The sequence below is a fragment of the Magnolia sinica genome, chromosome 9 (genome assembly GCF_029962835.1).
Source record: "Magnolia sinica isolate HGM2019 chromosome 9, MsV1, whole genome shotgun sequence".
Classification (NCBI taxonomy): Eukaryota; Viridiplantae; Streptophyta; class Magnoliopsida; order Magnoliales; family Magnoliaceae; genus Magnolia; species Magnolia sinica.
The window spans coordinates 2,565,069-2,709,247 of record NC_080581.1 but is presented as its reverse complement, the minus strand read 5'-3'; the positions used below and the strand labels follow the sequence as shown (position 1 = coordinate 2,709,247).

Sequence of the window (144,179 nt, the reverse complement as noted above, 5' to 3'; positions counted from 1 at the left end):
AATTCCCAATTAGTAAAATTCCCAATTACACTAAGCAAGAAGTAGTAAAATGCAGTTTATTACTGTGGGGCCCACCTTAACGGGACAGATACAGATACATACATCAGGGTGGGCCCCACAGTAAGTGTCATACTATCTTGGCTGAGTCCCGAGGACTCACCCAATCCGCTCCCTACTGTTCAAAAATTCATGGGAAAAGTTTTGAATTAGGTGGACGGTAGATCTGCGATCTACTTTATTTTTGGACTCGCATCCTAATACGAGCTGATAAAATAAGTGGACATAGTTGTTTTCTCAAAAGCATCACATTGGCCATAGGTAGGTTTCAATGGTGAGAGTCATTGTCTCATTGTTTCCGCTGGTGTGGTTCACTTGAGCTTTGGATCAATAGCATGTTGGGCTCATAGACTAAAATCACCTGAAAAAGTAGATGGATTGCAGGAATAAACATGTACATTAAGTGGGCCTCATAGAGTTGTGGCACAAGTGCTACGTATCAATCCTTTAACAATCATGCATGCATATATACATGAAGAGTGGTGATTGGACGGCCAACCTTGAAAATTTTGGGCCCAGTATGATGTTTCTGACAATTTCACCCAATCTACTAATTCAGCCGTGTCATTTCAGAGGATGGGCCTAAAAACGAGGCCGATCTTAAACTCAAGTTTGCAAACCATAGGAAACAGTAAGTATTGAATTCCAACCGTTTAATCATTCTTGGGTCCACAGTGATGTATTTGAGAAATCCACCCGGTCCATCAGATTGGCCAATTCATGTTAGGGGGTGGTCCCAAAACCTAGGATAGCACACCTTGTCTCACCGGGCGTGTCAAAAAATATGTTCGCTATTCAATCAAACATGTTACAGGATTAGTTTCGTTGCACTCAATTCCTCGTGGCATCTTTCAATTTCCTTCTGTTTTAAGAATAATCAACTTCTCAAAACTTCGCAATCGCTGTGAAAGCGTCCATCATCTATGGGGAGATCTCTCATTTTGGTAGAATTGTGTGAGACAGCCTTGCGGAGTATCTTTGGATTGCAATAAAATCCTTTTCTTGAGAGGTCTTTATAAACTTGTTGAACACACTACTTTAACCACATGTGTCGTTCCTGTTAGGGCTATATGTTGCTTGTCGCGACGTCTTATCTAAAGACGTGTACATGGCCCTATACTATTTTGCTTTTGGCAGGTGACATGCCACAAAAGAACATAGGGGCAAAAGGTATCCTTGAAGCGCGAGTAATATTTCGTCCGTGGTTAGTGCATGGTGCCAACATGTAATGGCATCTCATGGGCTCATATGAATGTGCCTGGATGGGTGTAAACAGGGAGTATGGAGCAGAACCCCTGCCTTCGAAGGGCAGGGTATTTTTGTACATTACGATTATGTTCAACACCCATGTCACACATGCGTGATGATCCCCAACCATGTTGATCCTCCCCGAGCTAAATTTCATTATGATTGGATTATCTTAAACATCTTGAAAATGGGCCTTTCATACCTAATAGAGTCATTGCTTAGTTCTTTTCTTTTCTTTTAGTGTTTATTTGTATGCCACCTATTCAAGGGGTAGTCTCAAATCATTAAATAAGGAAGAGAAGATGAATATTAGCATTGAATCCATGAGTGGTGTATTTATGATGGTTGGCTCATCATCAAGACTACTTTACCAAAATAATTGATGTAAGTAAAGCAAAAATATAAAAGAAAATGACCAAACAATAATCTAAAAGCGAGAACAAAAACAAGGGATGAGGCGCATAGATTTATATGATTTGGTAATATATATTTCTTTATGGGGCACGAGCATATAATTTTCTTCTTTATTAAATCAAGAAAAATCTGAAATGCAAGGCATACCTTTTTCATGCTCTTCTTTTACACAAAACCTTTCTCACAAAAAAAACAACTTGAGAAAAATGCTCTTCCAACATATGTGTCCCTTATATAAACAATAGAACAAGTGTAACACTTTAATAGAATTATGATTCATACACATTGTTATGGGAAACTGGGCCGATCCATGAGAGAAGGTTGGACCAGCAACCAGCATAAACCAATGGGTCAAATTACCCAAAGTATAATTAGGGTCAGAGTCGGGATAACCATAGGTTAGCGTGACCATAGGTCGGCACAACCATAGGTCTGCATGACCTTCAACGGACTTTCCATAAGAACGACTTAATAGAGTTGTCAAACCTACGAAGTAAGATAAAGGCTATTGAAGTTATTGATCACAAGGACATCACAAGCATATTTTGTCGGTATTATCATTGAAACGACACCAACCTTTTGGTAGCTCAACATCGTTCATTTTTGAGGTGCCGCTACCTCTATCGTCTGAGCTTTTATGGGTCAGACAGGTTTAGCGGCTTCTAACTAACGTCCGTTCTCTCCTAAAATCTCGGGGGATAAGATTAGAATCTCGGAAGTCAAAGATCTCGGGAAGATCTCCAAAACATAAGGAGTTCTAATTCAACTTCAACAAGTACCTGCCAAACAGAAAAGATCACTCGACGGTGTGCTCTTCCCTTTAGTATAAATAGGGAGTCCTTCAATGGTGAAAGGGATGTACTAATAACATTTTCTACAAAGACCCAGATTCCTGAATTTGGCATCAAAGGGTCCCCTGCATTAGCCAGGGTCTTCCTTGTTTGTTTTATGTGTAGGCATACAGGGGTCTAAAAGGGGTCCACCGGAAACTGCATCATCACACATAAATAAGCAAGGAGAGAGAGAGAGAGAGAGAGAGAGAGAGAGAGCTTCACACGTAAACAATAAGCTAGTTAGGAGAGAGGATGTGGAGAAGTCATCTAATTCATGTTAAACTAAAAGATTAGAGATTAAAATAAGAAAATAATGGTAGTCTAACTTTTACCAAACATGATAAAGCTATTCATTCTAACATCGCCCCTCGCCCCGCCGCCGGAGAAAGAGACAGGTGGGAGACGTCACCCACTGCCTCAGCGCATCCATGTCCTTAAAAAGTCCAATGCCACTGGATAATGCTGAGAGAGAGAGAGAGAGAGAGAGAGAGAGAGAGAGAGAGAGAGAGAGATGGAAAATCACAGCGAGCAGCAATTCGATGTTATTGTCGTCGGCGCCGGTATCATGGGCAGCTGCGCGGCCTACCAGCTCGCCAAACGTGGCCAGAAGACCCTCCTTATCGAGCAATTCGACTTCTTGCACCACCGCGGCTCCTCCCACGGGGAATCCCGCACCTTGCGAGCCGCCTACTCAAAAGACTACTATCCAAGCATGGTTCTTGAATCCATCCGTCTATGGGAAGAAGCTGAATCAGAGATCAGATACAAGGTCTACACCAAGACCCCACATTTAAACATGGCCTCCTCGGACAATCCTTCCCTCCAGTCAGTCATCGCGAGCTGCCGATCGAATTCGATACCCCACCAAATCCTCAATCGCCAACAAGTCGCTGATCAGTTCAAAGGTATGTTCAACCTGCCTGATGATTGGATTGGATTAGTGACTGAGATTGGAGGCGTGATCAGACCCACCAAGGCCATGTCCATGTTCCAGACACTAGCCATTAGATGTGGGGCTGTCCTGAGGGATAACATGGAGGTGAAAGAGATTAAGAGAGATGAGGAAAAGGGTGGAATATGGGTATCTGCAGGTGGGACCCACCGGTTCTGGGCTAGGAAGTGTGTGGTGACCGTTGGTGCTTGGATGGGGAAGTTAGTTAAAATGGTTACTGGGATGGAACTGCCCATCCAACCGTTGCATATAACAATATGTTACTGGAGAATCAAGGAGGAGTCCACCGAGCCTGACTTCTCGCCGGAAAGTAATTTTCCGACGTTCTCAAGCTACGGAGAGCCGCACATATATGGGACGCCGTCGGTGGAGTTCCCGGGATTGATCAAGATCACCGTTGATGGTGGTTATCCGTGTGATCCAGACCGTAGGACGTGGGCCGCAGCGACTGGATCAGATGGGAATGCGGTGGCAGCGTGGATTGATCAGGTGTTCGGTGGCCGTGTGGAATCGGCTGGTGGGCCTGTGGTGACTCAGCCGTGCATGTACTCGATGACTCCAGACCATGATTACATTATCGACTTCTTGGGGGGTGAGTTTGGGAAGGATGTGGTGGTGGCTGGAGGATTTTCAGGCCATGGGTTTAAGATGGGCCCAGTGGTGGGGAGGATCTTGGCTGATCTTGTGATCAACGGTGAGGCAGACGGTGTGGATTTGAGTCACTTCATGTTGGGAAGGTTTGAGGCCCACCTTAAGGGGGATGTGAAAGAGAACTGAGGACCAATGTCTCATGAACATCCATAGGGTCTGATTTTGTCTTTTCTTCTTTTTTTCTTTTTTCTTTTTTTTTAAATATGGCACGTGTGGGAAGCCTGCATGGCTCAGTACCTGTGGAGGAACTGATCATGGTTTGCACGTGTGAGGATACGATCTTTGTCATGTTAGGATATCAAATAAAGGTCAGTTAGATGTAGGGTTTTGTTTTGATTTTTCAGAAATGGATTGTTTTGGCCTCTCTCACTTACAGCACTCACCATCCAGCATGACAGCATATGCATGTGATCATCCAAGGCACTTATCAGGTGGGCCACCTGAGTAGATGATGATTGGATGTGAAATCAGGTCCGTATACTCAAGTGAGCTCATGAGTCCAAAATAACTGAACAGGTGAAGAAACAGACCGACGGTCCACATTCAATACAAATTTGTGGCGCACTAGATGAACGGACAGTCCTAGTTTTCATTCAAATGCAAGCGGCTTGACTGATGAACGGCTTGGATCTCGCACCTGTGTCATATTGGCACTTCCTATGTTTGAGTGCTAGAAAGTGCAATCTGGTAAGAGGGCATGCAGTGGGTTTTTCCTGTCCGGTTTTGGATTCTCTCCATCCAAACAGGGTTAGTATTATCCATTGATCTAGAGGACCATGCCTAATATTTACCATTTGGAGATCCTAGTCATCCAACCTTTGGCCTTTTGTGATGTATCTTAACCATCAATTTGCAGGCCACCAATCGATGGATTGGCCCTGTCCCATCAGGAAAATCTTCATGGCTTATGTACAGAGCTTGGGCCCATCATACCAAAGCCTTTTAAGAACAACAAGCATGGTGATTGGATAATCCTAGACATCTGATTCATGTAATTTTTTGTCCAGCCAATGCATATCACCGTCCATTTTCTTGCTCTATTGTTTCCAATCAGACGGTGTACTAATCCTCTTGCCCTCGTCCATTAGATCTCCACCAATGAACTAGTTAGGATCACAGTTTCAGTGTAAATTTTGGAATAATACTCCCATCTACTGTGGGTCCCACCATTTACACGGTTCAGATTTAAGGTTCTTGCCACATGCACGGTTGGGTGTCCCACTGTACCGTATCAAAAACCCCACCACCTCAATCATCAAACAAAAAATGCATGATTGATATTGATAAAAGAAAGAGATCTGCTCCAATCCTCTCAAAGCACTATTAAATTATAGCGCTCCCCTATCTGCATCGGGTAACTTGGACAGTCCAACAGCTCTGATCTAAACATATCATTAAGTCTATAACACATTTTAATGGCTACCATGCAAAAAATGAAGCTGATTGGATGATCAGATGGTTAAGATCATTGGATTGGTGTGATATGTGCATGGTATCCTGTGAAATGTGCATCAGAAGGTAATGGGCAGTCCAGATCAGTTTATAATGCTCTGGGAGCACTGTAGCATCTCTGCAAAAGAAGAAAAAACCCAAAATAAGTTCTTTGCCAACCAATTTACTCAAATACTTCCCAAAACATTTCTCAATCCTCTTCAAACACATCAACATTCCCCCCACTATAGTATTCAATCCATCCTCATTACAAAAGCCTCCCAAGCCTTAAAAATGAAGAAAAAAAAGAAAAAAGGAAAAAAAAAAAGAAAAAAGAAAAGAAAAAAGAAAAGAAAAGCACAAAGCTATACAACGAAGTTGAAAGCAAACCAGCTTCGAACTGGACCCACGACCCACCATGATCGTCATCATCGACCCAAGAAACAAATCTGCAAATCGCGTACCTAAACAAAACCAGCCCTGCCTACACCGGTATGACATCAATCTTTGAAGTGTCCTCACATCTCAGAACAATTCCCTCGAGGCTCGCCGGGAGAATGCAGTTTGCCCATTGGCACCCTGTAGAAAGAGGCTCGGGAGGCGGGACGATCATGAGCACATTATCATTCCTTTGGACCACTCCCATGACGCTGACAGTGCTCCCTTCTTTGATGTACCTACAGCAACAGAAAGGCTGTTTAGAAGAAATTTTACTAATCGAATTTCAAGGAAATGTCAGATGGTCATCTCATTTTAAATAAACATGGGGCTCAACAGAACCGGATAAATTGGCAGAAAAACAATCTGTTTCATGAATCCCCCATATATATATATATATATATATATATATATATATATATATATATATATATATATAAGCTGATGCACAGAAATGCAAAACAAGACTGAAATGACCATGAGAGTTGCACATGGACGACTACATCTCGTAAAATGATATTGGCATCTTAAAAGTTGTAGTGTGTTGAAAGCAACACTCAATGGAATTGAATTGCAATTCAACTGATTCATTGCAGTGGAAATGATTGAAATAGAAATATTAGAAATTATCAAAGTGGGTGTTGTGCCATTTATTCATAATGATAAACAAAACCCCCTAATTGCAATTTTGCTCGCTTCAAGTACTGACTTGTAACAGCAGAGGTTGCAATTTTGAGCCATTCAAAAAAAGAGTTGCAATTTGGGGAGTAACCCCCCACATGATGAATGGAGTGTGCCTTGCTCCCATTTACTCTTCATTGAATTTGATTGCAACAATTCAATCCTATTAAACATCCAAGGAGAAAAGCTAAAGCGAGGGGAGTGCTGAAGGAGATGCCAAAGTATCAGGCGTGTGAGATCTGGGCCATGTCCCTTGTGGGGCTCAACATGAACATGCTCTGTCCCAAAATCCGGGGCGGTCCACTCAACAGGCGAACCACACATGTACATAAAGATAGATTATTTGCTGACCATTTGTTATTTTTTTTAAGATGTCCATTTTCCTCGTAATGTGTGGCTCATCTGATGAAGTGGATTGGACCCGATTTATGAATAATGCAATGCTCATGGCCACCCCAACTAATTATCTGTCCTGATCCCGTGCATGTTTGCCATGTCTCTTCGATCTCTCCCCACACAAATCACAACTAGCATTTCCCACATCCAAACACAGCCTTAGCATTCGAATGAGTCAGGGAGATTTTCCCCATTCCGCTCAATGCTAATAACCAATTAGATGATGCTTGATGATCTCATATAGATAATGAAAGAGAAACGCTCTTTAAGGAGTTTCAGTTACCCTTCTTTCAAGCGCATCACACGATCATCACTTGAAAGGTTCCTCTCTCCCAACCACCTGACGAATTCCGGAGACAATTCTCTGTTCTTCTGATTGATGTCGACAACAATAGACTCGTCGACGTACGGAGTCACCCTTGCACCATAGCCAGTTTTAACTAATGCTCTCAAACCGGACTGAAAATCAGAGATGTAAAAGTCGACAACATGCCTCTGCCACCACACAAATTCAGTAGTAGATGTTAGTGTAAGCCATATGGAATGCACGCCTATTCAACAACTAACACAAGAAGCTTCCTGCGAAGAAAGCACAAGAGATCATGACTTCACCATTTAGCGGAAAAAAGAAAGAAAGAAAGAAAACAGCACAGGTGAGTATAGTACTCATCACCATTCACTGACTTCCCGAAATTTGTTGAGTTCCAACTGGGCAAAAATAACTTTAATGAAAATTAATTTCATCTACCTCTAGAGATCTGAGACCCCAGGTAAAACGGCGGTGTGTAGCATTAGCAGCCTTTGAATCCCATCCCCTATACTCATATAAACCTGTAGATGTATACACACATCTAGAGACCTTTTGAAAGGATGACTCAAGGGGCACATTTCCACATGTAACTACCTGCAAAGAACCAAATGCCATCACAATTTGAAGGGAAAAAAAAAACAATAATAGTCTTAAGAATAACAATGAGAAGTGTTAAACACTTAGTGAAGTGCATATAAGCTGGTATTTAAAAGATCTGATAAAAATAGGCACATTTGAACTGGGAAATAAACAGCATAATCATTGTGCAGACAACCAAAAGAAAAATCATATAGTAACAGCAATTTAGGGCATGTTTGGATTGGCAGAATCCAAGAAATATATTTGGAAGGGAAAACATTATATTTGAGGGAAAAAAGGGATAAGGAAATTCGTGGAAATGAATCTTAAAAAGATTGTTTGTTTAGTTTCCATCATATTCGAGGGAGTCCGGATCCTCTGTTTGCCAAAAGCATGACTTTTCTGCTTTCCTGTATCGTCATTGGTCCATGCCAGTCAGCAATGACGGTGTGTAATGATACCGTCCAATTAGATTGCAACAACCACGATTTTCCTGCTTGACATAAACAGAGGATCCGCATTCTATTCAAGGAAATGTGGGATGGTCAATGGTCAAAAAGGCAAATTTTGCTTCTCAAAAAGTGTGGAAATGAGGATAATCAAGCTTTTTGGGAGGAAAAGAGGACTTTTTATTTTTTACTTTCCTTTTTTTTGGAGGAAAACCATTTTCTACAAGTTACTCATCACAGAGCCCTGTCCAGCTATTTGGGTTCGCCCTGTAAATCATGTTTGGCCAATTATACCCATCTAAGTCCCTATCCTCATAAATGAACAAGCCTTCATATCCCTTCTCACCACCTCGATCCCAAGTCCTCTTGGTTTTTCCCCTCATCTTATTTCAAGCAGCTCTTTGGGTTCGCCTTATAAATCATTTTTGGCCAATTACACCCATCCAAGTCCCTATCCTCATAAATGAACAAGCCTTCATATCCCTTCTCATCACCTCGATCCCAAGTCCTTTTGGTTTTTCCTCTCATCTTCTAAGTTTTTTAACGATAAACAAATATCCCTCCTTACCTGAGCCATCTCTGGTCTTTGTTGCTCATGACCAACCAGCTCGATGCATTAGTCATTTTATCTCTTATTTAGGCTGCTACTCTCAGGCTGCTTGAAATAACCTCATTCTTAAATTTACCCTTCCCAGTCTTCTCACACATCCTCTCCATGCTTTGAATAACAGAGTGAAGATAACGGGATAAATCCTTTAAGGAATCTCTTGGCCATCAATTTTAAGTAAATCCTTGCCTCTATAACCTTTCCTACTAATGTTGCATTTGAAATATTGTGTCTTGGTTCTGCTAATTTTTAAGCCCTAGACTTAACTTAACCTTCCACTGACCATTTTAGCAGTTGCACCCCCACTAGTCCCATCATTGTATCGATTCTTATTATATATAAATTATTATTATTGTTATTATAAGAAATATTAAAATTTTATATTCCTTTTCAAATTCTTTTCTTTTTTAATTAAAAATGCACAATATTAAATTTGAAATAATTATAATTAACTTCAACCAAGATCACGTCTTGTGCGAACAACATACACCAGGGGACCTCATCCAATTTAGAAGTGACAGCCCCTACTAAACCAACATAGCCACATCCAGCAAGAACCAATACTTGGGGAATGGGCTTCCACAATCAGCATAGCTACATCTATTTTACATAATAAAACATTGATGTGATTACCATCACTTCCCAATATATATATATATATATATATATATATATATTCATTACCATCCGTATATGTAATAGCTATGATCTTTTTTAACCTAATCCTAATCCCATGTATCCCTACCACTTACTAATATAGCATATCATTATCACCAGTTTGGTTAATAGTGTCTATAGTACTCATAATTGACAAATACTTCTTAGGTTCCCTTGAAGACATGTCAGCAGGTAACCTCCATTTATTTATTTATTTTGAGAATTTTCTGAGTCAATTTAATGAATCTGTGACTGAGTATACCAAATATATTACATCAACCATATTTTGTTCTCCTAGTTTTCCAACTAAGGTTTGTAATTCTGTATTGGCAGCGATCATTTAATGAGACAAAAAAGAAGAAGAAGAAGAAGAAGAAGAAGTTGTTTTAAGTGTAATTGTCATGAAAAGAAAGGATCATTTACTTGCAGTCTAACAGTGATTGCAATAGCATGCAATGGAAGCATCATGCATCTCCGCAATCGAAGTATAGTTGGATGCTTATGCAAGCACATTACCAAAATAACACTGAGAGTTAATTTATTTTTTATTTTTTAAGATCTATGATGCACAAACGAGGATGGACAAATAGATACCTTTTTTTTCTTCTTTTTTTTTTTCTTTTTTTTTGTTTGCAATTTCAGTTGAAAAGCAACCTAAGACCAGATGCACTGACAGATCTGGTTCCAGACAGAAATATGAATTGTGGTATAATAATTTAGCACACAAAACATGAGCTATTTGAACAATCAGAGCTATCAAGAAAGAGCTTTGTGCAGTACATTCTAGACGAAATGATCTCCCAGTATTTTGCAAAAAGCTACATACCCCGGAGACTTTGACATACTGCCCATCTTTAGCAGTCCTAAGCTCGGCATCCGGATAACGGCCAATAAAACCTGTGACAGCTCTCCGTCCCCAGCAAGTATTCCAAGTGAAAACTGCAGCCACAATCCCAAATAGAACCACAACAACAACAAGAAGAATGGCATTGTGGACAGCTCCGAGTATGAAACCACCTGCAATGAATCCCATTACAAAAAGCAGAATAGCCGACCACAATATTGGCTTCGGAAAGCTCCTCTTGAAGGAATAGTCATCCTCCTTGCTCAGATTAGTGACTGCTTGGTTGTGAACGATAGAAATGCTATGTAGCTTGGCAGACCCCATGGAGTCCAGTGGACCAGATACTTTCCGAGGGGCACCGGAAGAATTAAGTGGCCCAGAAGAAATAGGTCCAGATGTAATGAGACCCGTGGCAGGGAGCACTGGGGCGAGAGGGCCAGAATTTTGGCGAACAACTGGGGTGACCCCTCCAGATTGCGGACCAGATGACTTCTTAACAGAATCCCCATGTCTAAGGGGACCAGAATTGGACTTTTGTCTATTTGATCCTCCTGTCACCATTGAAGCAGATCCCGGCATCCCTGCAGATGAAAAAGAAGCAGAGGTGGAATAGCTAACCCGGGCTGCAGCATTAGGCATGATCGGTCCTGAATGCGAAGCAGCACCTCCAAATGATCCAGTCCTTGAGGGAGCATTACCTATAGGACCAGACTTCCTCGACTTTGAGCCATCTACAGGAATATCAAACATTTTTCCAAGTTCCCCAGATTTCTTGATATCTCCACCCGTATAGGGCATGGCAGTAGAGCTCATTGTAGGAAGCCTCTCCTTTTGCTGCTCAGGCCTCCCTGAAACATAGAGGCCATTGCTGAGCTGATGGGATGGGAATCTGGAACCCATGGATCCTTTGTTAACGGTCAGATGGAAAACTATGCACCCAACGCCACCAGTCCCTTCAGTGTTTCAAAACCAATACTCTAACTATGTCCAAAGAGCGCACCAGATTCAACTTAAGGATCCAAATCTACTGGCATCAACATGAAAGTGTAGACATCGCGAACAAACTGCAGCACCTTAAAGCAAAGCACATGAATCTGATTAGAAAACAGTTACCAAAAAGAAAACAACTGTCCACAAATGGCCACCCAACTTAACATACTAACCACATGGTACTCAAAATAGGGAAAGTGATAAGTAAATTCAAACAGGATTCAACCATTGGGTGGGCCTGACCATGTAAATGCTCTTATTTGACTCGAAACTTAGATCCAAAGACCCAATGGGTACCTGAACCCGATTGGATCAGGATCTAGATCTCATTCTGAAAGGACCAGGACCCAGCAAGACCCAAACTCAGGTAGCGCAGGTACAGGTACTGTAGCAACTGACCTGAACCTGACCCATTGACAACCGTGCTTGTCAGGCTGCAATGATCCACATTACAAACATATTGCATTCATGGACAGATGATTCAATCTTTTCCATGTCAAATCAGCTTACTATCTTCAGGCAACAGTTAACAAAAACATCCAAAATCTTTCTCAACCCGTACAGTAAGAAAGATTTATTCCCCAAAGCAAGAAAAACCTAACAAATTGCACAACTTCATGAACCCACAAGATACAAGAGACTAAAAAAGGAGCAAATACAGACTGGCTCAAACCACAATAAGAAAAAGGAAAACCGCCGCCATATAAAAAAGAAATAAGAAAAATCAGGGCAGACAAATTAAATCACAAAAACACAAACTCAGTTACAAAATGAATCTGCAAATTTAAAAAGAAAGACATCACCAACTTATTCTTCAACTTCCAGCATAACACATAAAATTTTTTTAAAAAAAATAATCAGAAAGATCATAGATCCTAAACGTGTGAATTTGCACAACCCAACCATCTCTGGCATCAGGTCCCAAATTATGAGGCAAAACAAAAAACCTTATCCAATTCTTCATTGCAAAAAGATGCAGAAACACAAAGTCCAACGTCTTATTAGAAATTACTAGAAACCCTGCCATTTCTGCCATTTGGAATCCAAAACTAAAACACAAATCACACATCATAAGAAAATATAAGTTGGGCAAAAAATCCCATATCACAAACCACATGATGAAACAACCCCGGTTCACATATAGTTGAAAAGCAACAAAAATAATATAGAAGAACCAAGTATTTTAGTGGAAATTTTCAGAAACCCTGGCTTCTCGCCATCAGGAATCTGGAAAGTAGAACCGAAATCCAAATTAAAAGATAAAAATACACATCCAAGTTCACATGCCAAACGAAAAAAGCAAAAAGATAAGCATACAAACCCCCACAAAAAAATACTAATAATAAACAAATAAAACATTCTATAGCTTATCCAAAGAAAGACCACCATTTCCAATGCCAAAGAGTCTGTAAACCAGAATAAATATCCCAACCACAAGATAAAGAAACCCAAAATCCCATTCCCATTGAAACAAAAGGAAGGGCAGAAATACAAAACCCTGCATTGCAGTGAGAGCAATAACCATACCAGAACCAATATCTGTAATCTGTATTTAAAAATAAAAAAAATCCAAAAACCACCAGATAAAACAAATTCCACTTTCTCAATTCCCTCAAAAGCAAACATCTGTAATCTGAAGATGAAAACTCAGATCCAAAATCACAAAACAAAATATATCAACATTCTCAAAACCCTACGAAATATCAGAATTCAAAACCCTATATTTTGAGTAAGAATCACAGAGACCAAACTGATTCCATCATCTAGATGATAGTAAACCAAAACAGACCCTAATCTTCAAAAAAAAATAAAAAATCCACATTCTCATTTCCTTGAAATCACGCAAAACCACAAATTTAAAACCCGGCATTTTAGTAAGACTTTGCAGACACCCAACCAATTTCAACATCTGAAACCGCAAACCAGAAACCAGATCCAAAAGCACATGTAAAACAAAACAGCATTCCTGTCTCCGTCTCAAACAAACAAAACTGAACAAAATCAACACCCTACATTTTAGTAAGAATTGGCAGAAACCCTACCATTTCCAATTCCAACATCATTAATCCACAAACCTGAACCAAGATCCAAAACAGCGACACAAAATAAACCCACATTCCCGTTTCTGTCTCAAACAAACAAAACTGATGAAAACCAACACCCTACATTTGACTACGATTGGCAGAAACCCTACCATTTCCGACATCTTAAAGCCATACACCGGAACCAAAATCCAAAATCACGACACAAAACAAACCCAGATTCCCGATTCCATCTCACCAAACAGAACTTAAGAAACTCAGAACCCCGCATTTTAGTAAGAATTGGCAAAAGCCTCACCATTTCCAACACCAGATCCGAAATCAAGAGGCAAAGCAAAACCAAATTCTCATTTCCATTTCAAACAAACAAAACCGCAGAATTTCAAAGGCATACATATTAATAAGAATTCACATAAACCCTACCATTTCTAACATCTGGAATCCAAAAACCACAATCCGGGATCCAAAAAATAATAATAATAACAGAACAAGAGACAGAGAAAACCCTGCATTGCAGTTAGAATTCACAAAAACCTCACCAAATCTACCATTCGGAATCCAAATATAAAAACAGAACCCAGATCCAGATCACGAGAAACAAACGAACCCAGATTCTTGTCTCCATAAAAAACAAGCAGAATTGGCGAGATACAAGACCCTGCATTCTAGCTAGAAACCACATAAACCCTACCTTTACTATCATCCGGCGTCCGGAAACCGGAACCCAGATCCAAAATCACGAGATAAAGCAAACCCAGATTCCCGTTTCCACTAAAAACGACGAAAATGGGAGACATCTAAAACCCTAAAAATCGAGATTCCTTGTCCAAAGGTGCAAAATTGGAAGAAAAAACAAAAAACACGGAAAGGAAAAGAGAAAATCAGAGAGATTTTCTATACCCTTCGAAGACAGGAGTGGTTGAATCGGGAGGTTTGGGTGGAGAGCAGATCAGACAGGTGTCCGTACGATTCTGCAATCGATCGCCGTCGCCATTTGCAGAGAGAGAGAGAGAGAGAGGGAGGAAGCTGCTGCTGCTGCTGCTGAGATTGCAAAAACCTGAGAGAGAGACAGAGAGTGAAAAACACCTTCCACCTGCCTCTCTTCATTTTTCTACTCCACCTCACTCCAAATGACCGAATTGCCCCTGGATCCAGTATTCCTCGGAACTATAGTACTTCGTGGTCCGCCAACTAGTGCTGCCCAATTTCCTGCCAGCCCATGTAGCCAAAAAAAAGATCTGTGGGGCCCACAGTAATTTCAATGTGACATCCACTCCGTCCATCAGCTTCCCACAATAATTTTTGCGCAGAATCCTTATAACAAGTTGAATCTAAAACTCAAATAGGACACACTAAAGGAAATAGTGGAAATGGAAATCAGAACAATTGAAACTTTCAAGGTGGAAGTATGTTTATATGCCATCAGAACCGTCCATTAGGTCGCCTCCATCGTAATTAAGTAAAATAAATAAATATCAGCCTGATTCAAAACTTTCATGGGCCACAAGAAGGTTTTGATAGCCAGCACTCAATCCCCTGGTTTCTTGTGGTGTGGCCCACTTGATTAAAACTGCCCGGTTTTTATAGCTCACGTCCCAACATTAGCTGGCACAAAGGTTAGGAGTGTATAAAACACATACGTCAGTGGGCTAGTAAAGCTTTTGGTGCATGGGCTCCAGCTGATCTACTTCACGAGCTTGGTTCCACCACGGATAGACCATGGTGGACCATTTCCTCTATGATAATGGTCGTGAGCATTCCAAAAATGGACTTGAATGCAAACCGTGGACATTATATAATTATCTAAAGATCAGATGGCTAGGATTATTTTAGATAAGTCATGCTTTCATGGCAGTAATAGTCGGATCTACATTTTTAACTGTTGAGATCATATATACTGAACGGTTTGGATCGTACTTGCTCACTGCCTGGCTAGGGGACTATGAAAACTTTTAGTGGTCCGCGGACTATAATATAGTTCCACGAATTTTGCTTCGCTGGGCATTGAGTAATTTGGTGGCGGTTACGGAAAGCACTATATATGAGGGGAAAAATTTTTATACTCTGACAGAGCGTGATTGATGATACATAGGCACTAAGAAATTACTCAAAATTCCATATGCAGTAGAATAATAATTCAAATTAAGCTTCATGGGTCCATTTTAGATGTATCAAGATCAAAAAATTGCGCTTATTTGATTTTTTAACAATCAGATGGGTGGATATTTATTGGACGGTTAAAAATGAAAAATATCCGATGGTCCTATTTTAATAAAGAAGTGTCCACTAATCAGAAGGTGGGACCTCTTCAGACAAACCGTTGGATTTATCCGTTCAATTTGATTAATGGATGCCGAGTGTGAGGTGCCTGCGTATGAGGCGTCATACTCTACCAGAGTATCAAATACCCCCCGAGAGATGAAAGGATTAGGATCGTTCCTAATTTCTTCTTGGACAGAAATACCCTCGTGAAGAAAGAGCTATTTGATAGTCTGGCCGTGTGACGCTTCATACACTGGCACACAGGAAATTGTAGACAAGGCATTCTTTAACTCAAATTAAGCCGACTAAATTGTAGAAATCACCATCACGAACTCACATTCTCAGAATTTGGAGAAGCAGACACCGTTCATTTGGTGATCCAGACCGTTGATCTTGTAATTTCTCAGCCATGATTTTTCAAAATGCAAAAGAGTGAATTGATTTTAGAATATTTTGATAATCCGGCGGGTTGTAAGGGCTGATGCACAGGAAATGGGAAATTGCACACGTGGCATACGACTTAGCTTTAACTTTAAATTAAACGGTCCAAATCATGGTTCGGGAAAGATTTCTAGTGTCAGAGAATTTTTCGAGAAATCTCTATCCACGGAGGAACGCAGTGACCAATGGTCCGGATTACCAAACCATGGGTCCCACTTGTGGATAATTCATATCTTATTCGGCGAGGAGAATGATCTTATACGTAGATGTACGGTCATTATTTTATGTTTGATCCGTTTGGGGCCCACCACGTTGAATCCGAATCGTGCATCTGATGTGCCTACTCATGTGCACCGCAAATCCCATTAATTTTCATGACCCAGAACTCAGGGAGTACACACCACAAGGAACTATATGGACATGGATTAAGTAGATCTGTACTGTGGGGCCCACAATGATGTATGTGTTTTATATCCAGGCCGTCCATCTGTTTTTCCAGCTGATTTTAGTGCATGAACCCAAAAATGAAGCAGATTCAACTCTCAGGTGGACCATGACACAGTAAAAAATGGTGATTGGACGCCCACCGTTAAAGACCTCTTGAAGCCACGAACGTATAAGATCAAGCTGATATTTGTGTTTTCCCTTCATCGAAGTCCGTGCCACCTTATCAACGGGTTGGATGGCATATAAACATCACGATGCCGCCTTAGAAAGTTTTTAACCGCGAGCGATCAACCACCAAGTTTTCTGTGGTGTGATCCACATGAGATTTGGATCTGCCTCATTTCAGGGCTTGTGATGAACGGCGTGGATATAAAACAAAATATGATGGTGGGGTCCACAGTCATGGATCCTGATCCACTGAATCGAACAATAGCCACACATCTAAAACCTATGTATTAGGTGGTGTGGCCCACATCAACTTTTTAATGGTCTGATTTTTAGTGTGTCTCTCTATCCTCGTGGGACTCACCAGATTAATGGATTGGATGGAGTATGCGTACGAAGGCGAAGGCGAAGGCGAACCTGACATTAGATGTAGAAATTTCTACGGTGGGCCTCACTCTATCCAATGTCCCGTTGTTCCCTTTTGTTTACGAATCATGCTGGACCTAACAAAGGGGTTGGGAGGGTACCCAACACCAGCCAGCTAGCTGGTGTCAAAGTTCCAGGGGCCCCACCCTGATATATGTGTTGTATCCATGCCGTCCATCCATTTCATCAGGTAATTTTAGGGTAAGATCCCAAAAATGAGGCTGTTCAAAGGCTCAAGTAGATTACACTAAGAAACTGTGGTGATCGATCGCTTACCAATGAAAACTTTTTGGGGGCCACAGCAGTTTTGGATCAAGTTGATATTTATGTTTTCCCTTCATCCAGGTCTGTGTGGCCCACTAAACAGGTTTAATGACAAATAAACATTACTGAGGGCCTTAAGAGAATTTCAACGGTGGACGTCATTCAACTACCTTGGGTTTCTTGTGTCATCCATTATTTGTTTTGGATTGGCTCATTTTTAGGATCATGGCTTAAAATGGGCTGGAAAATGAATGGTCAGCATGGATAAGACACATACATCATGATGGGGCCCACAGAGCTTTGTGCTGGTGCTGGGTCACCAGCCAAACCGCGTCGGACTACGATGGGTCCCCACAGCTCTACCGTAAGGTCCGTAACGTGCTAAAAGGTGAGGAGTTTTTGGTAATTTCAGTCTTTAAATATCCGCCGACATCGAAAAACGCTGTCCCTACTTGACCGGAACGTTAGTAATTTGTTAGTTTCAAAGGGGTAATTTTGCCAGTCCAAAATTTGGGTTAGTTTTGGAAATATTCTAAATAAGCCGGGGTATAATGGACATTTCAACTTCCGCTCCCCTTTTCACTCCACCACGCCGCTACCTTGTCCCTACACTGGATAACGATGTTGTAACCAAGCGTGTCGGAAATCCGTTACGGAACCGATATATCGCTATTCATCGTATGTTGATATTTTACACCCACCCTGATTAATTAATACCCCATTTTTCTACTTTTTGTTAATAGGTTAGTACAAACGGTGGAAATATGAGAACAGTTATATACATTCAACGGTACGATTACTTGTGGTGCCATCCCACCTTTCCACCAACATGACTCATATGTAGAAAATCAGTACCGTTAAAACGGTAGGTCCCATCATGTAGGTAACCTTTCTTGAAAATAGGAATGATAGTACTAATAGGTGGACCACACTTTACATTGAGTCATACGGTCGTTGTATATTTATTTGAATTTTGTGGCTTAATTAATTATCAGAACGGCCTGATATTTTCCCAGTCAGTCTTCATTGTGGGGCCCTTCTGTTTAGACGGTACTGATTTTTGTTTTAAAGTGAAACGTTGGAGGGAAAGGTGGTAGATGGCACGGCAAGTTGTGCTGCCTTTCCTGTACGTGATCAGTTCAGTTGTGTCCCACGTTCAAAAAAGCTTGGTACCATTGATGAGATTTGGACTATCCGTTAGGTGGGCCTTACATTGGTTGTACATAGTTCAGGAATCTCACCGACCGGATAATCCAAAGCATACGATCAGCAACCCAAGTTTGGGCGCAATTAACGGTGTACAATCAGTGGCAAAAATTCTATGTTCAATGGTTAGGATCATCCGACAAGTGCGTCAAACCACCCGCTACAAATAACTTGATAAACGGTTCAGATTTCACACAGGTCATAGTGCACATTGGATAAGAGGATTTAAGATGGTTTTTTAGAGCATGATATGATCTTCATCAGGTGATCTCAACCATTCAAATAAGAGCATGTTGATTTTACTTCCAGTTTTTTAAATCTTTTACCGTAGATTTTTCTTGCCTAATTTTGTAGGGCTGTGGTTGGCCCATACATGAGCCAATCCAACGGCGGGGATTATTCCAATGCAACTTAAAAAAGACAATGCTGTGGAGAGTACGGTAGATCATACTCCTGCAAGCATCTAGGACACTTGGCGATATATACACCAAATCAAGACCGTCCAAAGTTATGAGCCCCACCAGAAGTATAATCCAAAATGACCAAAAAATTGGACGATCCTAACCATTCAATCAACTAATGACAAATGGATGGTCAGAAAGAAAGAAACATATTCACAGTCCAAATTCAATCGGAAATGGCAATCGATTGGATGGTTAGGATCATCCGATCAACACGATTTCCTGGCCATGCATCCGCAGTTGGGCGTAAAATTAACTAATTGCATGCATGTCACGTGTACATTGGATCGATAAAAATATTATTTTGGGAATCTGGTATAGCCGTATGTGCATTGATATGTGGGGAATGATCACGTGTTACCATACGCTCGATTTCTCTGGGGCCCACCAGTGATGTTCATGTGAAATCCAAAACCATGCATCTGGTTAGCATCGTTAAGGGCACTATCAATGCGAAGAATCATCAGCATCAAAAGCTCATGTGGGACATACCATAAGGAGAAATGAACAGTCACAACTAAATCCTATATTTTCACTTGTTGTGGCCCACCTAAATTTTAGAATGGATTTATATTTGTTATTCCCCTTAATAACGGTGGGGATCAACTGATGAATGGATTGGATTACCAATATACAGCATGGTGGACTTCACATTCCATCTGGAAGTTTCTACGGTGGAATCCACCACCACATCGTTCCCCAATTTTCCCTTTGATGTGGCTCCTCTGAATTATATATAGAGGTAGGTTTTGGTAACTAGATCTAACATTGTGGGGCTCATCTAATGACTGGTTGGATCTTAATCACACATCACTGTCGGCCCCACACAGCTCGAACGTGCGATAATTACCATGAGATGGAGAGTGTATGATTAATCTCATAAAGTATTTAGGGAGTGATCTACCATACGTTCGAGCTGTGTGGGACCCACCAAGTGTTTTAGTGCCATCAAAACCGTCCACTAGATGAACCCAACGATGTTATGCCTCTATAACAAAATTCAGTCTGATCCATAACTTATGTGGGCCACGCCAAAGAAAAATAAAATGGACATTGAGGAAAGCATGCACACCATGGAAACTTCCAGCTGGAACATCGGGTCCACGGTATTCTGTGTATTTCATCCACTCGTTCATCAAACTCACTCCACCAGCATCAATTGACATACCGAAACTCGAAATATTTCAAAATTTAGATGGGCCACAACAAGTGAATGTAGCTCAACTAAGTGGGCCCCACCCACTCGAACATGACAATTCATCGTGGGCTCAAGCGCATGTGATCATTCACCAACATAATCGATAGGAAGGAATATCTGGCATTTAATGTCCAACCATAGAAAGTATCCCAACCACACATGAAAGTGGGTCATTTTAGATTAAGGGCTACTTAGATCCTTCCTATAATTAAAACCCTAATGGATATTTTTTTTTTGGGTGACATGAATAGGACACAAGTTGTTAGAGGATGTGACTGAATTCCTGAAAATGGCAATACAGCTTTCAAAGTCATTTCCTAAAAGAAGAGACTGTTCTCCACATATGCTAGATGCTTGCTAAGCCCACACGTGCGGTAATGTGTTGCCGCACGTGCTAATATGAAAGGCAAGTGAAAGATCTGAGCTTTCCATCAGTTGAATCACACCGCTTAGATCGACTCGATTAAATGTCGGACGATTTTGCTAGTCTGGTGGGCCACAATGTACCAAACAAATGGATAGCTCGTCTGTATTGTTGTTCATAAGGCGAACCCACTTGAGGAATGAAACCGCATAGTTTTTTGAGCTGGATGGTTGGATCGGTGTATCCCAGCTGATGGACGGATCAGATCTTACATGTACTTGCCGGGTTGGCATGTGGATGGACAGGGATCTACACACGTGGGGGCTGAGCAAACATCCTCAAATGTAAAAGCGTGGCTGTCAAGAATCAGTCATGGCATGTTTGAAATTCAGTGATGTGATTCCGTCTTTTCATGAGATTGCTTAGAAAGAGGGTCATGGAATTTAAGACTGTGGGTGGGATGGTTTTAAGATCAGGTGACTCAGATTAACTCGTTGAGACCTGAGTCGAGTCAATGAGTTGACTCATGCGAGTCAGGTCAAGCTCCATCAGGGTTAACTGAGTCTGAGTTGACTCGGACGAGTCACATCTTAATCACTCAGACAAGTTATCAACCTTAAACCTGCTTTGCTAAGCCCAGCTAAGGTTGTAGGGTCCTGGCCTGGGTGCATAAACTTGGCTCCTTTGGGGTCCTTACTCTTGCTCAAGTGGTAGACTCTCAGGAGTTTCAACCCTCGGCCTAAGGTTCGAGTATCCACAGCTGGTGAAATTCCAGCAGCGTAAGTGTGTGGGGTGTGTGTTAAAAAAAAAAAAACTTAGCTACTTTGCCAAACTCGAGCTTGAATAAAAGGTTTTCTGTCTAGGTTGGGTTGGGCCTAGGCTATTCAAGAATGGCCTGGCCCAATCCAATTACTAAGTGGACCACTATTATAAAAAAGAATGAACAGTTTGTTTTTTTTTTTTTTTTTAAAAAAGAGAGATAAGAATGAACAGTTTAAAAATAATCATAACTAATGTTCTTTATAAGCCATGCCATGGCCTTAGCTCTAGCTCGGATTTGCCACAAAGGATTACAGTCAAGGCTAATGGAACTTGAGTGAGTGAATCATGACTTAGCCCTAGCTTGGCCCATGGCTACCCTTAAGGGTTTTCAATGGCTGGCGGATGGGCTTGGCTTAATGCAAGACGTGTCATGGATGCATTCTAGTATGACTAAATCAAAAAAAGTTAAATCATAAATTAACCATAACTTTTGGTTTAGATATTGTTATGGGGCACACAACCTATTAATCTTTATAGAAACAGGCCATCCAAAGCGAATAAACCCATAGAGTGAGTCGTGCCTGTCCATTTCAACAGAGAACGCACTTTTTCAGCTCAAAAATGACATTTTAAAAAAAATTACTATTTTTAGTAATTCTGATTTTTTATAATATTTTCTTATTTTTAGATTTTTATTTATTTTTTAATAACTTATAATCATATTAAGACTCTTTTAGTAAAAGTTTATTTGTAATTTTTATTTTTAAAATTTAAGCTTGGAAATAGTTTAACTAGAATTAAAAAATTTATTAGAGCTAGAATTTTGTTATTTTTTTTGTAATTATATCCGGATGAGGAGTATATGTGGATTCAAAGTAGTTATCCCTCGATCTTGCCATGTACGTACCTGTGCCAGTGTTACCCTTAGTCATCCATTTGATAGGATTTAAATGGACGGCTAAGATTACTTGATTAGCATGATTTATTTATTTTTATATAGATATGTTCTATCCCGGGCGGAAGCCCGCGAATTTGGATTAAATGATAGCTGTACATCAGTGCCAAAGATGAAAAGGATGAGCCACCGCCATTTTTTATTAATTGGGCAAAACTAGCATGCGAGTTTAGGGCGTGTTTGGGCGGTGGGATTAGAAGGGATTAGGTGGGATGAGATTGATGCCATTTTCACTCTATATTTGGGAAGAACGGTAAAGCTTGGATTTAGAATTTATTGGAATTGCATTGGGTCCTGTGCCAATTTCAGTCAATGTTAGCAAGTTGTGCAGGTCTCACCAAAGCTCAAGTGGACCCCACCATAGAAAGCAACAGGGATTGAATACTTATCGTTGAAAACTTCTTTGGGGCCATATAAGTTTTGGAGCTACCACATTTTTAGGCCCATCACATAAAATGAGGTTACAAAACAAATGAACGTTTAGATATAACACATGTGTCTTAGTCTCTGTAATTTTAAATGATGGTGGGTTTATCCATTCAATGTACCAGCATATAACTAGCATGGCATTAATCTTATCCCATGGCAATAGGGGACATGGGAAATAATTATATTTTTTTGAATCCCATCTCACCTAATCCCTTCGAATCCCACCGCCCAAACAAGCCCTTATCGAAGCCAACAAATCAGACGTGCCAAACTGGCATGCTCGTGTGAGTACGCCGCACGAAACTTGCCGGCGGCCACACGTGTATGTCGAGTGTGGACTACTGGTCAGTCCTAACCCTTCATTTTATTTTATTTTTTCTGATTGCAAAGCGCGGCCCACCTGATGATCGTTCCTGCTCACTCTTCGCTTCAGATCATGTACAAGGCAGGGCCCACCTTGCAAACGGTCTAGATCTTAGAAACTTTAAACTTCTCTTCAATGGTTGACCTCCAAGATGCCGTGCTAGAACCACGGCACCAGACATGTGCCCAAGTAAGCCATGGCATCACTCGTCAACAATCCTTGTTTCATTACAGCTGTGTAAAACACCCAAGCATGGTGGGTCCCATCATATTTTTATATATAAATCCACTCCGTCCATCAGGCGAGAATACTTATTTTAACTGTACATACAAAATATCAACATGATAAAAAATCTAAATGCGCCACACTAATGAGAACATTGAACTTTTGCTTTTAAAATCTCTATGTTATTGCATTGTGGCCCATTTAAGTTTTTAATCGGAATTATATTATGCTTTTCATCTCATCCTGGTGATTTTGACCTGAATAACGGGTTTGATGAAAGAAGAAAAAACCATGGTGGCTTCAGATGCAAACCTATGGTTGGCATTCTATCCCCACTGTTCCACGTGGTGTTTCCAACCTGAGATGTGGGTCCAGCTGATTTTTATCCCCCCAGCTCAGAATTGAGGATAACACCCGATGAAAGGACTGGATTTCCCAAAAAAAATATATGATGGCCCCACATATCCTGGGTGTGTTGGGCGCTGCGTAAAGCATGTGTTGCAGAGAATACCGGTCCATTTTTAAGAAAGCGACGGCCAGCTACGGCTTAAATGTACTGAAGCCTTAATATATGCCGTTTGTCGGGTGACCAGATATCATGTACAGTGTTCCATTCATCGGCAAGCTTTAAACAAATGACAGAGATACGAAACATCTCATCTGCTCATCAGGTGGGCCCCACCTTCTAGATGCCCTGTCCCAAAAGTCCAGCTTGATGCCTTGTAGGGGCAGAAAACGGATGGTTGTAAGAAGGGTCATCTGGAGGTCTGGAATTTTAGTCTGTCATGGAGATCCTCCAAATCAAGGGTCAGGATTGTCCGGTTGGTTTGGATTATAGAAATTGGCCCATCCAAGGGCCCTCCTGACGGTCAGTTCAGATATCGTACATGTTTGAAGTGGAGTAAAGTGAAAACATTCCTGTATTGGGTAATAAGTACAACCCAAAGAGTCTCCTGTAAGCTTATTTATAACTAGTAGGAGTGTGGCCCACCTGAGTTTTTGATCAGGATGATTTTTTATTTTTTATTTTTATTTTTGCCTTTTTTTAGCAAGGATCATTGGATGAACGCACTAGGTGGAGCATAAATATTACGGTGGGCCACACAAGAACCTAGCGTCAGCATCCTCTCCCAATTGGAACCCCTGCCACCAGCCATTGGCTGATGGTCGGTGCTCTGTGGGCCCCACCATGATGTATGTGTTTCATCCATGCCGTCCATCTATTTTTATAGATCATTTTATGGTATGAAAAAAAAATGAGATATATCTCAATCTCAAGTGGACCACACTAAGGAAATAGTGTTGAATGAACGTTGACCATTAAAAACGTTTTGGGGGCTATAAAAGTTTTGGATCAAGCTGATATTTGTTTTTTTTTCCCTTCATCTCGGACTTTATGACCTAATCAACAGATTGGATGTCAAATAAACAGTACAGTGGGCCTTAGGAGGATTTTAATGGTGGATATCCAATCATTATTGTTTTCCTGTGGTGTGATCCACCTAAGATTTATATACTTATAATTTTTTGTATCAATCCCTAAAATGATCTATAAAAATGGATGAACGAAATGGATGAAACACATACATCATAGTGGAGCCCACAGCCACGGGGCTGGTGTCAGGGGGAGTAGCCAATCCGTCTCCCTCCCTATTGTTCCAGTGCCATGGCCCACCTGAGTTGTTGATCAGTCGGAATCCTGGGCTCACTGGCTAATGGCAAATGGCCCACTTATGGATTGAGTGGATGTCACACACACAACATGGTGGGTCCCACAATCCTCAAGTGTTATTTTCGGGCTATGTGTAAAAAGGTGACCGGCGCGAATTAAATGCAGCCCTGGTGGGACCCACCTTGATACATGTGTAGTATATTTACGCCCGTCCATCCATTTTTTCAAATCATTTTAAGATGACCCGAAAGATAGGTAGATCTAAATCTTAGGTACAGTACAAGAAACAGTGAAGATTGACCAATATTAAAAACTTCTTTTGGTCCATGAAAGCTTTTAAGTTTTGGATCAAGCTGATATTTACTTTTCACATTCATGTAGGTCTGCCTGACCTTATCAATAGGTTGCGTGGGACACGGCCTCAGTGAATCCCTGACTGTGGGACCACTTTGATGTATGCACCTTACATCCATGCCGTCCTTATGTTTTTACAGGTCTTTTCAAAGCTTAATACAGGCAAAAAAAAAAAAAAGCTGATCCAAATCTCAAGTGAACAACACCATGGTAAACATAGGTGATTGAATACCTACCGTTAAAAACTTCTTGGGGGTCACCGGAATACCATCTTGATCCAAATAATTTTATGACCCATGGTAAGTTTTTAATGGTCAGTCACCTGTTTCCTATGGTATGGCTGACTTTAGATTTGGATCCACTTCATTTATCAGCTCATGCTCTAAAATCAGGTATCAAAAAAGATGAACAACATGGACATAAGACACATACATAACAGTGGGTCTCACAGTTAAGGTGGAAGCCACCAAAGCCACGTTCAATTGGATAGGAAATAAACATTACAATAGGCCTGTGGAAGTTTTGAATGGTAGGCCAGAAGGGAATTTATATGATTGAAGCTGTGATATTATGTTTTTTGGTTGAAAAATGACCATGTGCTAGCGCGCGTTGTACCTTAGTAATAAGCTTGAAAGCCACGTTGAAAAAAGTAAGCTAATGCGCAACGGCGGCACAATAGTTTTGAAGATGGTTGAAAAGCCTATTAGTAAAATTCACGTTAGTGCCCAATAGTTCTAAAGCTTGCTTACTAGTTCTAAGCAAGGTAGGAGTGACATCCAAAAAGAAAATACTATCTTGTAGTGTGATTCACTGCTATTTGTATTTGCTTCATTTTTTTTTGGCTCATGTCTTGGAATGGGCTATCAAAACAAATGGACAATATAAATATGCTACACATACATCAAGGTGGGTCCTATAGTTAGGGTCGCACCTAATCAGCTCCGGTGCTAGCACATCTTCTTGTCAAATATATATATATATATATATATATATATTTAAATGACAAATATCAATAGGACTATTCTAGTGAATTGAAAAGATAGCTTGCCCTAGTTATTTAGGATAAGGCTTAGATGACTTATGATGATCGTGGCAGTTAACATGAAGCATCTATTCACTTGGATAGTTCAATCAAATGATTTGAACTGTCAATTCACTCCATAATACATTTTATGACCAAAATAAAAATTGCAATAACAAGATGATCCAATCCAATCTTACTAACCATGGATGGGACGGTTACAATTGCATTAAAAAAGTGATTCTCTAAACTAACAAACAATTCATGATGAGTTCTAACAAACTAATGGAGCAAATCATGGATGAAACTTATTTTTGTATAAACAATCTTGTCCATCCATATTAAATTCCTTTGATCTAGTAATTAATATGTGTTGTATTGTTGTGATGTTTGCATGGTAGCCTATGAGTTGCATAGGATACAATGAACGGTTTAGATTTAACGTACTAGGCTGTCTTAGTGTCCCATGGCAACCAAGAGCACTGGAACATTTCTCAAATCATTTTTAGGTATTTACAAAATAAATCATAAATACATGGTGAGTATATGCAATGATTATTAGTGTACCTTTGAATACGTGGCATTCAAGGCAAATAATAATAATAATAATAATCATCCAATGATGAATATCAATTGGTTAGTTTTGTGGATACCCATTTCCTGCAAAAGCCTTTGGCAAGGATGGTTTAGGGGATGGGAATTTCTTGTGAAAGGCTTTCGCAAGAAGTTCCTGTTGGAAAGCCAATGGCGCCCAGTGTAATGTTTGTTAGAAATTCACTAAGTTCATCTGTTTTGTGAAGTCATTTTAAGATAGGTGACCGAAGATGATGTGGATATAAAACTCAAGTGGGCCACGTGAGAGGAAAAATTGGGAAAAGAGTTTCCTACATTTGAAACCTTTTTGGGCTCCACCTTGATGCTCGTATGACATCCAAACCGTTTATGAGGTCATTACCACAGGGGTGAAGTGAAAACACGAAAAAGTTCTCCTGATACGTAACTCTGTGAGTATAAAAATGTTTTAATAGTGGTCATTGAATCCTCACTGTTTCCTCTCATGCAGTTCACTTGAGTTTTCTATCCACCTCATTTTCAGTCGTAGGTCCTAAAATGATCTTACAAAACAGATAGAACGGGTGGATTTCTCACAAAAATCATAGTAAGCCCACCTAGCATACCAACGCAGCTTTCAAATGAAATTTGCATCCTAGGACCGGGCCAAGCTCTGTTTATACCTGACCTGGGCTTGCAATGAGCCAATATAGTTTGCCCGAGTCCGGTCCAAAATGTTTATGCTAACGCAGACTTGAGACTGAGGGTTGGTCCGATTGAGGGGGAGGGGTTGCAGAAGTAAATGAGGATTAGTATATATTATATATATGCCATGGCTAACCTTAATGGGCTGGGCTGAGCTTGACTTGAGTTGGGTTGCTAGGCCGTCGCACACAATCCAAACCTAGCTCATTGAAAAACGGGCCTGAATTTTAAGCTCGAACTTAGCCCACCAGTCGAGAGTCCGAGGCCACCAGAACGGTTCGGGGCTTGCTCACCTCACGTCTACTACAAACAATAACCAGCTTAGCTTATACATCAGGCAGGCTAAAAATTCATTATTTCGCTCTTTCCTTGTGTTCTTGTGAACTTGAATGTTCTTAGCAGGACCTTTGTTGGAGAGCTAGCCACAAGAATTTCACCTTTGATGCTGTGGAATTTTGTGCCACAGATTCCACATGTTCGAGCCAATCCCACAATGGGTGGGTGGTACTGGCACCACCATAAGTTTTTTAATGGTGATATAGGGCCCACCCATTCATAATATGGGTCACATTAGAACAAGCCATCTAAGGGCCAACCAACCTACACAGCTCATGCCTCATTTTCTAGCTCATGCCTTAAAATGATTCGTCAAAATAGATCAACAGCATGGATAAAGCATATATATCAGTGTCCCCATGGAGCTCCCGACACGACAGTTTATCTCCTAGTAGGTAGGTCATAGCGGGAAGCGGATCGGGTGGTCTACCTCACACCAGCTATGTAGCTTCTGTACTGTAGAAGTTTTGTGGGTCTGACCATGAGGTATGTGTCAAAATAAGACATAGCTATCAAGTGGACTACATTGAAAAAATCAATGGGAGATTGAATGTACACCGTTGAATTCCTTTTTGGGGTCACAGAAGTTTTGGAAAAATATTATGGTGGGCCCTATGAATTGTTTAACGGCGAAAATCATTATCTCCACTGCTATTTGTGGTGTGGTTCAGATGATGTTTAGATATGATTTATTTTTTTTGCATGATGCTCTAAAATGATTTCTAAAAATAGACGAATGGTATAAATATAATAAATACGGCCCATGTAACTTTGATCTCCTTTGAACCGTCCCTGCAACTCGGAGCTCGAGGAGCATCAGTGCTCCTCTCGGCACAACACGTACCTACATCAGCGATATAGCTGGTGTGTGGTACATCAGCCAATCCGCTTCCGTCATACCACGGGTAGGGAAACGGATTGGCTACTCCCCGGCCAATGGCTGGTGGTCGGTGCTCTGTGGGTCTCACCATGATGTATGTTTTTCATCCATGCCATTCATCTATTTTTACAGATCATTTTACAATATGAGACCAAAAATTAGATATATCCCAATCTCATGTGGACCACATTATAGGAAACAGTGTTGAATGAGTGCCGACCATTAAAAACATTTTGGGGGCCATAAAAGTTTTGGATCAAGTTCATTTTTGTTTTTTCCCTTCATCTGGTTCTGTATGACCTAATCAACATATTGGGTGTCAAATAAACAGCACGGTGGGGCCTTAGGAGGATTTTAATGGTGGATATCCAATCACTATTTTTTTCATATGATGTGATCCACCTGAGATTTATATCCCTCTCATTTTTGCTATCAAACCATAAAATGATCTGTGAAAATGGATGAACAGAATGAAACACATACATCATTGTGGGGCCCAAAGAGCACCGACCACCAGCCACGGGGCTGGTGGCGGGGGTAGCCAATCCGTTTCCCATGGGCAGTAACCAACCTTCTGATTTGACCCTTCTGATTGATAGGTTGGATGGTACCAAGATTTGATTGGACCACTTAACCGCTGTTAGAGTTAGGCCATATAATGCATGGTTAAAAGGAACGTGTGGCAGGATTTATTGGGAGCATGTGTCGCTGTTAGCTATCATGTCAGCAAAGTATGAATGACGGATATTTGTGGCTGCTCATCTATAACAACAGCACACGATCCAATCAAATCTCATCACATCCTAGTGCTCTGTGAATCCATGTCTATTTGAAAGTGGTTCCCTTGAGTTCAGCCGGGCTCGTTTTTATCCCGCATTGCTAGTTCAAGTGTGAATACATCACATGGACCATGTATCTGCTAGGTGGGACTCACCATGTTGTTCGTGAGAAAACCATACATCCATTCGTTATGCACTTGGTTTTAGGACATGCAATTCAAAATGAGGTAGATTGGAAACTTAAGTAGGCCACATGATAGGAAAAAATTAGGAGGGAAATGCACACCTTGAAACCTTTTTGGGTCTACTGTGATGTTTATATGCCATCCAAACCATTTATATGGTTGTTCTCACTTTTTTAGTCTACTGTGATGTTTATATGCCGTCCAAACCGTTTATATGGTCATTCTCACTTTTTTGGTCTACTGTGGTGTTTATATGCCACCTAAACTGTCACGTCCCAAACTCAAAAACCAGACTCACAAAATTTTGGATTGCCGAATCCAACGCCGACAGCTTCCGTAGTACTCCATTCTCGGCTCTCGGCACTCATATACCAGGTTCCGATCCTGGAATCGTATAAGGAAGATTTTCAACATGAATTGGATTCGTAATAAGCATAACTATAAGTATAACCCACGAATAATAACCAAAGCACCATCACAAAATCCACTATGATAAAAAACTTTAAGGTATAATGCGCTTAAAGGGAAATACAATAACAGAATCGAAAGCTCCAGAAGTCCGCTGTGTGCTCCAATCTCAATGCTGCTGCGACGTCCTAGAGTCACCTGCACGCAACGGTCATACATAAGCTTATGAAAAGCTTAGAGGGTGGTGGGAGTGTGTGCGCAATATAAACGTGCTCAGAATGCAATATAAGAGTAATGTGAAATAATGCTGGTAAATCTATGAAAACTATCAACCGTACCAAGGCTATGCGATGAAAGACATGAATGCTATCGGTCATATCAAGGCCATGCAGTGCAAGGCGTGAATGATGTTGGCTATACCAAGGTCATGCCATGCGAGATGCAACTCAAGCATACCAGTCTTCATCTGAAGCCACATATCAATGCAGCTCATCACTAGAACATTAAATATCAGTACAGTTCTCATGCTGAATAATCCTCAGGGTTTAGTACACTCTATGCCAGCTTACTGCTCCTATCCAAGCGCACAACTGGATAAGTGGAAGAGACCTCACTATCTACCTGCCAATATCGGGCCTAACTCATCGATAGCGGATCCATTCCTCAAGTTGGTCAAACTCAACCTAGATATTGTCCCCTCACTCAGGCAAGTAAGGCCATACACATTTCCAACCGACTACTACACAGTGAAAGACGTGGCCTACTGGTATACGGCCCTCGTGCACTCATGTATCAACTCGGTTTTGACGTTGGAGTCATCCTCTGGTATTATCGGGTTTAGGAATTTTCACATAACGACATCTATTATGCCTCGATGCTAGTAACAGTATTTTCGGTATCCAATCCGGCTCTCCACGATATGCCTGTGGAGGCCACGACCCTTATGTTGCGAGGGTGTATAGTAACCACACCACACAATGCAAGATGCATGAATCATACAATCGAGTCATACATCAATCATGCACGTACCGTGCGCTTATGAGGGACAACACCTATCAGGGAGTCCCATAACAACTTACAAGAAAGCATATGCAATGGTCAACCTTATCTCATCACAAGCATGCAGATGATGCGTATGGGCATGTATCATGATGCTATGCTGTCACATACTCATAAGAATCGGCCTATATGCAAGACGAGGTCCATAGATGAACAACCGATCTAAACCATGATATAAGATTGGCCCTCGGTCGTAGATATATCAATTCCGGTAGCATGGAGTCTACAGTGAGGATGAACCATGCAACATCAATGAGGCTCAATAATTTGGGTTAACCCACTAAGAGAATGATGAGAATGGGCCTAACAAGGCCTAAGGGAAGGTCACAATGTGGACATTCAACCATAATTGCCCATCAATATGGACATTTAACCAACATTGCTCCCAAGGGATGGCCCACATAAAGCCAAGCGTATAGTGGGCCCACGACCTCACACAAGGGTCTAATATACATCACAATAGGCCTCACTCAAGGGCCACATATACATCACATCGGGCATCAACGTTACCATATGGGCCTCATATATATCATGTTAGGCCTGACACATGGGCCACATATATACCATATCGGGCCTCACTCAGGGTCCTTATATACATCACATTGGGCCTCAACCCATGAATCTCAAATACATCATAATGGGCCTCAAATACATCAAATGGGTCGCATCAATGAGCCACATATACATCAAATGGGCCCCAATACATAGGCCCCGAATATATTACAATGGGCCTCTCATACAGGTCCAATATGCATCACATCAAGGTGGGCCTTAATGGATGGGCCATAAATATGTCAGTGTGGGCCGCATCACATCGGCCGCACCATCTATACCATTTATCTATTTAACAAATCATTTTAGAGCATTACCCAAAAATGAATCACATCGGAAGATATCTGAACCATACCACAAATACAGCAAAGATAATGATTTCCACCTTTAAAATTTCCAAGGCCCACCATAACGTTTATTTTCCACTGTTCATATGGTCACAAGGACCTGAATTAATGAGAAAAATAATATCATATTGATCCAGAACTTTTATGCTCCCAAAAAGGGTTTTAATGGTAGGCATTCAATCCTCCACTGTTATTTGCAGTGTAGTCCACCTGATTGGTCTGCATCATTTTTTTTTAGTCTTAGGCCTTAAGACAAGCTCGCCAATTGGATGGACGGTATGGATGCAAAACAGGTGGACGCTGTCGAGGAATACAAAATACATATATCACGGTGGGTACCACACACGTGGCCCACCAGATATTAGGATCTGCCTCACGTCCAAATGGACGATGAGGATATAACACAGGCCTCATGATCAGCCCACTTGCTGATGTTAATCCAGTAGCTATATTGCTACTGGATGGACAGCTTAGATAGACACATATATCATGGTAGGGCCCCACTAGCACATACAAAACGGTGTGTGCCGCACAGCACTGTCCAGATGGACGGTGCAGATATAAAATATACATCATGGTGGGTGTTACACAACACCTTACATTTATGAAAAATATGCATTAAGCTGGGTCCCACGAAACTTGCTGACGTCACCACATCAGTTATATAGCTGGTGTGGGTACTCCAACCAATCTGCATCCCACATAGGTGGGTGGGTCCCACGTGGGGCCCATCAGATATAGCATTATATATATATATATATATATATATATAATTTTGTTGTTGAAAGCACCCAGCATCCAAGCCTTGGACGGCCTGGATGCAATCTCTTATATCAGGGGGTAGGCCCCACCGTCCAGGGGTTGGATGGTGTGGCAAAACACATACATCGAGGTGGTGCCACGTGGTGGCCCACTCGACCAAGTTGATATTTATCTTTCCTTCATCCAGGTCTATCCAGGTAGGACGGACAGGATATACAATACATACATGGTGGTGGGTCCCACGTGTGGCCTGCCAATAGTTTTGAATCAAGCAGATATTTGTATTTTCCCTTCATCAGGGTCTGTCCAAATGGGCAGCAAGGGTGGGCCCCGGTTGGACAGCGGGGAGGGCCAACTAGATGGATGGTGCAGATATATCGTACATCAAGGTGGCCCACAACAAGGAAAGGGGGGAGAGAGAGAGAGAGAGAGAGAGAGAGACGCCGTGGGATGGAGGGACCCCGGCACTATGGGCCCTCCCTTCCATGCATTTCAAAACATACATTAAGTGGATTCCATTACATGTGGGCTCATCAATCAAAATCAATGGTGGAGATCCCTTTCCACTATTAAATGCAAGGTCTAGATGACTATTCACAATGGAAAAGTAAACATCATGATGGGGTCCATAGAGAATGGCCCCATCATGGGATGATCATATGAATCATGGTGAGCCATCGGCCATACCTAGGGTCCAAAGTGAGATCCATGCCATCAATCGATAGGCCCCACTTGTCCCATCATAAAAATACAAATCTAATCCTATAAATACCCACCGATTGCTAATCTTCTTGGTCCCTTGGCTTCCTTAGCTCATTGGCTTCTTCTTTAATGGTGGAAGATGAGAATTGAATGGTTGGATGGTGAGATGAGGGGGTAGGAAGATGGGTCCTCTCTTGGCTATTTTCTATCCTTAGGATTTTCTCTCATGGAAGCTTGGGATTTGGTGGAGAATGGGATGTGATAGAGTGATGTATGAGAGAGAGGGATTGTGTTGTAAGAAAGAGATGGGTGGAGAGAGATAGAGAGAGTTGACTTTGGGAATGGGAGAGAGATGAGAGCCATGCCTTGTTGGTAAGAGAGGGATGGGTTGTGTACTTGACTTGTGATTGATTGATTGATATGATGGGTTGTAGAGATTCTCTCGAAATTCGCAGCGCGTAACGTTTTCCTCGAAATAAACGCGGGCCTACAACTCTTAGCCTGGGTATCGCATCGGCGCGTGAGACGCGATGTTGAGGGTCAAATATTGCATATCAGACCCTGTTATTGCTTGAATTTTCAAACATGATACTATTTAATGGCCCGATTTAAATCGTGTTTGTGTTGCAGGGCGTATTCACCAGCCTGGACTGGGAAAAGGTACTAAATGTATGGATTGATGCCCTGAATTCACCAAAGCATGAGACAAACCCCAGAGGACCAAGATCGATGGAATTACGCCCCAGGGATCCGCGAAAATCGAGAAACTGAAGCTCAAGTGGCCCGAAATTGGTCCAGAATGCAAGATCACAGGGTTCCCACCATCCGTTTAGCTCGAAACTTTATACATGGCTCGAGGACCAAAAACTAACCGTACATGTCAAATTTCAGCCATTGGATCCCTCTGCAAGTGTCCCAACGGACGGATCAGCCCCTTTAATCGTTATGTGGGGCCCGCCTGATATCTGGATATGCTTCAAAATTGGTCTAAACGGTCTAAATGATATGACAGAATGGATGGATGGAGCGGATTTCTCACGAACATCTCCGTAAGACCCTTGTGTACAATTTGTGTGCACGGTGCACAAGTGCACCGGCCGTGCACTGATTCTCTCAAAGTCAGTCAGTGCATGCTGACCGACTCTCCCTTCTCCAAATCAAAAACGGCCCAGCGTCTTTACAGCCGACCGCCAGTTTTGATCAGTGGGCCCCGTCCATCATTCAAATGAAAGATCCTAACCGTCCATTTGATCCGTAGGATGGCCAAGACCTTCGCCTAGGTATTTTTTCTCCACCATGCAACCTATCGCACGTTCCTAGCCATTTAACGCAGGGTGGGTAGTGAGATTCAAAGTTCCGTGGGCCACATCTACTATGAGCCAAAACAATCCATTCCTGAATGATTTTTTGCAAGTAATCTAATGGATGGACTGGATTTCTCCGTATACGTCGATCATGGCCCCAACAACCACAACAGAGGGAATTGCGGAAGCTCTGTTTCGCAATCGGGCGTCGGACGAAGCTCTGTGGGCCACCATCGTACATCAAAGTTCCGATCCGGACCGACCAGTAGGGGCCCACGGGTCCTCTCATCCAAGCCTAGGTGAAGAAATCTCAATAAACAATGGAGATCGGTTTTTATTGTCTAAACAGAGGACGAACGATAGAAGCACAAGTCCCATGATTCATGTCAAATCCAAGCCAAATTGGTCCATCTCCGACTGAAAATCTGACGTGAATCCACTGGACGGAGTGGATTTTCTTGCCAGCATTGATTATGGTCCGCCAATCATCACAGATGCGTAAGATTTTCTTAAAATTCTGTTGCGTAAACTGAGTGGGTTTCTGACTCCGTTACAACAACTACTCCCACCGACCTCTATCCTCTATAAAAGGGAACGAGAGAGAAAGAAAAGGGATCGGTTTTTTTGCAGGGACCCACGTCAGAGAGTGTGTGGAGGAAAACAGGAAGAACGGGAAGCGGAAAGACTTTGGCTGGGAGAGAGACTTTGGACGTGGAGACAGGACTGGAGAGAGCTGCACATGAGCTGAGAGAGAGACCTGGTTCTCCTTCTATTCTTTCTCTTTTTATTTCCAAGTTCAGCCACATCATGCCTATGTGTGGCTAAACCTCTTAGCTAGGGCTAAGAGGTGAAGCCTGTAGCGAGATGGGAGATTATACTTTGTGCCTTTAATTCATAAACTGAATTTGATTTAGTTGATTATTAAAGGAATATTTTTTAGTCTTTTATAGTCTGTTGTAACTGAAATTATAATGGGTTTGCAATGGCTTTGAGTATTTCCTTCCCCTTTTTATGTTTATGAAGTCAGGAAGCCCTGTTGTTCATCATTGTCACATGGGCATAGTAGGATGACAGTACCCTTCCTGAACCTCATACATTGTCGGTTGGTTGGTAATTAGTTTAATTCTGTTGTTTACTTTGTCTCCTGGGCATGGCTTGGTGATGGAATCCATTCTAATTCATATACCTTTCACCTCTTGAAAACTATATCAAAGGAAGTCTAGTTAATTTCCATGATTTCTGAAGCAGGCATAAGTTCTCCCTGATCTCTACAAGTGGATCCTCTGAATCCCTAGTTTTCTTCCTCTGAATTCCTTAAATTTTTAGATAATTATTCCATAATTATTCCTTAAACTCTATTTGGTTTAGATCACATCTTAGTCTAGTTCTAGTTCTACTTGGTTTCAGATATCGTAAAGGCATCAGTCCCCGTGGATTCGACATCGGTCTTACCGAGTTTATTACTACATCACAACCCTATACTTGGGGAGTGAACAAGTTTTTGGCGTCGTTGCCGGAGACTGACGGCTACGTTTTTCTGAAATTAATTAGTTTTAGAATTAGGTTAGGATTAAGATGTTACTTACTTTAGGATAAAAGTTTTTATTTTATTTTATTCTATTTTTAGAACTTAACCTGTTTTCCTGTTTTGTAGGATCCTGACATAAGTTCTTAAATTGGTAATTCCTTCCTAATTTCTCTAATTTTTCTGTTTTTAGAATTAGGGTTCATATCTTAGAAATTTTCTAACTCTAGTATTTCTCTATTTGTAGGAAATAGTTTATTTTTAGAAACTTTCCTCTTTTGTTTTTAGAAACTAGGTTAGTTATTTCCCTTTTTAGAGATTAACGTTCCTATTCTTGTTCTCTAGTAACTTTCTAATTCTAACTCTCTTAGAACCTAATTTGTTTCGTAATTTATTTTTAGAATTTTTTAGAAACTAACCTTCCTATTTTGTAGGCCTTTAAAATAGAAATTTCTAATTCGGTAAGCTCCTTCTCTACTTCCTATTTTTCAGTTTTATTTTAGTAATTTACTTTCTAGTTTAGGACTTTCCTAATTTATTTTAGAAGTTTCCACTTTCTAGAAATCAGTTTACTGCTACCTTTCTTTTAGAAGGAAAATGCCTACCGTTGAAACCCTTTCAGGGGTCCACCGTAATGTTTATGTGCCATCCAAACCGCTCATTAGGTCATTCCCATGGCCGGAATGGGCATCCAATCCCTAGTGATTTGTGTCTTGTGGCTTACTTGAGTTTTAGATCTACCTCATTTTTATTTTTATTTTTTTGTCTTGAAAATAAATAAACAAGGTTGATTTCTTACCAACATCATAGTGGGCCCCACATATCTTCCAACTGCTGAGAGCATTACTGGGCTTTCTACTCTATCGGTTAAAGAGCTGGGCTTGGTCACTAAATTTTTTTAATATGCCTGGCTTGAACAGTTCAAAATCTGGACAAGGGCTAGGTTCTAAATAAGATTAAATAGTATGGAATTACATTAGATGAGATTAACAATATTATTGTACAATGATTGCATGTAAGGAAACACCATGGTATTTTGGCTATCCAATCCATATATTTTGGATAAAATTCTTACTATGAGAAAAACACTGGATTGAGCAAAACTTCCTTTGGTGGACCAATGGAATAGGGGTGTACATCGAGTCGAACTTGACTGGCCAGTAGCTGACCTAAGCTTGAACTTGGCTTGGCTCGGTCCTCGAGCCTAACTGGCCAGCTCGGCTCAGTTCGGTCAGTAGCTTGGGCCAACTTAGGCTGAGTTCAAGTTGAGATCGCCATTGAGGCATTTCCACGAACACCTGGACTGCACCTTCAAAATCCCTCTGTATGTGAAACAAAAGCAATAGTTTTACAGGTATTTTATCAAACACCTTCTAAGCAACATAAAAACTAAGAAAAACTAAGAAGAAAAGGATATTTGTTTCATGTACATACCTTCTTTGCCACCAGCCACACTTCGTTGAGTCATTTTATCAAACACTTGGTGAGCAACATCAATGGCAAAGTAACCGAGTCACCGAATTGGTTCGATCCGAGTTCGATTCGAGTTGGATTCGATCCGAATTGAGCCGAGCTGGGGCCTGCTTGAACTCATTTTTGAGCTTAAAAAATCAGCTCAACTCAGCTCGAACTCAACTTTGAACCGAGTCAAATCAAGCCTTTTCGAGTCATGTCGAGCCAGCAAACCGAGCTAGCTCGGTTGGTGTACACCCCTACTATGGAATAAACAACGAACCAAATTCACAATGTATACCGGTCACTTGTTCACATATATAACTGAAGTGACACATGTAAAGGCCTGTATGAATGAATGGCGTGGATAAAACACATGCATCAATGTACAGCCCACATGTGTGGTAGATTTTAAAATCTATTAAAAATCCCACTTAAGACCAAATGCAATTCCATCCCACGTAATCATAACCCTTCCTGTCCTCCCCATAGGCTACCACGGAAATTGGAAGACTCAGCCCTAGAGGTGGCAATGGCCAGGGCCCTAGCCACAATAAAGCCTTGCCATTGGCCTGGGTCCTATGGGCTAGGCTGGCTTTGGCAATTGCAAAGGAAAATAGTGAAATGATCGAAGGTTCAAAAACGTCTGTTTCTAAAATTTTTGTTGGGTTATCTTCTTCATTTATAACTAATTTAATCGTGTAAATGGTTTTAATCATTAAAATATAATTTAAAATAATGAAATGATCAAAGGTTTAAAAATATCGATACGAAGGAACTTTTGGGGCTGACTCATTTGTCCATCAGGAGTCCCATTGTATAAATAGTTTTGATCATTAAAATATAATCTAGATTTTAAATTAAACTATAAATATACTTTAAATGGAATTGTTTGGAAGTGTATTTAACCCATTCACTCATTTTACAGAGCATAGCCAACTTGATGATTGGATCGAGCCAACGGGATGGCCCAATTCATTGGCCTGGCTAGCCCAGTCTGAATATCAAGCCCATATTTCAAGCCTAGTTTGGGCCCACAGAAGTTTTGGATTAAGCTGCTATTGTTTTTTTCCTTCATACACTGACCTTAAAACAAGGTGAATGACAAATAAACATCAGTGTAGGCCTTGGGAAAGTTTCGACAGTGGATGTCATTATCCCCCATGTTTCCTTCCTGTGGTGTGGTCCACTCAAGCTCCAGATATGCTTCAATTTTAGGCTCATACCCTGAAACGAGCTGAAAAAACAGATAGACGGTGTGGATAAGATACATACATCACAGTGGGCCCCACAGTTTATTCAGCCAGCATACTCTAGGCCAGCCAGCTCAATAGGCTCAGTTGGTTTTTGTACCTGCTCACCTAAGGCATTCGACCTAGGGTCGAGCCCTTTTCGGCAAGGTGGTGGCCCTAAAACCCTATATATATATATATATGAAATAAAATAAAAATTCTATCATGGCTGACATGCCCATGACATGCATCTCTCTGTCATGAAAGATACAATATTTCAAATGTAGGGCATCACCTCTCTCCTCCTGACTAGAGCATTCATGACATGGATAGAATAAAATCAAAGGTGTCAGAGAAATCAAAGGAATGACTCACATAGAAAGGCTTGTGTTCATCCACGTCTTTTAAAATGTTCCAAAAGTCACCCACTAAGAGGATAAGGAACAAAGGCCGTCATCTTTTCTCCTCGTTTTTCATCCTATTAATCTTTGGTGAGCTACAATCTCCACCATTCATTACCTAAATGTGTGTTTGGTTGCATCAAATTCATGATATTTCATAATTAATTAGTCTAAGTTGATGTAAAATATCATTAAATTTATGATATTTGGTCATCTTTTCTCCTTGTTTTTCATCCTACTAATCTTTGGAGAGCTACAATCTCCACCATTCATTACCTAAGAGTATGTTTGGTTGCACCAAATTCATGATATTTCATGATTAGTTAGTCTAATTTGGTACAAAATATTGTTAAGTTTATGATATTTGGTGCAACTAAACACACTATAAAGTGAAAATATTTACAATTATAATATTATTTTAATTATAATATTTACAATTCAACTTGAATCTTATTTATAAAAATAAGAGAAAAAAATCCCTTAAAAATGGAAAGATGAGTGGTCCATTGGTAGTTTGTGATTTAAAAATGAGAAATGACCGTATATAACATTTACTTCTTTATTCCCAAACGCGCCACTTGTAGAATGTCTAGTCATGTGGAAGGTGGGACACACCATGATGATCACCTGGTGTGCAAATCACATTGCATGGTGTGCCACACACCACCGACCTCGTTGGTGTGTTGACATCACCAAGTTATGTGGGACCCACCATAATTTATATGTTATATCCAAACTGCCCGCCCATTTGGCGAGATCATTTTAGGGTTTGAGCCAAAAAATGAGATAGATCCAAAGCTCAACTGGACCACACTATAGAAAGTAGTGGGGATTGAACGTCTACTATTGAAAACTTATTGGGGTTCCAAGAAGTTCTGGATCAATTTGATATATATTTTGTTCCCTTCATCCAGGTCTGTGTGACCTTTTGAACAGGTTGGATGGTAAATAAACATCATGGTGGCCCTAAAAAGGTTTCAATGGTGGAAATCATTCTCTACTACTTTCTGTAGTGTGGTACACTTGAACTTTGGATCACCTCATTTTTGGGCTGATTCTCTAAAATGATCTCACAAAATGGACTGGCAGTATGGATATAACACATACATCATGGTGGGCCCCATAGAACTTGGTTCCGTGGACACACCACCGAGGTCGTGCAATGATTTCTAAATCATTCACACCCACTCATTTGATAGGTCACATAATCAAAGTAGTTAGACCACTCATAGAATGATTTGTTAGATGTAGGCTGCTAAGGAGCCCACTTATATGACTCTTAGTGGGTGGGCCACACATGACACATGTGGCACTCTTTCCAAGTAGTCTTTTTTTAAGGACATCTCCTGGATTTTATCTATTCTTTAATATTTAAAAAATTTTCTTTTGTGTATAATACCATCATTATTTCTATTTTATAGAAAGAAAAGTCTTTTTCATCTTACCTTAAAAGAAAGAAAAATAAAAGCTTATCATCACTGCAGACACTCCATCTAAAGCTGACAAGCTAATCAAACTCATCTCGTCAAACCTAATCACACCCAATCAACTCACCTAGTCAAACACAATCAACTTACCTAGTCAAATCAGCCTAGTTAACCCAACCCAGACAAACTAGACCCAATCGAAATAAACCCGAGAGGACTAAGGGGCTGCACCCCATGCTGGTAGCCTCTCTGCCAGAATGGGGAGTGAGCGACGTGGCCAGCGGCCCCCAGGGCAACGTTTGCCATGTGTAGGTCTCCTACCTTCGTAGGAGATGGTGCAAAGTATGCAGGGCTGCTTCGAATTCAGCGGCGATCGTGCGAAAATGCGAAATGACTCTACTGTCTTTCTTTTGAACTAATTACAATCTTACCACCTTATCTAACTGATGAGATCTCACCATATGGCGATCTCTGTTTTTTTTTTTTTAACACACACACACATGCCCCACACACTCACGCTAGTGGAATTTCACCACTTAAGGATACTCGAACCCTTGATCGAGTGTTGAAACTCCTGAGAGTCTACCACCCATGCAAGAGTAAGGATCCACCATATGGCGATCTCAAATTCAAACCATTGAAGCCCTTTTACTCTCACCTTTTCCAATAATTACAAAAAAAATAAAAATAAATAAAAATTCAAACCATTGAAGCCCTTTTACTCTCAACTTTCCTAATAATTACAAAAAAACACTAAGAGGCTATAAATAGCCCCGTTTCCTTTCATTCCAAGATACTTAGGGTCTGTTTGATTTTCTAATTTCATAGGTAATTCAAGATAAATGGGTAATAATTATTTTTGTACGTATTTCTGGCTTGATTTCCAAGGTGATGTTGACCCCACCTTTCATTTATAGCACTCCTCATGTTGCCTAAGGAGAAAAATATTAAATTATGGGGCCCACCAAAAAGTGTGTGTCTTATCCACACCATCCATCCCTTTAGCCAACTCATTTTATGGCATGTGCCAAAAAATGAGGCAGATCCAAAGATCAAGTGGACCACAATACAGGAAACAATGGAAATTGAACTCTTACCATTGAAAGCTTCTCGGGGACTCCAAAAGTTTTGGATCTAACTGATATTTTTGTTTTCCCTTTATCCATGACTGTGTGACCTTATGAACAGGTTGGATGACAAATAAACATCAATGTGGGCCCTAGGGAGAAAACAACTTTCAACCATTGACATCTTAATAATCATTGTTCCCTAAGGTGTGGTCCACTTGAGCTTTTGATTTTCCTCATTTTTGGGTTCATGCCTTAAAATATATTTTTTAAAAGGATGGATGGTGTGGATAACTCACATATATCATGGTGGGGCCCACATATTTAAATCAGTAATAAAAGGTATTGTATGGACCGCTTTTCGAAACATAATTCCCTACTAATTTCAAACAAGGTGGAGTAAGTAAAACGGACGTATTTCGTGTATTTACCAAGGAAATTAAAAATCAAATAGCCCCTTAGAAAAATCCTTAGATCCCTTCAAGAGCTTTCATCCCTCCACTAAGGGGAAAAGAGACGGTAGAAGAACAAGAGTCTTGGTCAGCCCAGTGCAACACATCTTCTAATCATCTGAGCAGCTAAAACCTCAACCCAAATCACTCAATTTGACTCCCGAGAAACAACCGTCCATCTTACCACTTAGCTCGATTAGCTTCATCCAAACCACGTTAAATATTAGGCAACACCCATTCCTTTCTCAATCCCCATGCTCATCATTAGCATAACATCACATACATTGCATTTTCACTTAGTCAATTTGAGTTTATGCTCTGTGGCTTATCGAGTAATTGGATCCTGCCCATCAAAAGCTTGAGTTGATCGATCATATTTTCACTTCGACAAGTGAGTGAATCACGATTGATTTATCTTACCTGGGCTACTACTTCGCCACAATGGTGCATTAACATAGCATTTCACAAAATTGATCTTTAGTATATAACTTTAATTCCTGATAGTTCATTTAATCCTGTGAAGTAGAGATTATATGTTTGTATGGGCAGAAATGGTTCCTAACACCTTCCTTCTTTGTAACTATGGTCCTTTACCCGAGTTTCCATTCGCATATCAAAGAGTCATTTTAAATGAGAGAATCTTCAGATTTTCTCTCCTAACATTTCTACATGGTCTAGTCAATTGTAGAATCAAAGTAACTGGCTGGTGGCGACTCTAGTCAAGTATAATACCTTCACATTTCACTCAGATCACACAGGCCTTCCAAAAGGCACAAATGAGTGCAGCCCGCACCGCTCATGGATCCAACGTTCACGATCATAAATGCCAGAAACAAAAGTCTTTTACTAAACTTTAAGAGAGAAAATTGGAAGCTTACTATAAGTGGTAGAAAGAAGTAACTACAAGACTTAATGTAGAATAACGAATAGCCTATACATCAATTATGGAGATTATAAACTGAACAATTGAATCTTTATGTGTACTTAAATGTGTCAAAATGATAAACTTAGCTATATTTGAATGGCGCCAGATTAATGAACTTAGCCATCTATACTTGGTCTTTCTCACTTCACACCCTTCCTAAAAAACTCTTTTTTCAATGGGACTAGAGTTTTCTCATGTGTGAGTTTGGGGAACAAGACATATATTTATATAAGGAGATCCTCGAGTAGCTCAATCCATCACAACACTCCTCCCTCAGGAGTCCCCACACTGGATAGAGTCCACGTCTAATTGAAGTACTATAGATACATAGCATAGTCCAAGAGCACCACCCCATCACGTATCTGACTCGATAGAAAAGAAGGAAAAAGTTAGATTTTTTCCTATGCAATTTCAACTGGCGAATCTAGTCCAATCCACTCCACCACCCCCCCCATTAGAATTTGAGAGATGAGCATGGGTTGCCTTTTGTTGTATTTTGTGTTTCAAAATAAACAAATATATTATTTTAAATGGTAGAAAAAAGTTCACTCCAAAATGTTTTCATAAAATAACAAATCTTTGTCTTGTAGTGTTGTGGGTTTAGTCGCACATCGAACTGGCAAAAAAAAAAAAAAGAAGAAGAATATATAAGAAAAGGATTTTGTGTAGGACTTGAGCTCTTTTTGAGAGGCGTGTGAATTTAGTTGTGTGGGGGCATATGCCATTAGCTTTATATTATGCATGAATCACAAGCGCATGACGGGCGAGGCCAGGCCATTGATGCGGTGCGGTGTGAGCATGTGCACGAGTATACTTCCAAAGACTTGAAAAAAATTGTTGCTTTTTTAAAATTTCAGTTTTTGTAACTGTTGGCTATTTGAAAACCCAATGACTACACCCTCTCACAGAAATCATTGAAGTCTTTAAAAGAGACTTCTTTGGTTTGTTTTTAATATGCATTCAACTTTGACTTGTGTTTTCTGCAACTAAAAATATGATTTCTGCTTCGATTTTATCTTCGGATTACAACATATATACAATGATGGTTTGCATCTTCTTACATCGAGTGTCACTCGGGTGCAAGAAGACATCAGTTGAAGGTGTCATGAAGGTTGATTGTCCAGTATTCCTGCTGTACTATGAACATCGTCTAAAGGAAGGTAAATCAAGTTGAGTGATATAATCATGCCTTAACTTTTCAATGATTTTTCTAATTCCTTCCAATGAAAATTGTTTTCCTTCTATTTAGTTTTTTGTTGTTTGTTTATTTCAGAATTCAGAAATTACATATTTACATAAGCCAAAAGTTCCAACACTTTTCTCATAATAATTAAATTGTGAACCACTAAGTTGTTGCACTTTTTCAGTTTTGTTTTTTGGTCAATTCGCATCTTCCTTATAACCGTACAAATCATCATTTGCTTTTACGCATTTTGCAAGTCCAACATGACTTAATAAACTGGGTGCCGACTCAATGAGTGGATCTACTTGATTTTCATATCAAGCGATCACCATGGTGTGGTCCACCATTTGCATGGATAAAGCATTCTATAAATGTAAATTTTTATCATAAACAAATGGTTGTATTAGATACCGTTGTTATAATGATCGTTTGTCCTATAAAAGAAATGAGTTGTTTGGATGCTGCTAAATTATTTAAGTTGTAAATGATTTACAGGGAAATCATTCACAACATGTCTTATTAAGCTTTGATCTGTAAAAATAACTTGTAAATTGTTGATAACGGCTCGAGCATTTAGAGCAAGTGATTATTTAGCATGGTATTAGAGAGGACGATCTTGTGTTCAAATCTTAAAAGTAGCAAATATGCCTCTGTATTATATTCTCCCTTGGGATGCCATTTAATTTATGATGTGACTTGAGTGTCCATGCACCCTTGCCACCTTTGCCCAATGCATACCTGTGCGGAGCTCCACCCCACACGTGCAAGAGTGTTAAAGTCCCTTGACATACATTGATACACCATCCTCTAATGGTTCCAGCATTTAAAGCAAAGTGGTGATTTGACATGGTGTCGAAAAGGACGGTCTTGTGTGTGAGGTGTGAGTGTCACTCCACCCTTGCCCTGTATATAATTAAAAGAGGATAAAAATTGTAAATCATTCACAGCTTATAAATGATTTAGGAGCATAAATCAACATTCAAATGTAGCATGTAAATGATTTTTCTGTAAATCATTTACAACTAACCTCATATACCGGCATCCAAACAAACCCTAATTTAATGCATCCAAAAAAAAATGAAATATAACCATTCATGAGAGAAGCATACCATTAAAATCATAGACTGTGATTTATCCGATTTTACTCAGACTCAGTTGAACCTGATCCTGTTTACACTGCAAGTCACCTGGATAAATCGGTCTGCCTCAGCTGAGTCAGGCCGATTGACCCTGACTCGACCCTGACTCGAACAAGTCACAACTCCACTAGAGGCTAGACGAGTCCTCACAGTCTTAAATCCATGATTGAAATTTCAGAATATGTCCAATCTACGTTGACATTCCTATGATTTTTTTTTTCCTTTTGATATTTTGAAAAATAAATCAATAAATTAATAAATATCTCTTGAACACACCAAGATAAAGGTGAAATAATAGATATTTTGAAAATAAAAAATAAAAAATCTTGGCACCTTTCTCACCAGAAAACCCTGGAAAAACCCTCAAACCCACTCATGATGCTGATAAGGTAGAGCCAACAGTACTAGAATGTAACACAGCCATCTCTCCATGGTCCACATGGCAGGTACTAGAATCAATCAGATCCATCCATCTAATGATAGCTACCATAGAAAACCCATATTTTAAAAATCACACACACCACACAATTCTCTCTCACTTTTCTCTCTTTACATAACAGTTAAATATTTCTGCCGCTACTAATCGGATGGTTAGGATCATCGGACCGACGCAAATTTTAAACCATTTTCCATCCAAAGAAAATGAAGCTGGATAGACGGTCCAGATCAGTCCATTACCTTACCACTTATTGCCTAGAAAAGTCCTCTCTACAACATTCCAATGTGGCCCACTGTACTATACCATCTCTCAACCCTTAGATGGCCTGAACATAGCCACAAGTGCTTGAGATGGGCCCACAGAAATGCAGAGAAGGGTTAGAAACAAACCCTTATCAGGATGAGTGATTGAACCCAGACATGCCAACGTATGTGTAGGATCTGCCACAAATGAAAATCCAAAAGCCACCAAAACATTCAAATCATTGCACCGTAACACATCCAAAAAAAGGCTCCCCCCATAGATTCACGTGAAAATCCGCCAACCAATAAAGGTCACGCCACGTCAGCTATAGAATCAGAGCTGGCCAATAGGAGGTTGACACGTCATCAGATAAGCAAACCATCCCATGATATCCACGGACATTTGCAGGTGGTATGGGTGTGGCAATTGCAATAATACAGCCCGACCATCCATGCATGCATGCCTACGGTAAAAGTGTGTGGTTTTGGTTGAGTACGGTCGCGTTGTACTCAAGTATGGTACATTGGGATGTTTTTTACAGTCATATTAGATTTTAAAAGGTGATCTCAGCCGTTCATATTATGGAATAGGCCATTGTGGATGTTGATGAGTATTTGATGGATCATATTTAAATTCAAGATTCAGGTCACGATTATAAATGAAGTATGATTATTGTACTTTTTTATGGTGATGTTTAAAAAATGAACGGTTCAGATCAAACTTTGGATGTAATCCGATGGTGGAAACCAGCCATCCTATCACAATGTGGTAGGGAGCCACTGTACTCCAGCAAAACCGGTAATAGTAAAAGGGGTGTGTTGAAAGAAAAGGCCTTGATTTCTTCAAAACTACAAGAACGCCACCAGATTTTCATCAACGAGCCCAAATGGAAAACCCCATCCCTTAAATTGACTCACTTACTAATGCGTCAGAGCCATCCATTTCGTCCATCATTTGGGTTTGATCATTTTAAAATGTTATCTAAAAAATCAAGCCGATTCAAAACTTGAGTGGACCACACCACAATGATCAGCGGGGATGAGGAATCCATCGTTGAAAAATTCCTGAGGCTTACTATCTATTGTTTGCAAATCCACTCCATCTATCAGGTTAGAAACCGTACATAAGAAATTTCATCCCAATAAAATATCTGATTGGCCACGAGACTGGGAACAATGTGTGAACTTCCTTCGAAAGCTGATGAGTTCAAAGAGTGTGGCCCATCTGACAATCTGATCATGCTTATTTTTGTAATTTTACTTCATCCTTGTGAGCCACACCTGATTAATGGTTTTGATGAAAGATACACACCATGGTGGACCCACAAACAAACTTACGGTTAGCATACCATTCATATTTTTCTCAATGGTGTGGACCACCTAGTTATTGGATCTGGTTCATTTTTCTTCCAGTGATCTATAATTTAAGATAAAACCTGATGGACCGAGTGGATTTTACGTATACAACATGGTGGGCCCACTAGCTTGAGTGTTTAACGCACGGCGTGAAACTGATGTTGGAGAGGATGCTGGTGTCAGTTTAGTAAATCCAGGTAGAAGCCAGTGGCATTTTCGTTATCTGCTCAGGATAAAATTCTCCCCCTGCAAAGGCAGATGGAAGGGACTACGCGAATCGGTGGTCCCGACCTTCTGCAGCGCTGAAAACGAGCCGCGTCGCTTCCTTCTCTCACCTCAGACGTTCTCTCGTCTTTTCTTTGGAATTCAAACGTTTCTTTTGGCATATCATCCGCCAATCTCGTGATTTCTGATTTCGGCGCTGGAATTCCCGCCACCGTTCTACTTTTTCTCCGGAGGCAGAGAGCTCTGCCTAGTTTATGCCCTTTTTGGATATCTTTCCATTTCAAGGTCTCTTTCTACTCGTCCGGGGGGAAAACCCATCTCCAGAAATTCTCGATTTACGCGTTTTAGCACTGCGTTTGGCAGAATCCAAATTGGGTTTTCTATATATATATATATTTTCAATTGGAGAAAAACCCATTTTCAGAAAGTCTGGATTTTACGCATTTCAGCGCCTGTTTTGCAGAATCTGAGTTGGGTTTTTTACTGGGTTTTGGCTACTCTGTTTTTCCACCTGAAGATTTTCCAAGCTAATATTCGGGTTTATGCGTTTTCACAGCAGAATTCTGAAATAGAAAGTTCGACATTCTTTCTGTTTCAAAGCCTTTTCCCATTCATTTGGATAAATACCCGTCTCCAGAAAGTCTGGATTCTCGCGTTTCAGTGTTCGTTTGAGCAGAATTCGAATTGGGTTTTTTCTGGGTTTTGGTTAGCAAGCTGAGAAAAAAGCCTTGTGCCCAGAGCTTTTAGATTTACGTTTGGAAGCACGGAATCGGTGGAATTTTTAAATGGGATTTTCTAGAATTCGAGTTGGATTGTTGGCGTTTTAGAGGTTTTGGTGAGGTTTACCAGAAGAAGATACTTTCCTTTTGCTGTTGTTTGTGTCATAGATTTCAGTGGTTTTCGCCTTATTTGGTTGAATTCGAGTTGGGTTTTTAGTGTTTTTGGGGTTTTCTAATTCCAATCTACTGATTTCTGTGGCCCCCATTTTCATTGTATTAGAATTGGATTTTTTGGGGTTTTGGGTTTAAGCAACTTCTCCTCTTTCTGTGGATTTTTTTTCTTCTATTCCATAGATTTTTCTTCTCCTGAGAGTATAAATTTCTGCTTCTTGTTGCTTATCTTGTTGAATTTGAGCTTGGTTTTTTGAGAATTATTGGGAATTTGGGTTTTTGGAATTTGGTTCTTCTTCAGACACATTCGAAGCCGAATCGTTGGTAGCAAGCTCAAATTGACTGAGTTCTTAGACTTATAGGAGTTTAATTGAAAAGAATTTTGTGCGTTTTAGGATTTTAACTGCATTTTGAGTTTTAGCTCGAATTCGTTCCACCGGATTTCCTTGTCCAATCAATTGGAAGAAAATTAAAAGAAAAACACTGGGTTTAGGGTTTTAGACATTGAATTTCAGCTAGATTTCAAGGTTCTAGACCTGAATTCCATTGGATTTTTTTGGTTTACATTCATCAATATTCTATAGCTCATAGGCAATTCGTAGATTTCATTCAACTGCAAATGTCTTCGTGTTTAAGCGGAGGCGGGCGGGCCTATGGATTTGATCTTGAAATTGTGAAACCTCCATCTCCATCCACCTATTCTTCTCATTCATCTTCTCCCTCCTCAACTATCTCCGAATCAAGCAATTCTCCCCTTGCAATCTCAACTAGAAAGCCCCGAACCCCTCGAAAACGGCCTAATCAAACCTACACTGAAGCTGCTGCCCTCCTCTCTACAATCTATCCCAGTATATTTTCCACAAAACACCTTCAAAAGCCCTGCAAACACATGAAATCCTATGACTCTTTCTCAGAATCATCTGAACTGTTACCGCCCTTTCCGGCATTCGACAACCCTGGATTCCCACTCCAACCAATCCCTGAAAAACCCACTTTCCGAATTGCTCCCAGGCCTGCGAATTCCGGTGAGAAGTCCTGCCATGGCCCGTCTGAAATCGATTTCAGGCCAAATTCGCCCGCCCGCTGTGATGGGTACGAAGAGGACTTCGATGCTGGATTGATACTCGATGAAGTCGACGAGGGCATCGACAGCATTATGGGGAATCTCAGCATGTGCAACGAATCCTACAGCGATTCGAATGATTGCAGTGGCCAAACTAATGATTGGTGTGGAAATCCAATGGGGTTGGGTTTTGGCGGGAGATTTGAAGTGGGGGTTGGGTTTGGTGGGAATGTGAGGGCATTGAGACACGTAGAGGATGAGGATTGGTGGAGGAATCCGACCGTTGAGGTGATTAACATCCTTCCCAAATTCAAATCATGTGAGAAGAAGAAGAAGAAAAAGAAGGTTGAAGAAGATGAATTGAAGGATTTGAAGTCTGGTTTGTGCTTGAAATTGAACTATGAGGATGTTTTGAGTGCATGGTCCGATCGCTCGCCATTCTCAGACCAGATTTCGATGGCTACGGGCTCGACTGCGGATGCCATTGTACGTTTCTGATCTCTGGTCTATGAGGTGGGCCCACCGTGTTTGGGCAATGTGGCTAACCATGGGGCGCCATGAACAACCTCAACCGTTCAATTCAAAGACAGCTGAAATTATGGACGGTTGGTTTGCAGTTTTTCGTCCAATTTTTTGGACGGCTAAGATCATTTTGTACCATGGCCTAGTCATGGTGAGGCCCACCTCCCCAACTGGGTCTATCCATATGGTCCAAACAGCAGACTAACATTTCACTTCAGTAGTCCGCGGACTACGTCTTAAGCGATGTAATGAGTTCGCCATGATTTTTTATACGCACTCGAGCGGGAGCAGAACAGCAGAAAGGGGTGTGCACCGCGCACTGTGCGTACGATTAATAATTCCTGTTGAAGAAACGTTTTGTGCGCACAGCGTTCACAGTACGCTACTTTCTGTGGAGCAAACACCTAAAGAAATTATGGGCGGGCGACCGTATGTTGTTTGCTGAGGGAGGAGAAAATCAAGGGCCAGGAAGAAATCAATCCATCCAACCACACACGGCCCATTTTAGCATTGGCGCATGTTAGATATTTCATCCAACAATAATCTGATTGTTGTTTTTCTCGCAGTTTGGTGCTCTTCCTGTCTACCGAATTACATACTCCTCAGGCTTCCAACACTAGAAATTGCACGCAATAAATACATGGGCCCCCATCATTTCGTGTCCCACTGGTAGAAATGGTGGGACCCACCTGTGTTAAGTTGGATCACCACCATTCAATACACACATGGGTCCCATGATTTCAGGCCACCCATATTCGACTGGATGGCTGTAGACATTGCCAAAAGACTATCGACCCAGGCCGAGTCGAGTCATGACTCGCCTGAGTCGGTTGACCCAGTCCGACTCGCACCTGACTCAGACGAGTCTTAAAACCATGGTTTTGCAGGGCTGTCAATGGGCTCATCTAGGGTGGGCCTCAACCCAGATTTTGATCTATTTTGTTGGGCCCACTAAAAAAATTGATATTGCTGGACCTATAATCCACCCATGATGCCCTGGCCCGGTCACAATATTATTTTTTATTTTATTTTATTTTATTTTTTTTAATTCTAACGGATACTATCTTTGGCAGGCCAGATTAGCACAATGTGATTTATTGTTGGGAATTGGAGATTGGAAGCAGCATCAGGGCGATGAGATCGACGGCCAGAGAGAGGCGTGCGTATTGAGATACAAGGAGAAGAGGAGAACAAGGCTCTTCTCGAAGAAAATCCGGTACCAAGTTCGCAAGGTGAATGCTGATCGACGGCCCAGAATGAAGGTAAGTGATCGATGAATTTCCAATTGTTGTTCCAAATAAAAATAAAATTACTTAAAATCATCGCACTTGTGTTTTCGTCTCGTGGGGACCGTTTGGGTGCACAAACTTAAATATTAAAAAATTACATACTGTGATATCATAAATGGGCCACATTGGGCTGGATGGGGATCGTCCATGCAATAGAAAGTAGGATTGGGCCCTTTTTGTATTGGGCCTATATGGGTTCCATAGCAGGCCCAGTTATGTCAGTTATTGGGCCGAAAACTCATATATAGGCCCAATATATATGGGCCTTAAGTTGCACTAGTATCCAGCCCAAATTGAGCTGTACGTGGGCGAGGCAATGCTTACAAGATCCGAACCGTTAATTAGATAGGTTCTACCTTGGATGGGCCATGTCCTGGAACTTGCACATATCAGACAGTCACAACCCTTGGATTGTTTAGGAAAAGGAATGGATGGTTAAAGTTAACTTTATGTGTCCTCAATCCAAAATCATAGTTGTAGCGAAAGTGAGAGAAATCTAGACCGTTCATTTAATGGGGCTAACATTGGAGATGCCATAAGCCAATAAACAGCTTCTAGAGTACTATTAACCATCCAATCCTTGCGTTGCAGATGAACGGTTACAAACATAAATGAACAAAGGTCCACTTTACGGGTAAAAGGTCTTCGACCAGATGCCGGGGACCCTCCAATAAAAAAAATGTGATTTTGGGACATGGCCCACCATGGTGGGGCGCACCAGTTTTCTAGAGAAATGATCCAATCCTCTCAGAGCACCAAAAGTTACAGTGCTTGTAGTTGCATCCGGACACTTGGACACTCGACCGGACCAATCTACCACGTAAAATCACACTGGTTAGATGATTCCAGCCGTCCGATTGATTTCTTATAAGATGGACGGTCATATTGTTTATGGAAAAATAGGCCTAATCAGCTATCGGAGCCATCCAATTGTTGGGCCCATCATGGATTGCTTATGATTATGAAGAATCATTCTCATCAAAGGATCCCAACCCTTCCATCAATTGCTTGGAAAACGGGGGGCTATAGAAAAAGGGCCTCCCTGTGGATGGTTCATATCACCTGTTTGGATGATTTTCACGTTGTGGCCAATGAAATGTATGCAGAACCTAATAAACGGTCCGGATCCATCGAATGGAATGTCCAAGTATCTCAATACAACCAGGAGCATTATAGCTTATGTTCCTCGAACACATGTTATTACCGCATGTTGCCGCTGTATGGGGCCCACCCATGATGTATATGTGGAATCCAAACCGTGCATCTTTTGTGAATCCTCATGATCACCGTACATCCCAAGAATCATCCTGACCCATATCTCGGGTGCAAAACACCAACGGAGCAATGTACAATCACGCCTAAAAGTTGTATGTTTGGTGTGGCCCACCTGATTTTTGTAATCCTCTGATTTTTGATGTGTCCCTTCATCCTGGTGGAGCAAATATGAAGGGTTGGATGGCATACACACAACACGGTGGACCCGGCATTCCGTTTGGAAGTGTCTATGTTTGTCTTGCATGTCCCCAACGTACCCCATTGTTCCCTTTTGGTGTGACCCACTTGAGTCACCGATCAGGATAGATCTGGGCCTAACATGAGGCTCGCATCTAATGGACAAGATTGGATGAAACTTAAACATCGTGGTGGGCCCCACATTGCGAACGAATGTGATGGGGGATAGTTGGACTGCGGTTCATCCAATCCCAGCCGTTAACCTAGTGGATGGGGCATAGCCCAAAAATTGCAGTGAGGTTATGATCCTCACCATCTGATTTCCCCTTGGAATTTGGACCACTCACTATTTTAGTTTCAACCATCCATTCAATGGCCCTTGATCAGATGTATAGAATTGCTTGATCAGTTTGATTTTAGACTAGTTCTCCATCCACAATCTGCCCCACAATTTGAATGGTCTGGATCGCCGCATGAGTTTTTCATCTTTAGAGCAATTTCATCACAATGATGAACGGTTGCTTTTCTTTTGTGTTGCAGGGTCGGTTTGTTAGAAGGCCATCCCTTCTGCATTTGAGTAATGGCGAGGGATGAAAAAGGCCATTGGATATGGAAAATCACTCTTTCTTTCTTTCTTTCTCATTTTCACTTAGATCAGAACCATCAAACTGATGGGCCCCCATCAGATGTGCTTTGAAGATTTATACAATCCGATAAAAGAAGGAGACACGTCCAACAAACCCTAGAAAAAGCCACAGCCCTACAAATTTTTTTCCATAGTAATCTGTGGATTATATTTCTGTAGCTGTGAGAATTTTGTATTATTCGGAAAAAGAAAGAAAACATTATTTTTTTTGAAAGGGTTAGATTCCTGTGATACATCACCCTGGGGTTGGACACGTGGCATAGATGCATGGCAATCCAAACCATCCAAATTGGTGACCCAGTTGTAGATGGAGCAAAGCCCAAAACTTGCACTGAGAAGATGAAAGTAACCATCTGATCTTGCTCTTGGGATTTGGACTGCTCGCTATTTTACTTTTCACCGTCCATTTGTTAGCTATCAATTGGATGGTTAGGATTGGTTGATCGCTCCTCTGTTGACATTTTGCTCCATCTGTTTGGATGTTATGATTGTAGCTATGGTTTTAAGACTCAAATGAGTTAACTCAGATTCGATCGGACCGGGTGCCGTTTGAAGTCACCTCAGTCGCACTGGACTTGGGCGTGTGAGGATGATTCAGGCCTAACGCAGGTGGGAGTGGATTAGGTGTTACCTTGATGATGAGTTGTATATCCACGCCGTCCATCCGTTTCTACAGCCAAATTTAGAAGGTTATCCCAAAAATTAAGCAGATCCAAATCTCAGGTGGGCCACACCATAGGAAACAGTTTTGTTTGAGTGCCTCACCATTAAAAATTCCAAAGGGCCCATTGTAAGGTTTTCCATCCAACCTCTTGATAATGTCAAAGAAATCTGGATGAAGGAAAATGCAAATGTCAGCTTGAACCAAAACTCTTGTGGCTCATAGGCTTTTAACGGTCATTTGTCACTGTTTCTAGTGGTACGGTCCACCTGAGATTTGGATCTTCTTAGGGTCTGGGATCGTGTCATGAAATAAGATGAAAAACAGATGGACGGAAATACATCAAGGTGGGCCCCATACGGTTAAGGTAACACCCACTAAGGGGGAGCGGATTAGCTGTTATCCAGGAAAAAGCTTAGTAGGTGTTACGTATCCAAGCCGTCCGTCCGTTTTTTCAACCCATTTAAGGACGTCATCCCCTAACTTAAATAGATTCTAATATCTGGTGGACCATACCACTGGAAAAAGTGGTAAATGATCATTAAAAGCTTTCTATGGGCTATAAAAGTTTTATATCGAGCCGTTTGCAGTGAGCCTTGGAAAGTTTTTTAACGGTGAGCATTTAATCATCACCATTTCTCGTGGTGTGGTCCACCTGAGATTTAGATATGCCTAATTTTTTGGAAATTTATCCTAAAATGGGCTGTAAAACGGATGGACAGATAGGATATGTAGCATATGATCAAGGTGGGTCCTACGGCGGGTAACACCTAATCCGCTCCCTCCGCACCACAGGGGCATTCGGCCTTAGTTTTGTGTGGCCCACCGTTGTATTTTTATAGCATCGAATCTATTTGAATCTAGAGCTTTTAGGCATGATTTTATATTATTCCCTTTGGTTTCGTGTGGCCCACCGTGGATTCGGTTTCTCACGGAAACGGATTAGCTACTCCCCCTGCCACCACCCCGGTGGCTAGTGGTCGGTGCTCTGTGGGCCCCACCATGATGTATGTGTTTCATCCATTCCGTTCATCCAATTTTATAGATTATTTTAGTGCTTGATATCAAAAATTAGAGGGATATAAATCTCAAATGGACCACACCACAGGAAAACAATGGTGATTGAATATCCACCATTAAAATCCTCCTAAGGCCCACTGTAATGTTTATTTGACATCCAATCCGTTGATTAGGTCATACAGACCCAGATGAAGGGAAAAAACGAAGATCAGCTTGATGCAAAACTTTTATGGCCCCTAAAAATTTTTTAATGGTTGACGTTAATTAAAAACTGTTTCTTGTAATGTGGTCCACTTGAGATTTGGATATACCTAATTTTTGTTTTCACATATAAAATGATCTATAAAAATAGATGGATGGCATGGATGAAACAAATACATCATGGTGGGGCCCACAGAGTACTGAACTGGTGGCAGGGGGAGTAGCCAATCCGTTCCCGTTTCTCACCTGAGCTCTCGAGCTTCTTCTTCTTCTTCTTCTTCTTGTTTATTTTATTTTATTATTATTTTTTTTTAACACACGCACACACACCCCCAGGCCGTAGTGGGATTTCACCACGTATGATACTCGAACCCTTGACCGGGTGTTAAAACTCCCGAGCGTTTATGACCGGAGCAAGAGTAAGTATCCACCTAAGCTCTCCACCAACGTGGCCTTTTTTAACGGTATGTTTTTATTTTGGGTATACTTCGTTATTTTGGGATCATGTCTTAAAATAAGCAGGCAAAAACATATGAATGACAGGGATAAAATACATACAATATGGTGGGCCCCACAAAGTTGGGCTACCAGCCAATCCACGTCTCCTCTGATTGCCCCTGTAGTGATTCATCTTCATCACGACGGATCAACATCCGTGGTGGGGCCCACCAAATTGACAGTTTAGATTATAACGTGTGTTACGGCTGCAAGGTCTCTGACATACTTTTACAGTGCGGCACGCTCATCAACGCCGGGCGGGGCGGGGGGGGTGGGTATGTGATACTCGGGTAGCTTATGGCGCTTGATATGCCAGCACTCAGAAATTGTAAATGCTGTAGACATAAGCTAAAATTCAACCGATTAACTCGTGGAACCTTCTGTTTTTATCTCACACGCTCAAAATAAAACTGTTTCAACAATCCTAACATCTTATTATGGACATTTTTTGGTTGAAATAGGACCATTGGATTTTTTTTCTTATTAACCGTCCAGAAAATGTCCACGACATTATCGAATAAGCATTATTTTTAGTTTATGACACATCTAAACTCGGTAAAATAATTCGGACAGTTCTATTTTATTTCCTTATATGCCACGCATGCAATTTCTAAGTGCCTGCGTATCATCTATAAAACTCTGGCAGAGTATCAAAGTTTTTTCTCTTAAACAGCTCACTAGATAATCCCAGAAGGAGAACCGCCCATCTACCTTTGACCCATTGCTTTAAAAGATATTTACGAAAACACCCACATACCATACATTGCCAGATTACAGATTCGATGCTCTCGCATGCTCCCAAGGTAAAAGGTACCCGTCTGGACCTCAATCCAAACCGTCAAAAGTTCATACCCTCTTTGTATGGAACCTCATCAAAGAATCACAATGATCAGGGGTCTAAATCATCTGATATGCATCCAGTAATGTACAGTTAAAAGAAAAAATATTCAACGGTTCAAACTAAGCTAGTAAGAGTACATTAAATGGATGGTTAGCGAAACAATCTGGGTTTGTTGTTAAGCATAGCTGGGCCAATGATTTGGACGGTGGATTGAGGTACAAGCGAGGCAGGTGCACAGTTGGTGTACGGCGGGTATGATATAGCTAGGAACTTCACTAATTCCCTCCTGCATCAGGACGTACGTGCTAATATCACACGAGTATGCACTGTGGAATACAATCGGGAACCTTCACCTAAAACTCAGGCCGGTCCACTTATCAGGTGGGCCACACATGTGAAAATAGATGAAAGGTCAAAAGAAATCGGTTGTCTGTTTGTTTTTGGCCCACCTTACCAGTTCATCTCACTCAATTAAGGGACAGATATCATCCAAAAAGTCTGGGCCCACCTTGCAAACGTCTCGGATGTTCAGCATAGTTGGTATATTAGCACGTGTCTCTGCAAATGAATGGCGGGAACTACACGCGCGCGGAATTAGCACATCTCGTATGAATCACGGATCAAAACTGCAGGAATCGCATACGGAAAGATTGAAGTGGCGAGTCGCATCATAGGTGCTGACGTGTCACAAATAAATGGGATCTGGACCGTTGATTGAGTGGAGACTAAAGGAGAAATAATCTAGGAAAAATGTTGTCCATTCATTGAGCAAATACAGATCAAAACGTCCATTTTCTCACACAAGTGGGCCTACCTGATGAGATTATCATTATACTCCGTGCCATCTGAGAAATGGGAGGGATTTCACACACGTTGGTACGTCTGCCACACGAACAGTTGGAGAATTTATCTTAGCGGAGGTTTCCTACTCCCACACGCTTCTCTACACGCAACATGAGTTCCAGCCTACCGATTATGAGGGAGATCGATCCGTGCATAAGTGGGCCCCTATCGTCTAGAGAACCATATTATAAAATTAGGCTGGCCCACTCATCAGTTGGGCAACAACTACACTAAAATAATGGACGGTTAGAAAAACCTTGCGAACTGTCCACATTCATTGCACATGTTTGGCTGACCTGATGAGTTGGGTGGGGGTGATTTTCTTGTATGATTATCTTCACGGTGGGCCAACTTATGCAACGGTTGGATCCAGTTGTCACACGTGCTGCTGCGTGAAAAGGTGCGCGTGGGAAAGTAAACCTCGTTTTGTTCAGAATCGGAATCCAAGTACAATTCAGCGAACCTGCGAGGAATAAAATGATACTTAGCGCACGTGTCTGCACAGTATACACCTGTTTTAAATTCTGAAAAGTGGGCCCATAGTTTTGTAATCCAGACCATTGGTATGATGTTTATCTCTCTTGATGGATTAAGGGAAAAAAATTTCCTTAGATGATTGCAAATTTTCTATTTACTGGATTATATACATAATATCCATTGAACTGAAAATGGTCATATTATTGACTACTGTGATTCTATAGTTTAAAATATTATTTATTAATAAATCATCCACAGTAGGAATTAACATACCAATGGTCAGGATTACAGAATAATGGGCCATATGTGTCAGAATCTGCAACGCAGGTGTACGGTGCTGTGGTGCGAAACGCGTATCATATAATTCCTCTCATCATCCGTCCATTCATGATCTAACATCAAGTCGCCAGATTCTAGAGAAATTAACGACTGTGGTCTCCACCTTTTATCCATTGGATATTCTTGAAACAATACCAACTTGACTTCCGAACTTCGACCTGCTCGTACGGACAGCGGATATGAGGACGAAACAACCCCTCCTTTGTGAGTAAGCGGGCATGTGGTTACGGTTTGGTGGCCTCCTTAGCTACGGATTAACCGTAGCCATAGGTGCCGCTAATCTGCAACCACAAGTACTATGGTCTAGGGACCCGATAGACTAGGTCAGCTAGTTGGGGTCGACCAGGTCAATTGTCTTGCCTACTTGTTTTTTTAGATCTATCTCATTATTTGTCTTATTTCATAATGAGAGTAGTTATTTCATTTTTTTAGATTTGTCTCATTTTTTATCTTATATCATAATGAGAGTAGTCAAAATAAATTGACGTGAGACCCACATAGCTTTCAATAATAAGGAGTTTCTACCCTAAGTTGTTGTGGGCAATCTGCATTCCTTTGGATTATAGGGAATTTATATAACCCTAGGTTATAGGCAAGTTGCATAACTTTTAGACAATTTAGTTTGCATATGACTTAATTTAGTTTTAAAACTCTCTATTTGAGTAACTTAGAGTCGAACAGCCTCTAAAAAAGATTTTTAGCAAGTTGTGTTCAAGCCCCACCATGTGGTGTAATCTACTTTAGCACTGGAGCTTTTTCATTTATTTTATCATCAAAACCTTCCTAGTAATTTAGCGAAGGAACCTAGGAATTGAGCAAGGGAACCTAAGATTCGAGCGAGGCAACCTAGGAATTGAGCGAGGCAACCTAGAAATTCAGCGAGAGAACCTTGAAATTCAGCGAGGCAACATAGACATTGGGCTTGGGTTTGGGATTACAACAGAATATTCATCACCTTCTCAAACCACCATTTCAGTGTATACCTAGAGCTTGGGTTAAGGATTATAGCAGAATATTCGTTATCTGCAAAAATAAATTGAAAAACATATCAAACATAAAATTCAAAAAATAATTATAATGTACAAAATCAGAAATAATTGAAAACAATATAGCATTTCATGAATTTGAACTAACTTCATATGAAATCGAGATAGAAATTGAGCGAGGAAATACCGAAAATTAAGCGAGACAAACTATAAAAATAAGCGAGGCAAACTAGAAATTGAGCGGGGCAAACTGAAAATTGAGCGGAGAAAACTGGATATTAAGCGGGGCAAACTAGAAATTGAGTGGGGAAAACTACAAATTGAGCAGGGCAAATATGAAATTGAGCAGGGCAAACATGAATTTAACGGGGTAAACTGGAAATTGAGCAGGGGAAACTAGAAAATCAGCAGAGCAAACTGAAAATTGAGCGGGACAAACATGAAGTTGAGCAGGGCAAACTGGAAATTGAGCTGGGCAAACTAGAAATTAAGCGGGGCAAACATGAAATTCAGTGGGGTAAACTGGAATTTGAGTGGGGGAAACCAGAAAATCAGCGGGGTAAACTGAAAATTGAGCGGGGCAAACTGAAAATTGAACGGGGCAAATTTGAAATTCAGTTGAGCAAACTAGAAAAGAGTTGGATGTTTTGTCATTTTGTAGTCCTTGAAACATGACAGCTAAAAATGACATGCTTTGAGCCATATCAAATTGATCTTAGCCAGGTTCTTAACTTTCTTAACAATTGAGCCTTGATGAATCACAGTAATCATATCAGCATTCCTCTCCAACCATTGTGTCAAGACCCTGAATATACAGTGTTTCAATAGCAGAAGAGGTAAGTAACCACTCTCCCCTTAAATCAACTGCAACTTGTATATAAGAAACCATGACCAAGGTACAGATTCTGTCGTTAGCTTCTATGCAAAATTGTGGTTATTCCACAACTTACTTTAATGAACCGAGGTACCCCAAACTTTTTTTTTTTTGTACATTAGTGTAGCTCCAATAGTTCTGGAGGTGTTTGGATGTACTATTGGATTGAATTGCATGACGAATGGATGATGAATGATGGAAAATATCATTAAAATTTTCCATTTCCTCTTGATGAAGGGTGCATTACATTGCACCAAATATCATGACATTTCATGACATTTGGTGCAACCATACGCAACCTAAATTAACTCTCATTATTCGGTTCATTTGTGTCCAACTGTAGAGTAAGTTACGGTTAAATGGAAATGAACATTCATAATATTCTTTTAATTAGAAACTTTAGTTGTTTCGCTATATTATCGCAATTTTATTTTCACCAGTCCAACTTAAAATGAAGCCAATTGCAATTTGGGACTGACTTCACCTCTTATTTAAAGTGCGACTAACCCAAGTTTGGGAATCTCACTTTGCCGCAACTTGATTATCAAAATCCAATTCAATTCTACATCCAAACATAGACTTTAAGAAATGGTTTCAATCACAAAAAGAGCTGAAATACTATTAACTTAAGGCATTTTGTCTATGAACTTTGTAGCATTGGCAATCTCAGCTGCAGCTCTGATCTCTTCAACGGTTCCGTCATCTTTATTATAGGCAATGTTATCTCTAATGCCAGAAGTAAACAGCAGCGGTTCCTGGCTAACAAGCTCGATTTTCCCTCTTATCCATATGAGCTGGAACTCCTTGAGATTTATACCATCTATCAGCAGGGCAAACTAGAAATTAAGTGGGGCAAACATGAAATTGAGCGAGGCAAACTAGGAATTGAGCGGGGCAAACATGAAAATGAGCGGGGCAAGAATGAAATTGAGTGGGGCAAACTAGAAAATCAGCGGGGCAAACATGAAATTCAGCGGGGTAAACATGAAATTGAGCGAGAGAAAAGATACCTACATTCAGTTTGAAATCCAAGTAGACAATAGTACTGGTAAGCAAACTGGTAAGTGATTATATGTAAAGCTAACCTACACGAGACTATATATACAGCATTCAAACTTGACAAGCTTGATGTGTGGTGTGTGTGGTGTATACATGAGCTTTATTGCACAAGTGTGTGGACTTAGCAAGGCTCATGTTCAGTGCGAGTACAAATATTAAGTTGTCATATGCATTTCGGTAAATTAAGATTTAACCGTTGATTCAAGTTTCGATTTTTGTTTATTAAGATATACTCATTATGCATGCATAAGGTGAAATGAACAGTTATGAATGGCTATGATTAAAGCTAAGGCATCTCTTGATAAAGATGAATGGACCACTTAGAAGTGTGCATGCCAATTACACCTATCATGAGATTTTCATGTTTTACGCTAATGTTTTCAGTATTTATATCATTGGAAATGCTGATATTGTAATCACGCCTAGTCCCACTTTGAAAAATGAGGTGATGATTGCCGTGGCCTAGTATTGATAGTTCCAATCAACCAAATAATTCAGGATACTTTATAGGATCCATTAAAATATCTAGTAGAATCTCGATCGTTAATGAATTACCATATAATACATTGCATATTGAAGAATATCATGATCATCCCTAGTTAGAGAATGTTGGAATCATTGGCCATGTATGGCATGTTTTCATTTGGTAATATAATGATTGGTTTAAATTAATCACATTGAGTATATATAGTTTTATAGGCATGAAGTATTATAAACAACTCAAGATAGAATTGTATTGAAGAATGACTTCTCTCCTTATACGTGAGAGATTGAGAAGACGTAGGTAAGTGAAAGAGTTCTACAATGGGTGGATTCTCTCCCATAGCCACTCCCCTATATAAAATGCATTCGGTCCCTAACACAGACCTCATGTTTGCCCCACTAAAATTCTAGCTTGCCCCGCTCAATTTCTAGTTTGCCCCGCTCAATTTCTAGTTTGCCCCGCTGAATTTCTAGTTTGTCTCGCTCAATTTCATGTTTGCCCCGTTCAATTTCTAGTTTGCCCCGCTAAATTTCTAGTTTGCCCTGTTGAAATTCTAGTTTGCCCCGCTGAATTTCATGTTTGCCCCGTTGAATTTCTAGTTTGCCCTGCTTAATTTCATGTTTGCCCCGCTCAATTTCTAGTTCACCCTGCTGAATTTTTAGTTTGCCCCGCCCAATTTCATATTTGCCCTGCTCAATTTTATGTTTGCCCCGCTAAATTTCCTATTTGACCGTGAACTGATTGAAATTGACCGCGAAGTAAATGAAATGAATTTTCGACCATCGATCTGATGGAATCTTGGAAAATAATTGAGTTGGTTGGCCAAAGTAGCTTCTCCTACCCCAAAACATGCGTGGTACGTCATGTAACTAATTTTGGTTTAGAAAATATTATTGTTAAATGAATAAAGAAAGAAATTAAAAAAAAAGAGAGAAATATATATATATATATATATATATATATATATATATATATATATATATATATATTAGAGAAAAATGTAGGTGGAATAAAGTTCTCCAGCTAAAAAATAAAAAAAGAAAAATAGAAAAAAGTGCATAGCTTTTTATTTGTCCTGTGTGTGGGTCTCATTATGAGGTATGATTATATCCAAACCGTCCATCTATTTGGCGAACTCTATTAAGCTTGAGATGAAAAATAAGACAGATCTAGCTATCAAGTGGACCACACTGTAGAAGGCAGTGGGGAATTGAACGTCTACCATTGAAACCCTTTTAGGGTTACACTAGTTTTGGATCATTATGAAATTTGTTTTTCCTCTTCATCCAAGTCTTTTGTGATCCTATGAATGAACTTAGATGGGGAGGATTTCTCACAAACATGAGAGTGGGCCCACTTGAGTTCCCAGCGCAGAGGGACGTCCGTAGGCGCTCGTCTCTGCACGCCAGCCAATCCGCAAGGCAGGGGTATTTTCGTCCTGGAATTCGATGTCCGTACGAAGAGGTCTAAGTTCGGAAGTTAAGTTTGTATTGCTTCAAGAATATCCCGGTAGGGTCCACAGTCGTAAATTTCTCTGGATTCTATTCAATGCGAGTTATCTGATACTCTGGCAGCGTATGAAGCGTGATACGCAAGCGCTTGCAAATTGCATACGTGGCATACATGAACCCAAATCAAACCGACTAGATTGTGGAAACAGATTATCTCCAATTCATTTTCCCAATCGAAATCAGGTTGGTTGAACGATCGTAACCTCTGGACACTTCTTTCTTGAAATAGGATAAATGGATATTTTCCATTTCTAACCGTCCGATAAATGTTCACCAATCCCATAGTCAGATAATCGAATAAGTTTAAGTTTTGGTTATTGATAAATAATTATCGGGATACATAATTTGGACATTTAATTTGAATTATTTTTATACCACTTATGCAATTTCTAAGTAAATTTCAAGTGCTTGTGTATCATCTGTCACTCTCTGCCAGAGTATCAAAGCATAATATGACACGCGAGACGCATCTTGCACAGTACACGCGTTTCAAGTCGAGACAATGGTGACCATGAATCAGTAATCCAGTCCATTGATATGTCATGGCCACACCATGGATGGAGGTATAATAAAAAAAATCCTCCATGGGACAATTATAACCTTTCCATTTGGCCTACGGAAATATAATAACGGTCCACATCCAACTGTGGTTGTAATATAGACTGCTATGATCTGTCCACGTGGGATCATTTTGAGGCGTGATCTATGCACGGTTGGATTAGACATAACAATGGTATGGAATACCAAAAAAAGCCCTGTCAGAAACCGTGTATATTGTGCATTGGACGAGTGGGGCCTATGGTCGGTTGAGTAAACTGTGGGGCCTACCGTGATATATATGTCTTATCCATGCCGTTCATCCGTTTTATCAGATCATTTTAAACATAATTATGAAATTGAAGCATTTCTAAACCTTAAGTAGACCACACAACGAGAAAATATTGGAGATAATGATGTCCACTGTTGAAACCTTCCTTGGGCCCACAGTAACGTATATTTGTTATCCAACCTGTTCATAAGCTCATAGAGGCCTAGATGAAGGGAAAACAAAAATATCAGCTTGATCCAAAACTTCTGTGGCCCGAAGAAGTTTTCAACGGTAGGTATTAAATTCACACTGTTTCCAGTGGTGTGGCCTATTTGAGACTTGTATATGCTTCAATCTTAGAATTATGTAATAAAATGATCTGGTAAAACATGTGGACGGTGTTGATAAGACATATTCATCACTGTGGGCCCCACAGTTTGCTGAGTACGCTACTCAGTTGCAGATTACGCTAACCGCTTCCGCCGCAAAGCTACCCTAAACTGTCAGATCCACCAACCTTTTTGAGCTGGATGCCAAATGTAGTTCTATTTATCTTCTTAACCGTCCATCTATAGATTGAAAATCAAGTGTCTAGATTTGTACTTTAAAGAGTATTTTTATTTAAATTTCCCATTGGAGCTTGGATAGAACAGGCTAATGGTCTGGATTACGAAACCATGGGCCTCATTTGTCAAAATTACAAACACGTTCACAGAGCACAGATACGTAGCCCCTACATCATACCGACGCTAACGCCCTCCTCTCCTTTGAATACCCTTTTTTCTCCTTTTATAGTAAAAGGAAAGAAGCTAAGAACCGACTCCTTTCTCCCTCGCTTTTTCTTCTGTTTCAAGGTGAGCTGCTTTCTTTTTCTTTTTTCTTTTTTTTTTTTTCTTTTTTTTTTTTCCGTTGGATTTTTATATGCCTTTCTTTGATGATGATCTATCACAACTGCTGTTTTTCCATTTGGGTTCTTTTGAAATGATCTGATTTTTGCCAAAACACTTTTTTTTTTTGGAATTGTAATCTCACCAACCAATGATAAAAGATGCAATCTTTCTTGAATGAATTACATATACTTCCCTCTCTCCCCCCGATTTTACTCTTTTAGCATTTTCTTTGAAATATTTATCTGGGTTCTTTTGGAATGATCAATTTTTTTTGCCAGAAACACCAATGATAAAAGATGAAAGGTTTCTTGAATGAATTACATATACTTTCCTCTCTCTCTCTCTAGCTATCCTTTTTATTATTTATTTATTTATTTATTTTTATTACATTTTACTTCTTTTACTCCTTTTGCATTTTCTTTGAAATATTTATCTGGGTCTTTTTTGTATTGAAAGAAAATCTTGCTTCTGCTTTTTAGTGTTTGTTTTTCTAATATGGGTTTTCTTGGATTGATTTCTATTTGTTAGAAATACAGTGATTTGATGTAATCTAATAAACCAATGGCACAAAGATGCAATCTTTCATGAGTAAATTACATATGCTTCCCTCTTCTAACTATCCTTTTGCATCGTCATTGAAATTACATATGGGTTTCTTGGATTGATTTATGTTTGTCAGAAATACACTGATTTGATATAATCTAATAACCCAAGAAAAAAATGTATTCTTTAATGATATAAATAAGCAACTCTTTTGTATAGCTAGTTCTCTTCTTTTCGTTTTCTTCTGGTCTTTTGCAATTTCTCTGAAACATTTAGGGTGCGTTTGGTTGAACCACATCTCATGAAATTTCATGATTTATCAGTCTAATTGGTTGCAACCAAATGCACCCTTAACTGGGTCATTTTTGTAATAAAAGAAAATTTTGGATGCACTCTGCTGAGAGTTATAGAATGTTGATATTCATCTGGGTTATCTTGGATTTGTTTTTGTCTGAAATACCATGATTTGTTGCAGTTCTTCTTATCTTGAATAAAGTGAGAACCCAGATAGGTTCTCTTCTTATTGAATACTATATATATATATATATATGCAAGTGTAAATCTCATTACTCTTGCAAGGATATAAGAACCATATGCTTACTGCTCTTTTTCCCCTTTTAATCTGGGTTCTCCTGGATTGATTTGTTTTTACCAGAAAAACCAATATTTGTAATATAATTTGATCACCCAATTTATGAAAGGTGCAATCTTCCATGAACTACATATCGACTAAACTACCCTTTTCTCAAGCTACTCTTTATCTTTTCTTCTCTCTTTCTTCTTTTTCCTACTTTTGCACATCCTTTGAAATATTCATCTCGCTCTTTTTTTTTCTTTTCTTCTTTTCTTCTTCTTTTTCTTCTTCTTCTTCTTCTTCATTTTTTTTTATTTTTTTTTATTTTTTATTTTTTGTGAAAAGGAAAATCTCAGTTCTCTGCCAAGATTATATAGAACTGTATAATTACTGGTTTTTCATCTGGGTTCTGTTGGAATCATCTGAGTTGCTAGAAATACCTTGATTGGTAGTGTAATCTAACCACCCAATGACAAAGATCCAATACTTCATGAATAAATAACATAAACTGCCTTTAAACTAGTTTTTTATGGTCCTCTTTCCTTCCATTTTTTGCATTTTTTTTTTTTTTGAAATATTTCTCTTCCCATTTTTTGAACAAAAGAAAATCTTCGTACTCTGGCAAGGATTACAGGAACCATGTGTCTTTGGTGGATATCGTATATAATATAAAGAAAACTATGTATTTAATGTTTTCTTTCATCTAATTTCCTCCCAAGCCATCTGATTTTGCTAGAAATGCCTCTTTCAGGTCATCTGATTTTTCTAGAAACGAAATTAGTTGGAGTAAAACAGAGTGTATGGAATGCAATTTCAGTGAATATAGGAGACAAATTAGCTAAGATTGCTGACTCACCCAGAATGACCATTTTTGATATCTCGGTCGATAATTCAAGAGAGCGGATAGATTGAGAAGGATGTTGCTCATAGAATAAGAGATGGGTGGATGATGATTGATGTGGAGATGTGCCTTTTGAATTTTATGTGATTGCCACAGGCCAATGAAACTGAAGGGGAAATTTATAGGATAGCTAGAAGACCATACTTAATGGCCAATGGGACAATGTAGGGCAGTCAAGGAACATCATATTCATAGGATAAGTGTAGCTGAAATGTAGATGTTGAGATGGGTGAGTGACAAGACAAGGAAGGATACACTTAGAAATGAATGCAACTGCTGGAATTTTGGAGTAGCACTAATAGGTAATGAGATGTGGCAAAGTGGAATTAAATAGTTTGACCATGTGTGATGGAGACCAGGTACTGCACTGGTTTGGAGTGAGTTGGTTCAAGTCGAAGGCTTTAAGAGGACAAAGGGAAGGCCCAAAAGGACGTGGGTGGAGCGTAGACATGGTCCTTGATAGTGGAACACATGTAGCTGACTCCAATTAGTATAAGGCAAAATATGATGATTTTACTGGAAATGCCATTATCTGTTTTGTAATCTAACCACCCAATGACAAAAAGGTACAATTTTTCAACTTCACAAACTAACTTTTCTATAACCTTTTCTTTTCTTTTCTTCTGTTTCTTCTTAATTCTGTTTGAATTATGGTACTTTTATAATTCAAACGTGGTGTATGTAGACCTTTCTTTAGTATTTTTAGAGAATATTTTCTTCTCTACTAGTTCTTGCTGGTAAAGAAGTCCTCGAAACATGGTGTATGTAGACCTTTCTTTAGTATTTTATAATTCAAACATTCACTGAAATTTTTTTTTTCAAGTGCCAGTAATGTGGACAGTTTGATTGAAATACATGTCTGCCATATCTATGTTGGTTGCTGCCATTTAATTACAGTCAAACACGCCATAGGCAATCCCGACATTTCTATATTCAAATAGTTTCTCAGACTCGCATTAAAATTTGAATACATTAAAAAAAATAGTCTGGAAGGGCTAAAGTTTACGGCCTGACTCGTTGGGAATCTTGTGTGCATTGGAATGTGCAGAAAAATCAGAGGTGGCAGTGGATTCATAGACTAATCCGTCATTTTCTCAATTGAAATTTGAAGGGGAAATGAATTTTGGTCTGGTCTCATCATCATACGAGGTTCCATGTCCTGGTTCTTGGAGTTCACAACATGTGAATGAGAAATCATTCATATCGAAACCTTCTATAAGGTTTAGTTGTAGTAAGAAAGACCGCCACCGTGATCTGAGTGCTGGAAAGGTGAGAGTTTCTTGGTCTCTGATGCCTGGACATATCCAAGAATCATATGTGGGGCCAAAACATCTAGAGGATGAGACAGCTTTAAGATTCAAATTCGTGCGGACGTTGTTGATTGACAATTACGATAGTTACACGTACAACATTTACCAGGAATTGTCTACCATTAATGGGGGTAAGTTCTATCTTCTTTTTATCTAAGTGCAGCAATTTACTGTAATTTGCACAATTTCTTTTGTTTGTAGAGTAACACTCCAATGCTCTCAGAGCACTATAAGTTATAGTGCTCCTAGTTGCGTCTGTTCACTTGGACATTTCATTCATTTGATCTGAACTGTCCATTAAGTCCAGAACACATTTTATAGTTATTATACAAAAATCTTGCTGATCGGATTATCCAATCCATCTTTGGTTTGGCCTTATTTTCCCCAGCCATCCATTTTTGAAGCCATGGATGGGATGGTTACAATTGCCTAACAAAAGTGATTCTTTATAATCATAAGCAATCAATGGCAGGCCCTAACAAATAGATGGATCAAATTGTTGATTGGACCTACTTTTGTGTAAGTTATCTTGATTGTCCATAGTAAAGACCATTGATCAAAGGTTTGTATTTGTCAGATCGGCGTGATGCTTGGATGCTAGCCCATGAAATGTGCACTGAACCTAGTGAACAATATAGATCAATGGATTGGACTAAGTGTCCAATGCAACTAGGAATACTATAACTTGTATTGCTTTGAGAGCACTGGAGCATCTCTCTTGTTTGTAATTGTCCTATATGAGATCTTCTGGATTTTAAAAAGTGCATTGGAGGAATTTCTTTTGTCTATGCAACATTCCTTTCTCTGTTTATAATTTGGCAGGTTGCCCCTATCTCAGATTATTTTATGCTTAATGCTTTTATCTAATGAGAAAGCCTAGAATGTTTGCCACTTCCTTTTTTCCTTGTCCGAGACTTTTCGACACTTGGCAAACTAGTAGAAGATCCGAACTAATCATCAGGTAGGCCCTACCTTGGGTAGGACATATCTCAGAATTCACACTGGTTGGACAATCTTAACCCTTGGATTTGAGGCGTTTTTAGGGAAAATGGACAATCAATGGAATACTGATTGACTTTTTCGATAACCGTCTATTTTCTTTCCCCAAAAGTCCTATAGAATGGTTGGAATTGTCAGATTGGCATGACTTTTGGGGCAGGGCCCATCCAAGACAGCTTACCTGATGCTTCATCTGGATCTTGTATATGTTTGCCACACATATGAAAGCAAGTCACTGGTAAGTAATGCAAATGAAGGTGTCACACTGTAGTCTAGCCCATATGGAAAACTATAGCTATTCTCAAATCATTCTACATTAGTACCATATTATAATGTGGGCACTTCATGATATCTTTAGGCTTCTTTTGTACTTAAGATTAAGCTTAGAGGTTTTGAGTGGCATCTGTTATTTGGTGGTTAGTTGTTTGATTTTTTGTATTCTGACATCTTGTTCTTCCATCTCTCTACAGTGCCTCCCGTGGTGGTCCACAATGATGAATGGACATGGGAGTACATTTACCACCAGTTGTATGTAGAAAAGGCTTTTGATAATATTGTCATATCACCCGGGCCTGGAACCCCGACATGTCCATCAGACATAGGTAAGCCAAATAACTTTCATGTGAATTGACCTGTGCGGTTGTGCCCATTTTTAGCTATCATTTCCACTAGCTTTTGTCATCTATGATGTGAAATTCATTGAATTAGCCCGGAGTATTACTGTAGTTTCAACTGTATTGGTTAATGCTTGTTACTGTTACATCGAAATACCCATCTGATTTTACAGGGGTATGTTTGCGGATGCTCCTCGAATGCAAGGATATTCCGATTTTGGGTGTTTGTCTTGGGCACCAGGTATTGTCATTGTAAGCATTTGCAATAGAGGACTAATACGCTTTTTATTCTTTGTGAAAACCTAATCTCGATCTTGTTTCCAATGGTTGAAATGTGTAGTCGCACCTTACAAGAGGAGGAGGAGAAGGTTGGAACTCGCTTTTTTCCTTCACGACAGTTCCAAAACAACAAATATATTGCTGTGAGGCTGTTGTTAAATGGAAGATGCTGCAGACATTTCAATCATTTCAAACAACACAAACACACATCTATTCATGCTTTCATGCATGCAATCTAACCTACTTTTTTGCACTTTATTCATTTCACAGGCCTTGGGGTACGTGCATGGTGCTGAAGTCGTCCATGCCCCCGAACCAGTTCATGGACGTTTGAGGTAAGGTATGATCTCACTTCTAAGGTTTGTCCATTTTTTTCTTTTATGTGACCATGTGCTTAAAGAACTGCTTTTGTAGGAAACTTTTATTTTATTTTATTTTAAATACCGAAATCATGCATATGAATTATCTAGGGATTTTTTTTTTCTTCGCATTTTACTTATTATGCATTTTCCTTTAATCGCTTCATAATTAGGTTGCAGTTACTCTTAGCTAATAAAAAAATTTTATGTTTTCCCAGAATGTTAAGTATGTACTTGGTTCCAGTATGGCGCCTATTAACTTATTCCTTGTACCTTCAGTGAAATCGAACACAATGGGTGCAATCTGTTCCATGGAATTCCTTCCGGCAGCAAATCGGGATTCAAAGTGAGTCAGATGTTGGAGGGGGATGCTTTATGCATAGATTACATGCGGTGGAATTTATATTAAATTCTTTTGGTACCATTTTCATGTTTTCTGAACATAGTTCTAAAACTCAGTAACTCAACTCGAAACTTGCCGAGCCGACTCGATTAAGCAAGATTTTGGAGACGAGTCATTGTAAAACTCAGTTGTAAGCTTGACTTGGCATCGACTCGGCGTGACTTGTTGAGTCAACTCACTGACCGATCTTGACTCAACAAGACCCAAAGCGAGCCACTCAATTGCAAAGAGAGTTTAACAAAAACGTATGAATTGGGTTTCAAACCCAAGACCTTAAGTGCAAGGAACAACAACTCTCTCTCTCACCAACAACCCAAGCATCATATGTTTGCATATCCTTCCATTATTTTTATATGTTAGTCATGTATAACCATTTGAACTATTTATAAATAATATAAATTTAACTATTAAATATCAAGTCAAGTAAAGACTCATCCAAGTCTTCTACCCAACCCAAAATGGCTAGACATCAAGTCGTGTTTTCAAGTTTCTAAACTATGATTCTGAATTGCAGGGTAGGTTGCTTGTCCCACTTGTAACGAATAAGCATCATTTCCTCCCAACATTTGGGGCGGCCTGCAAAAGTTAGCCTGCACGTTTCATGATGCGCTGCTTCATGTATTTGCTCCAAACCAGAGATGTAACTTATTCTTATCTCACATGAGTTTGGACGGAAATCGAGTGCCTGTACTAATGAATGCAGATACTTTGAAACCTATCCTCCATATGTTGCAAATGATCATTTCTCATTCACATTATCATTAATTGTTTCCTTATATTGTATTTCCAACCTGCGCATTACTTTCCCTGCAGCTATGGACTGCACCCATCGTTGAAACATATTGGCTTATAGCATAGTGAGTTAGTGACAAATCTTGTTCTTAGCAATTTCTTGGATTGGGATTTTCTTCGGAGATTTCAGATTTGGATTTTTTCTTGTGATATTATTGGGAAAATCTCACTGAAAATAGAATATTAAAAAATATTTATTATAAATTAATAAATAATTTTAGAAATTTAAATATAAGTGCAAAATGAATTTTTTAACATCTGATTTTTATTTTATTTTTTGCGTAAAATTTGCAATAATTTCTCAAAAAAATTGTGAAAAATTCAAAATTGGTGAGATTTTGAAAATATCACGATATAATATTGTCACAATACTACCATTCTATCAATTTTCCATGAAAATATCATGGGAGAATTTCAAAATCTTGGTGATATTTGTCACAATGGCCCATAGAAGCATCATATCTAACTCCACTTAAATGTGATCTGCAGGTTGTACGGTATCATTCCCTCGTAATAGATCCAAATTCACTTCCGAAGGAACTGATTCCTATAGCTTGGACCTCTTCTACAAATACACTTTCTTTTCTTGATATGAAAGAATCTAATGTGATCACTGATACCTTTGGCTGTAAAACCAATCAACTTCTCTGCATTGATCACCTCGAATCTAATCTAAGAAACAAAAGCTTATGGTGTCCCAAGAATTTTGAGGACACGAGAGACAGTAGAGTTCTCATGGCTATCATGCACTCCACTAGGCCTCATTATGGTGTGCAGGTATGTTTCATAGGCTTTTCATCTTTTTATCTTTTTATCTTCTTTTTTTGATAAGTTTGTCTTGTTGTTACAATTACATGATTGAGTGTTGTTTCCAACATCCAGTTTCATCCTGAGAGCATTGCTACTTGCCATGGGAGGCGAATATTCGAAAACTTCAGAATGATGACGGTTGACTATTGGTTGAAATCATCCCGTATCCATGAAAGAAAGGTCCACAGTGGTGGTAAAATAGACTTGTTTTTCTTTTTTGCATGTACAATGTAGCCTTTGTTTCTTCGCACTTGTGCTTGTTTATTTTAGCTTGTTCTGAATTCATCCACCACATGTTTGCATGGGCTTGATATCTAACTTAGATATAATAGGCATTCAGCATCAGATCCTTTACCTTTTAAAATAGCCTCTCATTTTCTGCTTGTTTCTGTAGTGAACTTTTCTCACCCTGGATGCAGGTGTCTCATGGTCCCAAAAGCTTCCCAAAAGTAAGCTGGCAATGGCTAATGCAGCAATGGGGAACCATTTATATATGCGTGAAACGGCACTGAATGCATGCAAAAGCATGGATGCTACATGTCTGAAGTTGCATTGGAAGAAATTCGATTGCTTGGCCAGTAAAGTTGGCGGATCAGGAAATATATTTTGTGAATTATTTGGAAGTCATAAGGCTGAAGACACATTCTGGTTAGACAGTTCCTCAGTAGACCAGGTAATTTCTTTAAATTCGTAGTCATTTTCCATGCATGCAGATCTCTTTATATATTGCATTCTTGAGTATCCAATCTCAACCGCCCTTGATCATTTATTTTGTTCAAGTACCATGGCTTGTGGACAAGGTACGTTTTAGGTTTCATGCTGCGTCGACACATTTCAATACAGACATACATGTCCCAAACACATTAGGCAAAATTCCATGAACAGCACTAGCTTTTACCTTTTCTAGGCTTATTATTATTATTATTACAAGGGATATGGCACGTGCAATGCACGTGGAGAGAGGAGGGGAGAGAAGGGGGGAGAAATTGGATACAAAGATGTGGGTTACACATGGAGAGAGAGAAGTATGCCAAACAGTTTCAATGATGGACGTCCCATCTCTACTGTTTCCTGTGCTATGGCCTGCTTCAGTCTCCGATCCTGCATCATTTTTGAGATAACGTCCTAACATGAGCCGTATCAACAGATGTATGGATAGATATCACACAGTCACGAAGGTGGGTCCAACATAGCATTTTGTTGCATGGGCTCCATATTAATTCTATCAATGTGGTTTACACAGGCACGCAGCGGACTATATGTAGAGCTTCTTTAAGACACCAGCGGGTAAAATCGTGGCCATTCACTGGGTTTTTGCATGACTCGTGCCACTCAAAATGACCTAAATGCCCCTTTATTTGATTATAAATATCCTTAAATAAGTATAGTTTTTGGTCGCCTCAAAAACTAATGATGGAAAAAGCGTTGCCCTTGCTATTCACTTTATATATAGTATGTAAATATATTTATTTATTTTTGGGGCTTTCCCTTTAAATATAAAGAATTACAATATATTATTGAAGCCATTAAAACAATTAGAATATACCATTGGAATACAACAATCTAATATTTAAATATATTTATAAGAATGTGTGATCGAGTTGGGATACTATTAGTGGCCTTGTCTAGCACCCCAGATCTGTACCTTACACCAATACATGCCAGTGTGCAAGTTACACAACTTCTGGGATACACTGACCTTCTGCTATGTAAAGCATTCATTTTAATAATTTATCAGTTTGTTTGCACATATTGCTTTTCTTGAGTTGTGTTGCAATTCCACAGGTCAAGCCAATGATTTTCCAGGCTAAGAAATGCTCCATTTGATGGAATTAACACATGGAGCATTTCCTCACACTATGCTGATGAATACTTTAGCTGACCCCAAGTAGTTGCTGTAAAGGCTTAGATTTTCTCACGTTATGCCAATTGAATTTTTTATTCCATCTTCTTTTCACACTACGACATGGTACAAGTGACTAAAAGTCGGATGTGGCGTTGGGAACATTTTCTCGCTGTTAACTTCTGCTTGTAAGACACATATTGCATGTTTGTGTCAGTGTATGTGTTTTTTTTTTTTTTGGGAGTGGATGCTCCTGCAGACTACCATAATTACCATTCCATATATTTGTTTAGGGTTTCTTTATAATAATAGAGTTCATGGGTGGAGAGTGATATTTGTTTAGGGTTTCTTTATAATAATAGAGTTCATAGGTTTCTTTATAATAATAGAGTACCATTCCATATGTTTGTTTAGGGTTTCTTACCATGAATCTCATCAGCTACTAACACCCATAGTGCCTATTACAGAGGAGGGCACGCTTTTCATTCATGGGGGGTAAGGGCGGATCGCTATGGAAGCAAATCACATTTTGTCTATCGGATCAAAGGTATGAATTTATATTGGTTCGAGATTGTCCTAATCCAACATTGCATACTCCATGCTTCCATATTTTAAGGTTGCACTAGATATTGATGTCGATGTGGGATTTTTTTATTTTTATTTTCCAGCAATGTGGCTGCTAGAGGTGGCGGTTACTTGTCAACTCAAGATGCACAAGGTTCCGTGAAAAGCACATTTCTTGAAGATGGTTTTCTTGATTTTCTGAACAAGGTATATCTTTCGCTCCTGTCATCTGTTCAACACATTTGATGTTTAAAAATAAAGCATCTCATATGTCCATTATGTTATTAACTAAATCATTTAATGTGATGTCTTTTTTTTTTTTTGAATGAAACGATGATGATATTTCATAAAAAAGGCTGAAACCAAAACTATACAAGAACACAAAAAATACAAATGTACAAATAAAAAAACCCAAACAAACTCCCAACTCAAATTAAATATGAATTTTAGGAATCGACACTTCCGCCCACTCCTTAACATTAAGAATCACCTTCCTGATAACAACTTTTACACTTCCCTTTTTGTTCCTAAAACATTGGTCATTTCTTTCCCTCCATAGAGCCCAAAAAACTGCTAACAAGCTTAGCCTCCACGATTTTCCTTGATTTCCCTATTCCCTCACCATGCCAAGATAGAAGAAAATCCTGAATCGATTGCGGAAACACCCACTCAACCCCGAAAATCTGAAGAAGATGACTCCACACCTCTCTTGCAAAGGAGCAATGGATAAAGAGATGATCTACTGATTCCGCATCTTTGTAGCACAATAGGCAAACATTGGGGAGAATCATATTCCTTTTGCACAAATTGTCAATGGTGAGCACTCTATTCCTCCCTACAAGCCAACCAAAAACAACCACCTTCAAAGGAGTGCAGTAACACCATAGCCAAGATGTTGGTGCTAGCCCAACAAAAACGTTCCTTTTAGAGAGAAACCGATAAAAGGATCTAACAAAAAACAAGCCTGACTTTTCTTTTAGCCATTTTATGGAGTCCGGGTCTGATAACCTTGGAGAAACGTTCTCTAACAATTGAAGGAGCTGCAAAAATTCTTCAAACTCTTCGTCGGCCAAATTCCTTCTACAGCATGGAGACCATGTGATTGCTTCATCCCTCACTGAAAAAACAACTTTTAACCTTCATCCCCTCTTCCCTAGCTAACCCCGCTAACAAGGGAAACCTCTCACCCCGTTAGTGTGATGTCTTTCTCTTTATTTATTTATTTATTATTTTAAAAATTTGCTCCATAGACCCCCCACATTCAGTCATAGGTTTGCTCGAATATATCCCAACATATTGCAATGTGATATGTCGGGATTTCAGTCTTTGAATCTGGATTGTTTACCAATGATCCAAACCCTTGATATGATGAGTATAAACTTCTATGGTGGATGGACAACAAATAGAATTGCATGAATCGGCTTATTGCAACAGTTTGAAATTGGGATCGTTTTTTTTTCTTTGAAAATGGATGGTCACCATAACCTTTGTGTAATCAAGGGTTGAAACATTCAATCTAATAATTTTTATTTTTTTTTGGCATCCCTCATCCAAGTGGAGGCCTATCACATAAATGGTTTGGGTCATTAAAAAAAGGCCCAATTCAATGGATAATATCTTGATGTATCATATTGCAATATGTGAGGATGTATTTGGGCAAACTTCTTTAGACATGTCATGCTTGCATGTGTTTCCGTGCATCCATATGCAAGTGTACTTTGCCCAAGTATGTTTTTATGCATCAATGCATCCTATCTTCTGTTCTGCATGTGTGTGTGGGTGTGGTAAGTGTACTTTTTCTTGTAGTGTAGTGGTAATAGTGTGAATGCTTCTATTTAGGTTCTGTGATTGCTTACAAGGTCATATTTTCTCTTAAATTTCTTTTTCTCTGCTATTTGTACTAGGAACTTCGATCATTTCGTTATGAAAAGGAAGATTACGAAGGGTTGCCTTTTGACTTCTGTGGTGGATATATTGGTTTCATCGGGTATGCTGTTCAATGGTTTTCACGTGTATTTCTTAATTAATACATGTGAAAGGAGTTGCTTTAACCCTGCCCGCACCTCTACAGATGACCACTTATGCCAACCTGGCCCATATCTGGACCATCTGGACCATTCAATCGGTGGACCCACCATGTAGATAACCTGGTCGAAGATCAGGCCGGTCCACTTGTCAGGTGGGGTACACTTTTATATTGAATGTGGACCATCGATAATCTTTTTTAAATTGTCCATTTCTCTCGTACATGTGCAGCTTGCCTAATGAGTGTGGACATGCCTATTTCCAGGACTAGGCAGGTTGGGACATGCGGCCACATGAGAGGTTCTGTGGGCCTAGCAAAACTATTTAAAACCTTTTCATTTTTATAAAAATTTTAATTTTATGGGGAATGCGAATGCCCCCACCTTCATGGGGACACTAGCATTGTCCCCAAAGCTTTTAAGTGACGTGGTATGGCCATTCGTCAATCCAAACTGTTGATTTATTCATACCAATGGGGGCTAGCCATGGTGAAAAATCACACCTGTTGGATGAGCTGGACCCTTTCAATGTGAGCCATTCTTCAAAACCATCTGTTTTTTACGAGCCATACATCGGATGGTTAGTGTCAAATCAAAGTGCTTCTTTGGAATCATTATTAATTCATGGTGGGGCCTATTATCTAGATGTTTCAAGATTATTATCACAAATATATTTTTTCTCTGCTCAATATTGACTCTCTATTTTTCATGTCATTGATCAGATGGATAGGATAATTAGATTAGCGCAATTTTTTCACCATGGCTCGACCCCAATGGCATGAAGGACTGAGTTTGGCCATTACCCATCTCACGCAGATGCCGTGGGGACATCACTAACATCCCCTTGAAGGTGGCTGCGTTGCTTACTTGATGAGTGGACAGGACAGCCCTATTTCTAGGACGTGATCGGTTGGCACATGTAGCCACGTGCAAGGGTGTTGTGGACCTAGCAAAGTAGTTTTAAGTTTTTCTTTTCTTTTCTTTTCTCTTCTTTCTTATTGCAGAGAAGTCTCTGTGTGTGTGTGTGTGTGTGTGTGTGTGTGTGTGTCATTGGGGATAACACTAGTGACTATTCTGCCTTAGAAGTCGTTCCCTTCTCTTCCTCTTTTTTCCTTATTTTCTCTTCTTTCCCCTTTTTCCTTTCTCCATTCCTACTTTCTACTTGTGAGTGTTAGCTTGTAGATAGTTCCCATTGTATGATACCTGGATTGTAGCAATTAAAAGAGGTTACCTCAAGTCGAATCGGTTGGACTATAAGTTACGGTCCACCCACTGAATAACTTCCAATATAATGCATGGGCATTTTCACACTGGGCTCGAGTGGGATCACCTATTGGATGTAGGGGCACATTCGGGGTGGGTGACCCATGTGATTTGGGGCCCACGGGGGAGGTCTTGTGTTCGAGACTCCTCACCAGGGGTGATTAATGCGCATTTCACACCGTGCTCGAGTGGGGTAGCCTGTGGGATGCGGGGACACACTTGGGGTGGGCGGCTCATGTGATTTGGGGCCCACGAAGGGGGTTCGGCCGAGGTCCTAAACCCATGAGATGTGGGGCTTGGGCTATGAGATAAAGGGATTAATTCGTCATACTCTAACAGTTCGAGCTTTTAGAGCAACTGGTTAATTGTCATGCATCAAAATATTTCATGTGTACAATATCCTGCCTGTCCAGGTTGGCCCCTTCATGAGAACCACCTTGTGCAATCAGCTATATCCACACGTTGAGAGGACCACACTTTTATTTCACTATTTATCTATGGCTAGATATTGTCTTCTATTGTGTGGGTCATTTGATTAGTATGCGGGGTTGAATTTTGCACTAGATGATCCTCATGGTAGGCCAACCTATTGGGAGGGTTGGATGTTACATGCGCTTAATAGGTTTGGAAGTTATCCGCTGGGTGGACGATACCTTATGCTCCAACCCGTTGGATTTGAGACCTCCTCCAATTAAAATGCTCCAATGTTTAAACAATGCAATGCATTTGATTCTGAATTGATTACCAGACATTGTATCTGCCAACTCTAATTTGGATCTATCCATGAAGCAGATATGGCCTTAAAGTCGAATGCGATATGGCATCTAACCGTCACAAGTCAAAGACACCAGATGCTTGTTTCTTCTTTGCCGACAATCTTGTTGTGGTCGATCATAGCAACGACGATGTGTATATTCTATCCATACAGAATATTCATCATCCTGAAAATACCAAAGTGGGTCAGCATGGAAGATCGAATGCTAGATCATGGTTGGATGAAACCGAGGAAAGGCTTCTTGGGTTAAAGACTGAAGCTACTAAAAAGTTCAAGGAGTGGAAGTCAAGTCCCATGGCATCGATCCCATGTAATTCAGGCTTCATTGTTGAAAAATCAAAAGATCAGTACATGAAAGATGTTGAGGAGTGCCTGAAGTTCATCAAAGATGGAGAAAGCTATGAATTGTGCCTGACAACACAGATGAGAAAGAGAATCGAAGACAAAGATCTGATGAGGCTTTACCTTAATTTAAGGGATCAAAATCCAGCTCCATATGCTGCATGGCTTAATTTTTCCAAGGAAAATCTATGTATCTGCAGTTCTTCCCCTGAAAGGTTCTTGCGGTTGGATAGCAATGGTATATTGGAAGCAAAGCCCATAAAGGGAACCATAGCTCGTGGTACAACTCCAGAGGAAGATGAACAGCTTAGATTACAACTCCAACACAGGTGATAATGTACACTATTAATTTTTTCTAAGGGTGCATTTGGTTGCATCAAATACAATTAAATTCTGTGATATTTCAGTCTAACTTGGTGCAAGATATCATGGAAGTTCATATATTTGGTGCAACCAAACGACACCCTCTCCCTTTTGAGAATAGCCAAGGGCGTGTTTGGATGAGGTGAAAACTTTGGTCAAATATGGAAAGGAAAAGGAAAACTACCACGCTGACCTAAGCCATGGAAAACATGACATCAGCTCAATGGAAAGAAAATATGTTTTACTTGTTTGTTTTGCACCAAGAATTTGCATAGAAAATCTACCCAAACGAAGTAAAACTGTAATAATGGCAAGTTTTTGCCATTTTAATCATATCACAATGTTTTAGAGAGGAAAAGGTTTTACTCACCCTTTGAGGAATACTTTGGAAAAGGAAATTGATTTTCTCCTCTGTCTCAAGTAGAGGGAACTCTCACTTCAAATGAAATCGATTTCCTTTCCACAGTTGACTATGGTTTTCACCCATTCCAAACATGCCCTAAGGGTGCACTTGTTTTCATTGAATCCAAAATGTGGAAATGGAAAACAAACATTAAAGCCTTAGGAAATGGAAAACAGTGGTTTTCATAGGGAAAACTGTCATTTGGTTCGCAATGAAGTTGTCCATGGATTCATGTGAAAATGTAAAAATGCTGATGTTTTCAAATGGTCGCCAACTCCTTTCAGTGCCTTGGAAATCAACTCAATATCCGTGCTTTTTGCAGATTAGTTTAGAAATTGAAAATGGATTCCCTGCTCTTTCATTTCAAATGTATTGCATCAAAACAACACATTTGAGGTTTTTAAAAAAAAATGCAAATTTATTTTTTAAGGATCAATCAACTTCTTTGGTCATTTTGGAAAATCAAGATTTTAGTGTGGTAAATTGCAAATTGTGTATGACACTAAAGAAATTTTCAGTACTTTTAACTGATAATTTTCTTTAATTCCAAGTCTGTAATGCAAATAACATCCATCTGCACTTGTTTTTCTGTGCGAAACCATTTCCTTGTCATATCTTTTGCCATTTCTCTTTCTGTCTATCTGCTTTAAAATTCTTAATTTTAAATCTCTCATGCATAGTTCTTTTTGTACCCATTTCAACAGTGAAAAAGACCAAGCTGAAAATCTAATGATCGTAGATCTCCTACGGAATGACCTTGGCCGTGTCTGTGAGCCCGGCTCAGTGCATGTTCCTCATCTAATGGAGGTGGAGTCGTATGCAACTGTTCACACGTTGGTTAGTACAGTCCGGGGAAAGAAAAGATCAAACTTGAGCCCGATCGATTGTGTCAAGGCTGCATTTCCTGGAGGTTCAATGACTGGTGCCCCCAAGCTTAGATCAATGGAGCTGCTTGATTCTCTAGAAGGCTCCTCCAGAGGCATCTACTCTGGCTCAATCGGGTTCTTTTCATACAATCAGACATTCGATTTAAACATAGTGATTAGAACGGTAGTCATACATGATGGGGAAGCTTCAATCGGAGCCGGCGGGGCCATCGTCGCTCTGTCAAACCCAGAAGATGAGTATGAAGAAATGCTGTTGAAAGCACGGGCCCCAGTCAAGACCGTGATGGCATATCAAAGCAGCTTGAATTCTCACCTTCGTGAATCTAAGATTGCGAAGTGAGTTGGACTGCCCTGCCGATTATTTACTTGTGGCTCCAGCTAGATGTTGTGAAACGGCTGCAATGCCGGATCTTTATTAATCAATTCATGGTGGCATGAAATACTTAAATTTTGGTTTCTTTTTCTTACTATTTCAACATTGTATTATTCTTCCCTGGTTGGGATTCTACCATTGTAATAAAGGAAGAGAAAAACTTCCACATTCTGGAAAAGTGTGATGGTTGATGCACAGGCAATAAGAATTGCACACATAATGTGGAGCTAAATTAAACCATTAAAATTGTGGGGCCCAACTTAGCCTGTAAACTGAAAATTGCCCTGATTTGATTTCCCAACTGTCCAATTGGTGGACATTTAATAGATGGCCCAAATGGAATATAGTAATCAGAATGAAACAAACAAATACCCAGTAATTAGAGGTTAAAATTGTTCAATCAATCTGAACTTTGGATAATGACTTGTGCAAGCCTAGGACCTTTCAATTTTAGTTGATGTATGCATGTGTAAAATCTCTCAGCGCCTGTGTATCAACCACATACTTCTAGAGTATGAAAGAGCTTATCAACCACATACTTCTAGAGTATGAAAAAGCTTCCCATGTAAAGGATGGAAAGGAACATACACTGTTGTTTGGGAGAAGCAGAGGAATGTTTGTTTCTTTTCACGCAGATGACTTAATCTTAAGGGTTGCTTGGTGTTTGGAACTGATTTTTAATGTAAGGTTACAAGAAAACATGAAAATTTTCCCCAGCAACCATATAAGTGGGACCCACATTCCTGTGAACCAGATGTCATAACCATGAATGGGACCCCCCGAAAATGCCTCACCAGAAAATCCTGTAGACTTAGATGGTGGGCCACGTGCAATGAAGATCAAGAATTGTATCAGTTAAGAGTGGGTTGGTTGAAGTTGAAGGCCCTCCCTCTGCCATTTTAGAGCCTTCAAGGATGCAGGTAGAGCTAGTAAAATAGGATTTCAAGACTCATGGTTTTAACTCAGGATATGGTTGGTGATAGAATGGAATGACATGACATGATTGGTGTAGTTGAACCCAATTAGTTGGGATGAGGCTTAGATGATGATGGTGATGAACACTTCCCACAATGTGTCCAACTAGATCAGGGCTGACCAAGACTGTCATGTGGGGTTCAATCAATAAATCGTGCAACGCTCTAACATCTCGCTGTTCAAAGGCATCAAGGCTGAAATTCAGGACAGATCCTCGAGATGCATTTCTTCCAATTGCAACATTTCTTGCTTTCAGCCATGCAAAGAGAGAGAGAGAGAAGAAGAAGAAGAAGAAGACCATTACAACAACAACAACAACAACAACAACATTTTCTCCCACAACGTGAAAAGAAGAGGGGGGAAAAAAACAACAACAACAACAACATTCTCTCTTAGTGTGAGCTTCTTTTTTAATTCCAAAATGGTCTATTTCCCATTTTCAATCTCAATTCTAAACCATCCATTTGATGGCCACTTGATTGGACTCCTAAGTGCATCCATAGAGGGGACATAAACCACCCACATCCAGGGTCGCATTTTGCTAACTGGCATGCATGTGTTCTGTGTACAGTGGATGCATGGATGGCTCCGTCATATTCTGCCAGTGCAACATGTGAATTCCACTTGATTTTTTTTATTTTTTTTTAAATTTTTTTAAAGGACCAATTAACTAAATAGAACAAAAGGCAAAATCTTAGCTTCAATTCAAGAAAAATCTGAAATTCGAAAAGAGAGCAGGAAGACATGATGCTCATGAAATCCTTGGGTCTATGTCACAATGACCCACAGGATATTATTTAGTTTGACAAAGATCTGACAATGAAAAACAAAAAGGCAGTGAAGAAAGTCCAACACAGGCAACAAAACAAAGCCTTTGATTGCAATAGTTTATTTATCAGGTCAGGAACGCTGACAATCTTTGCATATTTAGCCAGTCAGTGCCGAAGCCCCGGATATGATCTCAATCAGCTCGGTGGTGATCGATGCTTGACGGGTTCTGGCCAGATGGGAAAAAACAGAAATATGTCAATTTACAAAGCAAGGGGAAAGAAAGGACAGCAGCAGCTAAACATGAACAAGAACAAGACCTGTTATAAGTAAGCGTGAGGCGGTCAAGCATTTCTCCAGCATTCCTGCTAGAACTATCCATGGCAGACATCCTCGCTCCTTGCTCACTGCATGCGTTCTCCAAAACCGCATTGAACATAACCTGCGTATGATGCAGATTCCAGAGTGTCATTACAGAACCAATGACGATGAATTTAGTTTGTAATTAAAACAGCGTTACAGATAAACATGTGGCCAACATACATTTTACTTGCAACAGAGAGGCTACAGTTACACAGTTGTTGGGAGTTTATGCAGCAACTGCTGCAAAAATGGCAACCATGAACTGACTGAGAACTGCTGATCTGGTGGGTCAACATGTGGTGGACCATAAGCAAAAAATTGCTGTTTTTGCCCACCCATGTGTACCATAATATCAATGATCAGGATCACCATAAATAAGTGCCACTTATAAACAATAAATATGTTTGGCAAGCGTGTCATTCCTCTTTTGCATCACACACCATCCCTTTAGGGGCTACTTGCATGGATGGTCCAATTATAGGAACCGTCCATGTTCCGGGTGCAATCCTCTATGCGCCTCAGTGAGAAGCTTGCGCTGAGTAGGTGACTCTGATCATATACATATATTTGAATGTGGAAATTTTCTTGGCTCAAAATTCAACTCCACAAATCAATGGTAAGCATCATCATTTCAGCGTGAGCATTGGATAACAATTCACAGGCCATTCAAGATGGTTCCAATCATTGGACCGTCTTTGTGTGGGTCCCATGTTGCCAAACATGCTTGTCATCCGGAGTCACGGCATATGCAAAACAAACTTGCAATAGAATCATCTTGCAGATTATGCATAACTGATGCTAAAATGTGGACCAAATTCCACCATGCTTTGATCGAGAGAATCAAACGGATAAATCCCCTCTCATATCAAAGGAATAGAACTCCAACATAAGACAAGTGGCATCATTGCATATTTCATACAATTAAATCCAAGAGAAAGGAAAATACAGCATGGGTTGAACTCATGCCAACAAAGTTCTGCTTCCGAGCCATGTCAAGCCTTGTGGATGTGTTGGGTAATGACTGAGCTGTGGAGATCATGAGTTCGATCTGAGCCCTCTGACAAAGGAGAAAGCCATTCTAGCTTCCAAGAAAATAGGACTTACACAAGAAAATTGGAATTCTGTAAGATTTTGAAGCACTTCCGCTTTAGTCTCACCCCCTTCTACCTCGTAAGAATCCAAATCACCAAGCTTTCCCCCAGATTCAGATTCTCTTTCCACAACCTGAATCCCACCACAATCAAGTAAAACCATGGGAGAGTGTGAAAATACAAGATTAAAGATGCATAACAAAATACCAAAGAGATTTACTGACCTCCGGAGATAATATGGTTGCCACTGTTGGCAAAAACGAGACAACTGAGTGGAACTTGTTGAAAACAATCCGCAGAGCATCGTACTCAACATTCTTTAAAATATCATCTGCGAGAACAGAAACCTGGAAGGACAATGATCTGAATAAACCAACAGGTAAAAGAAGGCTAAGAATTTTACTCTCCATTAATTATGATTTATGAATAAACCCCCATCACAAATGTTAGTCAATGTGGGTGATGTTGCAAGCACCAGATTTATAATTTGAGCTGTATGAGATTCAATTCCACAGGATTTCCATGTCAAACAACTTGAAGTTCAACGTGAAAAATATTTTGAAACACAGCACCCGCCAGATTTCCCTGATGGATGAGAGTGTCGGATTTTAAAAGATACGATAAACGAACTCCCTGTTTTAGCAAATCCAGGTGTCAGGAGCAAGGTTTAAAGTATTGTTGGAAACCAGTACGTATCAGGTTAGGTACCCATATTGCCCGTAAATGGCTGTATCAGCTCATATCCGCCTGAAACAGCTCAATGCAAGGGCGATACAGGGTCTATCGGAGGTGAAGGATATGATACCCGATACACCTATTTAAAACCTTTATCAGGAGTTGATGTGGACAATGGATATAACCAAACCATATGTAAATTAACTTGAAGCAGAGAGGTGAATAAGAACACACGGGTGCCATTTTACTGTGCTACAACGCTATAGCACAAATTGAAAGGCATCTCAGCATCTGGTCCCAAGCAAGTAAAGAATGTTTGACATACTCATCTGGGAGATGATACCGTAGAGCGTAGAGTCAGAAGAACCAGAATACGGTAGAGCCACATTGCTAAATTACACATGGCAGTGCTATCTAATATCTTTTAATTAGGATTTCCATTTACTGGGACCTGCTATGGATGGAAATTGATTCAAGATTTACATGGAATAGATGATCTAGGCAACTAAACAGTGTCCTTCAAATTGACCGTGGGAAAAAAAAAAAAAAAAACAGTTAAAGGTCAACATTAAGTTCTGGGAAGTAAAGAAAAGTGATGGCGATGGCTAATGAGGCCCACCAGTAAGACAGTTCAGATTGATGGATAATCTGGCTACATGTACATGTGCAGAGATGGCTCTACCATAGTCCAGTTCTTCTGGCTCTTGCATATCATCTCCATACCCATCAACTGTAGTATTAATTACCTCTATCCACATGGTGATGGAATACCTAGCATGCATGACAAAGTACAGCCCCAATGTCTTAATGCTTTATCAGACTAAGTAGATGCATCGAGATGACAAGATTCAGGGTCACAAGTACAGACAAATGCATGTGTATAGTATCTTGAAAAAAACCTATCTACAAAATTGATTGTTGAACACGGTTAGAACAACTCAAGGGCGCAAGTCTATGTTCAATTTTTTTTATGGATAGGTATGTGTTCAATTCATACTTTAAAATCTTTGGTTCAACTGTGGGCTAACTGAAGATGGCACGCAACACACTCGCAAAGCCAAATATGCATGAAACAACTTCTGTGAAATAAGGGAGGCTCAGCCAACAGTTCAAAAGCCCGAATTTTTCTTTCTTTCTTTCTTACTTTGGGTTCAACGCATTGAAAGGAGGATTGACATGTGCTACTGTTAAAAGTCATGATGGTGCAAAACCACCAGAAAAATGACCCAAAAAAATATCAAATGAGAAAGAAACAAGTTGGACAAGCACACGCCTGGAATCAACAAACAGGCATGAAGATGTTTCATACCAACAGGACTACAAGGTACACCTTTGAGCACCTGCCCTCCAAGTCCACAGAACTCTGAAACAATATCCGTTTGGATTCGCAACGGGAAGCTAATAGAAATAAAAAAATCAACCATAGAGCTTCATATGAAGGAGATGAAAATCTAGTGTGAAGTAGGAATATATACACATGCATGATAAAACAAGTCCATCATGTCAGTAGTATAAATGCTAGCCATTTACAAACCTTGAGATGAGAGAAGCTAACAGCATAAAACAAGCATTAAGTTGGAAAGAAAATTGCGATTTAAGAAACTCTAAAATTATCTGCAAAATGGACCCCGATAGCTGGGACAAGGCTATGATGGTGTGATGATGAATTAAATCGGAATCCAACAACTTGGCATTCCAACTGTATTTCAAGCATCTATACAATTACTAAAACCAAAGAGAAGCTCTTCAGAAAATAATAGAACTCTCCTGGTTGTGTGATTAACAGGTTGTAATCAGGACATCAGACTGACCTGAGTATAATTCAGTGGATTTTTCTGCAACTCCGTTATGCACATCTCTATGTGCTTCTTAGAGTCACGCACCAACTGAGCCTTGGCCTTTTCTCCCAAAATGACGTACTTCGTTTCTTTATCTGGACCTGATGGTCAGAAACAGTCAACAATTAAATAGTACCAAAATCTCAAGAAATTCAACAATCCATAATGATACAGTCGCCTCCTCGTAGTACCAGAATTCAGCTTGTAAAAACCCTTGCTGATCTTGACTGATGTAGAATTGATCCCACCGCAAAGACCTTTGTCAGAGGAAATTGTGACAATAACGTTCTTCTTCACACCAATGCCTAGCAATATAACAGGAAAAATGGAACCCACGTAAGGGCAAGTCACCGAACAACTTCCAAATATTTGCAATGATTAACTGCTTTGGAACACACTCAAGCTTGCACACTCCAAGACAAGCATTACTGGTCTTAGCATAAGTAGTGGTCCCTGAGAATCAAAATTCAGCATCTAAGGAGAGACGTGCACACAATCTCCTCAAATGCATAGATTTATAATTATGACAAGAACTCACATAGTCAATAGATGTCATTTGAGAGAATATAGGTATAGGAAAACAACTTCCAGTGTGAGCTGGGGACCTAAGCTTAAGGAGTACCTATTATTCTAGCAGAGTAACACAGTTACTATAAACAAGAAGTAACGTCTACTAGATGTAAATCCTGACCAGACTAGAGGCTTCTAGTATCTGAACAACAAAATAAGGAAAAGAAAAAAAAGATTAGAGGCTTCTGTATGTGAACAATGAAGAACAGAAAAGAAACATACTGGGAGTATCCCCAAGAAGTGCAGTAAATGGCTGCCACAGGCCACGTGAATTTTCTGCCCTGACTTGAATTGCTCGTAGCTTTGAAGCTGCAACCATCTTCATTGCCTTTGTGATTTTCTGGATGTTCTTAACACTTTTCATCCGGTTTCTGACTGCATGGAAAAATACGCAAGCCGTAAAACAAAAGCTCATCTAATGAACAAGTCTAGCATAAGCAGGGGAAAAAAAAAAAGCACCGAGGGAGAAAAGAAAAGGAACATTACCAATTTGAGTAGAGATTGAGCGAGCTCCCTGAGGGCCCAACTCCCTGCACATTCAAGCCTCATTTAGTTGTTTGAAACAGTGACAGTTGCAAGTGTAACTTCTTCTTCTTCTTCTTCTTTTCCTTGAACAATAAGTCAATGGCAAAATTTGCTTAAAGGAGAACCACAAGACAGGGATGGACCAAAAAGTGACCCTCTCGTCACTACGAGGGCCTGTTTGGATACACTATTGTAGTTGTAAGTAGCAGTTTTTTACTTATGGCAGCAAGCTAGTTTATTAATAAAAGTTAGTTTGGTAACCACCTTTGTAAAAGTACCTAATTATCTTAAACTTAAAGCCACAAGTAAAATTTTTAACATTTTAGCTTTTTTACTTTTTTACTCTCTTTCTCATCTTTAAACGTGATGGACAGTCTATATCAAAGGTGGCCCCGCATGATGGACAATCCACATTGAGTGCGGGCCCGAATGGACAGTCCACATCAAGGTGGGCCCGCATAATGGGCAGTCCACATAAAAGGTCAGCCCCTAATGATGAATAGCCCACATCCAAAGTGGGCCCCATGTAATGGACAACCCACTTTGAAGGTGGTGCCCACACGATGGACGGTCCACATCCAAGGTGAGCTCCATAAGATGGGAAATGGACATTGAAGGTGGGCCCTACATGATGGGAAATGGACATTGAAGGTGGGCCCCACATGATAGATGGTCCACATCAAGGTCAGCCCCTAATGTTGAATGACCTGCATCCAAGGCAAACCCTGCATGATGGGTGTGCTGTAAAGGCCATTACGTAAAGGTAACGGTGGCAACCATTACACGTTACGGGGTCATAACGGCCGTAACAGCCGTTATGGAAAAAAAAAGGACCCGTAATTGCCGTTAACGGCACGTTACATCCCCTATAAAGGCCATAATAGCCCCGTAATGGTTTATTATGGGACATATATAGGTTTTTCATACTTTTTAATCAACATAACGAGGCAAATACAAGTTTTTCGGGGGTTTTTTCAATAAATAAAAAATTTAAAAAAAGAGACTGTAACAGCTGTTACGGAACACCTCACAACCCACTTTGAAGGTAGGGCTCACACATTGGATGGTCCACATCAAAGGTGGGCTCCACCTAATGGTCAGTGAACATCAAAGGTGGGCCCTAAATGATGGATGACTAATAGATGGTCCACATCAAAGGTCAGACCCTAATGATGAATGGCCCACATCCAAGGCGAGTCCTGCATGATGGACGACCTACTTTGAAGGTAGGGCCCACACGATGGACATTCCACATCAAAGGTGGGCTCCACATGATGAGCAATGGACATTGAAGGTGGACCCCACATGATGAACAATTAACATTGACGGTGAGCCCCGCGTGATAGATGACCCACATTAAGGTGGGCCCTGCATGATGGAGACCCACTTCGGAGTTGGTTCATAAATGATGGAAAATCCACATTAAAGGTGGGCCTAGCATGATGGATGATCCACATCCAATGTCCAACATGATGGACAATCCACATCCAAGGTGGCCCGGCATGATGGATAACCCTTATCGAAGGTGGGCTTGCAAGGTGGATGGTCCATGTTGAAGGTAAGCCCCACATTATGGACGGTTCACATTGAAGATAGGGCCAAGGTGGGCACAACATAATGAACAGTCCACATCAAAGGTTCGCCCCACGTGAGGGACGATGGATATTAAAGGTGGACCCCAAATCGGAAATCAAATTAGCTATACATCATTTGTGTGGCATTATAAATCTCCCCCCAAAGTGGTGGCTTTGGCATGGTTGATGGGAAGGAACAAGGTGCTAACAGTTGATAATCTTTGAAAAAGTTAGATGATTCTGCCAAATGTATGTTTAATGTGATGAATGAAGAAATAGTGGACCATGTTTTTCTTCATTGCCCTTTTGCAAGAAAAACATGGGAAAAATCCTCATAGAATTTGAAATCTCTTAGGTATTGTCAAGATCTATTGAATGCTTCTTTTGGGCTTGGCACAAGGGAGGCATCGGGAAGTATAAAAGATTTCCTTGGTGATCGACATTTGGGCAGTATGGGAGGAGAGGTACAACAGGTGTTTTCGAAATGGAAGCAAGGTATTGGATGTATTCAATAGGGCTAAAGTGAATGTATCGGAATGGCTATAGCTTTTAAAGCTATAGGATTTTTTTTCCTTTCTATATATTGTATCCTTGGATTCAGCCTAGCAATAATAAATCATTACCTTAAAAAATTAATAATAACAAAGGTGAACCCCACATGAATAAGTAAAAATTTGGGGAGATTTTAATGGAAGATATTTTTAAAAAATGGAAAAGAGGAGAGAGAAGAGAAAGAGTGATTAATGGAAGAGAATTAAAAATTATTTATGTGATGTTGGAAACCAAACAAAACATTCTACTTTTTAGTTGACCAATAAGTCGTTTACCAAACAAACTTATCTATTGGATAAGTAGAAACCAAGTTAAGCTACTTGAGGCATAAGTAGCTTAAGCAAAACGACTTATGACCCAAACGGGCCCCAACACAAGACGACCAACCCAAATTCCCAATAAAGAAAAAAGAAGATAAGCAAAAAGCACCCAAAAAAAAGAAGAAGAAAAAAAGTCAATTAGCCAATCTTGCTCGAATCGCTGCTCATGAACTCCCCATAAGAGCAATACTTTTATGCCTAGTGCATGCCATCCCATGGAAGGCAAGGGGCTTTCATTCATGGGAGGAAGGTTCTAGATGGGGAACTTGTTGCACATTAGTGCATCAATTTGAGATACATGTGAGGGAGTAAGGGAGTCCTTTGTAAGCTCGCCTTAGAAAAAGCCTACGATCATGTGGATTGGAAATTCCTAAATCATATACTGGAAAGATTGGGATGTGGAGCCAAGTAGAAAAGGTGGATTCAAAATCATCTTAGTTTGGCTCCATATTTTGTGGTAGTTAATGGCTCTCCCAAAGGCTTGTTTAGGGGATCAAGAGATTTGTGTTAGGGGATCCACATACCCCATTCCTTTTTGTAGTTCTGACTAAGGCTCTAAGAAGAATGTTGGAGACACCAAGATTGAAGGGCTTAGTAAATTCTTTCAAGTTGAAAATGCAGGATTTCAAGTTACTCATATTCAATTTGCTGATGATACCATTAAATTTTGTGATGCTAAGGAGGAAAATGTTGACAACTTGGGAAAAGTCATTTGGTGTTTTAAAGCGGTTTTAGGGCTAAAAATCAACATTAAGAAGGGTGAAACCTAGGGGTTAGTGTAGATAGGAGGTGACTAGGTTGGCGGATGTGTCCGGTTGCAAGGTAGGTTGTCTTCCATAATCTTACCTAGGCCTTTCGCTCGTGGCAATTTGGCAAAGGTCCTTTTGTATAAGGTTGTGGAGATAATTTAAAGGAAGTTATCTAGTTAGAAGCAGTGTTCGAAATATCGATACTATCGACCGATATTATCGTTATCGCACCCCTACGAGACAAAACCCTCGCGATAACCCCCAGAAGATACAAAAAAATCCAAAATTCAGATATCGGCCGATATATTGTCAATATCGCGCGATTTCCTCCTCCATTATTGTTGGACATCGACAAACGCACTCAAAATCCGATTCGGGTTGTGGAGAATAAAAAAAAAAATTGAATTAGAACAAAAAAAGAACAGAAATTGGAGAGTACCTAGCTGTAGCAGTGATCGAAGGTGGGCCATTCGACAGGTAAGTATGATTTTTCCTCTTTCTTCGATGATTTTTCTCGTCATTTTCTTCAACTGCCCTCTTTCTTCGCTAATTGGAGAGTGTCTGTGGGGATTTCTTGGAGATTTCGGCAAGGAATCAGGCCGAATCGAGGAACCCTTCCTTCCGGAATGAGATTTGAGGGGATGGAACCCTTACGTGCATGAAGGAGAGGGAAAGTGAAAGAGAGGGGCATGGATGGGGGTAAAAAACGGATCGGTTGCGTGGTGCGTTACTCAGTACGCTCTTATCGTACTTAGTAAACTCACTTGGGCCCACCTTTAATGTGTGTGGTCCATCCACGCCGTTCATCCGTTTTCCCATCTAATTTAAGGGGTTGATCCCAAATTTTAGAAAAATCTAAGATCATACCACAGGAAACAGTGGTGATACTGATTTTCACCGTTGAAACCTTTCTCAGCCCTGCAGTGATGTTTATTGGTTATCCAAACCGTTAATAAGATCATACAGACGCGGATGAAGGGAAAATACAAATATAAGCTTGATCCATTCATCCAAGACTTCTGTGGCCCTCAAGAAATTTTCAACGGTAGATGTTCAATTCAACTGTTTTCTACGGTGTGGCCCATTTGAACATTGTATGTGCTTTATTTTTTGGCTAAAGCCCTGAAATTATCTAGTAAAATGGATTGACAGATCGGATAAAATACATAAATCATGGTGGACCCTACATAAATCATGGATGAACGGATCGGATAAAATACATAAATCACGGTGGGCGTCACTCTCTCCACTGTTTTCTGTGGTGGGGTCCACTCGAGCTCTGGATCTGACCCATTTTTTGGCTCATGCCATAAAATGATCTCTTCAAATGTATGGACGGTGTGGATACAAAAAATACATCATGGTGGGACCCACATAACTTGGTGACGTCGCTTGTGCCCCGTCAATGATGGGCGTTCTGTATGGGATTGCATACTGAGTTACTCAGTACGCTCTTATCGTACTGAGTAAACTCTGTTGGGCCCACCGTGATTGCACGTGGTTTATCCACGCCGTCCATCCGTTTTTACTGATCATTTTAGGTGTTGAGCCCAAAATTGAACCATATCCACAACTCAAGTGGACCACATTACAGGAAACAGTGTTGAATGAACGTTGACCATTAAAAACGTTTTGGGAGCCATAAAAGCTTTGGATCAACCTGATATTTATTTTTCCCTTCATCTGGGTCTTCAGGACCCAATCAACAGATTGGATGTCAAATAAACAGTACAGTGGGCCTTAGGAGGATTTTAATGGTGGATATCCAATCATTATTGTTTTCCTGTGGTATGGTCCACCTGTGATTTATATCCTTATAATTTTTTGTATCAATCCCTAAAATGATCCGTAAAAATGGATGAAACAAATACATTATGGTGGGGCCCATAGAGCACCGACCACCAGCCATGGGGCCGGTGTCAGGGGGAGTAGCCAATCCGTCTCCTCGCGCCTAGGACGCGGAAGGTACTGACAGGTTGCGTAGCAAGACTAGCTACTGAAGTGACGACCAAGTTCTGTGGGGCCCACCATGATGTATGTGTTGTATCTACACCATCCATACATTTGGCTATATCATTTTAAGGCATGAGACAAAGAATGAGTCAGATCCAAATCTAGAGTGGACCCCACCACAGAAAATAGTGGGGAGAGGGACGCCCACTGTTGAAACCTTCCTAAGGTCCACTATGATGTTTATCTGAGATCCAACCTGTTTATAAGTTAAGACAAACATGAAAGAAGGAGAAAACAAATTTCAGCTTGATCGAAAACTTTTGTGGCCCTTAGAAATTTTTAATGGTGGGCGTCACTCTCTCCACTGTTTTTTGTGGTGGAGTTCACTCGAGCTTTGGATCTGACTCATTCTTTTTCTCATGGCCTAAAATGATATCTCCAAATGGATGGACGGTGTGGATACAACACACATCATGGTGGGCCCTACAGAACTTGGTGACGTCACTTCCGGGTCCACCATGTCATTTATTTTCCATCCGACATGCTGTAAATGTAAAATCCACCATTCATCCGGTGATCCGTACATACAAAAGCTGCCTAATTAAAAAGCTATTGTAGGCCACACCAATGGGAGGAATGTAAAACTACTTCCAAATTGACAAATTCATGTTGTGAGGCCCACCTGAGTTTCTTTTATCAAGATGAATTTTGTACATTCTCTTTATTTTAGTGAGTTACACCTGATTAACGGCTTTGATTGAAGGTCCACATCATGGTGGCCCCTAATTACTAACCTATTGTTGGCATCAATTCCCATTGTTTCATGTGGTGTGGCCGATCTGAGTGGTGGATCTATCTAATTTTAGCTCTATCCAATCTCGACGGATAGATAAAATATTATTTTAGTTGCATTAGTTTAGTTAAACATCGCATAGCTTAGGACCCTATACAAAGGAAACTTATTATGTGCATATTTTTTTTGAGATGTTATGATTTAAAAGTGTGTATTAAGGGTTTTTTTAACAATCCCCAAAGTTTCATTAAAAAATTCAAACATTTTCCCAATGTTTCCCCATGTTTTCCAAAAAGTGGGATAAGCTATGCGATACAAACAATATATCCCATGCGATAACCGATACGTATCTGTATCCCAAGGGTGGGATACATAGTGCGATACTGATATTTCGAACACTGGTTAGAAGGGCAAATATCTTTCATTGGGAGGAAGAATTATCCTCATTAAGACGATCTTGTCTAATATTCTTGTATACTTCCTATCCATTGTTTTGGTACTGGCTAGTGTCACAAGCAAGCTGGAAAAAGTGGGATAAACTATGTGATACAAACAATATATCCCATGCGATAACCGATACGTATCTGTATCCCAAGGGCGGGATACATAGTGCGATACCGATATTTCGAACACTGGTTAGAAGAGCAAATATCTTTCATTGGGAGGAAGAATTATCCTCATTAAGATGATCTTGTCTAATATTCTTGTATACTTCATATCCATTGTTTTGGTACTGGCTAGTGTCACAAGCAAGCTGGAAAAAGTGGGATAAACTATGCGATACAAACAATATATCCCATGCGATAACCGATACGTATCTGTATCCCAAGGGCGTGATACATAGTGCGATACCGATATTTCGAACACTGGTTAGAAGGGCAAATATCTTTCATTGGGAGGAAGAATTATCCTCATTAAGACGATCTTGTCTAATATTCTTGTATACTTCATATCCATTGTTTTGGTACTAGCTAGTGTCACAAGCAAGCTGGAAAAGATTCAAAGGGATGTCTTATGGAGTGGTTAAGAGGATAGGAACATGTTTCATTTCGTGAGTTGGGAGGATGTTTGGAAACCATTAAATGAAGGTGAAGCGGGTATGAGGCATCTAAAAACAATGAACTTGGGCACATAAGAGGTTGCTCTCTGGAAAGAAGTTATCTTGTAAATATGGGGTAGCTAAGGAAGAGTGGTTCACCAAAGCTTCTCCTAGGTATAGAGCTCGAGGAGCTTAAAAGACGGTCTTTCACATTCAAAACACTTTCAGGAATGAAATCAGCTTTGTCGTAGGTGATGGCTCAAGAGTTGGATTTTGGGAGGATGCATGGTGTGCTTCTTGACCTCTTATGGCTATATATCCTAGTTTGGATAACATTGATTCAAAGGACTGGTTCGAAGGACTTTTTGGCAGCTCGTTGTTTATCCTCAATGGGGAATAGAGTTGTGTGGCACTATTACATTGCAAAGAGACAATGAAATGGATGAAATGACAGGTTTGCTTGATCTATTGCAAAGTTAGAGACCCGTCAATGCAGAATATGGATGGTTGGGTTTGGAATTGATAGAAATCAAGCAAATTCTCATTTCGATCATTTTATGGAGCTATTCGATCATCTCAACCAAGATTGGAGTGAGCTCCAATGAAATTAATTTGATCTTACAAAGGACCCCCAAGGTTGGTTTCTTTTGCTTGGTTAGTGGGCAAAACAAGGTTCTCACATGCAACAACCTTCGGAAGAGATACAGGCATGATGTTGAGTTTGTGAAGCATCTCTTCATGCATTGCCCTTTCACAAGGATGGTGTGGGAAAGATACTTAGCATTCTTCTGGCTTCCTTGGGTGATGCCTTCCTTGATTGATGACTGATTTCTTCTTGGCACAGAGGTCATCTTGGTCGCAAAAGGAGAATCCTTTGGAGGTTATCTCTCCTTGCCAGTCTGTGGTCAATTTGGGCCAAGAGGAACAATAAATGCTTTCAAATTGTGCCTAAAGGCAAGTTAAGGTGTTTAGAAAAGGCATAATTGGATATAATCAACTAGGTTCAAGATCTTAAACTTTTTTATTGGTCTTTTTGGATTTCTCTAAGTTGGTTGTTTTTTTGGGCAATGATATCTCATCTTCGCCCATCTTTTCTTTTAACAAATGAAATTTTATATGTATATAAATAAATAAATAAAAACAAAAACAAAAAAAGCATAACAATGGTCCTCTCTAACATGGGTTTTATATGTAGGTTGGAGGAGTTTATAGATCACCTCTCCATTCATCACTCTTCCTTGATAGATTGGGAGAGATTGATCTACATGGAGAGAGAGGTTTGGTCCTCCTTAATAGATTTGGGGTATGTTGGACTTGTAATAAGCCCATTGGGCACTTGTTGGAGTGGCATGGTGGTCCATTTGGCAACCAATTCGGGACCTTATGGATACTGGCTTTCTTGGCCATCCTATGAAGAGAGTGGAAGGAGAGGAATAGAGGATTTTTATTTTTTGAGGACAAAGTCATTTCGATTCAAGCCTTGTCAAGAAAATGTTTGCTCGTGATAATCGAATGGGTGTTGCTGACAAAAGAGTTCTAGGGATGCTCTGAGGAAGATCTATCAAGGGACTAGTCTTCGGCTAGGGATGATCAGGGTCAGTAGCATTTTTTATTGGGGACCTTGGGTTGGCCTTTTTTTGTTTTACGTGTTTCTTGTCTTTTTAAAAAGGCTAGGTAGCAGAATGAAGAGCAGATCACTTGCTTCTTCTTTTTTTTACTTTCGCCGTTTGTATTTTTGTTTCTTGTTTTCTAATAAAATCATCTCCTTGCTCACAAAATTGGTTTAATAAAAAAGAAAAGAAAAGAAAAGAAGAAAAAGATAATAATAATAATAATACTAATAAAAATAAAAATAAAATCATCACCTAAAAAACGAGAAAGGCCAGAGAAACAGACTTGAATCTCCTTGGCCACACAATAGGGTGAAAAGAGTAGCAAGGAAGACATCAAGTATAAAAGAGATGAAGAAATCATTTCCACTTTCAAGATAAACACGGAACACACACAAAAACACATAGTGACAACAATAATTGCAACCGTATTTGAATAATAATTTCCAACTTGATGACGCATTTTGTCTCAAGTGAAAAAATGTGAAATGCTACTAAATATTTAGAGAGGCCAAGTTCCCTGTTCGTAACAAATAGGGAGCTTCCCTATTGTGCATCAAGTTTATAAATGAAAGGCCCAAGGTTGATTGATCCAAACCATTGACATGATGCCCCATTATGGATGAACCATGCCTAAAAGTCCTCAATTGGTCAACTCCTTTCCATTGTTTGCATGCAAATACATTGTCAAGAAGACATGCACCAACAAACTATATTCGATGGTGGAAAAACCAAATATTCAATGGCTAGGACCTTCTAATCTGGGAGATTTCCAAGGCATGGCACATCAATGATAAGGGCCATTAGATCAATGGCTTGTACAAACCAACAATGAGCCCAACATGTACAGACTCAGTGTACAACAGGAAGCTCTCAATTCGCCACAAATAGGGTTTGCCTCATACTAACAAGTATTCACAATAGTGTCCTCTAAATATTCCAAAACCCAACTTCATCAACTCCAAATGCATGGAAAAAAAGTTCACAGCTACATCAGAAATGACGAGCAAGCATTTATTTTGACCGCACTATATGGGTGAGCTGATTTCCCAGAGTAGATCCGTAGAGCAGGAGTCTACTTTCATGGTAAGCCAATGAATGAGAGGTGTAAAGGGAGACGACCATCAAGAGGGGTGGATCTTCTTTTTCTCCTTTTTTCAAAGGAAAAAGGAGAAGACCACATCTTAAAGGAACTCAAGTTCCAACAGATGAAGAAGATCGCCCAACCCTAGCTGGATCATTTGCCTCAAGAGGGTAGATCTTAAGACCCCATTTCCATTACCCTACGAGTCTACAACTACAATCGCACTTAAAAAAAAAAAAAAACCTACAGGAATGAAGAAATAGATGGAAGGTATGGCTAATTCAATAGTGAGGTCATAGAAGAGATGGATCAGCTTTCTCTCGTAAGGTCAATAGAATACCTTCAACTTTGAATGGCGCGAATCTCTTAGCCACATTCAGAGAAAGGCCACCCATATAACATGTGATGATGGCTATTTACTATTTTTGTATTTATGCACTTCTTTTCTTTAAATCTCATTGACCTCAAACCTGGAACGATGTTAGATGCGTAAAAAGGAATTTGGGGGGGGGGGGGGGGTGGTGTGTGTGTGTGGTGGGATTGAAGAATTTTCTTTGAATTCATGCGGAAGAGATGTTCTTACTCTGAAAGAAGTGATGATCGAGCAGTGACTCCGCTATTGAGGATGGAAGAAGATGACGACACGAGGGGAGCGAATCGCCTTCCTTCGCGTCGGAGAGCCGCAGCCATTGCCATTGCTGATGGTGGTCACAAAACCCCCTGAAATCCAAAAAAAATCCAAAGATCCATCAACCAAAACCACCCTCACAAACCCATCTTCCTCCCGTTGAAAAAATCATTACAGTACAATGCAAAAAAAAAAAAAGAAAAAAAAAAAAGAAAGAAAGAAAGAAACCCCCCGAAGAATCCGATATTTCTCCCAATCTTCCCCTAAATTCAACTATCCACCAGGAGACCATGAAGAAGCTGAGATTCAAAGATCTCATTTCGAAATCGCGGTGAGAAAATGCATCTCTACCGAAGATTGGAATACAGAGATACGAGAAGAATGGTGGGAAAATCACTTGCCTCGGATGGAATCGAACGAAGATCACTGGAGAGAGAGAGAGAGAGAGAGAGAGAGAGAGAGAGAGAGTCGGAGAGAGACGGAGAAAGAGCGAGAGTGATTTTTCTTGAAAGGAGGCGAACTCCTCTTTTGGGCGGCGTCCAAACACGCCCTAAGGGTATTTTGGTAACTTCACTTCATACGTCCCCACCTATTTAAAAACTCGCCGATTCTTGTGCCGAGGCTAGTGGGAAAAGTTGAAGTGGGTCTCGATCCCTCACTATAAATAATCGCACAGTTCATGAGATTTGGGTCCCTTTCTGACTCCTCCCTCTTTACTTTGAAAATCCTCAGATGTCCTTCTTTCCATTCCCAAACTACCCTATGCAAACCACCATCCTTTCAGGCGGAATTTCAGTAAAATCCAAACACGTTTCTCTCTGATCTGTGAATACCGCGACCTGGGTTCTCTTTCCATTAAGGTTATTCACAGTTTTCTTTGATGTTTATGTTATTTTATTATTATGTGTTTAGATTTTTCTGTTATATTGGTATGTATCTTGTTTGAGTTTTTTGGTGTTTCGCCTGTTTGTATTTTAATATTGCAATTTCATTATTTGAGTTCTTTGATTTGTATATTTGGCGATGTTTTAGGGGTTTTTAATACAAATCTTGGTTTAAAAAAGTGAGAAAATGATTTCTTAAAAAATGATATTTTCATGAATTAGGGTGGAAATGAAATGGAATCTTCGTTGTTTGATTCCACAAATTTTTTTCATGCAAATTAGTCTTAATTTCCATTTTTCTTGATTGCATACCAAATTTCATTAAAAAAAAAATGTAAATAACATGGTAGATTGTTGTGTAAATGGCATTTGAGATTTGTGGCTCATGTTGATCATTTTACATTGGCATATTGGACCATCTTGATCCATGGCTTATCTCACATATGTGGCTTGATGTGCATGTCCTACACTTGACGTCCATGGCTTATCTCACATGTGGCTTGACATGGATGTCTACTAAACAAGAGGAGATTCTAGGTAGCCCCACTATGAAGATGAATAGCCTAGAAACAAAAAAAGTTACACTTATTGATGTGCCTCTTCAAGATGAAATAATTACCCAAAAATCAAAGTATTCTGAAACTCAGGTGGGCCATGCCATGTGAATTTAAAGGTTTTAAGCAGTGTTTTCAGTACTTGGTATCAACGCATGTATCGCACCCTTGGGATACGGAAACATTAGGGTATCACATGGGAAATATTTGCACGTATCGGTATATTTGAGAAACATTGGCAAATTGGTTGATTTTTTAATGAAACTTCAAGGGATGTTTAAAAAATATTACTACACATTTAAAACTCAAAAGATCATAAAAAAATAAGTACACATGATAAGTTTCCTTCGCATAGGGTTCTAAACTATGCATTGTCTAACAAAAGTGATGTAAATATATTCAAATAAGTTCATATATATAAGACATGTATGAAAACGCAACTAATACATTTAAACACAAAATCCGTCCTATGATGTCTAGTACATTTATTTTAAAAAATATATATTTTATTTTAAATTAGTTTATAATTATTTAAAAAATTAAATTTATTTTTTAAAAATAAATAAATATATGGCTGATGTTAAGATCAATTACACTCATAAATACATAAATAATATCTGGTCAATTTAAATTTTCAAAAAAAAATATTTCTATTTCTTTTTCAATGTAATTAATTAAAAATATTGTTTTTTTCAAAAAAATTAAAATATTCCATTAATCTGGAAATCAGCCTCCAAGTACTCTCACATGATTTTTCCATACTTTAATTGCAAATTAAATGGGTGAAATTGGATTTCTTTCGAAAATTCCCCAAATTCTCCCATTTTCCTAAATTTGAAATCGGATGTCAAAATCCATGATTGAGCATGCAAAACATGTAAAATCATGAATTACTAACTTTATTCCACAAACTCAAAGCAATTTAAAAAGAGAAAATTATTTAAATTAGCAAAAACTCGTTGATTGGTTTCTGATACCACATGCTCTCTGATTTTGATTTTCGCATCTAAATCCATTTTCCCTCCAAATATATGCCATACAACTGTTCATAAGGTTATTTCCCACTACTACGAAAGGAAAACACAAATATTAATTGATGAGGACATCACTTCACGTACACCTTTGTACGTATTAAAGGAGGTGGGCCGCACCGATTTATCTGTGGCTAGGCGAGTACACATGATCATGTTTAAACCCCATGTGCATGTGCAAGCATCTGGAACACCCCACACGGGGAAGATGCACATGGATTGCTTTAGAGAGTGATTTGGACCATCGGATTCGAGGGACATGATGATCGGGCCATTGGATCACATGATCGGGCCATTAATCGTAGATCTTTTTCATCATTATTGGACATTATTTTCTTTTCGGATTTAGTCTATGATTGATTTGTGTTTTGGGTACCTCATGAGTGATTTTATTTGATTTTTCATTAGACTAGGGTTATTTTGATCAAAATTCATTAGACACGGTTTAAATTTTAATTTCAAAAAGTTCTTGAGACTATAAGAGAGAAAGCTCTTGTTTTCTTCTTCCATCTTCATGTGATGTGAGGGTGAACCCTAAACCCTATAGAAGTCACCCTCACATCACATGAAGATCGAAGAAGAAAACAGGAGCTTTCTCTCTTTCTTTCTTTTTTTAGTCAAACCAAGTAATGAGAGGTCTCCCTCCCCTTCCCCTTTTATAGCCTCAAGAACTTCTCATGATAATATAAGAGTGTTGAGTGTTAGTCATTGGGGCCAACACAAGTGACTATTGTGACATAAAAGTCTCTCCTCTTTCCCTTTTCTTCCTTTCTCTTCTTCCTTTCTTTTCACACCAGCTCGAGTGGGGTGATGATGCAGGACTGATGCATGAACTAAATAACATGTGAGATCAAGTAGTAGAGTTAAGACAATTAACAAAAAAACATAAGCATTGCCATAATCATCATGAATCCCATGAAAACCAAAAGAACATCATGCATAATCCTAGCCTAACTTACCAACATCATCACACAAAATCATTAAATAAAAAGGAACTAGGATCTAATGGATGTAGGGACATCCAATTATCATAGGGTATAGTTTATTTCAAAGTCGAAAACATAATACAACTTCGGGTAAAAATTAGGGTTAGGGTAATTTGAGAGAATCGGAGAGCTTGAAGAAAATACCTTGATGGAGGGAAAAAAAGATGGTGGTGTGGGGATAGATGGAGACCTTGTACCTCCATTGATGAAGATTAGCCTTGCACCAATCTTCCTTCCGCATATAAGTTTCTTCAAATCGCATGAAGATGAAAGAAGAAGAAAGCAAGAGCTCTCTCTCTCTCTCTCTAATCACAAAATCCAATGAGGGAGAGGTTCATACGCCCACCCTCTTTTATAGCTTCAAGAAAGTTCAAAATTTATAATAAACACCCTGTTTTGTGAATTTTGATGAAAATAATCCTAGTCTAACTAAAATTAACTAAAACACTCATAATGGTGTCCAAACATAACATAAACAAAACTAAGTCATATAAACTGATAAAATCGAAGAAAAACTAGTGTGGACAATTCACGATCAATGGCCCGATCATGTAATCCAACGTCCCGATCGTCACGTCCATCCAATCCAACGGTCTGGATCACTTCATAAAGCAGCCCATGTGTATCTTCCCAGTATGGGGTTTTGCAGATGCTCGCACATGCACATAGGGTCTTTAGCACGATCACAAGTACTCGTCTAGCCACAGGGAAATCTATACAACCCGCCACCTCCTCTGATACATATGCAAAGGTGTACGTGTAGTGATGTACTCATCAGGTGGCCTGTGGGATGCAAGGGCATACTCGGGGTGGGCGGTCTGTGTGAGGTAGGTGGCTCGTGTGAGGCGGAACCCATGTGATTGGGGCCCACAAGGGGGGTTCGACCGAAATCCTAACCCATGAGATGTGGGGCTCGGGCTATGAGGTAAAGGGATTGATTAACCATGCTTTATCAGTTCAAGCTTTTAGAGCAAGTAGTTAATTGTCCTGCATCAAAGTAGTATTAAAGTGGGAGGTCTTGTGTTCGAGACTCCTCACTAGGAGTGATTAATGCAGGGGCATTTTCACACCAGGCTCAAGTGGGGTGGCCTGTGGGATGTAGGGGCACACTCAGGGTGGGCGGCCCGTGTGAGGCGAAACCAGTGTTCGAATTATCTCCAATATTATCTTTATCTCTAGCTCAATAATACCGATAACACTGGTAGCGATACCAATAACACTGGTAGTATCAGAAATTCCAGGTATTAGCAATGTATCGCTAAATATCGCCAACATATCAATATCACTAATATAATTGCCAATATTTTCAACTATGTAAATTCTAGTTGTCACTTGAATTGTCGATGCATCAATATCGCCAATATTTTCAACTATGTAAATTCTAGGTAATGCTTGTATCATAAGTGTATCAATGATATTTCAATAATATCGCCAACGTATTGATATCATCGAAATTTTGTTTATTAGAAAAAATTTTGAAATAAATTTTTTTTTCATGGGCACATGGTTGTATGTAGTGTTCAATTTGTCATTGATAATATTGATAATATCTAGATCTTATTGATATCGCAACATGTGCGATATTGAGACCAAAATCTTTCGTTGCCTTTCCAATTGTTGATGATTTCTTGGTGAAATATCATGTGTTGTTGATATTTTGCAATCTCGATGAATGTTTGGATGGAAGGTTGGATGGTTAAATAGGCCGGATGGGATGGTTGGACTGATTTCTTACAATAGCACATGCTTTTAAGGCCCCATTAAACGGAAACTTTTTATGTATGCATTATTTTTGCAATTTTTTTTATTTCTAAATATATAAATATGTAGATTTTAACATCTCCTGAAGTTTTGCTGAAAATTCCACCTTTTTTCCCATGTTTCCCCTGCATTTCCGGTTATCAGCAATATTATCGGCGATATCGATATTGTTTCCATATCCCTAGCCAGCGAAACTTGTAGTGGTACCGATACTTTGAACACTGGGCGGAACCCATGTGATGTGGGGCCCCCGAGGGGGTTTCAGTCGAGGTCCTAACTCATGGGACGTGGGGCATGGGCTATGCGATAAAGGGATTGATTCGCCATGCTCTATTAGTTCGAGCTTTTAGAGCAAGTGGTTAATTGTCCTGCATCACCTTTCTACATTCCTACTCTCTATTGAAATCGGGAAGAAACCATCAAATGTATCTCATTTTTACCATACTTCTATGGAAAAGGATTTATAGAGGTAATTCTTCTTTATTACAATGAAATTTGGTAGAAACCATCAAACGGAATTTCCTTTTTGTTGTAATTGAACACCCATGAAAATCTTACTTCTAGTATTTTCCACATTAAAGCAATTACTTTTCTTTTGCTTGTGTTTCATTTAAGGCAATTCTTTTCTGGTAACCTTTTCCCTTCTCTCTCTCTCTCTAAAAAAAAAAAAAAAAAGAGTTAAACCTTGTTCCTTTTGATGTTCAGAATACTTGTATACAGTTCATGGGCATGGAGAAGCTTGCAGGACAGTTCTTTTGTGCTCAATGCAAGATATTCTGTTCGATATGTGCATGTTGATAGCAGATTGCGGCAGACTACATTCTCTAAATATGTTCACAGGTGAACTGTTGATCCCAAGCTGTCCCTAGTTATACCAAATCACCTCTATCTTTTGTATCTGACCTGGGAAAGCAACAAAACTAGTATCTGACCTTGGAAAACAACAAACTAAGGCATGCTTTCTGATTGGGCTCTCTACGGTGAAACTTGGCACAAATCTTCAAAACATGATGAATATCCTCGGGATGATGAATGCAGAAAATCCATTTCAACTAGGGAGGAAAAAGATGAGGTTGTTACAAATAGCCCCCTTCTTCATTATGGGATATGCTCCAATGTATCAGCAATTGAAGACATGTGCGAAAGTTCTTCACCTAAAAAGAATGACTTTGTGTACAAGCGACGAAGGAAGCTTGAGAACTCCATCGCTTTTTTGTTGGAGCATGCAGCAACAGGCAGTGCGAAGGGAGACAATGCCTTTCTCTCTAGTGTAAGTTCTGACTCCGGCAAGGCTTCTATTATGCCTGTACGAGTATGGGATAGAGATGTTTTGTGTAATGTAAACACATCAGACTGTCAGCAGCACAATCCACAAAATCCTGACAATGTACACAGCAAACAGATTTATGAGAATTTGGAGGCTGTTGCGATGTTGGATTCAGTTAATGACTGTTCAATTGGAGAAGTGAAAGGATGGACAGAAGCATCTGCCATTGATGACCAAATATCAGCTTTGGTGTATTGCTCCAGCACAAATGATAGCTTCTCTTCTTTGAAATCTAATGTGGAACATGGTTTCGATTTCATAAGGACTGAAGCAGATTACGCGACAGAGTGCTCATCTTCTAATATTGCTAGAGAGGCATTGAGGAAATGCAGCTCGAAAAAGGAATCGCATGATTTTACTGGATCTTGTGTTTCTCCGGATATCGTGGGCGTTCATGGGGATGCCGGTGCTTCTCTATCTTGCAAAGTATGTTATCGTATAGAAAATCCGTTGAAGATGCTCATTTGTGACCTTTGTGAAGAAGCATTTCATTTGTCTTGCTGCAATCCTAGAATAAAAAGGATACCAGTTGATGAATGGTATTGTCAACCTTGTTTAAAGAAGAAGCCGAAACCTTTATTAGGTATCGCTGGTTCTCGTAAATCATTGAATACTGCGAGTGAAGAATATAGAAGAAAATCATTGCAAAGCTGTGACCCAATATTGTTCATGTTTGAAGACACAGAGCCATATACAACCGGGGTCCGGATTGGTAAAGCTTTTCAAGCAGATGTTCCAGACTGGTCTGGTCCAATATCTGAGTATGTTCTATCAACGGTGCTTATGTTTGTTCTTATGATTGTGAACTAATCTTATGGTGTTAAACATGAGGGCTACCTACTATAAAAATTTTGCCATTTTTGGAAACCATGGATTCCATGACCAACAGCAGAAAAGTAAAGGGGTTTTCCTTTGATGTGTCGATTTTTGTTGTTTGGATAGCAAAGAAAAAGGGTGGATTCCACCAAGGAATTCTTTGACTTTTTCATAATTTGGATTCTTGGCACAAGAAACTAGGCGAGTATTGTGAGAGGAAGATCAGATTTCCACTTGCTACCCAAACAAGGACACAGAATTGGACTACATGTTTCAATAGTTCTCATGAAAATCATAATTGGATAATTATTGTTTTCCCTTTCATTTGCCTTGGATTTATGCATTTTTGAAAGTTTTGGTTTCCCAATCTCAATAAACTCACCAACACCAAAATGCCGGTGAATTATGTTTGAGACCTTCCTGTACACATCACACTTGTGCTTTGGGGCTGAAAAAACAGGGGAATTGTAGACACATTTAGTACAGCCATTTCCATGCCAACACATATGCAAATTGCCCCTGGTTCACTCATTGTCCTGCCAACTGTTGTTTGTCTCTACGTCCAAAAGCCTACCTAAATCATGAAGCTATTCTTCATAAATTAAAACCAATATAAAATCATGAAAACCCTCCAAAATCGTCAAACGGTGCAAAGTCCATTGCTAACCTAGAATAATTTGCTCCGGGATGTTCCTGAACTTTTTTGCTGCTCTAATTAAAGATGGAATGTCCTTAATTCTTTATATAATTGTAGATTCTTCCTTGAAATTCTATCAAGAAATAAGACATGGATATGTCCATGTTCTGAAATATACTGAATATGGGTGTGATATCACTGGGACATTTTTCCTAGAAGGAAAACAAAATTTTCATTAGAAAAGAGTGAGTATACTTAGTAAAACCTTTAGTTTGAGTAAGTTGGCAATAAAAGAATTAGCATTGCCAATTCAAATAAAAAAGCAGTATAAAAAGAAAAAAAGAAAAAAAAAAGGAAAAAAAAAAAAAAAACGAGTTAATTTATGTAGAAAATCAATATATGAAGAATTTGGAGCCTTTGAAGAAAAAGGGGGTAAATGGATGTAAAAAGAATCACATGGACTCCTGCTGACACTCTAGGTTTAAGTTCATTTATATTATTGGTATTTGGTACATTACCAACATGAAGGGGGGAAAAAAATCACACATTTTGTTCTTTGTTTTTAATGATCTTTTTGTTGGGATTCTCTGAATCTTTTAACTTCCAAGAGAGCATGTTCACTGTACCATTTATAGAAGTTACTGTTTCGTAATATGATTATTGCCTAGCATTTAATGTTTGTAAATTGATTTTTTATAGTTTAAACTACTACTAATTGGTTTTTGGTTAGTACAATGATTTTTCAGATTTTGTTTGATTTTCTATCCAACCAAAAAACATTTAATAGTCTACTTATCAATCTATTTTTTTTACAAGATTTTTTTTTTTTTGTTAAAAAATTTATTGATTTGTAAAAGGAACTGTTTCCATGCACAGATTTGTGGAATTTGTTGTGCCGATAACTTGGCTTCCATGCCACATGTCCAAGTAACATTGTCTCTTAGTCAAGCAATGACCCCTCCAAACCTTTCCTACACTCTAGGTTCCACTTGGGTAGGGGATCCTTCAAAATAGAAGGATTGAGCCTAGTCCTGATTTAGTGGGCCATACCCTCCATGTCAGATTAATGTCATAGAAGCATCAATTCTTCCGCTTAATCAGAAATTAATTTCTGATTAGAAGTAATGGAGAAATTTTTTTCGCTAAGCAAAAGAAAGTGCCAGTTCTGTGATGCGAATTTGGTGTAGAGAGTATGGGGCCCAGCAAAATTGGGAATAATAAAGTTGAGATAATGGTGACCCTCGGACTGGCCACTTGGTGAGATTCAAATGAAGCAGTAGCCATGGCTTCTAGTGAAGGTTTAAGGATCTTTCTCCTCTAGACTCGTCACTGAAGGAGATTCTAGTAATGTTATATTTTGCATGAAGTTCAAGCAATCCAAACCTTGAAGTCTTTTGGTTGTTTTTCCCAAGATTTATGGCATTGCTTCTTGGCTAAATGAAGCACACTTTTTTTCTGCCCACATGCTGTCTGGGCAATTTCTGGGGACAATACGTCTTAGCTCTTTTGCACAAAAATAAGTTGGGCAAGGTGGGGAAATCTGCCAGCCCGCACATGGTACCAACGCATTACATGAGTGAGTAATCCAAACAATCCATTAGGTGGACCAGGGTAGAAGAATCCAGTCCCTCAAAGTCAATCCCATCCACTCTTTAGGTGGGCCAAAAAAAACCCCTCAATTATGACCACTGACAGCATTAGTTTAATTATGGCATGTATTGATTCCATTCTGACACTGTCAGTACCCGGTCAGGTCTAAAATTGTTGGGGAAGATTTCTGGCTGCCATCCAAACAACCCCTCATGATTTGGCTGACAGCCTTTCTAAAAAGGGTGCTGCAGGGCAATTCTTTCTTGTGGAACTCATTTCTCCTTAATTTATTTGTTTTGTATGTTGTTATTATTAAGAAAAACATAAAAGATGATACGTGCATTTTCAAAAAAAAAAAACTCCAAGTTTACCTGTTTTCTTTCCTTGTCTTTCATTATTATTGCATTGATGGTCATGAAACTCATGTTTCTCGTTTGGCAATTGGCTCTTTTGGATGTAGCAACTCTAATATATTTGGTGAGCCTCTGGAAATAGATCCTGCAGAGTGTGCTAGACTGAATGTAAGCCTTCTTGCCTCAGTATGCTTTGTGGATGAATTCTAGTCAGCACCATTTTTATTTGCAGAAATAAATAAACGTCATCTTGCATCCTTAGGGTTGGACTTGCAACAAACAGAAATCTGTCGGTAACTGGATTCAATGTCGAGAGGTCATAGATGAAGATGGGGGAGTTATTTGTGGAAAGTGGCGCAGGTAAAAAATTTTGAAGTTTTAGAAATATGCATATGCAATCATTTCAGTTACTTTCTAGCCATGATTTCTATCTTGAAGGCCACATTGAAGTAGTAACATTTATTAGAGTGGTTTCTAAGAGAGAGTGTTTAATATTTTGATTTTACTGATGGTTACAGATAGTTCTGTTAGAATTCTATTGGTAGGAGGCATAATAATAAATTTCATTTTCAGCTATTTATTGGTGCGGAAATTAGGTATGGCAATGAGCCGGATTCAGGTCAGGTACAAGGGCACCCATACCCATACCCGCCAATGAGTACCTCATCCATACCCATGTAGGACCTTAAATGTGCACCCGTACTCATATCCACTAGAATGTGGGGTACCCATTAGGGTATTGGGTACCCATCTGTGGTAAATAATAATAATAAAGACCAGGTACCTATACCTATACACAATGCAATGTTTTCAGTATTAGTATCGACACATGTATCACACTCTTGGGATACAAAAACATATCGTGTATTGCATGTATCGTGTAATGTATTGCTGTTTTTGGGAAACATTGGAAATTGGTTGAATTTCTCAGTGAAACTTCAGGGGATGTTAAAAAAGATATTAATGCACACTTAAGAGTTAGAACTCAAAAGATCACAAAAAAAAAAAAAAAAAAAGTACGCATGATAAGTTTCTTTTGTATAGTGTCCTAAATGATGTGTTGTGTAACAAAAGTGAAGCATCTATATTCAAAAGCGATTCATATAATTTTAATAATAAAAGACATGAAAACACAAACAATACATTCAAAAGCCAAATCTGTCCTACAATGTATAGTGATTACTTTAAATATATATATTTGTAATTTTTTTAATTAAATTTATTTTTAAAAATAAATAAATGAATGTAACTAATGTTAAGATCAACATACACTCGTAAATACACAAATGTAAGACATAAATAATATCTAATCAATGTAATTAAAATTATTTTTTTTAATTTTCAAAAAAGTTCCGTCAATCTGTAGATCAGACTCCAATCACTCTCACCTAATTTTCCACACTCTAATTTCGAGTTAAATGGGCAAATTTGGGGAAATCTTGGTTTTTCCCCAATTTCCAATTTTCCTCAAATTCTAAAATCAGAAGACAAAATCCATGATTAAGCCATTCAAAACCATGTAAAATAATGGATTGCTAACTTCATTCCACATTTTCCAAGTAATTTAAACAAGAGAAACAGTTTAAATTAGCAAAAAACTCACGGATTGGGTTTTTGGTACCACATGCTCTCCAATCTCGATCTACACACCCAAATTCCCTTTTCTCTTAAAAAAAAATGAAAAGGATTGGTTGAAATCCCCTTAACAACGTAATCCCAACAAAAAAATTCAGAGAAATTTGATTGTTTATGGATTTTTGGCAAATTTCTCAATTTTTTTGGAAGAGGACCGATGCAAGTGCGATATTATGATATGTGCAATATGTATCGACGATATTGGGGAACTTACGTCAATGATATTTTCATAATATTGCAATGTATTGATATATCATCAATAAATTGTGATGTATCGTGAAATATTGACCGATGTTGGGAAGTTTCCCAACTACAACCCAGTTTCATATCAGCACTGTGCAATATTGATAGTATTGGCCGATGTTATCAATACTGCAATCACTGCCTATACATACACTATGAATTAGTATTTCTTATTGACGATCAGTCCATCACACTTTGATAGAGCTTTAAAGTTTTTCTATTTCACTTTATGTGTGGAACTATCATTGAGTGTACATGCCATCCACCCCACACATCAAGTAAGCCTCACCATGATGATGGAATGCCCTAAAAATCAAGAAAATTCAATCATCAAGTGGGCCACACCATAAGAAATTATAACGTCTCGGAAAAATCCGTACAAAGACCTGAGTACCACCTTAGGTAGAAATCACCCAGGACCGAAACCTTTAGAAATTAAGCGGGAATTAACTAGTGCTAAACTAGCTTATCTATGAAATTAACACTAATCACTTTAAATATGATCTGCAAGACCCAAACTGTGCAGAATCATTACCGCTACATTACCTTAAGACTTAGGATCAATCTCTAAACCCGGGTGCTCTCGGGAGCACATCGAAACTCCGTATTGGACCTGGACCGCACGTCAAAAGTCCAATAACTACGAAACTATACGAATATGACCACCTCATTGGACTTGACAACCATCCCGGAAATCAAGTCCTAATGGTATCCAGAAACGCGCAACTTGAGCCCGGAGCGAAGTGTGTGAGAAACGCGAATATCTTTAGGAAATGAACTGGGACTTAAGTGAATTGAGTCGTTTCACTTACAGGTCAAATCTAAGGATTCAGACCGTCGGAATCTGACCCAATTACACCCTCGGAACAAGGAAAATTTCCAACACATGTCAGTACACTTGTGGCCCTGATCGAGTACCGGTGACCGTTAAACTAAAACTGGTCCGCCACGGTCGATCTGTAAATCCGATCGGACCGAAAACTCAGCTTGACCTAGATCCAATGTCAGGGAGCTTAAGTCCGACCACACACAGAAAAGGGGCCTCCAGAAGTGCTCCGTTAGATCGAAACGGACGCTCTTTGGACATAACCTAAGTATACCTTGGCCCTGGGGCCATTCCCATCAGTTCTGGGCCTATATAAGGGCCTTAAACCCTCTCTCTCTCATCTCATACGAATTTGGGAAACCCTAGGAGAGAGAAGAGAGAAAAGAGAAGGAAAGAGAGAGGAAGTGAGAGAGTGTACTAGCGTTTGTTCTTGGGATTTAATCCTACCACTCCACACGCTTATCTATCGCGTCTGTAGCGATATTCCGGCGTTTCCGACAGTGTACTTGGGTAAGAAAACCTAACCCTAATCTGTTTTAGGGTATCATATAGTGTTAGTGGTGAAATAGCTAACCTAATTCATGCTATAGGTTGCCATTCTGCCGTTGACAAAGACCAAGTGTCTAAAACGAATCCGTTACGCGTTTACCGGCGTAAGGTGCAGACTATATACGTTTAGGTTGTGATTTTCAAGACTTTCAATGCCGGATAATGATTTATTACTATCATGGGTGCCATTTCACATGCCAGACATGATGTTTGTTTCGCTTTGCGAATACGTATGAACTATGTCGAGTATAGTTTATTCTATGTATTTGTTGAAATAATTGAATACGTATGGTTTTTGGATTCACAGCCGACATGATTATCTATCGTGCATATATGCTTATTGTATATGCGACAACTTCTTGTCAAAAGGTTTTGCCCTAATACATATTATAACCAACATACGTCATGTATGTTGGAATGTGTAGACTAAGTGTTTGTAAGAATGTCTAAATGACCTAGTAGTTAGTTAATTGTACTTTGTATGGGTGTTGAGATATGATTCTCAACTACCTTAACTATGTGTATGATTTCCTCCATGTTTTTTATACTATAGTGTCTGTTTAGGCATGGAATGCATATGTGTGAATTCATGTTTAAGTTGTATTCCATAAAATGCTCGAATGATTGTATGATTTGAATTATTGATCCATTACTACTTTGACTTTCTCATATGATTACTTGTCGTAATTGAATGCGGTTGGGACTATCATATAGTCCAAGCAATTGGTAACAGGTTTTGACCAGTTGGCTGACATTGTGTTGCCATACAGGATGTGGTTGATGAATCCGAGCCGTACTTGGGGTGTCGATAGTGGTTAGGCCACACGGAGTGCTTACGCACTTCATGTCGATCAACTCTATGTACGCTTGTACTAGTCGAGCTCGTCCAGTAACCCGATTAACTTGATGTATGTTCACTATATTTGGACGTTACTGTTTGAATCTAAGGTACCAAACTCACCAGTGGAAAGCCCGTTTAACCTTGGTACCTCGATCCACTAAGATTCATGAGCCAGACATGGTGATATGGGACACCGTGGTCGAGCTGTCGGCCTACGCTGGGGGGACGAGCATCCCTGTAGTGTCAAGTGAGCAACACAGCCTCGTGAACTGAATACGGTGGTATGGGACACTATATTTGAGCTGTCGGCCTACACTGATCAGGTGACGAGCTCTTTGTAGTGACCTCGAGCATACTCTGAGACTGTGTAGAGGCGATGAGCCTTTCCGTAGCAACTAGAGTACAAACTAGGCCTACACTGATCAGATGACAAGCCCTGTGTAGCGACCTAGAACCATAACATTGTATGAGATTTACTAGGACTGATGACCCTAGAATGGATCACTATTTGGGAAATGATATAAGGGAGGTACCTTAGTTTCCTAATCCTGTTGTATGAAAAGGACTAATAAGAACTTGGTAAGCACGCTCATGCACCACATTACATGTGCCTTTGGCGTAGCAAGTCAAGCACTGAGGAAGTGTTTCATGCCGCGATCGTGAGATGAAGTCGCTGAGGGAGCGCAGGCAAGGGCATGCATCATTATTTCATATCATTCTTGCATTAACAAGAGTACTTAGGACCTGATTGTTGTATTGCGTTATCATTACTGCTTGACTGAATTGATAACATGTTAACCTTTGCTTTATTGTTCCATTGAGTTGATCACTCACTCACATGTTACGGGACGGTGTTTTAAACACCAACCAGACCCTGTTGTAGTTTCAAATGATGGCGCAGCCTGCGAGGTGAAGCCGGACTTTGAGGATGATGAGGAGGCATTCTCATATATGCAGTATTCAGGCGGGTTTCTATAGACCGTTTTGATCGACATGGCTTTAGGGCCTATACTTGTAGTGGACCATCACTTTTGATATTTTGTATTTTGAAACAATACTTGTAACTATTTGACCTGGCAATGCGTTCATACTTTGGGGACCTATAATGGTTTATACATTTTATACACTTATCACAGCCTTCCGCTTGCGTAAATTCAACTGTCCCTGGAGTATGATTTGCTGATTTAGCTTAATCTCATTCATGTTTTATGCACTAACATGGACAACATCAAATCAACATTATCTATGTTGCATAAGTGATGTGTTGGAACTTGGAAGTTGGGTACCTACTCGACCTCCGATTTTCAGGCCGTTACAAGTTGGTATCAAAGCATGATTTAGATTAAACTGGACCTGGGTTATGGTCACACGACGTACGCTGACGCATTTCGACGTAGAAGGGTGCGAGAAAACGTAAAAACAGGCATAGGATTCCCAGTTTCGCCAATCGGCGAAATTAACCGATATCGATCACCGAGATCGGGTCCGTACCCCTCTATGATCGCTTGAGACGACCCCAGATCACCCCTAGACCGTCAATCGATGGGTTTAGACCACGATTTACCCATCCCAGCCTTTAATAATCGATAAATGCAAATATACATCAGCAAGGAACCCGGAATGACCCGAAACGACTCAAAAGGGAGTCGGGGGCCAAACGGGGCATCTCCAGGGAGACCCAGAATGGGACCCACATGTTTTTAGGACCCAGGGGGCAGGAGGACCTCGCCAAACTGGCAACCCCTCGCCAGAAAGTCCAGAGGTCGATGAGGACCTCGCCGATTCCGCAAGGCCTCGCCGCCTGGCGAGCCTGGCCGGTGTGGGCCATGCGGGCCGACTCCCCGAGGACATTATGTGGCCTACTGGCTGCCCCTCTTCATATCCCACCCCCCTAGCTCTCCTTTTCTCAAGAAAACCCAAAAATCTTCACTCAAATCGCCCCTCCAAGTGCTTCTCCTTCCATTTTCGTGCACCACTCACGCCGCCCTTTCAAACCTCTCTCTCATAGCTGTTCACCTCCTTCATTTCCTTTCATTTGAGCATCCAAACCCCACTTTGTGTCTCAAATTCGGGAGAACCCAATAAACCATTCCATTTCCCTATTTCCTTCCCTTTTCCATGGCCTTATTCGAGCTTGTTATGGCCATATTCTCGATTCCCACCATTCTTTCTATCATGGGAAAGAAAAGGGCTCCTGTGGATGAAGCCGGGCCTAGTCGCCCTACTTGTTCAAGGAGACAGAGGGCCGCCGCCGCAAGTTCAAGTGTCGATCAGGAGATAAGGACCAAGCGGGAGCTTGATCCCCAGGCTCCCCCCAAAAGGATTCTTTTGACGGATATGTCTCATGGGAGATTTCATGGTTGCAGGGTCCTTTTTGAAGCTCATGTGGATGAGAGACTCTTTGAGCAATATCTGCCGATGGACTGCCTGGTCGAGGCCGAGTGGGGTCCCGTATTTGAGAGCGAGTACCGTGCAAATGTGGGCACTATTCGAGCCTTTTACGCCCACATTCGAGAGCCTACGCTGGAGCCCTTGCAGTTCAAGATTCCAGTGGGTAGAGATCGGGAGGCCACAATTGATGTTGGGTTGATAGCTCGGCTTATAAAAATGCTGCTTGGCGAGGTCCATGCAAGCGAGAAGAATCTGAAGAGTGCACGTGAAAGGGATCGTCGCACGTATTTCCTTTATGGCCGACTGGTTCATTGGCAACCAAACAATAATCTCCTAGCGTCTAATATGACAAACGACTTCCGCCTGCTTCACCACATTTTCACGTTCAACGTCTACCCTAGGTGGAGCAATCGCAGCGAGTGCACGCGCCTAATGGTAGATTTTCTGTACCAAGTGGGACAGGGAGAGAAGTTGTGCGTGCCTACGTATGTTCTGTGACAGATAGTTCTTACTGCACGCTCTACCAGAATGTCTGATTCGCTCCCATTCGGCCGACTCATATGCAAGATTGCACGTGAGTTTGGCTACAGACTTGGGGCGGAAATGCCGGTGCCGATCCATTACATCAACGAGAAAACTCTCAATCAGATGGAAATTGGGCCACGGCAGCGGCAAGCCCGACTTGATGAGAGTGAGGACAAGACGGCTAGTGAGGAGTATGGAAGCGAGGAGGAAAGAAGAGAAGAGATAGAGGAGGAACAGGAAGAAGAAGAGGAGGCTCAGAACACGGATGAGAGCCCCCCTCCTACGGCACTAGAGCATGACACTGATCGGGCTGCTAGGGAAACCCGCTTAGTTCGACTTGAGGAGGGTCAAGCTGCCCTGTGACAGGAGATTATTGATACCCGGGCCCTCGTAAAACACAAGTTTAAGAAGTTGACTCACACCTTGAAAGCTATCCTGTGCTGCCTGCAGGATAAGGGTGCCCCTCCTCCGTCGCCAGACTCGGATGTCTAGTCATCTATGCCGTCGCCCTGTAGCTTGTTTTTGTTGCTGTTTTAGGATGTCTGTGTTTTAATGTTGATGGGCCTAGTAGTATAGTAGGTAGAAAGTGTGTTTGTGTTTGGTAGTTTGGGCTTAGCATAGCCACATGCGTACCTGTCATAATTCATGTAGAACTTTATTCCATGTATTGTGACAAATTTTGTTAAATGAAATGCATGCCATTTCTTTTGCTATAAGATGTGTTGAATGCTTAAAGAATTGGGTATTGCTATGCTACATCTGACACGGGTTGCGCCCTATGTTATATAGGGAAGGCCACTTAAGGCCACGTGGAGTACGGCACGTGATACACTTGGCGAGTCGTTTGATGGGGCACCTCCCCTAAGCGATAGCCATACAGACCCCAGTTCAGGCCCGTCTCCCTCTGACACTATGCCGGATTCTCAGCCGGCCACTGGCCTCACTAATGGGCCTGCATCTGCTGCACCATCGATTCCAGAGCAGAACCATGCATCGACTTCGACGCCATGCATGCCCCAGTCTACTCCTCCTACTGATAGATTGGAGCAGATGATGCTCTTGATGCAGCAGCAGCATCAGCTCTTGACCACCCTTGGGGGATTCTTTGCTCAGAGCATGGGTGTGGCTCCGCCTACCCCATTTGCATCCCCTGTTGGAAATGTAAGTGTTAGCGGGCAGTTCGAGCTATTCCAACGCTTGTGGCCTCCTACCTTTGCGGGTACTCACCGACCCGAGGAGGCTGAGTATTGGCTTGACCGCATCTCTAAGATGCTAAAGCCGCTACACTGCACTGAAGCAGAGCAAGTGGAGCCTTTATGTTCGAGAAGGAGGCCAGCCTTTGGTGGGACAGTGTCCTTCGGACTGTTGCCGTTGGATATGTATGGACGTGGGCAGACTTTGAGACCCACTTCCACGAGAAATACTATCCCCTCACTTATCGCCACGAGAAGGAGAGTGAGTTCCTTTACCTCCGACAGGAAGGAATGACAGTGGCGGAATATGAGAACAGATTCACGGAGCTGGGCAGGTACACTCCGTTGATATTGGTCGATGAGCCGATGCGCATGCGGCGATTTTCTGAGGGTTTGCGACCCGAGATCTGCTCGAAGATGTGTTGCGTTAGCATACCTAACTATGCTGAGCTAGTGAGCATGTCTATGCAAGCGGAGCAGGACGGGGATAGACAGTCCTGTATGCGAGCACCTATGGCTCCCCGGCCGCGACCTGATCTTCCGAGCAGACCGTTCCTCGGCAAGAGGTAGCGCGCAGACTCACCGCCGAGGCTGATGGCTTCACCTGCCCCAGTGAGGATACCTGATGTGTGGTGTGCCTATTGCAAGAGGCCTGGCCACACAGAGGTAAACTGCTTCACCAGGATGAGAGATAGCGGCTTCTCACCACCCCAAAGGATCAATCGCCAGCTTCCCTAAGTTATATCAGCACCACCTCTACGGTCGGCACCAGCTCATCCATCATTCCGGCCACCCGCACCTCGATCTAGGCCGCCTCAACGGCCTACGGTACCTCAGCCCAACCGTTCTCAGCAGGCTCGTGTGCACTCACTTACGGTTGAGGTATCAGAGACAGCACCTATGGCTTTTGACGTTACGGCACATATCCAAGGTACTCCAGTCTTCTTAATAGTGGACACCGGGTCCACTATCTCTATCATATCATGCGCAGCAGTCAAGCGGCTGGGGTTGGAAACTAGTCCTATGGTTGGGGTGAGAATCCTTACCGCCACAGGGACTTTCTCGGATGCTACCAGGATCTGTAAGGGGTGTTCGATAGATGTAGGGAGCGGGACAGTGCTCATCGACTTGATTGTCACCCCATTACATCATTATGACGTCATTCTCGGTATGGATTGGCTCACAGAGATGAAGGCAGAGATCGACTGCGATACTAGAGTGGTGACAGCCTGTGGACCAGAGGGCACGACCTTTACATTCCCAGTGCAGGTCAGTTGGCCCTATCGCATTGGTTGTTACGCTTCCATGCTGGAGGATGTTCATAGTCCAACACTTGAGGACACTCCTGTGGTCCAAGAATTCTCAGATGTGTTCAGGAAGATACCTGGACTACCCCCTCAGCGCGAAATCGATTTTACCATCGATCTAGTGCCTAGTACCACACCTGTATCTCTTCCGACCTATCGCATGGCCCCGTGTGAGATGGAGGAGCTGAGGAAATAGATCGATGATCTGTTGGATGCAGGCTTTATACGACCCAGCGTGTCTCCATGGGGAGCACCCGTGTTGTTCGTAAAGAAGAATGATGGATCTCTGCGATTATGTATTGATTATCGCAGATTAAATCAAGTGACGGTAAAGAACAAGTATCATTTGCCCAAGATAGATGACTTGTTTGATCAGTTGAAGGGGGCAAAGTATTTCTCGAAGATTGACTTGCAGTCGGGGTTCACCAGTTGCGCGTCAGGGATGAGGACGTGCAAAAAACGGCCTTCAGGACCAGTTTTGGACACTATGAGTTTCTCGTGATGTCGTTCGGCCTTACGAACGCACCAGCCATGTTCATGGACCTGATGAACAGGGTATTTCCGCCGTTTCTATTCCGATTCGTCATCGTGTTTATTGATGACATTCTGATATACTCTAAGAGTCAGGAAGAGTACGAGGAACACCTGCGAGCAATCTTAGATACTCTAAAGAAGAACCAGTTGTTCGTACAGTACAAGAAGTGCGACTTCTGGAAAGAGGAAGTCAAGTTCTTAGGACATGTGGTGTCCAACGAAGGGATAGCCATGGACATTGCTAAAGTAGCAGCAGTTCAGGATTGGGAGCAGCCCGGTTCGGTTACTGAGGTGAGGAGTTTTCTTGGTTTGGCAGGGTATTATCGACGTTTCATTCAGGACTTCTCCAAGATAACCAAACCTTTGTCTCAGTTGACTCGGAAGGATCTTAAGTTCGCCTGGAATGAAAAGACAGAGGCAGCTTTTCAGGAGTTGAAAGACAAGTTGACGTCCGCCCCTGTGCTAGTATTGTCAAAGCAAGGGGTCAAGTATATGATATACACAAACGCGTCTCGCGTCGGTTTGGGCGGTGTTTTGATGCAGAAGGACAAGGTTATTGCCTACCTATCACGACAGTTGAGGAAACACGAGGAAAACTACCCTACGCACGACCTAGAGTTAACGGCCGTCATCTTTGCTTTGAAGATCTGGAGACATTAACTCTACAGAGAGGAGTTCGAGCTCTTTTGCGACCACAAGAGTCTCAAATACATATTCACTCAGCGGAACTTGAATATGAGGTAGCGGCGATGGATGGAAACCTTGAAGGACTTCAAGTTCGAGGTTTCCTACCATCCGGGCAAGACTAACCTTGTGGGTGACGCGTTGAGCCACAAGAAGACCATAAAGTTTGCGGCTCCGCTAATGGCGGCAGAATGGGGTATGGTAGAGTTCGTGCGAGACTTCGAGGAAAAGCTCACCGTGGAGGAGCCGTTCGAGAGCGTCGCGCACGTTCATATGTGGCTACTTATTGATGATAGGATCATTGAGGCCCAGAAGGGCGATGGACGATTGTCTGAGCTTCAAGAGCAGGTTAGCGGCGATGAGAATGCCGAGTGAAGAGTTGGTACAGATGGGGGCTTACGTTACCGTGGCCACCTATGCGTCCAAAATCTTCATGATCTAAGGCAGGAAGTTCTTGAGGCTGCGCATAATTCGAAGATGGCGATGCACCCTAGAAGTACGAAGATATATCGCGATATGAAGAGATCGTACTGGTGGGACAACATGAAGGCCCACATAGCAGATTACGTGTCTCGTTGTCTCACATGCCAGTAGGTCAAGGCAGAGCATCGCCGACCTCCTGGACTTCTTCAGCCCATGCCCATAGCTAAATGGAATTGGGATTTCATCTCTATGGACTTTATCTCGGGACTACCGAAGACGAGGAAGGGTTATGATTCCATATGGGTGATCGTGGATTGGTTGACGAAATCGGCTCACTTCCTCCCAATTAAAGTTTCGAACTTAGCAAATGAGTTGGCCAGACTGTACTCAGGGAGATTGTGCGTCTGCATGGAGTTTCCTTGGAGATCGTGTCGGACCGAGACACGTGATTCACATCTATCTTCTGGACTCGCATCCATGAAGCAATGGGTGTGAAACTGAAGTTCAGTACCGCGTTCCACCCACAAACTGACGGGCAGGCGGAACGGGTGAATCAGATTTTGAAAGATATGTTGCGAGCTTGTGTGCTTGATTTCAAGGACAGTTGGGATGACTGTCTCTCGTATGCAGAGTTCGCGTATAACAATAGTTTCCAGGCGAGCATTGGCATGGCTTCCTATGAGGCCTTGTATGGGCGCCCCTGTCGAGTACCGCATTGCTAGGCAGAGGTTGGCGAGAAGAGCTTGATTGGCCCAAAGTTAGTTCAGGCGACTTCAGAGAAGATCGACATTATCAGGTGTCGACTTCTGGCAGCACAGAGCAGACAAAAGAGCTACGCCAATACGAGGCGGCGGCAGATAGAGTTCGAGGTTGGGGACCATGTGTTCCTTAAAGTTTTTCCCATGAAGGGAGTCCTTCGGTTTGGCAAGAAGGGGAAGCTTACGCCGCGATTCATCGGCCTGTTTCAGATACTTGATCGAGTGGGTGTGGTGGCATACTGCCTTGCCTTGCCCACACCACTTGCGGGCGTTCACAACGTATTTCATGTATCTATGCTGAAGAAATACGTTCCCGATCCTTTCCACATTATCAGATGGGAGCAGGTACAGTTGAGCGAGGACGCTACATATGTACTGCGACCGACACGTATCTTAGATGGGAAGGAGCAGGTGTTGCGCAACAAGGTTATCTCACTTGTGAAGGTACTGTGGACGCATCATATGGAGGAAGAGGCTACTTGGGAAACAAAAGCCGAGGTCCGAAAGAACTACCCTCAAATTCTCGAGGAGTATGAAAAAGTATTAATTTTGAGGACGAAATTTTTCTTTAAGGGGGTTAGATTGTAACGTCTCAGAAAAATCCGTACAAAGACCCGAGTACCACCTCAGGCAGAAATCACCCAGGACCGAAACCTTTAGAAATTAGGCGGGAATTAACTAGTGCTAAACTAGCTTATCTGTGAAATTAGCACTAATCACTTTAAATATGATCTGCAAGACCCAAACCGTGTAGAATCATTACCGCTACATTACCTTAAGACTTAGGATCAATCTCTAAACCCGGGTGCTCTCGGGAGCACATTGAAACTCCGTATCGGACCTGGACCGCACGTCGAAAGTACGATAACTACGAAACTATACGAATATGACCACCTCGTTGGACTTGACAACCATCCCGGAAATCAAGTCCTAATAGTATCCAAAAACGCGCAACTTAAGCCCGGAGCGAAGTGTGTGAGAAACGCGAATATCTTTAGGAAATGAACTGGGACTTAAGTGAATTGAGTCGTTTCACTTACAGGTCAAATCTAAGGATTCAGACCGTCGGAATCTGACCCAATTACACCCTCGAATCAGGAAAAATTTTCAACACATGTCAGTACACTTGTGACCCTGATCGAGTACTGGTGACCGTTGAACTGAAACTGGTCCGCCACGGTCGATCTGTAAATCCGATCGGACCGAAAACTCAGCTTGACCTAGATCCAATGTCAGGGAGCTTAAGTCCAACCGCACATAGAAAAGGGGCCTCCAGAAGTGCTCCGTTAGATCGAAACGGACGCTCTTTGGACATAACCTAAGTATACCTTGGCCCTGGGGCCATTCCCATCAGTCCTAGGCCTATATAAGGCCTTAAACCCTCTCTCTCTCTCTCATCTCATACGAATTTGGGAAACCCTAGGAGAGAGAAAAGAGAAGGAAAGAGAGAGGAAGTGAGAGAGTGTACTGGCGTTTGTTCTTGGGATTTAATCCTACCACTCCACACGCTTATCTATTGCGTCTGTAGCGATATTCCAGCGTTTCCGACAGCGTACTTGGGTAAGAAAACTTAACCTTAATTTGTTTTAGGGTATCATATAGTGTTAGTGGTGAAATAGCTAACGTAATTCATGCTATAGGTTGTCATTCTGCCGTTAACAAAGACTAAGTGTCTAAAACGAATCCGTTACGCATTTACCAGCGTAAGGTGCGGGCTATATACGTTTAGGTTATGGTTTTCAAGACTTTCAATGCCGGATAATGATTTATTACTGTCATGGGTGTCATTTCACATGCTAGACGTGATGTTTGTTTCGCTTTGCGAATATGTATAAATTATGTCGAGTATAGTGTATTCTATGTATTTGTTGAAATAATTGAATACGTATGGTTTTTGGATTCGCAGTCGACTTGATTATCTGTCGTGCATATATGCTTGTTGTATATGCGACAACTCCTTGTCGAAAGGTTTTGCCCTAATACATATTATAACCAACATACATCATGTATGTTGGAATGTGTAGACTAAGTGCTTGTAAGAATGTCTAAATGACCTAGTAGTTAGTTAATTGTACTTTGTATGAGTGTTGAGATATGATTCTTAACTACCTTAACTATGTGTATGATTTCCTCCATGTGTTTTATACTATAGTGTCTGTTTAGGCATGGAATGCATATGTGTGAATTCATGTTTAAGTTGTATTCCATGAAATGCTCGAATGATTGTATGATTTGAATTATTGATCCATTACTACTTTGACTTTCTCATATGATTACTTGTCGTAATTGAATGCGGTTGGGACTATCATATAGTCCAGGCAATCGGTAACAGGTTTTGATCAGTTGGCTGACATTGTGTCGCCATACAGGATGTGGTCGATGAATCCGAGCCGTACTTGGGGTGTCGACAGTGGTTAGGCCACACGGAGTGCTTACGCACTTCATGTCGATCAACTCTACGTACGCTCGTACTAGTCGAGCTCGTCAAGTAACCCGATTGACCCGATGTATGTTCACCATGTTTGGACGCTACTGTTTGAATCTAAGGTACCAAACTCACCAGTGGAAAGCCCGTTTAACCTTGGTACCTCGATCCGCTAAGACTCATGAGCCGGACATGGTGGTATGGGACACCGTGGTCGAGCTGTCGGCCTACACTGGGGCGACGAGCCTCCCCGTAGTGTTCAGTGAGCAACACAGCCTCGTGAGCCGAATACGGTGGTATGTGACACTGTATTCGAGCTGTCGGCCTACACTGATCAGGTGACGAGCCCTTTGTAGTGACCTCGAGCATACTCTGAGACTGCGTAGAGGCGACGAGCCTTTCCGTAGCAACTAGAGTACAAACTAGGCCTACATTGATCAGGTGACGAGCCCTTTGTAGCGACCTAGAACCGTAACATCGTATGAGATTTACTAGGACTGACGACCCTAGAATGGATCACTGTTTGGGAAATGATATAAGGGAGGTACCTTAGTTTCCCAATCCTGCTGTATGAAAAGGACTAATAAGAACTTGGTAAGCACGCTCATGCACCGCATTACGTGTGCCTTTGGCGTAGCAGGTCAAGCACTGAGGAAGTGTTTCATGCCGCGATCGTGAGATGAAGTCGCTGAGGGAGCGCAGGCGAGGGCATGCATCATTATTTCATATCATTCTTGCATTAACAAGAGTACTTAGGACCTAATTGTTGTATTGCGTTATCATTACTGCTTGACTGAATTGATAACATGTTAACCTTTGCTTTATTGTTCCACTGAGTTGATCACTCACTCCCATGTTACGGGACGGTGTTTTAAACACCAACCAGACCCTATTGTAGTTTCAGATGATGGCGCAGCCTGCGAGGCAGAGCCGGACTTTGAGGATAATGGGGAGGCATTCTCATATATGCAGTATTCAGGCGGGTTTCTATAGACCGTTCTGATCGACGGGGCTTCAGGGCTTATACTTGTAGTGGACCATCACTTTTGATATTTTGTATTTTGAAACAATACTTGTAACTATTTGACCTGGCAATGCATTCATACTTTGGGGATGTACAATGGTTTATACGTTTCATACACTTATCACAGCCTTCCACTTGCGTAAATTCAACTGTCCCTGGAGTATGATTTGCTGATTTAGCTTAATCTCATTCATGTTTTATGCAGTAACATGGACAACATCAAATCATCATTATCTATGTTGCATAAGTGATGTGTTGGAACTTGGGAGTTGGGTACCTACTCAACCCCCGATTTTCAGGACATTACAGAAATAATGGACAATCACTTTGTGTCTCACATGATGGTTGGACTTGCTTGAACTTTGGAGTACATTTCATAGCCGGGCAAACTTATTGAATGAGAAGGATGCACACCCAGATCCATAGCTCAAGTGGTAGACTGAGTGAAAGATACCTCGTTTCAACACTGAGGTCTTGGTATCGATTCCCTAGTGGGGGTGGCTAACAGTGAAGTGTGAACTGACAGTGGGTGTACTAACAAGCTAACAAAAAAAAAAAAAAAGAATGAGAAGGATGCATACTACAAAAACCACAACGGATCCCAACATGCAAAATGTTGTATAATAAGCTTACCCTACGACTCTCTCTCTCTCTCTCTCTCTCTCTCTCTCTCTCTCTAAAAAGTGCTAATTATTCTTGCTGATTAGTAAGTATTAATTATAAGTTAATTGGGGTGTTGGGGGCATATCTATTATAGGGTGCATAATATATAACATAATTGGGTTTGGGCCGGGTTCAAGTATAGGCAAGGGTACACCTATACCCAGCCCAATTATTTATCGGGTTCAAATAATTACCCAAACCCACACCTACACCCATTTAGTTACACCCATACCGGCCAATATCTGGCTAGGTTTGAGTACCCATTGGGCGTACCTGGTCCATTGCCACCCCTAGGGGAATTTCATTTTTAAAAATTGTTGCTTTATCAAGATAGGTTTTGGAGAATTTTGTTGGAAGTGTAAAAAAATTTAAAATTAATAAATAAATAAACAATCAATGAAATTTGAAATTAATTAGTTGTGAAATTTGCTATAATTGTCAGATAGAAAATGTGAGATACTTTCTTCTTCTTTTTTTTCAAAAATAGGAGAAAAATGGAATATTTTCAATGTACAACCAATATTTGTCCTATCGTAAGTGGTTCTTTTTAGCTCTTTATTAGTGAATTTATTGAAAATAAATTGTAGAAGTAACATAACCCGGATCGCTTGCTTTGGCGTGTTTGGAAGGAACCTCACTTTATAGCTAGAGAAGGAAAAAATAACAAGAGAAGATATGGAGATCTAAGGGAAATGGAATGCAATTTAGCATTCAAACACACTCAATCACAAAAAAAACGCCCTTTGTTCTCAATTATCTCTCAATTTATTTTACAAGAGCCAAAGCTACCTTATAATGCTTATTACAAAATACTTACATATCTCCTACAATAACCCCTAACAAACTTCCAACAAACTCCTCACTCCTAACCATTGTTCCGAGTATCAATGATATTATCGATAATATCACCAATGTTATTGATATCGCCAACTCGGCAATACTGATAACATTGGTAGTATAAAAAATTGCAGGTATCAGTGATATATTGCCAACATACCACTAAGTATTGCCAATGTATTAAATCACCAATGTTTTTTACCGTGTAAATTCCAGGTGTCGCTTGTATGCCAATGTATCTATGATATTTCGATAATATCGCCTATGTATCAATATTGCCAAAATTCTGTTTACTAAAAAAAATCCATTTCATTTTTTTTTATAGGTGCATGGTTGTATGATGAAATGCATGTTTGTATGTGTGTGTTATGTGTATGCATGGATGGATGTATATATGTGTGTGTATACATGCATGGATGGATGAATGGAACATACATGTGTCTATATATGTATGTGTCATTGTATGTATGCATGGATGGATGGTTGGATTAATGGATGAATGGATCATGCATGTGTGTTTATATGTATGTATGTGCATGCATGGATGGATGGATCTACCATTTTCACCATGTTTTCCCAATGTTTCCTTGAGTCAATGATACATGCTTTTAGGCCACCATTAAAGGAAAACTTACTATTTGATTCCTATATATGCAAATTTGTGTATTTTTTGCCATTTTTTTATTCTTAATATGCAAATATGTGTATTTTAGCATCTCCTGAAGTATCATTGAAAAACTTCACCATTTTCCACAAGTTTCCCCAATGTTTCCCCGAGTCAACGTTACATGCTTTTAGGCCCCCATTAAAGGGTAACTTATTATATATGCATTTTTTTTCGCAATTATTTGATTCCCGAATATGCAAATATGTATATTTTAGCATCTCTTGAAGTTTCATTGAGAAATTCCACCATTTCCCCATATTTCTGTCAGTTAGCAATACATTTCTAGGTATTGGCGATATCAATACATTGTTTCCGTACCCCCAGTTAGTGATACGTGTAACAATGCCAATACTACAAACATTACTCCTATCCAATCATGTTTAACACTACCCAATCATGGTGATTAGTTGCTAATAGGAAGTTTTTGAGCTCCCTGTTGTCTTTAGTGACATACCCTTTGTGTTTGTGAAGATCTGCAAATGAGGTTGACTATTACAATAATATAATGATTTATATACGATGTTCACACTTTTCGTTTTTCGTGGCATACTTCTTAAATTGCTATGATAGCTTATTCTTCTTTGCATGCTATGTAAATAAATCATTGAAAAAAATGCTTGATCTTACACTATTTGTGTTTGCTTTCAAATACTGCTAGTGATGGTATCCAACTTATAGGCGAGCAATGTAAAGCACTTGTCTTGATTGTTCCACAGGGCACCTCTTTTTGAAGTTCAAACTGATGATTGGGACTGCTCCTGTTCTGTTCTTTGGGACCCAATCCATTCTGATTGTGCTGTACCTCAGGTGAAATATCCATCTAATTTAGTTGGTTTCATACTTCAATCAGTATGTTTAACGATCATTCTTTGAAACAAATGATTTCGTGATGTCTACTTGAAGGAAATTTGCCAATGTGAAAACGATTATGTATTTTATGCATTGTTTTAACAAATTAACATTTTAGATTATAGTTTCATGTCATGTATTATATGATTAATAGAATAAACTGTGCAACAAAGACCATGGTTTGGATAAGGGTAGCAATGGGGCGGGCTGGGGTGGGTTTTTGAACCAGGCTTTTCGAGATGACCATAAATCCAGTCATCCCAAGCCCAGCCCAGTTTTCCGAGCATGAAATGCCAGCCTAGCCTAGCCCGGACATTGGGTCGGGCTGGACAACAGGCCTTACCAGGCTGTCCTTGAGGGAGGTGTGAAACAGTTTATGTTCCATATTGGCACGTGTGTGTGGACAGGCAATGCTCCCATGCAAGTGTGGAATTGGCAAACCTCAACTTAAATGAGGACCGATCACCTAAGAGAGTGGTACTTGAATTTGTTTCTTTGGGAGATTGTGATGGTTCATTCTTCATACACAGTCACTCATGTGGAGTACAAGTAACTCAAATCAAACCATTGAAGTTTGGGGATCAAATTTTGATGGATTATAAACCAATTGCACAGTCCGCAGACCATCCATTAAAGATTCAATAGTCCACAAAACTATCAAGTAGACTATCAAAAGTTGGCCTCAATGGGCATGCTTTCCAATATTCTAAAATATCCAGCTCATTTTTCCTATCCATGCTTGGTTCCTCTAGATAAAGATCTAACTGTGACTTCTTTTCTCGAACCCCTGATTTGGAACTTTGAAATGTGTCATAATTCGACAATACCTCACGTCCTTTTGAACAAAAAACATTATTTTGCACCACCATCAATAATAGTAGACTTCTTGTAGAAGTTGTAGCACTTTTGCTCGTGTATTCAGCAAAAAGACCATAAAGTGAATTCATAACATCACCGACATATGCATCACTTTCACTGCCTTAGATTTTGATATAACAGAATTCCACCAACTTCACCCTGTAATGAGAATCTAAAATGACAGCAACTGGCGTGATCATGCTATACTCATTCCAATATTTTTCATACTTCTTTATCATCTCCATCGCCATATTTGGCATAAAAGCATGTTGACTATTCAGCATATAATACAACATATATTCTATTGCCCATATTCCCTGGAAGTACAAATTCAAGGTTGGATATTTGGTACAAGAAAATGTATTGGATACATCATAAAAATCCCTCAAAAAGATTCAGACAATTTCAGCCCTTTCTCATTCATCTGTAGTTGGTGCTACCACAAAGTTTGAATCACGAGATTTCATGTGCATAAAATGTCCTTATAATAAAGAGCTCCATCAAGCATAAGATAAGTAGAATTCTATATAATACTAACATCCTTGGCCACACGGCTCCTAGCATCCAAACAAAATTGTTGAGCAATTCAACAATTTTCCGAAACTTCTTTCCGCAAGATGATGCCATATTTACATACTTGATATTGTCATGAATTTCAAAAACGACTATATCTCTCTCTTTCAACCCAGCTTGCACAATCAAATTCAAGATGTGTGCAACAATAAATTTGGAAAAACTCACCATTGTGTAAAAGAAGCTTCTTTGCAACAAGTTGACTCTTAAGACACTCAGCCACAACATTGTGTGTGCTACAATTGTCCAGTGTAATAGAATATATTTTATGTTCAATATTCCAATCAATAAAACACATCGAAATTGCATCGGCGATAGAAACACCATTATGAAGAAGTGGAAAATATAGAAATGCCAAGATCCACTTTTATAAGTACTGCTCTTGGTCAGCAAAACATGTTGTGAGAGCCATATACTCATTCTTAGAAATATCACAAGTCCACAAGTCCATTGTTAAACATACAATTGTTTGTAAGTAACTAGTGAGACTGAGGGTTACTTTCTCTTTCGAGTAAAGTGTTAAGATGTCCTTCTTAATGGTGTTTCAAGTGATAAGTTTAGATTGAGGAGTAAAAAACACCCATAAATTCCCTAAATGCGTCATTATTAACTATGCTAAATGGTTCCTCCTCCTTGACAATGTAGACCATGAGTACCCTCGATAGTGAATCTTGGTTAAATGAGTGATTCTTAACCAATGTAGTCCCGTCAGAAGTGGTCATGGCTGAAATAAGGTGTTGCCTTATATCCGAATTAACTTTTCTGGGACTGAGTATTCAAATGATGCATCTAGACTTTTGCTTCTCTTTGTCATTTCCAAGAAAATTTTTGAAAATCGTCCCACACTTATATGTATTTCTTCTATGTTTTTGTGTTCCTCACTCACTCACATCCACATCAAGATCAACAACACAAACACTCTTTTCATTCGTGTCGCTAGCCATTGACATAAAATAATAAATGAACTGCTGCAAGGTGTTAAAAAAAAATATGTATTAGAAAATTTAATTATAAATTGCATACAAACATTTCAAACACATTTGGGTCCTACTAATCAATCACTGGTGGAGCCACTGTGGGTAAAAAGGACACTGATTAATTTTTCATCTCATACCATGTAAGATTTGTGCCAATGGTTATTTCATTTTCCAACTCATGCTATGGAAATTAGGGTCGTTGGTTGGATGACCTCAGTTGCCCAAAATGAGATTGAGATCTAGGTCATTGGTTGGATGACCCTAGCTTTCCAAGCTTTGAAAGTTATAAATGGACAACATTCTTCTCCAATGGGCGAAAGACTTGTGACATGACGTTTAGGAATGTCAGATCTAAAGAAGTTCAACTATGGCCCATCTATCAAGCTTTACCAGTTGCGCATACATCTCAGGAAAAAAAAAAACAATAAATAAAAAGGAATGATGCACATAAGTACCATCTAATTTCTCAGCCAGTTACACCTGGCTGGGATGGTCATGCGGTTGTCTGACAGACCAAAACAAACAAAAAGATTATTGATATCAGGCATGCAGCTGATCATAGAACTTTCACAAAGTAGTCATGAGAATTCACGTTTAAACAAGATTCATAAAGCCAACCCCAAATAGCTAGGACAAGGTTCTGACAGTGACAAGGATGATGAAATTGCCAAAAGGAATCTGAAAGAGGAGATGACAAATGCTAGCATTCCACATCAAATACACATCTACTTGTCACTTCAGGTAAAAATGTGGAAAAATGGATGCTTGCTTATTGTTTATATCTTCTATAGTATATAAGTCTCTTTCCAAAGTATGTAAGTCTCTTTCTAAATGATGTCTTCCATGTTGTCCCAAACTCTAACTCTACCTGGTTGGCTTTTCCCACCACTATTTGGAAGCACAACCAAACCATGATAAATGGGGGAGTTTTGGTCTTTGTTGTCACATTATTCTTTCCTCAATTGTGTACTCTTGCTCTCCCCTTTTTCATCATCATCTCGACTTCCATTATATTTGTGTTTCATTTTTTATTGATATACTTATTTGTTTCATTTATGCATTATATTGTTTAAATCGTAGTTTTGTAATTGTGTTACTATTCTTTCTTGATTCGATTTTTTATGCACAGGAGCTGGCAACTGAGGAAGTTATGGGGCATCTAAAATACATAGAGCTGGTACACATAAGCAGCTCTCTTTTTTAAGATTTTTACAACTTTATCAATTTACCTTCATGTGATTCCAATTGAAGCATATACTAGGGGGATGGATGCATGCTTTGTAATATGTCATTTTCTCACATCAACTCAATTGTTATACACATTGAATTTCTCTTTTCAGAAGTATATTAATTTATAAAGCTAATTCATGAGAGAGGAGAGACTGAGAAGGATGTTGGGTCTCGATGCTTGGCTCAGTGGTAGGGACTCTGCGTTTCAATACCGAAGTCCTGGGGTGGGTGGGTGTTTAAAAAACAATAATAATTAATAAATAAACAAAAAGACTGAGAAGGTTGTTTCCCATAGAATTCTAGCTGGGTGAAAGAAATGGAGATGTGCCTATGGAGTGTGATCACCGTGTACCAATCAAACTGAAGGGGAAATTTTATAGGATAATAGCTATAAGCCCAGCCATGCTTTATTATCCTACGAACATGTTGTTCCTTAACTGTCTGGGCTTATAGCTATTATCCTATAAGTGTATCTGAAATGAGGATGTTGAGATGGATGATTGGCCAAATGAGGAAGGAGAGAATTAGAAATGAATGCATTCAATGGAACTTAGGAGAAACACCAATAGGGTAATAAGATGAGGGAAAGTAGACTTTTGATGGTTTGGTCACATGAACGGAGAACGAGAAACAGGAGTGAGTTTGTGCAGGTTGAAGGCTCTAAAAGGGCAAGGGAAAGGCCCAAAAGGACATGGGTGGAGGTCGTGAGAGACTCTATGACATGTGGTCTAATTGAAGTTGTGGCCTTTGATGGAGTGAAATCGTGGAATAGGATTCGTGAGGCCAAACCCAACTAGTTGAGATGAGGCTTAGATGATGATGATTAATTTGTCAAGTTGCAGAGACTCGAAACTTGCTTGTGTCGATTGCACACATATTATAAAAGAAAGAACTATCATTTTATCAATCATGATGCTGATTTAATCTTATGTACTCGAAATGCACATACTGCAAATTCTTTAACTGATCACTTGGCTAAGAGATTTCAATGGACAATCCTTATGTGTGGGTGATATTTATCCATTATCTTAATGGATAGCTGTATTTTCTCTCTTTCATTAAAGTTCGTTATTGACCTATCTGTTCCTCCACATTCATCTGCAAAAGGGCCAAAGGATGGTTATTTCTCCCAATATAGGGCTTGGTCCATACATGGTTATTTCCCTCCTATTAAAAATGTCCTATTTTTTCTTTTGGGGATTTTGATATTCAAAAACCCAAAATAAAGAAATCAAGGTATCTTTTGATTCACAATGGAATCAAATGTCGTTTTTTCTAACATGATTCTACACTCAAAAAAGGAAAAAAAGGTATGAAACAAAATTTTAAGGACTCTTGTATGTTTTTGAAGGTAAATTTTTCGAAAGACAACAAAAGAAAACAAAGGAAAAGACAATATTACTACATGATATGTATACCATATACATTTTCTCAATTGATAACATCATGACATGTATGACTTTTTTGGTACACGTTGATGGTAAATGGATGATTGATGAGCTTTTAATCTTTTATGATTTACATATTATCTTTTCATATCTTTTATATATATTTTTGTAAATCAGAAAAATCTTATGATTTACGATACGATTTGTGATACGATAATGATTTTGACAACATTGGTTAGAACCTAGTTTCATACTATATTAATCTGTGAAAATGGCTAGATGTGGATTTTTGGGTGCTTGCTCTTATTTGTTTTAATTTCTGTGTAGCTGAGGAACCAGCTGGCTGGCAAAGAGCAGAAGCAAACTCAATGGTTCTGAGTAGCGACAGACTTAAGCTACTAGTGTAACATTAAACATGCTGATGACCCATGAAATCATGTAAGTATGTGCACATCTCGCCGTTTAATGTATAATGTATGTTTTGTTCCCAGCATATCGTGTATAGTATCTTTTCGTCTATCTATCAAATCACCCACTTATCTTATACCGCTGGATCTTTTCTTGGTTTTGTAGCCAGTTTTTTTTGGAACAGAACAATCAAGAACAATGTACGATTGTGTTTTTTTTTTCTTCTTGAAAGGCAGTGATTTATTATTGTGAGGCCGAAGCCAAGAACAATGTATGATTGTTGTAACACTGAGTGACCGATCCTGGTCGAAGTCTTTTGAACACTCTTCATCTGGTTTTGGTCTATTTTTCTCTTCCATTTCCTTTCCTGACGGGCCATATTGAGTTGCAGGACACACGTATAAAATCCATACTGTCACCAAATTGTGGGCCCCGTTGTGGATCCTTCAAAAAACCAACGATCATATCTTGATACGATCTAACTCCTGGTGGCCATGAATCAGATGGTTCTCCCAAATTCCATTGAAGCGTGGCCCATTGTTCAGTGATCAAGAGCTTTGTTCTGATGGACCCCAGTGAGTTGCAAGATTTTTCTAATACCCATACAATCCATAATGTCCAAGTTGTGGGGCCCATTGTGGATCCTTACTACTGGTGGCCATCAATTGGACGATAACATGAACAGGGATCAATCTTCCATACCAAACACTCAAATGTTTTCAATGATGCCAGTTTTGGCACATGCATCATCTACAGCGGGACCCATAATTTGGACGGTTTGGGATCGATCTGTCGAGAGTATCAATGTTGTCCCCGCGAATAACAGAAACTCTGTTATAGCCATTTATGTACATTCAATGTACTCTGCAGATAGAGGAATACATAAGAGTCGAACATAGTAAAATAAGAAATTGAAAGATTTCGTTGAAATTGTTCATTTGGAAATTTCCGATATATGCTACTCTTATCCTCAAATCTCCTTGATTATGCAAAATCATTGAAGAAGGGGATTTATTTGATACTCGTGTAGGGTATGACACTTGATACTTGGTTACCTACAAATTATACATTTGTCAATTATTATCTCAAATCAAACTAAATTGTGGAACCCAATTTTACAAATTCGTGGTCCCAATATCAGATTGCTTGAGCAATCCTCTGATTTGTGGAAACTTGTTTGCTGAAATAAGACCATTGGATATTTTTCATTTTTTAACCGTCCAATGAATGTCCACTAATCCAATAGTCAAATAATCAAATTAGCATAGTTTTTGTTTAATGATACATCTACATTGGGACCCATTTTTTGGAATGGTAATATGACTTTTGTGTGACACATGCAGTTTTTTTAAATAATTTCCAAGTGCCTACGTATCATCCATCACAATTGCCAAGAGTATCAGTGTTTTGGTCAATCAAACTCCAACACCTTTAGCAAGGAGTTGAATACACATGTTCAAAGAGCAACCTAGTTAATGAATGGGCTGGATCTCACACACGTGCCACACATCCCTGCCAATCTCACACGAGCAAGACTTCGCTATGTTTTTTTTTTTTTTTGGGTCCACTAACCTTGACAAGAACCTGTATTTAGTTTCACATTATAATTGCTTGAAGGCCCTTTTTCTCTGCAAGTGGGGCCTGCCTTCTTGTAATTTAAGTTGATGTTACGGTGGAGCCAGTTGAGGAGAAGGCCATGCTTTAACATCTTGCTCACCGAATGATCCAAGCCATCTGATGAAAATTAGCCATTACAACCTTAGTCCACATTCAAGGGGGGGCTTATCTGATTGTTGTAGGATCTGATGGAGATTTTGGGAGTATCATCAATCATAGAAGCCCACCATGTATGATCAGCTCCAATCACTTGTATAGCTGATTGAGGAGACATTTGGGAAATGCAGAGAAAACGGTGGAATTTTTCCATTAAACTTTTTGAGATGCTATAGTACACATTTACATGGGAATAAAATATTACAAAAAAGATGCAGACATGATTAGTTTTCATTTAATGAGGGCTTAAAAGCATGTGGTGTCGTAAAGAATCGGTGCAATAATAATTAAAATGAGTTTATATAATACAAATGCAAGAACCGTGGCTTTCCTTCGTACTCATTGGAGTTATGAGGCCGATCTAAGTCTTCATACATACACACGCATGCATGATGATCCATCCATGTGTGTGCATGCGCGCGCGCACACACAAGTGTGTGCGTGTGTGTGTGTGTGTGATGCATCCACCCACACATGCATACAGACATACCCACATGCATTACATCTGTAATCCATCGTCCATCTATCAATGCAACCATCTATCCATTCAGCCATCCAACTATATATCCATGCATTACATCTGTATTCCACCCATCCATCAATGAATGCATGCATATACACAATGGTCCAGTCCGGTCTGGATGCACTTGTTTCTGGTCCACTAATGTGAATCCTCAATTCATTGCTTGGTTATATAGAATGATGATGGAATCAATGTACAGCATCAATCCAGAGTTATTGAGATTTTACCCGACGGCAATACCAAACACTGCCCTACTGAAATCCAACCATGCATTAAAATGTATTCCTTGTTCTAATGGAACACAAGCACAAAAGCTTTGATTCAATGAGAGATCATCAGCTGCAAAATGGTGATTTCATCGTGACAGGATAGGGTGATAGGTGGGATCCATTTTCTAATTTTTGAGGGTCAGGATCAAGTGACGCCCAATCATACAGTGAAGTCACGTGTAATAATACTTGGCTGAGTTTCACACCGTTTGTTTTTCACGTCAGAAGGGTACAAACGGGGCAAATCTTTCATGATTTGAAGATGTTACAACATGGTTGTTGGCGTATCGACCAGTCGTATCAATCGGATTTTTTAAGCAAAAAAATATATTAAAAAAATTAGAAAAATGAGATATGCAAGAATCTCTCCTCTTTTTTCTTCTTTTTTTTTTTGTGTTTTGACTATGTATTCAATGGTGCACCGGACCCTCTTTTTTATTTTTACTATGTATTCAATGGTGCACCGGACCTTTTCTTCTTTTTTTTGAAAATGTTGTCTGTTGATTTGCCTTGTTAAAGATCAACTAAATGGGTCCTAATTGAACACAAATCAAGCATGATTTGGTGAACTATGGGCCATTAAATTAAAATATAACAAAAAAAAAAAAAAAAAGAGTGAAAGTTCACCATTCTTTTCGATTTTTTCCATAATGGTCCACTTTGCTTCAATTAGTGGAATCACATTCAAATCATTTGTTTTAATTCCAAAATAAGTCTAAATCTAGCCTAAAATGAGTTTTTAAGCTTCTTCAATAGTTTAAATGAAGAGAGAGAGAGAGAGAGAAGACGTGAGTAAAATTTTGAAAAAAGAAAAAAAATAATAACATTAGACTTTTATGGGCGCATTGGCTGTATCAGCCCCATATTAGTACCGATACGCCCTATATCGGCCTATACGGGTCAATTTTTTTCATATATATATATATATATCACATATCGTCGTGCCGATATGGATACAATACGGCCGTATCCACCGATATGATGCCGATATTCATATGTTACAATGACAAAACGGAATAATAAAATGGGCAAACTTGAGTTACCACCGAAAATCTTATGTCCATACCAGCCGTATGTGGCCCCGCGTGATGTATTAACACCAGCCACCCATCCATCAGATGTGTCACCTCATATTAACATCAGGCATCAAACATCATCCTGATCCAACCCTCTAGCAGGCCACAACAGAAGGTACAATGTAAGAGAGTATGCCCACCCTTGACTCACACAGGGGGCCCACCTTAATTTCAAAACAGCCTAATTTTTTTACCTTCCCTTCATCCAGATCAGATGAAGGGCCCTGGATTTCAAATGTACAAAACAGTGGACCCTTCATCCAAATCAAGGACATTCCCTCCCTACTTTTTCACTGTGGTGTGGCACACCTGATTCACGGATCAGTCTTCTTTTAGGGCCCTGAGGATGCATACAATGGACAGTTTGGATTTTATGAATGCATCACATGGGCCCCACATCTACCTGGTACCATACTGGTATCACTGGAGCATGTCCCATGATTAAAATGAGATGAATGCCCCTATTTCCCAAATGAAATTTCTTCAGGAAAAATGGAATCTGATAGAGTGGAGATTCAGATATACCCAAACGCCTTGTAAATCACCATATGCTTTCTATCCCATTCTTCTCCCACAGTTTCGAGCTCTTCCAACGCTCCATGACCCATTTTTCCTCAAACCCAAATGAGTACTACCATTGCTGATAATCTCAATCTGGGTTTTGGTAAATTTCGATGATTTGATCCAATAGTTGCAAATCACAATCCAATAAGAAGAAATTCCATCGTGCAAGGCAATTGAACTAAAATGCAAAAAATCAATTTTCATTTCCTTCAATGATTACGAGAAGAAGATGCAGAGGAGCTGGTGTTACGATCCATTAACTGTACGAGATCGCACTTTTTCCCTCACCTCAGCAACTGGAACATAGATTACAGGTCGTTCGTCCAAATGGGTCTCATTCGATGATGCATGACTTTTATCTATGCACGTTTTCACTACCTTCTTCAGTTTCTCAATCCTATCTTCTAGACGAAACAATCTCTCCATCTCAACTAGCATCTGTTCATTGCCGGTCATCTCGTTTGCACAGCAAGTGATTTGCTGTTTGAAGCTGATGCTCTTCTTCTCCAAAGCACTTCTTCTTTTTGAAATGCTCGTTTGCTTCTTACTGTAGATTTTATTGCTCACCTGAAAAGTATAAGACAACTAATTAGCAATCTAGACCATTGGTCTTTGAGAACACCTTTGATACTCTAGCAGTGTGATGGTTGATGCACTGGCACTGAGAGACTACACACATGGCATACAAGTAACTCTAACTAAGCTGTCCTAATAGTGGGCCCCAATGTCAATGGATCATAAACCAATAAGTTACACTGATTTGGTTATTTAAATGGACAATTAATTGATGCTGTAATGAAAAATAGTAAACAATCCAATTTCAGCATATGTCAATTAATCAGGGCCTGGGATCGTTTTATTCTCTCTGATTTTGAGGTTATGATTTAATCATGGTAGGTCCCGCAATGTGGGTCTCGATACATGGTTCAGTGGTAGACACTGCATTTCAACACTAAAGTCCCGCATTCAAGTGCCCATGTGGGGTGCATGCATGGGTGTGTGAGCGCGCGCCACGTGTACAATTTCAGAGTGCCTGCATCCCACCATGCATGGATTACGCCCCCAAAACATCCTTTTTTTTATCATTTTTTTACAAGGCCCAAAAACATCCTCAATGGTACAATTCTAAGTTCTAACCTATCACTTCTCAGCCTACAAGCAGACAGTTAAAAAGAATACTCCAGCAATGGTCCACATTCAACTAAAAAATGTCCCAAGATTGGCAGCTAGGATCTTCTGATCTGGGATATTTTCTGCACGTGATCCATTCACAGTGAGAAGAAAACGGACCAATTATCTAGATTACTGGACAGTGGGCCCAACTTATCAAACTGTCAACCCAAGTGAACTGCAAAGCCTCAGATTGAGGATTCTATAATTCCCCTTGTAAATGTATTTAGTAGTTGCTCATGTTGTTAAATGGCAATATGACATACCTGACGATAAGGTATGCTCAATTGCTTTGATAAGCCCTGTTGGGAAGATATCAAAGGGAACTGATTCTCTATAAGAGCTGCTCTTAGTTTCTGCAGCAATGGCCAGGATTTAATCATGTTGTGCTTAAATTGGATTGTGTAAGGGTTGGCCACACATGATAGATTTCTGCTATTTCCATGTGGACATCCAAGCAATATATTAGGTGGGCATGAGAATGAAGATGCCCTAGCCCAAAAATCAGGTCACTCCAATCATTAGGTGGGCCACACATACACATTGGATGTGGATCGCTGGCAAGTTATCTTGAACCATCCAACAACTTCTTACAAGCATCACACACCTGATTTTTGGGCTGGAGCATCTACATGCTGGGCCCCTCCGGATGCACAGCTTAGGTGCAAGCTTTGCCAAGCATGCAAAAGGTACGTGGGAGGATCGAATAAGATATTATACCGTTATTGTGTTGGGAGACAGCGTGCCTGCTGCTCTACTCCGCTGCTTTTTCAAGGGAGTAGATATTGACTTGGGGTTCTTTCTCAAACGTATTCTCCTCAAGCTTTTGGGGACATGGATGCCGGCCACTGATGAATGGACCAGATAGGAGTTAGCCTTTGATGCTGCTAGGTCAGCATTATGATTCTTTACAGTTTCCATGTTTGATCCTTTAGCCTTGCTGTCACTGCAGAGTTGCTTTGTGTTTTCTGCCTGTAGAATAAGAAAAGGAAAAAAAAAAAAAAAAAGTTTCCAATGCCGAGGGTAGAATCAGAGAAGACTGATATGTCTTACTTGGTAGTTCTTCCGTACCAAAGTTTTTCAATCATACTACATGGATCTGTTTGGGCAGTGGATCCTGCAAAATCAGGATTAACCCCAAGTCCAGTTTGGGGGGGGCCATGCTGACCAAAAAAAAAAAAAAACACACACACACACACACGAACACACTTGTAATTGCAATTAAGCGTGGGAAAGTGCCACCATAGCATCACCAATCTGACTTGGAGGGGATGGGGCCTACCAAATCAAGATTAGGATTAATCCCAATAATGTGGGATCCCCTGCCCAAACAGACCCCAACACGCATGAAAGAAACAAGGCATAACCATGATGCGCGCACCATCTCTTAAATGCTGACGTCTCATCCACTACATGTATGTCAATCCATACTGTCCGAATCATGGATCTTGTTGTGGATTAACCGTCCAGATGGTGGCCATAAAATGGATATATGAAAAGAAACCATCAGCAGTCCAGATTAAGTGGCCAATATCAGATGGTTAAGATTGTCCAACAAGCGTGATTTTTGGGTTCTGCTCCATCTACATGGGACTCACATTTTGATGGTCTGGATCAATGTGCATGCAAGCCATATATTAACTGCTATGCTATCAAGCATCACAGGGACTTATATCATTTTTTTTTTTCATTGCTGATAATGGGAGCACAAGTACAAAAGGAGAACAACGACAAAAACACCAAGATAAATGAATTTAGGGCTTCAACATCTCATAAGTACCGGGCACATTACATGAAGAAACTGGGAAAGAACCCCACCTTTCTGATCTTAAGAGCCGTGTATCGAGCATTCTTGAACCACTTGTTGACCTGAAAAATTACCAGGCAAACATTAAATTTATGGTCTAATAGTGGACAGTTGAGTGGATTTTCTTTTTCTTTTTCTTTTTGCATCAAGGAATTACTAAGTTCTGATGTATTGGGATGTGAAAAGTATCATCATAAGCACATTCCGCAAAAGTGGGGCGCATGGTTTAGTCATCCAAGCCGTGATCCAATTAGGCCCTCTCTGTGGATAGAGGTGTGCCCCAAATATCTTTCAGAATGAAAGTTGTTAGCTGTCCAACATTCGGCCTTTCCTGGATCATTTGTATTGTTTGTTAACTGTCTATTTATCGGCCACTGATCTAAAGGACAGAACTCCTAATATAGAAGATTCTTGAGACACCCCACATCCCTGGTAGTGAACAAGAGATCAATAGTCAGGATCAAAAGAGCAAGTACCCCACTTGTACAGAATGGGCACATGACCACACTATACATGTCTGGATGCATGAGGATTATGCCCATTTGAAGCATTATCTTAAAAGGAAAGAAGAACTCAGAATACCACAACGAAACTAGCAACAATTTGCATAAATACATCTCTAGACATTCATGAAATAGCAACAATTTGTACAAAACTCGGAATGCCACAAAAATAAAAATAAAAAAGGATACACTCAAAAGTGACATTTGTCAAACGTATTCCAAGCTTTTTTGAATTTTAGAAGATTGCACAAAAATAATTTCATAATTCAAGGCTTTGTGTGAATTTTAATATTTAGATTGCAGATCGATCATGAATACTCAGTATGGAAAGACTCATTCTTCTTCTTTTTTGTGAATTCAAGGTTTTGGAAGAAGACTCCTTATGGAGGGAGGTAGTGGGAAGGAATTATGGGTTAGATGATGGGGGTTGGTGGACTCATTCTTCTTCTTTTTGTAGGGCTTCCTCGGTATGGAAAGAGGTAGTGTGGATTAGAAGGAAGGTGTGGGAAGGTATTTGTTTCTCTCCAGGTAACAGGATGCGGATCAAGTTTTGGGATGATGTTTGGGTGGGGGATCAGTCTTCGAGGGAGGCCTTCCCGTTGGTAGCTAGGAGGGCTTCAGGGGTGGGGATTGTGGTGGCTAATTGTTTCTCAATCAAAGATGATGAGGTGATTTGGGCTCCGCTGTGTAGAAGGCATTTGACTGACGTTGAGGCCTCGCAAATACCTTGTCCCTTCTAGCTCATGTGAGGCCGCAGGTATCCAAGCCGGATTTGATGGTGTGGTAGAGAGGTCCGGTATCTTTTTAGTTAGATCCTTCTACAAGTTGTTAGAGGGAGGTGTTTCTAATGGAGGGATAAGTCCAACGTCATATGTGTGGCACTATGGAGCGCCGTCTAAGGTGGCGGCTTTTGCTTAGCTAGTTGGGAGTAGCAAGGAGCTTACAGTCGATAATCTTAGGAAAAGGAAGATGATTCTCCCTAATGTTTGCGTGATGTGTTATCAACATGAGGAGATGGTGGATCACCCTTTCATCCATTGTGAGTATGCGAGGCAGTTGTGGCAAAAGTTTTTTAACCTTTTTGGAGTCTTGTGGGTCTCGCCTAACTCTATCGATCAGTTCTTCTTGTTGTGGCATGAAGGGTGGCACTCGAAGGCGGGACAAAAAGTTTGGCGTCATGTTATGTTGGCCGGTATTTGGTATCTTTGGAGGGAGAGAAACAATAGGTGTTTCAGGAGTTGATCAGGACAGGTAGAGGGAGTCTTTCAGGTAGAGAAAACGAATGTAATCGATTGGGCAGTGGCCTCGAAGGTTGTAGACCGTTTCCCAGAAAGTTGGGCAGCCTAATAAGGGTTTCCAGGTTGTTGTATAGTTCTTTTTTTTTCTGTTTTGTCTGGCTTTGGCCTTCTCTCTTAATAAATTTCTCTCATCGTTCAAAAAAAAATGATCATGAATACCTTCTCAAATGCAATACCCAACTGCTTTGAAAGACTCTCCCTGATAGCCCTTGAAGGAAGCTCATTTTCAGCAAATACCTGGCGAAGCTTCTGGTAGGATACAACAGAAATCAAATAGCTTAGGAGAGTATCAAAAAAATTCTACATTTAGAAGTAGAATACAGACTGCATACATGTGCAAAGAAGAAAAAAAAAAATTGGAATGTTGTTTTTTAAAGAGTGGACATACAGATGACATCCCATAGACTTGGATTAGTTCTAGCCATAGGCGACATATGCAGTGCACTTTCAAACTTGATTTTGATAAAGCAGTGGACTCCTGGCTGCTCGGGATTTTGAGAAACATTCAGCAATGGCAGAGATCCATTTTAAGTATGTTGCTACTAACGAGGAAGTCCATGCTACTAGGTCCCACCATGAGTGGACAACGGAGGCAAAGTATCACTGATCAGAGATATTCGTCATCCATTAAAAGGATGTGCCTACATCTCAACATTGTTGTATGGATGGAGATGATCTCTGATCAATGGGATTTTCCACATGGACCATCTATGGAAGGCCTACTAGATGAATGGCCTTTGATCTGGTACAGTATTCTATCGGGATGGACCTATTAAAAGTTTTATTTCGTTTACCCAAGACCGGCCCATTAAGAGCCGAACTAATTAAGGCAGTTCAACTACTTTTCGCCCCTAGAAAAAGGGTTGAGAGAGAGCAGAATTCAGCTACGAGATGTATCACAAAACGGGCCTACATAAACCAAAATGGTATATTCTCCTGCACAGCTGAATTTGAGGAGAAAGATACGGTATACATCCAACAACGTACCATGGATTTGTTAATCCTTCCATGAAAGAAAACCAACAGAAGGAGAAGTTGTTGGGGTCTCAGGTATAACCTAGCAGGCTTGTGACCGTGCCAACAATGATTGAAAGGATAAAGCCATCGAATAGGCCGATCCAATGTGGTAATCTGAATCTTTCTGCTAATGGGCTGAAGGGAGATGACCAATCTGTCACCTTCAATAAAAATGCTACCACTACAGCCTTCTAACTTCACCTAAAAAATTATTATTATTAATAAATAAATAAATATACTAATAATAATAATAATAAACTACATCTTTCTAACTTCTATTGCTAAAAGGATTGCTACTGTAATAAAATGAGGCCCCAAAAGGAGCCATTGGTATAGAAGTGGAGGGCAAAAGATAAACATAAAAAGTTGCGAACCTGGAATCGATCAAGAAAGACGATTGTCCAGGCACCCTTTACAGCAAGTAAAGAGAGAGAGAGAGCCTACGGGTGGTAGTAGGCGCCAAGGCTCATTAACAAATCTGCAAAGCAAAGCCACTGACAAAGAACTGATTGACTCACAAACACAAACCAAACGACACCTGCTGAACCTACAGACTATAGCAACTGCTGTTACAGGCTTGAAACCAAGGTGTTCCATAACGGTAACGGTGGCCATAATGGTCACCGTTACGATATGGGCCGCAACTAACAGCCCTTTTTATTTTTTGAAATAACTGTTATAGGACCGTTACAGGGCCGTTATGGCCTGTTGTATCTGTAATGGCCATTACGGCTGTTCCGGCCTTGTAACACATAACGATTATGATCATTACCGTTACATAATGGCCATTACAGCCATTACGGAATCGATTTGGAATACCTTGCTTGAAACGGGCCCAATGCTACGAGTACTTTTTCTCTCTTCACATTTAAAGTTCAGTGGAACCTAGAAATTGTTCCAATCCCAAAAATTCCAAAAACCATATTAGAATAGTTAAAAATATGGAAGCACAAGTAATGCAGGGCCATTTTCACATTGGGCTCGAGTGGGGTGGCCTCAAGGTATCCCGTATCGGTATCGGTTGGCGTAACGGTGCCCTCCGATACCGATACGGATACGGAGGCGTAACGGCGATACGGGGGCGTAACGGCCCGTAACGGTGCAATTTTTTTTTTCTAAAAAAATATGAAAATGTATGGATTAAATCCATAATATTCTAACCATTCCAAATATGCATTCATTTATAAATTGGAACATGTTTATGGTGGAGTAACGGTCCACTCTTTGGTGAGAAGTTGTATCGGACTGTCTGATTAATTTTTAAACCAGGTAACCTGAATTTGACTACAAAATTCATATATTTAATTTTCTAAATATCT

At 40.1% G+C, this 144,179-nt stretch overlaps 7 protein-coding genes across 18 annotated transcripts in view; 4 read left to right on the top strand and 3 right to left on the bottom strand.

Annotated features, from left to right (window-relative positions):
• Window positions 1–2,796: 2,796 nt before the first annotated feature.
• LOC131256100 (probable sarcosine oxidase) lies at window positions 2,797–4,462 on the top strand. Its single transcript, XM_058257148.1, has one exon. It carries the CDS (start codon window positions 3,064–3,066, stop codon window positions 4,279–4,281), a length of 1,218 nt encoding a protein of 405 aa, XP_058113131.1. The 5' UTR covers window positions 2,797–3,063; the 3' UTR covers window positions 4,282–4,462.
• A 1,307-nt stretch (window positions 4,463–5,769) lies between these two features.
• LOC131256660 (uncharacterized membrane protein At1g16860-like) lies at window positions 5,770–14,659 on the bottom strand. 2 transcript variants are annotated; one of them, XM_058257626.1, is made up of 5 exons: window positions 14,480–14,659; window positions 10,530–11,620; window positions 7,850–8,005; window positions 7,385–7,596; window positions 5,770–6,263 (listed from the first exon to the last, which is right to left on the bottom strand). In XM_058257626.1, the coding sequence occupies exons 2-5, from the start codon at window positions 11,445–11,447 to the stop codon at window positions 6,071–6,073; spliced, it is 1,479 nt and encodes a 492-aa protein (XP_058113609.1). In that variant the 5' UTR covers window positions 11,448–11,620; window positions 14,480–14,659; the 3' UTR covers window positions 5,770–6,070. The 2 variants fall into 2 exon arrangements, with proteins under 2 accessions (XP_058113609.1, XP_058113610.1); XM_058257627.1 differs by having other exon boundaries at window positions 10,530–11,611.
• Window positions 14,660–48,275: 33,616 nt separating this feature from the next.
• On the top strand, window positions 48,276–54,331 carry LOC131256659 (protein CHLOROPLAST IMPORT APPARATUS 2-like). 2 transcript variants are annotated; one of them, XM_058257624.1, is made up of 3 exons: window positions 48,276–50,670; window positions 51,780–51,968; window positions 53,988–54,331. In XM_058257624.1, the coding sequence occupies exons 1-3, from the start codon at window positions 49,741–49,743 to the stop codon at window positions 54,039–54,041; spliced, it is 1,173 nt and encodes a 390-aa protein (XP_058113607.1). In that variant the 5' UTR covers window positions 48,276–49,740; the 3' UTR covers window positions 54,042–54,331. The 2 variants fall into 2 exon arrangements, with proteins under 2 accessions (XP_058113607.1, XP_058113608.1); XM_058257625.1 differs by lacking the exon at window positions 53,988–54,331 and having other exon boundaries at window positions 51,785–51,944.
• An 11,097-nt stretch (window positions 54,332–65,428) lies between these two features.
• On the top strand, window positions 65,429–82,174 carry LOC131256658 (aminodeoxychorismate synthase, chloroplastic). Of its 4 annotated transcripts, none has more exons than XM_058257623.1 (13): window positions 65,429–65,549; window positions 70,383–70,514; window positions 70,700–70,778; window positions 71,076–71,140; window positions 71,444–71,510; window positions 72,849–73,136; window positions 73,242–73,392; window positions 73,589–73,842; window positions 75,480–75,559; window positions 75,681–75,783; window positions 77,481–77,563; window positions 79,656–80,309; window positions 81,451–82,174. In XM_058257623.1, exons 2-13 carry the CDS (start codon window positions 70,498–70,500, stop codon window positions 81,971–81,973), a joined length of 2,364 nt encoding a protein of 787 aa, XP_058113606.1. In that variant the 5' UTR covers window positions 65,429–65,549; window positions 70,383–70,497; the 3' UTR covers window positions 81,974–82,174. The 4 variants fall into 4 exon arrangements, with proteins under 4 accessions (XP_058113606.1, XP_058113604.1, XP_058113603.1 ...); XM_058257621.1 differs by lacking the exon at window positions 65,429–65,549 and adding an exon at window positions 68,281–69,044 and having other exon boundaries at window positions 70,700–70,767; window positions 73,242–73,362; XM_058257620.1 differs by lacking the exon at window positions 65,429–65,549 and adding an exon at window positions 68,281–69,044 and having other exon boundaries at window positions 70,700–70,767.
• Window positions 82,175–83,652: 1,478 nt separating this feature from the next.
• Window positions 83,653–99,661, bottom strand: LOC131256657 (ATP synthase subunit gamma, mitochondrial-like). Its single transcript, XM_058257619.1, has 10 exons — window positions 99,515–99,661; window positions 99,069–99,205; window positions 88,773–88,816; window positions 88,509–88,661; window positions 87,908–88,021; window positions 87,690–87,817; window positions 85,428–85,550; window positions 85,217–85,336; window positions 84,070–84,191; window positions 83,653–83,978 (listed from the first exon to the last, which is right to left on the bottom strand). Exons 2-10 carry the CDS (start codon window positions 99,179–99,181, stop codon window positions 83,909–83,911), a joined length of 987 nt encoding a protein of 328 aa, XP_058113602.1. The 5' UTR covers window positions 99,182–99,205; window positions 99,515–99,661; the 3' UTR covers window positions 83,653–83,908.
• Window positions 99,662–99,818: 157 nt separating this feature from the next.
• Window positions 99,819–133,183, top strand: LOC131256656 (uncharacterized). 3 transcript variants are annotated; one of them, XR_009176907.1, is made up of 8 exons: window positions 99,819–99,973; window positions 105,035–106,417; window positions 109,160–109,220; window positions 109,315–109,412; window positions 127,294–127,384; window positions 130,964–131,011; window positions 132,780–132,894; window positions 133,097–133,183. XR_009176907.1 is itself a non-coding variant. In XM_058257618.1 (7 exons), exons 2-7 carry the CDS (start codon window positions 105,285–105,287, stop codon window positions 132,828–132,830), a joined length of 1,470 nt encoding a protein of 489 aa, XP_058113601.1. In that variant the 5' UTR covers window positions 99,819–99,973; window positions 105,035–105,284; the 3' UTR covers window positions 132,831–132,940. The 3 variants fall into 3 exon arrangements, 2 of the variants coding, with proteins under 2 accessions (XP_058113601.1, XP_058113600.1); XM_058257618.1 differs by lacking the exon at window positions 133,097–133,183 and having other exon boundaries at window positions 132,792–132,940; XM_058257617.1 differs by lacking the exon at window positions 133,097–133,183 and having other exon boundaries at window positions 132,780–132,940.
• A 4,066-nt stretch (window positions 133,184–137,249) lies between these two features.
• LOC131256654 (pathogenesis-related homeodomain protein) overlaps window positions 137,250–144,179 on the bottom strand; it is a 19,862-nt gene continuing 12,932 nt past the window's right edge. For 3 of the 5 annotated variants that reach the window (XM_058257612.1, XM_058257613.1, XM_058257616.1), the window contains 5 exons: window positions 142,003–142,092; window positions 140,054–140,104; window positions 138,956–139,207; window positions 138,502–138,591; window positions 137,250–137,632 (listed from right to left, as the gene is read on the bottom strand). In XM_058257612.1, coding sequence (XP_058113595.1) covers window positions 137,312–137,632; window positions 138,502–138,591; window positions 138,956–139,207; window positions 140,054–140,104; window positions 142,003–142,092 — 804 coding nt within the window. In that variant the 3' untranslated portion in view covers window positions 137,250–137,311. The remainder of the gene's footprint in view (window positions 137,633–138,501; window positions 138,592–138,955; window positions 139,208–140,053; window positions 140,105–142,002; window positions 142,093–144,179) is intronic. The other 2 variants (XM_058257614.1, XM_058257615.1) reach the window with 2 other exon arrangements.

Excerpts from the sequence above, each read along its gene's own strand:
- LOC131256100 (XM_058257148.1), top strand. The coding sequence starts at position 3,064 with ATGGAAAATCACAGCGAGCAGCAATTCGATGTTATTGTCGTCGGCGCC.
- LOC131256660 (XM_058257626.1), bottom strand. The coding sequence starts at position 11,447 with ATGGGTTCCAGATTCCCATCCCATCAGCTCAGCAATGGCCTCTATGTT. Across the intron at positions 7,597-7,849 it reads GGGGTCTCAGATCTCTAGAG|AGGCATGTTGTCGACTTTTA; the intron begins GTAGATGAAATT and ends GTGTGGTGGCAG. Across the intron at positions 6,264-7,384 it reads GTGATGCGCTTGAAAGAAGG|GTACATCAAAGAAGGGAGCA; the intron begins GTAACTGAAACT and ends CTGTTGCTGTAG.
- LOC131256659 (XM_058257624.1), top strand. The coding sequence starts at position 49,741 with ATGTCTTCGTGTTTAAGCGGAGGCGGGCGGGCCTATGGATTTGATCTT. Across the intron at positions 50,671-51,779 it reads GCTCGACTGCGGATGCCATT|GCCAGATTAGCACAATGTGA; the intron begins GTACGTTTCTGA and ends TATCTTTGGCAG. Across the intron at positions 51,969-53,987 it reads ATCGACGGCCCAGAATGAAG|GGTCGGTTTGTTAGAAGGCC; the intron begins GTAAGTGATCGA and ends TTTGTGTTGCAG.
- LOC131256658 (XM_058257620.1), top strand. The coding sequence starts at position 68,720 with ATGAATTTTGGTCTGGTCTCATCATCATACGAGGTTCCATGTCCTGGT. Across the intron at positions 70,768-71,075 it reads GTGTTTGTCTTGGGCACCAG|GCCTTGGGGTACGTGCATGG; the intron begins GTATTGTCATTG and ends TTCATTTCACAG. Across the intron at positions 77,564-79,655 it reads GGATATATTGGTTTCATCGG|ATATGGCCTTAAAGTCGAAT; the intron begins GTATGCTGTTCA and ends TCCATGAAGCAG.
- LOC131256657 (XM_058257619.1), bottom strand. The coding sequence starts at position 99,181 with ATGGCAATGGCTGCGGCTCTCCGACGCGAAGGAAGGCGATTCGCTCCC. Across the intron at positions 85,337-85,427 it reads CAACCATATTATCTCCGGAG|GTTGTGGAAAGAGAATCTGA; the intron begins GTCAGTAAATCT and ends GGTGGGATTCAG. Across the intron at positions 83,979-84,069 it reads CTCACGCTTACTTATAACAG|AACCCGTCAAGCATCGATCA; the intron begins GTCTTGTTCTTG and ends CCATCTGGCCAG.
- LOC131256656 (XM_058257617.1), top strand. The coding sequence starts at position 105,285 with ATGCTTTCTGATTGGGCTCTCTACGGTGAAACTTGGCACAAATCTTCA. Across the intron at positions 106,418-109,159 it reads TGGTCTGGTCCAATATCTGA|CAACTCTAATATATTTGGTG; the intron begins GTATGTTCTATC and ends TTTTGGATGTAG. Across the intron at positions 109,221-109,314 it reads CAGAGTGTGCTAGACTGAAT|GGTTGGACTTGCAACAAACA; the intron begins GTAAGCCTTCTT and ends TTGCATCCTTAG.